The 137,327-nt window shown below is 42.5% G+C and overlaps 4 protein-coding genes across 7 annotated transcripts; 2 read left to right on the top strand and 2 right to left on the bottom strand.

The window, feature by feature from the left end:
• Positions 1-5,526: 5,526 nt before the first annotated feature.
• On the top strand, positions 5,527-22,228 carry GPR45 (G protein-coupled receptor 45). Its single transcript, XM_063127482.1, has 2 exons — positions 5,527-5,586; positions 20,588-22,228. Exon 2 carries the CDS (start codon positions 20,833-20,835, stop codon positions 21,970-21,972), a length of 1,140 nt encoding a protein of 379 aa, XP_062983552.1. The 5' UTR covers positions 5,527-5,586; positions 20,588-20,832; the 3' UTR covers positions 21,973-22,228.
• A 3,321-nt stretch (positions 22,229-25,549) lies between these two features.
• TGFBRAP1 (transforming growth factor beta receptor associated protein 1) lies at positions 25,550-56,053 on the bottom strand. Of its 2 annotated transcripts, none has more exons than XM_063126221.1 (12): positions 55,889-56,053; positions 51,146-51,850; positions 45,499-45,693; positions 43,435-43,589; positions 41,185-41,267; positions 36,402-36,743; positions 34,186-34,243; positions 32,004-32,147; positions 31,053-31,202; positions 29,533-29,695; positions 27,823-28,256; positions 25,550-26,951 (listed from the first exon to the last, which is right to left on the bottom strand). In XM_063126221.1, the coding sequence occupies exons 2-12, from the start codon at positions 51,828-51,830 to the stop codon at positions 26,763-26,765; spliced, it is 2,598 nt and encodes an 865-aa protein (XP_062982291.1). In that variant the 5' UTR covers positions 51,831-51,850; positions 55,889-56,053; the 3' UTR covers positions 25,550-26,762. The 2 variants fall into 2 exon arrangements, with proteins under 2 accessions (XP_062982291.1, XP_062982292.1); XM_063126222.1 differs by having other exon boundaries at positions 29,533-29,692.
• A 6,414-nt stretch (positions 56,054-62,467) lies between these two features.
• Positions 62,468-69,388, top strand: C5H2orf49 (chromosome 5 C2orf49 homolog). Its single transcript, XM_063126220.1, has 4 exons — positions 62,468-62,629; positions 65,427-65,593; positions 66,640-67,009; positions 67,728-69,388. The coding sequence occupies exons 1-4, from the start codon at positions 62,501-62,503 to the stop codon at positions 67,782-67,784; spliced, it is 723 nt and encodes a 240-aa protein (XP_062982290.1). The 5' UTR covers positions 62,468-62,500; the 3' UTR covers positions 67,785-69,388.
• A 3,824-nt stretch (positions 69,389-73,212) lies between these two features.
• Positions 73,213-100,869, bottom strand: FHL2 (four and a half LIM domains 2). 3 transcript variants are annotated; one of them, XM_063127481.1, is made up of 6 exons: positions 100,861-100,869; positions 85,292-85,471; positions 80,946-81,120; positions 76,062-76,231; positions 75,119-75,305; positions 73,213-74,090 (listed from the first exon to the last, which is right to left on the bottom strand). In XM_063127481.1, exons 2-6 carry the CDS (start codon positions 85,445-85,447, stop codon positions 73,939-73,941), a joined length of 840 nt encoding a protein of 279 aa, XP_062983551.1. In that variant the 5' UTR covers positions 85,448-85,471; positions 100,861-100,869; the 3' UTR covers positions 73,213-73,938. The 3 variants fall into 3 exon arrangements, with proteins under 3 accessions (XP_062983551.1, XP_062983550.1, XP_062983549.1); XM_063127480.1 differs by lacking the exon at positions 100,861-100,869 and adding an exon at positions 90,859-91,084; XM_063127479.1 differs by lacking the exon at positions 100,861-100,869 and having other exon boundaries at positions 85,297-85,443.
• Between the last annotated feature and the right edge of the window lie 36,458 nt (positions 100,870-137,327).

Here is a 137,327-nt window from a genome sequence, read left to right as displayed (position 1 = left end):
TGCACCACAAGATGGGGCTGTTCACAGTCTGATAAAATTAAATAGGTTTCTCATAGGAAACAATTGAGGATATATTGAAATGATATAGAATTATATCAATCCTTTAATATACATATCCTTTGAAAGCATTTAAATTATGGCTCAGTTGTTGTTAAGAGATGCAGCTATCTTACAGATAATTATTCCTGGCATTACTGCCAAAATCGGTTTAAGGAGGTTATTTTAATTTCTTAATTTTTTTAACAATTTTTTTTTGAATATTAGAGTGTCAAGAATCAATTAACTGGTTAGAGTAATCAATTTACAGTCCTATTAATCAACTAAAAAGGTGCTCCAATTAATCAAGCAGCAATTTCTTTAAAATGTAGTTACCAAAATCATGAGTGGCAGGCTACATGTTAAAACACACATCTTCTAAGATAATGCACTCAAGGTGTTGAGGCAGGCATTAACTAAAACCAAAGAATGCTTTTTTTCCTTCAGAATTATTCATATGCAGATTTATTCAATTAACCTACAGTTAATCTACTATGATTACCTTAATTGCTAGCTCTAACAATTATTGTTGGGTACGGGGTCTGCAAATAGCTTACATTAATGTCAAAAACCTTCTGAGGCTAGTAGTAGTGTTAGCAGTAAAAGAATGGACATAAGAATTCAAACAGTGGGCTGGTTTGCACGATCGAACAGCCCTCTGTATTTAAGGCATATAGTAGGTTGTGGCACACGTGGGCAGCTATTTCAAATATTCCACACATGTCAGCAGCTTGATGTGTAAACAAACCTTGCATAACCCACAGTCCCCAGGTTCCCAAGAGGTGACAAGCCCCAGCCAGGGATTGAATATGCAAATTCCAACATGTGCTGCATCCACCATGGCTTAACCTGTGGTGGGTTGTTTTGATCACATGAACCAGGTCAGTATATATGTTTTTCTGTAATGGTCCACCACATGATATCTCCTACCATAGTAAATAGCAAAACAATGGAGATGAATTAAGTGACAAGGTCTCTTATGGAAACTATCTTGTTGAAGGCAGGGCAGCCCCAACCCCATGCTTATGTAGGACCCCATACAACCAAGTTTCATTAAGGTGACATTGTGCAATAGCTGTAAGGAAATTAAAGTGAGCTATGGGCAACCAGATCCACTTCTTCTTTTACATATCCCCTTAGGCAGGTGTGGGCAGATAGTAGATCTCCAGGTGTTTTGACCTTCAGTTCCCAAAATTTCTAACCATTGGCTATACTAGCAAGGATTTCTGGCAGTTAAAACATCTGGAACTCTTATGTTCTGCTCACACCAGTTTGAATGTTGCAGAGAGTGCTTGTAAAAGTCCCAAAGAATAGCAGGTGCCTTTTTAACCCTTTAGAAACCACTGCACTCTTCACAGGAACCAGGTATACCAATATAATTACAAGCTATTTGAACTAACAGGGACTCTGTTGTTTTGGGAGGGGACGGATAAGGATGACAGACTCTACTTAGCATTTAGAGCATTCAAAGTGTTTCACATTTTTAATCCTTTCAAACTTAATAGTAAAGGCTGGCATGATTTGGTACTATTAATTTAGGTCCTATTGATTAATCAAAAAAATTTTTTTGATTAATCAAAATTTTAAGAAATGATCTTGCTCTAATTATTGGTGGACCGTAAATAGTTTGCACTCACAATTAAAAGCTGTAAAAAGGCATCTCTTGAATCATGCCACTGCCCTCCTTACATTGATTCTTGTGATTAGATGATTTTTTCCTCTTGAAGATCATTATTTTCCCCCTAAGATAATCTTGCTTTTTTATTCCAAAGGCTAATTAGAAATCAATTATGTTTTATGAAGATGGTAATGTCAAGAAGAAAGTGGCACAATTACTTTTTGCATACAGATTTAAATTATCCACCCTGTGTGCTTTGGTGGCATCTCTAAATGTTCTGCAGATGTAGATTTTGTTTTCTTTACTTCCATTTGCTCATTTTACTGCTGTTTATCAATTATGGTGGTAGGAAGGGTAAGGGGAAATCTCCCATAAAAGCTACTTAGTTTAGGTTGAGTTGATCTAGAATGCCAGAATTTTCAGTGCTAATCCTTCAGATATCCTGTGCTCTTTTGTATTGTTTTACATGGTCTTTATATAATGGCAGGTAAACATTATCGGCAGGCAAGCGTTGATTGCTATAAATACCTATTCATTGTAATGTGGATAGAAGGACTGGGTTTGGATATCACTTAATTAACATATGGGTTATCATGTCGTCTGTTGGGAGTTTTTTTTAACCCATGATGGCTTACTTGGCCAAAATCACTGTGATAACCCATGGTCTGCAGAGTGGGTTATTTAACCCATCATAAGTTACTGTGTTTGGCAGTCACAGTGAGTTATTTTGGTCACCCACAGAGTGCTTGGCAAGAGAAGTCAAAATTACTGCCGCCGTTCCTCTCCAGCTGATCTCTGTTTCTATGATCTCTCTAATAACTGATTGATCTCCCAGCGTGATCCCACCCTAAGCTTCTCCTGGCAGTGCACTCTGCAACCTCCCCAAGTATCAAACACTGTCCAGTCAGTTGACAGTAGCTCCACAGGGAATGCTGTGTGCATGAAGTTTTGTCTTCTCCTGCAAACTTCCATAGAGTTAGAGCCAGTACCCCCTTTTTGGCAAAAAGGTGCTTTTACCCGTGTGGCTTTGAACATTTACCAGGTTTTTAATGGGCCTCGTGTGCATCCCTACTAGGAGTGGTTATGTATGAAGTTTGGTCCCGATTGTGCAAACCTCCATGGAGTTATAGCTGCAACCCCCTTTTAGGTGTGCCCAGGTTTTTCGCTCCTTCGTGTGTAATTGTGCAGGGGGTTGATGGTGCATCGGATGCCTCCTGACTAGGGGAGGCTGTGTATTAAGTTTCGACCTGCTCCTGCACACTTCCAGTGCTTCAGAGCCACCACCGCCTTATCCGGTGATGCTGGAAGCACTGAATTAAGCCCCTATGTTTTACCCCACACCTCTTCCTTTTCATGGGAATATTGTGAAAGGTTAAAACAGGCTGCTACGATGTTGTCAATGGGTAAAACAGCACCACTGCTGGGGTGGAGGATGACTCAGATTACACATAGTAGCTTATTTGTCTGATCACGTGGGAGACAGCCGTAGTTTATTTCAAAATAACCCATCGTGGCTTAAAGTAACATCAAAACACACGCAAAGTGAATTGGCTGTGGGCAAAACTATACACTCCCCAGCTGGGAGGAATGGCTGAGAGTAGTGAAAGGTTAAGCACTATTCACTGCTTCTCCCCTCCTGATGCCACTTTGCAGGGGGGTGGGGGGAAGCAGCTGCTGTTTTTTCAAGATACACAAAAAATGGTGAAACATTTTAGTTCTAGGCTTCAGAGTATAAACTGAGAACTTCACTGTTTAATTTGTACCTCACAAATTGACTATGTGGCCTTTTGGCAAGGCATTATTCTCTCACCATGAGTCTACCATTTGTAATATGGTGATAACCCAATCATTAACCCAGTTTCCACAATCAGCAGGAGAAACTATGCCCTAGGGTTGCTTCCCCTGTTACCTGCACCACATCGTGGATTGTCATGTTCGCACTGGGGGTGGCTTCTAACTTATCCCACAACCCATGATGGGTAGTAGAGGTTCTGGAATGGGTTAGAAGTCAGAACAACAAACCAAAGAGGGCAGCAGTTGAACAGAAACAAAACAAAGCTGAAGAGGACACAACTGTATGAAACATGTTAAAGTACAAGTCAGATTGTTTTATACAAATCAGATTACAGGCATCTGTTTTTTGTCCTGTTCCGTCATATGTTTTGACTTCGTCAGAAAAACAGTTCCCTTATCTGTAAAGGCCGATAAACATATACAAGATACAATTTGAATACCATTCAGTGTTACAACATTATTTTTGGGAAGCATCAAAAGATTCAAAAATATTTTAGTATGTGTTAAAAACTCACCACCATGAACTAGCAATACTGTGGGAGTATAGGAGTTTGCCAACTTCCTTCCATCCTGTTTTTTTCGTTTAAGTCCTCAAAAGGAGGTTTTTCTGAGTGATAAAGGTAGGTTTTAGAAACATAATAAAATAAACACAATGACGGAAGAATAATGAAGGATTCAAACTTCAATCCCCGGCAAGTAAACCAAAATGCTTCAATGGCAGCAAGTACTGTAAACAGGTGTTTTCCTTCTAGCTTATTTTATACATGAATCTTAAAGCTGCAAGTAACATTCACTGTATGTAGTACAAACTAGAATAACAATGGTGGTACTACTAGTGAGAAAGGACCATCCGTCGAGATTACTTTCTAAAAAAGGATGCCAATTCCAAACTAACATTCAGGCCATACGGTTGTACAGTGCCAAGCTTAGAAATCCATTCTGCTTCCTTCCTTAAAAGAAGGTTATCATGATTATTTCAGTTGTATTTATGGGGGTATATACTCCATCAATAACCAAAAACTTGAACTCATCGTATATTTCAAGAGTTGTCAGTAAAATGCTATACCAATGGTGCCTCCAAGACTTGATGTTTTAATTTAGAGCGATGTTCTATTATATGTGTTCTCACACTATGAGAGGTTTTTCCTACATAGAGAAGCCCACCTGGGCAAATGATAACATAAATAGCCCATTTTGTTGTACAATTAGAAAAGTGATGTAGCTTAAATAGTCGGTGGTCACATGGATGTTCAAACGTGTCAGTTTGCAAGGATAATCTACATATAGTACATTCGCTGCATACCTGTCCTATCAGAGGGTAATACCTGTGTTAGGCTAGGAGCCTGTTTGGTTTGTCATAAAGGATTATGGGGTTGTTCTAAAACTCAAGTTTTCTGAGCAAGAGTGGGTAGAGATCTGATTATGCCCTTTGTTTTATAAATTTTTGAACCGTTATTTTTTGACGATGAAGCTGCTTGTAAGAGAGAGGAGGACTAAAAGTCTGGATTGGATGTCCAGATGCCAAACAGGGCCAACAATGTGATCATGGAGTATTCTGTTTTCGTGAGATGTTGATCCTCAAACTTGCCTGAAAGTCGTGCCTTCATACCCTTTTCTTAATCCTAGCTGGTTATCCCGTATGGCAGAGAAGACACTCTGTACATGGCTGAGAGAGGGGCTGAATTTACCATAGGCTCACCTTGACAGTTGGACCCCAGAACCTGCAGTTTTTAAGAGAGGGATTCAAGCTACGGTTAATTAACTATTAATACGCTTCTGGTCATGTGCAGTGTGCTTCTAGCCATTTTGACACATCTTGAAACAGAGGAGGAGCACGCTTGGGCCCTACTACCGGGCTGGAGGTTCTCCAGCTTAGCAACCGGCCGTCCCTCAGTCCCGGTGCAGCCTCTTTGTCCTGTCGATGGTTGAGGCGCGCCTGCAGGGGGCGCGCTTCCCCTGGTCCTGCAGCGGGCCCGCGGTGCCCACAAAGACCGTGCGCGTTGTTGCCGATAGGCTCCCGGGAGCGAGGGAGGGGATGGTCGTGCGGGGACCGGGCTTGAGCACGGCTGGAGGGGGGCCAGGCACGTCGCCGTGCACAGCGGTCGCCTCTGCAGCTGCTTGCTGAAGAAACAAGGTAGGTCTGGCAGGGTTCGCGCGCCCTGCCCAGACGGAACTTCCCCTGCATATGAGGGCGCGGGGGGAGGGAGGAGGGCAGTTCAATACTCCTTGAACGGCGTCTGGCCTCGTCTAAACACATCTCGGGTGTGGGGGTCGGTCGGTCGGTCGGTCTGTCTGTCTTCCGGTGCTGCAAGGAATTTAAGCGTGTTTGCATGGCGCTGCCTGCAGGCTCAGACTAGCGCGTCGGTGCAGTTTGGTCTGCGGGGGAGCCGTGATGGTGTACTTTGCTCTCAGGTTTCCTGCCAGTATTCCTCGCAATCCGTCTCTGGCGGGCAGTTTTAATTTTTTTTCTGACCAAGACCGGGTCTATCGGTCTCTTGAGTTGTACCGCAAAATGCAACGTGTGTGCTGCAGTGAAGCCGGGACTGTATTATATAACTGTTGCTGTTAATGTTCTGTCTCCTGTATGGTCATCTTTTTTCAAAACAAAACAAAACTGCAAGTCAGCGTATGCAGTATAGAAATGAATGGCCAAAGCGAAGATCGAAATTCTTAGTTGTATGCATTTTTCTGAGAGTTGTTTTAATAAGGGAGGAGATTTGCTAAAACCATGAAAAGTCAGCAGTCCTCCGAGGAAGCTCTTACTGTGCCCTGGACTTCAAATGACAGGCTGGAGGGGAGAGCCCTGTTAGCCCAAGGGCCCTCAGGCCATGACCTGGGGGTAAAGTTCTCATTGGAAGGGTGGACAAATTGGATCAGCCCCCCAGATTACAACTGCCCACGATCCCCTGTTGCAGTCCAATGCATCTGGAGGATGCCAGGATGGGGAAGGCTGCTTGGATCAAGAACAGACCAAGGGCTTGTTTTGCCGAAGGGTTTGCCCCGGGGTGGATTCGCAGTAGAGGCAGGTCATCTACATGACGCAGCCACCATTGCGAAGCCATCCAGGGGCAAACCCCAGAAGCTCTGCTGAAAAGAAGTTGGGCACTTAACCCGACGTTTTTTGTCTGCAGAGGCTTATCACAGCCAATGGCACCCCCTGATTAGTCAGCTGGACAGGGAAGGGGGCAGACCTCCAGGAGCTCAAGAGAACCCCCTACATCCTGGTAAATAATAATAAACAGGAGGGGGGAGGAGAGGAACGGCCTGTGCATCTGTAAATAAAAAACATTAAAACGGGAGGGGGGAGGAGAGGAATGGGGCCCATTCCCCCCCCATTTTTTATCTCTATCTGTGCAGCTTCGCAGATGCAGATAAAGAAAATGGGGGACAGGAACAGGCAGTCAGAGGGAAGAGAGGTGGTTTGGCCACCCCGCATCCGTCTCTTTGTTCCCCTCCGGCTCCCGGTGCTCAGCGTGGCAGCAGCGGCAGTGTCAACTCCGCACTTGCATTCCTTCCCGTGGAGATGGCCAGGAAGGAGCACAAATTCGGGAGCCCGAGGCCTCGCAGCGCCAAAGCACCGCCATCAAGACGGGGGCCAAGTGGACTCTTGAAGAGTTAATCCGGAAGTCCTAAATGAGTCAGTGTGCTACAGTCACTGAAGGGTCTTGTTTCTGCCATGCATAGGACTGTGCAGTGTGGTGCTAATATAGCAGATAAATGTTGTTACTACTACGTGTACCTTTATGGCTGTTTCCCAAAGAAAGCTATTCTTATGCAGGTCTGGATGACGCTTGCTTTGGGTAGAGTATGTGCTGTTGCGCTTACTCTTCTATCTGTGGTGCAGGTGCTGAACCAGATGGACAACAGCGACCAGTTTTCAGGGGGTTATTTCAGTTCACACTGCTGGCTTTTTACAGCCAGCGCAGTCTAATAGAGGCCAGGGAGAAGTATATTCTCTGAGTGCTTCCCATGCTCTTGTTTGCCCCAAACTGGGAGCACCAGGACACAGAGCTGGTCCAAACTATTCTCTTTGACTTTTATTTTCCATCTGAGTCTGGGTAGCTAGAACATCTTTTGGAAGTATTAAAAGGCCTTTTAATCAGCGTTGGCTTCCCATTGTTAAGTGCAAGTGTTTTGCCAGTTAAACAGTACAAATCCGATGCGTGCGTACTCAGAATGAGACTCACTATATTCAATGGGGCTTACTCTTTGATAAGTATATATAAGTTTGGAGCCCAAATCCCATTGATGAATTGGACATTTAACCATGTATTTTTCCATGTGCCATACCTCACCTGGAGATTTTAGGGGCAAGGCAAGCTTGGAGTGTTAAACTCATAAACATCATCAACAACTCTGAGCTCCATCAGACGAGTGTATTATTGCACGCTTGTTACTAGGCACTCGCAGATTTTTGTGGGTCCCTCTCAAGATGTTGTGTGCCTTCTGTGTGCCTCCCGCCCTTTCTAGCCTTTTTTGTGCCACAAAAAACCCACAACACTTCAGTAAGCCTGACTTATTTTTAAAGATGATAGTTGCTGCTATATCTTGCTGTGCACAGGAGAAGCAGCGAGATCAAAATGGCCATGAGCATGTTGTTTATTTCCTCTTTCAAAAGATGTGTGGGTGGAGAAATGACGGTAAGCAAACATGATTTCCCCCATGTGATAACACTCTCTATCTCCAGAAAAAGGGAATTCTAGTGACTCTCTTGTAGTCCTATAGAAAGTCAGTGAAAGACCAAAGTATTTGCCTCAGGATTCTTAGGGCCAGACAGTGACGACAGCTGACCCATCTCTCTAAATCCATGTATTTATTTACATGCATGTATACATTTACATGCAATATGAGGCCAGGGATTTTATTTTAAGAGTAAAAGGGATGTGTGGGTAAGAGCCGCTGAATTCTCCCATCTATCCACACCTTGCCTCCCCGCTCCCCCTGTTGCCTGAGGCACTTTTCTCTCAGCTGAGTGCACTTCAAGTGCTAGAGCCTGACAGAGGAAAAGGATGCAGAAGCTCTTCCAGCCTGAGGGATTCCATTTTGGAGAACCTTGGTTGGGGTGGGGGCACATTCCAGTGATGGGTATGCTGAAGGCAAAAGGGATGATAGAGACAAAAATGCCTGCATATTCTTGCTTCAAGCAAACCTTTTAGGATGGAGAAACAGCCAAGAAACCACCAATGATTGGCAGTTGAGGAAAAGAGGTAGGGGCGGAAGTATAGTCTTCTAGGGACTCCCAGAGGGTGGGTTGCTCCCCCAGGCCTATGCTTCTGCACTTGGACTACAGGAAGATAAGCCACAGATAATGAGAGTTAGCCCAGTCCACCTGTGGATCCATGGACCCCTGCTCCTGCTTTCTACATGATTGGAACAGAGCCACATTTAAAACACAGGCCACAGCTAGACCTAAGGTTTATCCTGGGATCATCCAGGGTTCGCCCCTGCCTGAGCACTGGATCCCCTGTGTGTCACCTAGATGAACAGGTTGGACCCCTGGACGATCCAGGGATAAACCTTAGGTCTAGCTATGACCTGAGTCTCTTGCTGTGGTATCTAGTGTAGCCCTCAATGATAGCAAGCCATCTCCTTCCACAGGAGGTGGAATGTTACAGATTATTGAAATGCTCTTGCAAGCCTCTGTTTGGAATTCCAGAAAAAAAATGTGTGTGTGTGTGTGTGTGTGTGTTAGGGGGAGGAGTTGCAGTATGGCAAGGAGGGAAAAGGTTAAGGAATCCCCCCATGACTTCTCAAAATCACTTCTTCCTGAAAGCTGCTTTTTCCTAACGGCTGTCAAAGTTTAAATCCATATTTATTTAACACATGTATTATAGTTAGCTCTTACGTCACAGGAGAATTGCTTCATTGAAGAAAAATGTAGCAGTTTGATGCTTTTGTCTTTATTTATTTAGAAAATTGGACTAGACTTCCAAGACCCCTTCCGATTCTGTGACTCCATAATTTTATTTCATTTTTTTAATGTGACCTCTGGTGGTGGTAATACTTATAACCAGATTTCTAGCATGTTGGAAATTTACCATTTTTGGTGCTTAGCGTCTTGTTTGCCCTCTCACATTTCTCCCTCACACAATGTTACAAAACAGCTGAGTCTCTCTTGGGCAATGGAATTAAGTTTGAACAGATGGACCAGTTCTTTTCTACTCATTCTTTTGATATGGAACTTCTATAAAACATCTTCCAACATTGAGTTGTTTCTAAAAAACTGCTTTGGGATTTGTTTCAATTTATTTATTAAATCTGGTTAATAAATAAATAAGTTCTACATACCAGCGTTTCTTGAACAGATTCCTTCTCCCTTCTGAAGTCCCTTAAACCGGTTTAGTCGTATTAATTTTCCTAGGGGTTCCTGGGAACTGTAGTTCCAGGAGAGTGGGGTGATAGGAATTCTTAGCACTTTGAACAAACTACAAGTCCCAAGATACTTTGCCATGATGTTCTCACTGGTATATAGCCAAGGATGCACAGCAGTTGGGAAATGAGAACTCTATTTCTCCCTCAGAGTAATTCTGACTCTTCTGAGACTATTACTCAGAAGTAGAAGTACTACTCATAAGATGTACGAAATAGTTTGTGTCTCCCTGGCTTGATATTCAGTGCTCCACTGTGCCCCCCACCCTGTTTCAAAAATGCTATACTAGTTGTAGCATTATGATTTGATTAAGTTACTTTTAGCTCTGAATGATCTACTAAGTTAAAATACCACCATGAGCAGAGTAATCAGGTACTGGCATTGTTGATTTCTGCACATTTCATATATAAGGGAGTTGACAAAACTGCACACCAGCAGCACTTGATAGATTGTGCATGTGAAATCATTACCAGAGGCAGTAAGCTGGGGAACATGGGTGGGAGGGTGTTGTTGCACTTGTGTCCTGCTTGTGGGTTTATTATTTATTTATTTGCAATATTTATATACTGCTCCATATCTAAAATAGACTCTGGAGCGATAAACATAGGACTAAAACAGTAAAAAGATAAAAACAGAAAATTAAAATTGTTCAATTTAATACAGAATACCTTTCACGTATCCTGGTGCCAAATTGTTGTGTTCCTGGTCAACAGCTAGTTGGCTACTGTGTGAACAGAATGCTGGACAAGATGGACCCTTGGTCTGATCCAGCATGGCTCTCCTTATGTTCTAAACCCAACCTTCAAATATGACTGAGACTCGTCTTTAGAATAGAAAACACAAAGATTCTATTTGGTAAGAACAGACAATTGAGCATGTACAGTGCAATACATGTCTACTCAGAAATACTCCCATTGAGTTTGGTGGAGGTATAGAAGGTATTGGACTGTGACCTTAGTGACTGATCACCATAAAACATCTGCTCAAACATTCACAAGCTGCTTTGACATTTGGATGCCATTTCAAGATAATCTGCCTGATTGAGAGATTTTCAATCCATTCCACTCATGCATGTTCACCACTTTATGGCTCATCCACTCATGCTAGTCATCACAGAGTTACCACAGAAGACAACTGTTATATTTTACAGATAGGGCTTTTTCAGTGGAATTGGTATGTGCAATCAGTTGCTGGTCAATAGAATACACATGGTCTGAGGGGCCATAGTATAGTGGGGATTTCCCCTGCCAAGATTGAAGACAGTGCTCCAACCTTGGAAGGGGGAGTCAGAGTTCCCAACCCTCACCCCCTAACAGCTGGCACAGAAAGAACTGGGCTAGCTGCTCGAGGAGGAGAAAACGGCATCTATACGTTTATGGTTTTTTTTTAAATTTAGCCATCCCAAGCAAATTTATCTTTCACATAGTATGTTTTCTAAGTTTGTTTGCTTATTTACACTGTTTTTATGCTGCCCCATAACTGAAGTTTTCTGAGCGGTGTAAAAAGTTGTTGAATTACAATATAAGCAATAAAAATACAACTACAGAATAAAACACATAACAAAATATTAAGCAATAACATTAAACACAGCTCTTGGAAGCCGAAAGCCAAAATCTGGACTGAGTGGTCCATTTGTTTCAACTCCATTTTATTCTCCTCACTTGTGATATATCTGCATGTTTGGTTGAGACTGTTCAATCGCTGATTTACTGCTGGATCCTGTGTCTATCTTTTTTAAGTGAGGGATTGCCATGGAGAATATGAATGCTGTTTCCTTGCCTGAGGAAGTCTGACTCAACCTACTAATGGAGCCTGGTTAAAGCCTTGCATCAGGAAGCACGGCATGTTCTGCTCAGCTCCATTCACAAAGTGCTACCTTGCTGCGATGTTTCACTAATCACAGATGGCCCTTATCACAAGGTTTACATTGAAAGCACTCCCTTTGTCTAATATTTAACAAAGCACATTTATTTAAAGACTAATGTTTCATTTCAACAGGAAGCATTAGAACTGTCAGGTTAAGTGGCTCATTTAAATAATGCCCATGTATCTCTGTCATATCATCATCATCATCATCATCATCATCATCATTATTATTATTATTATTATTATTATTATTATTGGGCAATCTTTCATTACTGCCTGATGATAGGTAAAGGGGTGGTTGATCCATGCCGCCCTTTTCGTGGTTTCTTTCTCAGATACTTCGTTTCAGAAAAATATTGCTAAAAATATTTTGTGAAAAGACTAGGATAGATTTATTTATATATGACTTCTTAAGGTCAAAGGCCCTCATAAATACATTCACAATTAAAATAATAAAACAAAAACAAATCTACATATCAAATACAAAATTAAAAATATGCACTGCAACATCTTACGTAAAAATGGCAGCAGTTTTTAAATTTTTCGGACCAATAAGTTAATTAAAAGCAGATCGGAATAGCAAGGTCATTAAAGGACCCAAGAAAGAAGTACTAAACCTCCCAGCATGCCCCGGCCAGCCATGCTGGGAGTTGTAGGACATTTTTCTCCACCCTAAGCCCATCAAAAAGTTGTCAGTGAGGGAGCTACTTGCACATACCATGGGAGCAAGTTCAACATAGATTGAGCCGTCATTAGAAAGCCCCTGACTCTTGTGTGTATCCAATTAATAGACCTTAATGGCAGGTATATAAGCAGGATGTCTGTAGCTGTTCTCCAGATTTGGACAGGTTCATATAGGTGCCGATTGGTCCATCAAATATTATTTATTTACATTTATATACTGTCCCATGGCTGAAGCTCTCTGGGCGGTTTACAAAGATTAAAACATTGAACATTAAAAATCGATATACAAATTTTAAAACTATAAAAGCTTAAAAACATGCTGTTAAATGCCTGGGAGAAAAGAAAAGTCTTGACCTGGCACCGAAAACATAACAATGTTGGTGCCAGGCAGGCCTCGTCGGGGAGATCATTTCATAATTGGGGGATGCCACTGAGAAGGCCCTCTCCCTTGTTGCCATCATTTGAGCTTCCCTCGGAGTAGGCACCTGGAGGAGGACCTTAGATGTTGAGTGTAGTGTACAGGTAGGTTCATGTCGGGAGAGGTGTTCCATCAGGTATTGTGGTCCCAAGCCATGTAAGGCTTGAATAGGGCTTGGAAACACAGGCAGCCAATGCAAGCAGACCAGAGTCAGTCTTATATGTTCGAATCTCTTGGTCCTCATTATTAATCTGGCTGCCGTATTTTGCATAACCTGTAGCTTCTGAACCATCTTCAAAGGCAGCCTCACATAGAGTGCATTGAAGTAATCTAACTTGGAGGTTACCAGAGAATAGACAACTGAAGCCAGGTTATCCCTGTCCAGATAGGGGCGTAGCTGGGCCACCAACTAAAGTTGATAGAAGGCACTCCGTGCCACCGAGGCCACCTGAGCCTCAAGTGACAGATGGTTCTAGAAGAACCCCCAAGCTACAAACCTGCTCCTTCAAGGGGAGTGTAACCCCATCTAGAACAGGTTGAACACCTTCCGTCAGCAGAACCACCCACTAACAGCATCTCAGTCTTGTCTGGATTGAGTTTCAGTTTATTAGCCCTCATCCAGCCTCACCTGATGAAGATGAGAAGGAGAAATAGAGCTGTGTGTCATCAGCGTACCTATGACAATGTACTTCAAAACTCCAATAACCGGGTCCTAAATAATTTCAGGCCTTAAACGTAACCACCAGCATTTCTAATTGGGCCTATAAACTCACTGGCAATGGAAATGAATGTAACAAACTTCATTTGGGAGAGATCATTCTGAGATTGTGGGTTTGTTTTTGGTTTTTTTGATACAGCTACTTTAGATCCTGGGTGCTGCTTCAAGAGCTAATGTGTTGCAATGGTGAAGAGCTTGGCCTACACACTGGGGTTCTTTGCTTCAAATCTCAGCTTATTCACTAATAGTGCCTTATTTGTTGTTGTTTATTCGTTCAGTCGTTTCTGACTCTTCGTGACTTCATGGACCAGCCCATGCCAGAGCTTTCTGTCGGCCGTTGCCACCCCTAGCTCCCCCAAGGTCAAGTCTGTCACCTCTAGAATATCATCCATCCATCTTGCCCTTGGTCGGCCCCTCTTCCTTTTGCCTTCCACTTTCCCTAGCATCAGCCTCTTCTCCAGGGTATCCTGTCTTCTCATTATGTGGCCAAAGTACTTCAGTTTTGCCTTTAATTCCATTCCCTCAAGTGAGCAGTCTGGCTTTATTTCCTGGAGTATGGACTGGTTTGATCTTCTTGCAGTCCACGGCACTCTCAGAATTTTCCTCCAACACCACAGTTCAAAAGCATCTATCTTCCTTCACTCAGCTTTCCTTATGGTCCAGCTCTCGCAGCCATAGGTTACTACGGGGAATACCATTGCTTTAACTATGCGGACCTTTGTTGTCAGTGTGGTGTCTCTGCTCTTAACTATTTTATCAAGATTTGTCATTGCTCTCCTCCCAAGAAGTAAACGTCTTCTGATTTCCTGGCTGCAGTCAGCATCTGCAGTAATCTTTGCGCCCAGAAATACAAAGTCTGTCACTGCCTCCACATTTTCTCCCTCTATTTGCCAGTTACCAATCAAGCTGCTTGCCATAATCTTGGTTTTTTTGAGGTTTAACTGCAACCCAGCTTTTGCACTTTCTTCTTTCACCTTTGTCATAAGGCTCCTCAGCTCCTCCTCGCTTTCAGCCATCAAAGTGGTGTCATCTGCATAACTGAGATTGTTAATGTTTCTTCCTGCGATTTTAACTCCAGCCTTGGATTCGTCAAGCCCAGCACGTCGCATGATGTGTTCTGCATACAAGTTGAATAGGTAAGGTGAGAGTATACAACCCTGCCGTACTCCTTTCCCAATCTTAAACCAGTCTGTTGTTCCGTGGTCTGTTCTTACCGTTGCTACTTGTTCGTTATACAGATTCCTCAGGAGGCAGACAAGATGACTTGGTATCCCCATACCACCAAGAACTTGCCACTGTTTGTTATGATCCACACAGTCAAAGGCTTTAGAATAGTCGATAAAACAGAAATAGATGTTTTTCTGGAACTCCCTGGCTTTCTCCATTATCCAGCGGATATTGGCAATTTGGTCTCTAGTTCCTCTGCCTTTTCTAAACCCAGCTTGTACATCTGGCAATTCTCGCTCCATGAATTGCTGGAGTCTACCTTGCAGGATCTTGAGCATTACCTTGCTGGCATATGAAATAAGTGCCACTGTCCGATAGTTTGAACATTCTTTAGTGTTTCCCTTTTTTGGTATGGTGATATAAGTTGATTTTTTCCAGTCTGATGGCCATTCTTGTGTTTTCCAAATTTGCTGGCATATGGCATGCATCACCTTGACAGCATCATCTTGCAATATTTTAAACAGTTCAGCTGGGATACCGTCAGCTCCTGCTGCCTTGTTATTAGCAATGCTTCTTAAGGCCCATTCGACCTCACTCTTCAGGATGTCTGGCTCTAACTCACTGACCACACCATCTGAGCTATCCCCGATATTATTATCTTTCCTATACAGATCTTCCGTATATTCTTGCCACCTTTTCTTAATCTCTTCTGTTTCTGTTAGGTCCTTGCCATCTTTGTTTTTGATCATACCCATTTTTGCCTGGAATTTACCTCCGATGTTTCTAATTTTCTGGAAGAGGTCTCTTGTCCTTCCTATTCTTTTGTCTTCTTCCACTTCCGCGCATTGCTTGTTTAAAAATAATTCCTTATCTCTTCTGGCTAACCTCTGGAATTTTGCATTTAACTGGGCATATCTCCCCCTTTCACTGCTGCCTTTTGCTTTCCTTCTTTCTTGGGTTACTTCCAGTGTCTCAGCAGACAGCCATCTTGCCTTCTTGGTTTTCTTTTTCTTTGGGACATTTTTTGTTGCCACCTCTTGGACAATGTTGCAAACTTCTGTCCATAGTTCTTCCGGGACCCTATCTACTAAATCTAATCCCTTAAATCTATTCTTCACTTCCACTGCATATTCATTAGGAATATTAGTGAGCTCATATCTAACTGATCTGTGGGTCTTCCCTATTCTCTTTAGTTTGATCCTAAATTGTGCAATAAGAAGTTTGTGATCTGAACTACAGTCAGCTCCAGGTCTTGTTTTTACTGTCTATATAGATGTCCGCCACCTTTGGCTGCAAAGGATGTAGTCAATCTGATTTCGGTGTCGGCCATCTGGTGAAGTCCATGTATAAAGCCGTCTTTTCGGTTGTTGGAAGAGAGTGTTTGTTATGCACAGTGAGTTGTCCTGGCAGAATTCTATCAGCCTATGTCCCGCTTCATTTTGTTCTCCTAGACCATGCTTACCTGTAATTCCAGATGTCATTTGACTGCCCACCTTAGCGTTCCAGTCTCCTGTAACGAAAATAACATCTCTTTTTGGTGTATTATCCAGTAGGTGCTGCAGATCCTCATAGAACTGATCTACTTCTGCTTCTTCAGCATCTGTGGTTGGGGCATATATTTGGATCACTGTGATGTTAAATGGCTTACCCTGAATTCGAATTGAGATCGTTCTGTCATTTTTTGGATTGTATCCAAGCACTGCTTTAGCCACTTTATTATTAATTATGAAGGCTACTCCATTTCTTCTGTGATCCTCTTGTCCACAGTAGTAGATCTGGTGCTGATCTGATGTGAAGTGGCCCATTCCGGTCCATTTCAGTTCGCTGGCACCCAATATATCTATATTTAATCTTGACATCTCGCCAATAACCACGTCCAATTTGCCCTGGCTCATAGATCTTACATTCCAGGTTCCTATGGTGTGTTGATCTTTAGAACATCGGATTCGTCGTTCACCACCAGCACCGTTGGCCGCTAGCCGTCCTTTCGGCTTTGAGCTAGCTGCGTCATCACATCTGGGGCTAGTTGAGCTTATCCTCTGTTCCTCCCCAGTAGCATTTTGACCATCTTCCGACCTGGGGGTCCTATCTTCCGATGGTATACCGACATATCTCTGGTTGTACTGATCCATTTAGTTTTCATGGCAAGAGTACTGGGGTGGGTTGCCATTACTTTCCCCAGGGATCGTATTTAGTCTGACCTCTCTGCCATGACCTTCCCGTCTTGGGTGTCCCTTCACGGTTTAGCTCATGGCATCCTTGAGGTGCTCAAGCTCCAGCACCACGACAAGGTAGGCAAGCCATAAACAGCCTCAGACACTACAGCACCCATCAGTACTATGTGGATAATAATTCAAGGTTGTTATAGATCATGTAACTTTTATATTTTAACTGTTACTAATTCATTGTATTTCCCAGTGATGCATCATGGGGTTAACTACACATTCTGCTAATCACGCTTAGTGTACCTATGTATGATAGTTTTCCTTACTCTTATATAAGTATGTGTGACCCTGATCTGGATCAGGACCATGGTGTTCCAGGATGGTGAATTAATATTTTCTAGCTTCGCAAGGAGTGGAGAGAAGTAAGTGTTAAAAGAGAGAGAGAAATCTCCATTAACTCAATTTCTTCCGTCAGTGCTGGCTGCTTCCTGCTGGCTGCTAGAGAGTCAGATGGAGTCTAGAATGACATTTCCAATCTAAAAGCATAAAAGGAACCAAGAAGAAACAGGTGGTGAAGTAACAGCAGCTCTCACTGGGTGAAATTCTTTGAGTTTGTCGGGACAAAGCTGCCTACAAATGTGAAATGAAATCGTACCAGTTCAAGTTTTAACCTTCCCCCCTCTGTTTTATTGTCTACAAACTGTTATTCGACAGGAGATTGTAATGCTGCTGCTTGCAAAATCTTGCAGCAGCAGTATAAACGAAAGCAGCCTGCTTGAACTAGCCATCTCCATAGCAACACGGAGAGACAGCACCCTCCCCTTCGATGCCTTGTCAGTGAGTTTGTTTGTTCCCAGTGCTGGACTTCTGAATTCTTGCAATGCATTATTTTTAGTTTATTTTCTCAGTAATAGGAGCGGCCCACTGGAAACATAGGATGTTTGTCCACAAGCCTGACCTTCAGGATTACACTGTTTTGCACCCTTCGGTGCTGCTGTTTGCCCCCCAGTTATGTGGAGATTGTTTCTCTGTGCCATTTGATGATGGTGCAGCATCATGGAACCAGGTGTGGCTTTTGCGTTCCTAGCACCTCATAAACTGCAACACTGCAACAATTCTTCTCCATTCCACTTTGCCGAACCTGGAGGCTGTGAACAGGGCTATTGTTAAACCCGGGGATATCAACCTGCACTCTGTACATGTGTCTGCAGCAGAGATAGAGCTGGTTCACATATGCCTGATCATCATTTGTTGATCGTTCTACAGCAAGGATGCTTCTGCTCTGAAGCATTTTGTCTAGCTTTTGTGTTACTTCTGATTCTGATTGCGTTTAGAACTATAGCATTAAATGGACCCCTCCCCCATAGCATTTGGGATTTTTAAAAGCTGCAGTTGGTGCTTTCTAAAAAGGGTCCTGGCTCATTGCAGTGAGGGTGGCATTTTTAGAAGGGTTGCTGCTAAGGAGGCAAAGACCAACTCTCCCTGATGCGGCAGCCACCCTTGAAAATCTGCCACCAAAGTCTGTTTGCAGTGGAGGCGGACTGATGTGTGAATGTGCATATATAAGTGTATCTGAGAGTGAATGGGCCCAGGCTATTACATTGGGGCCATATCCCAGCAGTGGAGTGGCCCTGCCCACTCTTGGCATGTGGCTCATGCCATGCTTGCCCAGAACCCATTCAACCCTCAGGCTGAAAAAAGTTCCCCCACCCTATATACAATGTAAGTCACCAAACTTCCCTGCCAATAGGACTTAAGAAATCTGCATTCTGGATACCTGGCTCTGGAAACTGAAGGCGTTTATGCCCACTGCCTTTATCAGGTCAAGTATCTTACTGGACTTGTTCTTAGCCATTTACATTGCTTTAAATTTTATATGTGAAAAATGTTGCACTATGTTTCATTATCTTCCATTTGTGGTTTGTAGTTTTTGTGAACCACCTGGACAGCTTCAGCTATTAGGCGGTATAGACATAAATAAATGAATAAATGAATAAATAAATAAATGTAATAGTAGTAGTAATTAGAATAAGAATAGTAATAATGGAAAGGGGAAAAAAATCTCACCACATCCTTTCCATGGCTCTCGGATAAATCTTCATGATCCTTCATCCTTGCAATCTATGACTGAACTTGCAGGATTAATGCACAACAAATTCTGGTAATAGGGAATGTATTGATCTGCTTCCTTCCTGGTAAGCCATTACCTGAGCACTTAGTAATGTGTGTGCTATGGCTAACACCTATTCTGAAGTGCAGGCAATGAAGGGTGAATGAGCAGCCTTTTCTAGGATCACCTATGTTACAGATTTGTGCATTTGTAGGAGTAGTTGCTGATGTGTGAGTACCATTTAAAGGACAATTGTTGTTGATGTTGTTGATAATAATAGAAAATTCCTGAATAGTGTAGAATCATTTGATTTTATCTTGGTAAATCAGCTGCAGAGTAAGTGGTTTGAGTAACTCTCCCTGTGTGATGCTCTGATCCAACATCAAACAAGCCATATAATTTTATATCATGACATTAGGATCCAGATTCCGAATGTTTGTTCAGACTGTAGTTTCATGCTGTAGTAGTGCTAAAGCAGGAAGGGTGAAGGATGGGTAAAACATTTGGGGCAACAGCAATCTTTGGGACTTTGCTACCCACAGAGAGTCTTCTAGTTCTCAGTCTGTCTTTAGGAGACACAGTCTATGAACTGGCTTGTGAATACCGAGCATGCTGAAGGATGCCACTTCAGAAGTTAAAGCAACATTCAGCCAGTTGGGATATAGAACCAGTGTGCATAGCCCATAGCTGCAGTCCATGGATGGAGAACCACTTTCAGCCTGAGAGCTGAGTTAAATTTTGGAGAATCTCTCAGGGTCTGCATTCCACTGGTGGACAGGACTGAAGGCAAAAAGAGTGGGAGAGGCATTTCAACCTTTTAGAATAGAGGAAAAAAACCTGCATAAAAGGAGGAAAGCATGTAAGGCCATCTGTTTATCCAGGAAAAGCCAGATTGAGACTCCAGGCTTGAGATTTCCCAGCTCTGCTGAAGGCAACCTTAAAATCTGAACCAAAATGCTATAAAACAATTTGCAATTGCTGTGTATGAGGTGTACACCAATGCTGAACCAGTGTGTTTATCTGAAAAAATACTTTCCCACTGGTTCAGCATTGGTGTGCTATTTAGAAATCTGTTTTTTTTTTATTGAACCTGTGTTTGTAGATGTATCTTTGAATATTTTTCACACACCTCCTTGAGTATTTTAATAATAATAAAAAGAAGCAGCTTACATATACTATAAAGTGGAAACCAGCATTAATTATTAAATGTTCAGACAACCACTTTCCAACTTTTCCCCAGCCCTGGAGAAGCTGTTTGCCAAACTAATATACCTTAAGAAATATTTCATGTACAAGTTAGCTATTGTAAACTAAGAAATGGAAGATGTCTGCACTGTGTTGTGTATACTGATATCTAGCACACCTTGCTACAAAAGTAAATGAATAATAATACAATTTATTTATATAGCGCTTTGTTACAAAGCACTGTGTATGAAATAAAATAGGTCAGCAGTTTACAAAAATGCAAATAAATGCAATAATTCTGATAAAAGACCTTAACTGGATTAAAATATATATAACAATAAAACCTTAAAATAAAAGCCTTATAAAATGTGCAGTGGGCACCACAACTGTCAGTGTGTATGTTTTACTAAAAAAATCAATAAATGTCATCACCATATTTTCCCTCCCTCTTTCTAGGTCAGAGTCTTTGAAGATATTCTCTTGATAATGGCTTCGCCTACATCCCTGTTCAGGAGCTGCAGGAACTTGTTCTTTGCTAAAATGGCTATAATCTGGTTTGCCCATGATTGCTGAAGAAACATTCTTCAGACAGACTCCTACTAACAGACTAACATCTGTTTAGAGCATGTATGGCTGATACAATGGGGAAATGGCAGCAGCCAAAAAGTTAGCAGGAAGACTTTGGGGGCTTTGCATCTCAGATGCCGGTATTTTGTGTGATGATGGTCTGCAACGAGACTCCTACGGACACGACGTTCGTTGTCCTGAACGCAAGTGCCCAGCTCACAGGCTCCAGTTACCCAGCCTTGCCAATCCCACTCAGGATGCTGTTGGCCATAATAATGCTATTCATGATTGCCATTGGATTCCTAGGCAATGCCATTGTCTGCCTGATTGTCTACCAAAAACCAGCCATGCGTTCAGCTATCAACCTGCTTTTAGCGACTTTGGCTTTCTCTGACATCATGTTGTCTTTGTTCTGCATGCCTTTTACTGCAGTTACGATCATTACAGTGAACTGGAACTTTGGGGCTCACTTCTGCCGAATATCAGCTATGCTCTACTGGTTCTTCGTCTTGGAAGGTGTATCTATACTCTTGATTATTAGCGTGGACCGGTTCCTAATCATTGTCCAGCGCCAAGACAAACTGAACCCTCACCGTGCCAAAGTCATGATTGCCATTTCTTGGGCCTTTTCTTTCTGCATCTCTTTCCCTTCAGTGATTGGGTGGACCTTTGTTGAAGTCCCAAGCCGGGCTCCCCAATGCGTCCTGGGATACACAGAATTTCCTGCAGACAGAGCTTATGCTGTGATGTTAATTGTGGCCATCTTCTTCATCCCTTTCAGCATCATGTTGTACTCTTACCTTTGCATTCTGAACACTGTCCGTCGGAACACCGTACGGATCCACAACCATGCTGAGAGTGTCTGCTTGAGTCAGGTGAGCAAACTGGGTCTAGTAGGGCTGCAAAAGCCTCATCAAGTGAATGTTGACATGAGCTTCAAGACCAGGGCCTTCACTACCATCCTCATCCTTTTTGTTGGTTTTTCCCTCTGCTGGCTCCCGAACACAATATTTAGTCTGATGTCGGTGTTCAGCCGACAGTTCTACTACAGCCCTTCTTTTTATGTCACCAGCACCTACGTCTTGTGGCTGAGTTACCTCAAGTCAGTATTCAATCCTGTCATTTACTGTTGGAGAATCAAGAAATTCCGCGAGGCCTGTCTGGAATTCATGCCGAAAACATTTAAGATCTTTCCTAAAGTGCCTGGACGGACAAAGAGGAGAATACGGCCAAGCACAATATACGTCTGTAGCGAGCACCAATCTGCAGTTTAGAATTAAACCACAATCAAGGAGAAACCAATATATTTGAAACCTGGAACAACGTGTTTCTTCAGTCACTGCTCTTGTATCACTATTCTGCCATTTTGTTTTATGTACTGACTGTAAGCAAATTTGAATTTTATTCATGTTACTAGTCATATTACAGCACTCGCTAGACTAGTCTCACCATAAGAATAGCAAACAGTGTGCTCTTACCAAATATACTGCCAATAACAACACTGCCTTTATCATTTTATTTTCTTCTAGTTAAAAACAACACGCCAACAGCGAAACCAGTGGTTGGACCTAGACTTAGTCTTACTTAGAAAAGACCCAATGAAACCAGTGGAACTTAAGGGAGTGTGACAAATTTAAGTCCCATTGATTTCAATGGATCTACTTGAAGTATCTAACGCAATACCTCCTTTTCAACTCCACGTCTGCTATCCCCATTACATCAGTTAGAATTCTCTTGTGTAGACCAATATCCAAAGCTGTATGAAAAGTTTAGTGCCTGGGGGGAAAACCACAAACCCCACCCCCTTACATTTTACATTTTGAGCACACGTTAGTTGTGACTTAGAATAGAATTTGGAGTCTTAAGAGGATACTATGCAGAACTTCTGGAAGTAAGAGCCAAATTAGATATGACAATAAGTACAGGCTTATATTATTTTTAAAGTGTCTCAGGGGCTTTTAAATAATAGAGGAGGGGGCACACTCAGAACTGGGACAATGGAGCCTGGGAAATTCCAACCTGCCACACATCTAATTAAAACTGCTCCGCTCCAACTGCTGTCAGCCTTTGACAATAATGGAAGCTTCTTTTCCAGTTTTTATGGTATCTTTGCAAGGGGAAGAGAGATTTCCATCAGGATTGCAGTGCTGCCATTTAGAAGGGTGGGGGCTAGATAAGTTAAATGAAATCACATATTTAACACAACCACATTAGCCCTCAGTCTTGGTGAACTCAGTAGAACTTCCTTCAAAGTAAAAAAAAAATGCATGGGATTGGGTTACATATCACAATCTGTTTCTCTCCATGACACTTTCGGAGTATTGTGCCCCTTATAATTAACTTGTCATGCTCAGCCCATGCTCCAGTTCAGCAAATGGTAGTCCTGAGTCGATGATGTCTCATTGAACAAATGGGGTGTGCACAATTGCTTGGCAATAAAGACTCAGTTATACAATTCTCTCAGCCCTATTTTGTGCCAGCCCCACCAGTGTGCACTGAGGTGGTCATGTGACTTTTGAGTCCAATGTGGATTGAATTTTGGTAGGCTGCTGCAAGTGTTTTCCGTTGTTGCAGTTTGCTTGTTTTAGCAACAGCTCACAATAAAGAAGCCGTGTGCAGCCTAAGTACCATTTGACTTTAGGCAGACTTATTTCCCAGTAAGTGTGCTTATGGTTGCAGTGGTGCACTTTAGTCTGCAGTCCTGTATATTCATACCTGGGATTAAATCTCTACTGAAAAGAGTGGGGCTTGCCTCGAAGTAAACATAGGTAGAATCTGGTTGTTAGATCTGTTGATTTCAACAAAACTTAATTACAACTAACTTTTGCTGGGTTGCCACTTCTGAGTGTGATTGTTTTATATTCATAGCTATCCCTCAGCAAGCAGTTTTGTGTCACACATTCTACCATACATTTTGCAAGGTTAAAACAAGATAGATAGCCATAATTGATCTTTTTTTGCCGGGTGACAGATTTTAGCATTTAGGAAATAGCTGCAAATGTATAAATTCAAAAAAAGACTGCTGACAATAAATACCAACTCAGTAGTACAGGAAAGTAAAGTATCTTTAAAACTTTTGTTGAGATATTCTGGTAAATAATTGATGGTTACCAATTTTCATTACAATTACATTTTTGTTGACTTCCTTTGGTTTTTCCCCTTAAGTATTAGATTAGTCATATAGCTGCATGCTCATGCAATTGATTCTCCCATTTGTTGATTGTAGGTGTTTGCCTTTCTCTCCAGTATTGAAGATAAAGAATTCTTGTGGCTGCTACTGTATAAGATGACAGAACTCTGTGTTTACTATTCATGGGTTAACTTTTGTAAACCGCCCAGAGAGCTTCGGCTATGGAGCGGTATATAAATGCAATAAATAAATAAATAGGTTTCATATATGTTGATTAAAAAACCGAAGGTTCAAAAGGTTATTCCAAAGAGTCTATTAAATATTCTATTATATTTGCAGCTGAATAAGACCATTATAAACAAAACGAAGTAAAGAGCGCCAACTACATGTTCCATTAACTGTTTTTCCAACTGTAAATAGCAACAGAATGTGGGCATTTTTGACCCGATCAAGCCATCGTTCATGGGGGAGGAGGCTTTAGCTCATTCCACACTGTGTTCCAATGTTAATCACCCTCCTGAAACTACTTGTCAATAGGATATAAGCTGTTGTTGACACCAATGGTAGCTTCTCTCCCAGAGAAGGAAACTAGCAGCGGTGCTGTATGTATGATGATTTTCATCACAATAGCACCAAAATTCATCCAACATGCTGCAGATTCTTACTTTACCCCCGCCCCCAATACCTCCAATTTGCTATTTACAGTTAGTAAAAAAAATTCCTGCAACCTGAAACTACACATTTAACCTAACTTTGGTGTAGTGACCCAATGGATGTTGGGGGCATATTTTGTGAAACAAGCTAGCAGTCTGAGATTTGCATATTAATGGAATGTTAAAAATTGAGTTGAACTAAACCTATTCATCCCAAACAGACAAGTACACGCTTGCTTGCATCAGACATCTAGCATGACATGTCAGCTTTGTGCAGACATGTCAGCACAAAGTTTTACAGGGCAAAACGCCCCTTCCCCCAGACTATTTGTGAATAAGACTGCAGCCTTAAGTTTAGTGTTGAAATGATAAATTCGTATCTGGGTTGTAGCACTTCAACCTGTGATGATTGAATTGCTCCTCCATACCAAAAACAAACTCATGCACATCAAAAGCTACCCTTCTAACCCTAACATGTATAGTTTCTATGTGTAGAGAGAGTGAGTGATACAGGAATATTTGATCAGTAGAACCCAGACACAGGTTTGCCACCTAGTATCCCTATGCCAAATTCAGGATTTTTAGAGATAACCATATCTGATAACTTTCATCTCTAGAATGCTCAACCTTATTTATTAATCTGAGATACTAAGAAGTTATCCTATTGGATTGTTATCTAACTGGTGAGTTAACTGAGACATGTTGACATCAAAGGGGTTTAGAATGCTCAACAGTGACCAATCCAGGACCAGCTTCAAAAAGGCAAGTGTGTATGTGTGTTTAATCACCCCATTAAGCAATTTATTGAGCATAAGAGTTAAATCTGCCTACAGGGAGAGGGGAGGGAGGCATTCTTGGAACACTCCAGTAGTGCACTGTTGCACCTCTGGCTGACAGGCACTCTTATCCATTTTCATTCAAGTGGAAAGTACAAAATGTTATATTGTGCAGAAAACCTACAAGTCTAGAATCAAAAGCTTGCTTCAGGTTCTCTTTAGGAAAAATACAACCCAGAAAATAATTAAAAACTTTCATTTTATGCATTTATCCAAAAAGGAAGTAGGCGCTTCTCCTTTTTAACCCAGGAGGAGGAGTAATCTGGAGAGGCAGAGATAAGTACGTGTGTGTATGTAACTCAGTAAAGCAGTATCACATTCCAAGTTGAAAAGCAATATCATGGTAGTTTTGCAGACACTGACAGGTTTCAAAGAGTTTAGCACACTACTTGAGAATCCAGCGAATGTTTATTAAATGTTATCAAGCTTATTCAGCACCTTGAGGCTGCAACTACTGATGTCTTTACAGCCCCTTTATCCCTTCATATGAACCCGTTCCTGCAAACAGATCGGAGGCACAGATTTCTTTACTTGCAGGGAATCGTAAAGATGGCTCTTTTGTGATGTCAGGTGTAGACTCTTCAAAAGCTAGATCTGGATTTACTGATTTACATGTGTTTGCGCTAGAGAATGTCGAGATATAAAATAATTTCATTCAACTGTATTTACAGAACATCTGTATGATAATAAATAATTCATTACATTTATCAAAGCCGTTTCCTTCAACCCTCCCATCCCCACCTCACCCCACCCCACCCCAAGGTTTAGGGTTCCATATGACAGACACTGGTGGCTGCACTGTGATTAGTAGTGTCAGAAGCTCTGGGACTTCCAAACCATGGTTTTCCCATTTCCCACTAGAGTGGGAAATCCCAAGAGGTTAGTGCTTCAATACGTTCAGTAATGCATGGACTTGCATGGCAGAGAAGAAAGGAGAACAAAGGCTCAAAAAGTGCATCAGATCTTAAGAGTATGAAGAGCACAGAATGAGTTCATGATCCTGTCCCAACAGGAAATGTGTAGACCCTGCTGAGAACATAATACAGCTATGCTCTACTCTCAGGAAAGTGCTGTATTATGCCAATTCTCCAAGAGACAGAATAATTAGCTATTTGGGGAAAGAGATCTCTGTTCATCAGCCTTTCTCCTTCCAAGACCAGTTGATTAACAAATTCAGTGCAAGTTTTAATTAAAAAAAATGTTTCCCCTAACACTCACCCTTACTGTGAGGGAAGTATTTTTTCATTATATAAACACCTGTAATTTCTTGTGCCGTCTACATTCATAAGGATCAGCAGTTAAGTGGCCGGGTTCACATTGGTTGAAGTCTTCCCATTCACCTGGGGACAACCTCTTTTTCTTGACTGGTTACTTTACCCAGCAGGCTCTCCTTGTATGTTCCAAGGAGTCACTAACACAGCAACTGGGACCACCTTGAATGTGTTTCATGTCCGTCCACTTGGGCTGGATAAATGGTGGTTTGTGTTAGAATTCACAAGTCTATTTGCAGCACAGTGTGTGTGGACCACACTGCCATTGGGATACCTGACAAAAGCAGGCTCACTGAAAGGGTTTTGACACACCTGGCAGAGTTTTCTGTCCGAGAGAGCGATTGGGCTTCCTTTTAGTTTTACCTGCAAGCAGGAGAAACAAGTCAGAAGTGCCAATGAAAATAGGTACATAAGGGTCTGCAGTTTTTGTTTTTATAAAGCCTGTTCTCTTTGTGGGTTATGTGGTCTATTAGAAATGCTTCCCTTACAGTGGCTTTCAGTACACTCACACAAGCTACAATTACAAGGTTTCTTTGGAAAAGCCAAGGCAGATAGTGATATGAAAGCCACATCAGAAATATAGCTGTGACTTTGGCTCACCAGAATGTAATGATAGGATTTCCTGACAGCCCTTCCCATTCACCCCAATCCTCAGTGGTTTTGGAGGAGGAAGAGGTTGCACTGGGGGAGCATTGCTCTTGCATGCAGGCCCATACACTGGGATTGGATACACCCAGTTTTTACAAATAGTTCCATGAACATAGGAAGCTCTGTTAAACCAAGTCAGACCATTGGTCCATCTACCCCAGTACTATCAATGCTAACTGGCAGCAGCTTTCTGGGTTTCAGGCAGGGATATTTGCAGTCCTACCTGGCAATGATAGGGATTGACCAGAGACCTTCTGCATTCAAAGCAAGTACTCTACCACTGAGCTACAGTCCTTCCCAAAGCAAGCCACTAACCCACCAACACTCAAATTGTTTATTTTAACAGGAAATGAAATGGTTTTCTATTTAATATAAAGAAGTGCAATGGAAATAATCAATTAGATTATCATTTATTTGCAAGCCAGGGGGAATGAAGATATGTCCCTTCCATCAAGCATCCAAAGATTCAGGGGCATTACCAAAGGACTTCAACAGGTACATATATTGATCAAAGAGCTTTGGCCGTTGGACACTAGAAATGTAATGAATGAATGAATGAATGAAATGATCAAACTGGTACACTCACCTTTTCGTGTTTATAGGTAAGGTTCTCAGCCTTTGCTAAGCCCAGTGCAATCTGAGTCATTCTTTGTGCGTGAATGCTTTCCCTCATTGCACCAGTCAGGAACGAGGAAAGAAGCTGCACTGACCAACTGTCGGGAATAAGCTGCAAAACACACGCTGCATCGAATTCAACCGCATGATTGTTTAGCAGATCTACAGCAGCCATGACCAGTCCGTGTTCTGATGTGCTGGAATTGAGATATGTCGAAAGCAGCATATGAAAAAGCTTCCGCCTGTAAGGAAGGTCTTTGTTCTCGGAGTTCCACACACAGTAGTCCTCAGCAGCAGCAAAGTCCTTCAGTTCATGGACCAGGATCTGTAAAGCTTTGTCATGCTCTTCCAGTTTTCCATATAGTATTGCACACTCCATAGGAAGATCTGTGCCACTGATTTTATCTGCCAAAAAGTAAGTTTTAAGCAGAGTCCTTATAATGCTTGTCATAAAAATAAAAAGTAAAAATTGAAATCTAAAAGGAACCCAAACGATAAACCAAGGACAAGATTTTCACCAACTTTTGCCAGTTAATTACATGTAGAGTTTTGGACCCATCACGTCTGTAAATACAATGTGGCAGGATCCAGACAACCCTGTGCTTAAGGAGAAAGCATTTCTACAAATACATGGGGTTGGTATCCTGCCTATCCCAGCTGTATCACGAACCATTCTGGATGATCCTCCAACCCTCGGGAACAGCTTCAAGGGTTATGAAGAGCTGCAACAGAAAACAGAGCCTTGGAAAAACCTTACTATGTGCTTGCCATTTGGATACTGGCCAATATTTTTCTCATTATTGGAGAGGTGTTTGTGTTTGTTAACTTAATGCAGGATCTAATACAATGTTAAAGAAACCAAAGTTTTTAGGTCACAAAAAGGCTTTGCTAGGATTCACACAATGTTGTTTTCATTTATCACCCATGCACAGTGGGACACAAACCCATGTGCACACCAATCAATCATCCATCATCTTCATCATCATCATCTTCATCTTTCTAGGCCAGCTTTCAGAGCAGAATATGTAATGTGGTCATATGAATAATATACCCAATTCCTATAATCCTTCCATTGCAGAAAAGCTGCGAAATGACTGTGGCAATCAGGCAGATTATGCTTATGCCCACATCCCATCCCAAGAGGAGTGTTATGAAGCAGCCACACTGGCCTGTGTCATGCTGCATTTTAGAGGGGTGCTGGGTTCAGTAGTGAGTCAAACCAGCCCTTAATTAATTGGAAACTCGCATCAGCTATAATGCAACAGAAACTGGCATCAACCCAAGCCATTAAAAATCGTCCCACTGACAACTTTAAGTCACCCAGGGCACTCGAAATCGTGCCTTCCTTCCATGCCATTTTGGCGCCTGTACAGAGTTGGTAAAGCATCTTCTGCAGTATATATATCTACACCAGGTGTGAGTAACCTGTGGCCCTTGGCCTACTTGCCAAAGTGCTCTGCAAGCAATCATTGCAGACCCCTGACAAGAGCAATCTGCCCTTCTCCTAGCATCCCACTGTGCATGAAGAGAGAAGGATGTAGTGGGTACTACTACCCACACTTGGCTCTCGCCCCACCCATGGCCAGCATGTGGCCCTCAACAGATCAACCCGAGGGAATGTGGTCCTCCACAGAAAAAAGGTTCCCCGCCCAGAATATAAACGAAATATTAGTTCTCTTACCTAAAATAAAATGAACTCTATAAAGGTCCGATTTCTGCAGAAGATTGCGTAGCTTCACCTGTGTTTTGGTCAGTTCCTCACCCTTCTCTGCACCCAGCAATCTCAGATGTAGCACTTCTTCCAGGTAAAGCACTGCTAGGTGGGTGTGGTACTTCTCCTTCTGCTGGTTTAAAAGACCATCAACTAAATATAAGGCAGCCTACGTAAGCAATTTCCATTCATATTTTAACAAGATATGAATTGCAACAAATCAAGTCAAAATATACTCAAAACATATGTTTCAAAAAGGCTGGACTTCTGTCATTGTACAACTTAAGATAATACAAATTGCACTGATGCAGCTTCCCCCATACGTTGCTAAGTTGATGAAATGTCAGGGCACTTAGACAAAAAGCATCTCCGTGCTTTTCAAAATATGTTTACCACAGTAATAACTAAAAACACAAATCCTATTTATATGACTTCCCCCTCAACCCCAATTTTGCCACTTTTATGTCATTTGTATTTCACCAAATTCAAATTCATTGGCTTACCTTGGTCAGGAATTTCCCTGTTTGTGATAATATAATAAAAATAAGAGTGCTTCTGAAGTGCTTGAAGTTATGTACTATTTTCCACTTTTGGAAATACTACTTCCTAACCACCCACTAACAGTTTCGGCTCAACATTTAAAAAACTATCTTTTTAAGAGCCCAATTCCATATTCTGCTGCACAGCAGCAGCAAAGACTAGGAATCCTGCACTCCTGGTGCAAGAGAATAATGAACCTCTCATCCCTTTGTTATCAGAGTAAAGTTGTTATCGAAAACAGTTTTGGAGTACTGGGAGATGTCAGTGCTACTGGAAGTTCCAATATCACACAGAAACACTTCACAGGGAACCTCTTCAGACATGTAGAGATGTAGACTGAACCAGGAAACCATGAGCTCTCATCTTAAAAGCTGCCAACTGAACACCATTCTGTATTATGGGACATGTTCAGGACTGTTCAAAAGCAACTGGAGAATCAGACAACTGGAAAAGACCTTGGAGGATGACTATGCAGGGTCTTCAATGCAGACGTAACTACAACTTCTCCAACAGAATTGAACATGAAACCACTTAGCCATTTCCCCCTTCACTTGTGCCACAACAGCTAACAGAACTGGGCTTCCAAAAGCAAATAATGTTGAAAAACAGTCCTCCCCCTTCTTCTTTTTTAGTTTACCAACTTTATAACCAAAATGGCAGCCTTATGTGTACTTTGTACCATAATTATCTCCCGGTTTTACAATATACAACTTCCTTCTCTTAGTAACAGGTCTACTTAGAGTTTGAGTAAGCCAGCTGCCCTCCTGATGTGCTGGACTACAGCCTGGAAATTATGGAGTTATAGACCAACACATCTGGAGGGCAGCAAGTTAGGGAAGGCTACTCTAGAGAAACAAATGGGATTTTCTGAGCTACATAGAAGTTCAGGCATAGACAGAAAGCTCATACACACATTTTCATTCTACAGAAACTTCACCCACGCCACTTACTTTTATTCTTTTCTCTAGAACCAAGAATTCTAAATATTTTACTAGTGATGTGGGATATTTGTTAAGGCAGCTGATTACATCATCTGGATTAAAGCTGTTTTTGTGTTGTGCTTCTTCCAGGGGCCTTTTAGTGAAGATGTATACGCCAACCTAAAACCAAGATACATTTAGGAAATCAAGAACTGTAAATTTACAAATGACTAGCACCACAAACATTTCTGGTGCCAGGTTACCAACTCCTGTTGCCTCATACTCCTTAAGATGTTAAAAGGGGCTGAAAGGACGTGTTCTAGTTGTACTCAATCACTGAAAACATGACAGAAATAGCCACTATGCAGCAATGGACCTTTCAGTGGAAAAATATATATCAATGTCCATTTGCACATGGGGTACAGCTGTGCCTGCTATTTGTCTCTTTATCAATAGTGGCTAGATGTGTATCCCTGGGCCTAACTAATATATTATTTTAATAAACTCTCATTTATTAAATCACAAACAATATCTAACAGTTTCCAGTGACACTTCGACCACTCCATTCCACAGTAAGTACAACAGTAATGCATGCAAGTCTCAGGGGGAAATATCACATTTTTCTAGGTGCAGAATATTGTGCTTTGAGCACTGGGAACATGAGATCATCAGGCAACAGATGCTACCTTGAGAATAAAAGGAACACTGGTGCACAATGAAATTGCAGGTCATCTTTACTGCCACCCTTGCAAATACATTCCCATCATTTGGTTTGTACTATGCTTCCAATGTAATCTATTGCACACCTGTTCCTTCAAAATCACTGACTTTCTTGTTGGGAGGATAAGATGCTGGAATAATATATAGGCAGACTTAAAAGTTTCAGAAAAAGAACAGGATGTGCAGAACTAGGCACTCTAGGAAACATATCCAGGCAACATCAATATAAAAATAATTTCCCAAAGGAATCCATCCACAAACCTCCTCACTTTGCTGTAAGACCCATTCTGCATACTTCCACACTAATTCATGGTCCAGACAGGAGGTAAGGAAGTCTACTATATACTCATAAAGGTCTGTTCGTGTAGAGTCCTGAATGTCTCCATTAACAATTTTTATCCATAACTGAAGTACAGAAGAAACAGATAGCAATCAGATTCAATTCCACGACAATTCACAGTCCTTAAATGGCAAATCAGTCAATGCAATGGTTCATAATTAACAACAACCCAGAGTATAGTTGTCGTTACATGTGAGCTCTGCACTATAGTTTAACTATAGGCTGTTAACTATGAACCAACCAAGGAAGAGGACTCACGATTTGTGAACTCTGGGTTGCTTGTGGTTAGCAACCCATAGTTGTAGAGTTTGCATGTAACAAGAACCCATGATTCAACCCGTACGTTCTTTCATTACGTGCGAACCAGGTCAATATGTTTTACCGAAACTGCCTTGCATTGGCAGGGAAACAACAAGGCTCTATATGCGCTACTGTTCAGGGAAGGAGCCTTAGCACAGTGTGAGAGCCTCTGCTTTGGATGCAGAAGGTCCCGGGTTCAATCCCTGGCCCCTCTAGATAGGGCTAGGGAGGAATCCTGCCTGAAACCTTAGAGACTCACTGCCAGTCAGTGTAGACAACATTGGCCTAGATGATTAATGGTCTGATTAAGGTAGCTTTCTCTGTCCCTATGCCTAAATGGGAAGAGAGCAATGGAGAACTCTATACAGGGCTGCCATTTGGGGCAGCATCCCAATGTCAAGACTTCCCTCTAGTCCCACCCTCAGTCCAGATCCTACATCTTAGAAGCTCAAGCCTCAGCACAAGCCGTTGGTCACGATGACACTGGCTAGACAATCTGGTGCCCTCCAGACATTTTGGACTTCAAGTCCAACCAGCCCCAACCAGAATGGCCAATGGGCAGAAGTTCTGGGTGTTGTAGTCCCAAATATCTGGAGGGCACCAAGTTGGGAAAGACTGGGTGAGACAAAGCATGGACGGAGACAAATAACGGAGGTGATGAAGCCAGACCGGATAACATTTTCCTGGCATAGTGAATGACTATTCACACGACTGCTTTGATATGTCTTGGAATAATTTTATTATTGTCCACCACTTTGGGGGTGCTTCTGCCCTGAAACGTGGCCAAGAAATATTTGAAATAAAATAAACAATTGTTGACAGTGACTGGCAGCAACTCTCCAGGGTTTCAGGCAGGATTTCTTGCCAGTCGATCTGGGAAGAACCTAGGACCTCCTGCATGGAAAGCATGTGCTCTGCCCACTGAACTACAGTCCCTCCGTGTCAAGGGCAGCAGAGACCTGTCCGTTTGAGAGATACCGTATTTCTTCGATTGTAAGACACCATCGATTGTAAGACGCACACTAATTTCAGTATCACCAACGGGGGGGAAAAACCCTAAGACACACCCGCAATTCTAAGACGCACCCCATTTTTAGAGATGTTTATATGGGGGGGGAAGCGTGTCTTCGAATCAAAGAAATAGGGTAGTCCTTGCCCTTCCCTTACATTTTCCAGTTATGCGTGGGGAGTGCGCATATGTGTGTGCATGACTCTACTCCTCTTACTCACAGAACTGTGGAAATAAAAAAGAACAGATGGCATTCTACACCAGTTCTTAATAAGAACAAAACCTGCGCTCCATTCCAAATATTATGGCTCATAAGTGCAAAGCTATCAGGATGAACAATAAGCACTTGAGCACTTACTAACATTGATGTATCTGCTCTTTCACATCAAGCTTACAAAAACTCCCTCCCCCACCTTGGATCCAAGGCTTGTGCTGGGTTGACCACTGCAGGGCTACTGGTGTTTTACACTCATACAATCAACACTGGCTCTTAGTACAGTACGGCAGTCATTGCCCCTCCTCAACCTGGTGCCTTCTGGATGGGTAGGACTGCAACCCTCATAATTCCTAGTCAGATAATTCTATAGTTTAGAAGAGGCACTGTCAAGTATATGGAAAGGCTAGACCCAGAAGGCACCCATTTAACCTGGCCTCAACTAAAATTGCCCCCCTCCTGAAAAAGCTAAAAGATGTTAAAGGTGACAAAAGAAATGGGGGGGGGAGAGAAACAAGGATAAGTCAGGGGTTCTACTCCCTTTCCATTAGCTCAACTGGACACATGGTTGCAGTCTAACCTGTAGTGCTGCAGCATCTTGACCATTTGAGTGATACAGGAGCCCAAGTGCAAAATACCTGCATAAAAAGTGATAGAAAAAGGCAAGTGACTAGAACAATTACTTTGTAAAGTATTGTGCACAACCATCTTCATATGCTCAATTGTTGCACAGGTTCTATAAAGTGGGCTTATATTATTCCCCTTCTACAATGCTATGCTTGGTATAAAGCAGTAGCACCCACACTGGAACCAGAATCCACACAACCCGCCACATATGCAGAGCTCTTGCGGATCTAAAGCTATCCACCAGAAGCTATTGTCTAGCGGAGACCATGTTTTCCCTTATCCTTTGAAAACAGATTCCCAAACATTGTCATAGTGGAACTCTAGACATCAGGGATCCAAAACCTCCAGTCTGTGGGTCTACTCTGGCTGGCAGAGGCTCCACATTCAGCTTCACATTTGGCCCACAGAGGCTCTTTGACTACGGCCCACTCCCTGGAAGAATCCCCACTGTTATCTCTGATCTTCTTTCCCCCAGCACTGGGATGAGAAGCTTCACGTGCTGCATGCCGTCTCCGTGTGCACTGCACAAAGTCCCTTTCACCATGCTGAGAGAGTTGCAGAGTTCTGCGTCTCTCAGGACGGAGAAAGGCAAAATGGGCAAGGGGGGGATGACATCAGTGGGCGTGGCCATGCTCACTGACATAATCCTCCCCCTGGAAGACTTGTGGGGGTTGATTCAGCTCTTCACTCCATTCTGGTTCATCATTCCCGCTCTACATCAAGTGGTAAACGTTTTTGTTTATATGCTTGGTCTGGCAACAAAGAGGAAAGTTCATAACCATCTATATTGGGATGAGACAACTGGATGGCTGAGAGAGTCAACCTAGTCACTAAGGCATAGGTTGGTCTCCAGATGTTTTGGACTACAACTCTCATCATCTTTGATCATTGGTCACGTTGGCTGGGGCAGATAGGAATTGTAGCCCCAAACATCTAGAGGACACCAGGCTGCCTGCCCCTACCCTGCGGTGTTCCCATCTCATGCTATCCAACCCCCAATCCCAGAGACCTGCCTTTATTATCTACCTCCAGTGCAAAAGACAAGACAAAGGCAAATCAGGTTTTAGCAGCGGAGGTGCACAAGGGAGACCCCTGCTGTTCTTCACATGGTGGGAGTCTGACAGTTCTCTGCCTCAGGAAGAAACCTCAGCTCAGGAAGGAGTGGATCAGTGGAAGAAGCACTAATTCTGGCCCTTTGAAACCATTGCTCAACTCAAAATGCTCCAACTTCTCAGTTACGCAATGTCAATATTGGGACACTCACTTATGCAATAGCTAACGGTTCTGATGCGGATGGCTCAAAGCCATTTGGAAGAAAAACACATCCTTTGAAAATTAGGTTCTCTTTTTGAATTATGCAAATGTCAATAAGCAAAAAGGGGTCTAAGTCTCAGAAATAAAGTAACTTCTTGCTTATAAGTGGAAAGAGTTTGAAGAGAACTTTATTAAATTGTCATATGCTTCTAGGAGTTGGCATTAGGGGATTTGTTAGTTATAATATTTTTCTATTTGTAAAAATTATTTCCCCTAAAAATAAAGTTACAGATAAAAATAAATGGTTGGTGACCACAGGCCTCAACTTGTTCCAGAAGGGCAAGGGTCCTCATCCAACATGTAAAAAAATAATAATGGGCAGGAAAGAATCAGGGAAGTAACAGTGTATCTTTAAGGAGCGCCTGAAGGAGCACCTTATGCTCCTGCCCAACTGCCAAGATCATCTTCAGGGGCTCTTCTCTGGTTGCCACTGCCCACAATGGTGCAATGTGTGCTACCAGAGAACGAGCCTGCTCTGTAGTGGCCCCCCATCTGTAGAATGCCCTTCCCAGGGAGATCGGCCTTGTACCTTCACTGTATATGTTTAGACACAAGTTAAGACTTTCTTCTTCCAGCAGGCATTTCATCTTTAACCTGTTGCTCCAATTATTAACTTTACCACTGTCTCTTTAAGATTTTTTTTAATGTTTTCATCATTAAAATCTTGATATTTTCACTGTTGTACTTATTGTTCTGGTTGTTAGTTTACTGTGGGGAAGAATTATGCTTGTAAACTGCCCCAAGGGCATCTCTCAGTTAGGCGGTACATGCATTTAATTCAATAAATAAGGACGCCCACCACTCACTTTGAGGGCTGGGACTCTAGGAAATATGCTCTGAAGGGCACAAACTTACTTTTTGTGCTTTTCCAGCCATGCAGCACTATCTGGGAGAAGGCAGAAGTTCTCCGTGACAAGCAGATCTAGAAGGCTTTCGTGATTGGACTCTGCATAGAGCTTCAATAAAGCTGTATCAATGTCTTCCTTGTAGCCATTGGCTATGTCAGTGCTGCGTACTTCACTCAAGTAGGTCATGAGAAACTGCTTGCACTTGACCATCTTCTCCTGGTCCCCTTGCGTCAGCTGGTTCAAGTCGGCATATTCGTGGAGGGGAGGGTGAGATCGCATAAATGAAGAGGAAGTAGGCAACAGGAAGGGGTAGAGAGAGATCAGCTCCCGGACATCAAGCTGGCCGCTTCTGCAATTACAGTGTCAAACTAGATGAAGCAAAAAAGAAATAAGAAGTATACATAGGCACACACACACCCCGCATGCACACAGAGAGAAGGATAGTAAGCTTTGCGCTCTCCGCGTAAGAGAATAAGGATGCTGTTACAGCTGCCCACTTGTTAAAGTTCTTTAAAAATAAGCTTTCTTTAGCATAAGAAATGTTTCATGAGTAACATATTAAAGACGACACTATGACACTCCATAGCTATTCCATATATGCACTACAAAGTATAAGACCAGGATTAACCAAAGGAAGACAGGAAAAATTCTCAAACAACATAGTGGTTGTATTTTCACCACCTCAGCTTAATACATCAAGCTTTTTACCAGTACCCTCAGCCCTGTCAAGCAAACAAGCCAGGAAGCTGTAATTAACCACAGGTTAATTTAGAGTCTTCCTGGTTAGTTTATTATGCTGAGATATGATAATCTGAACCAGGCCACTATTTTCAATGCTGTTTTGAGCTGAACATCCTTTTAAAACCCTTCTAAGATATTTCTAGTAGTCTGGAAAACTCAAACTGCACCGTGTGTGGGCGGGGGGGGGGGGGGAGGGAAGAGGTGAGGAGATTTACTAACCTCAAGGTTTCAGTCCAATTTTTAATAGTTTTTATTGGGTATTTTTAACTACTGCCGCTTCCTCCCACCTTGCAATTTGTCTTTTTACCATAAAAGAGGCAAGCTCTTTATAGTTCCAGAGAGGGCAAATAAGAGTCGATGAGATGGTTTGCATGTAATGAGAAGGCAAAGAAAAAAGGGGGGAGTAACCCTACTATAAGAACGCTATGTATAGGATCCAAACCTGAAAAGCATGTGAGTGTAACACAAGAGTCAATGGAGAGTTCTACTGTGATGTTAATAAATGTATATTCAACTCGAGCGGCCGGACGCAGAAGAGGGGCGACTTTCTGGCCACCCACCCGCGTTCGGATTTCTTTAATTCCTCTGATTTAGCACCTTCAGGTTTCAGATTTTCCCTCATCATGAGATACTTCATGCTGATTTCTCACCTCCCTTAATTTGTCCGTCTGGCTGAAACAGGAAGGTTAGTAATAGGATCGTAGAATTGGAAGGGGTCTACAAGGCCATCTAGTCCACCCCCTCATGCTCCATGCAGGAATCCGCCTTAAAGCATCCCTGACAGACGGTTGTCCAGCTGCCTCTTGAAGGCCTCTCCTGTATGTGTGTGTGGGGGGGGGCACCACCTCCCTGGGTGCCCTCAATATTATTAGCCCATACTGCGATTATTGCCCCTCAGCCCCCCTTTCACTAATGTTCCACGCCATCCTGAATGCCAAAAGCCCGCAGCCTCGGGGCTCCCTTTTGCTTTGTTCAGCCTCCCCACCTTCTTCCTTCTAAAACCGCTGTATTTGTCACACACACATCCCGCCCGCTAATACTGACAAGCCCCAAACCAGACTGCTTCTTCCCCCATTCAAATGATCCCAGGCAGAAACGTCTTTTCTGCCGCTCCTCTTCTCCATGATTTGAAGCCCACGCATTTGCCTTGCTAGACATTAAAACGGTTCTTTAACTGGCCACAGGACCTTCACTCAGTTTTGCACACACACACAAGCATTTTATTTCTTTTGCACCCAGCTTTACTATGGATTTTTAAAAGAACACAGGAAGCTGCCTTCTCCGGAGCCAGACACTTGGTCCATCTAGCTCAGTATTGTTGACTCTTCTCCTGTTGACCTTCAAAGCTTTTCACGGTCTAGCTCCTGCCTATCTCTCCTCTCTCATCTCACACTATTGCCCCGCTCGTGCTCTTCGCTCCTCTGATGCCATGCTTCTCGCCTGCCCAAGGGTCTCTACTTCCCTTGCTCGGCTTCGTCCATTTTCCTCTGCTGCCCCTCATGCCTGGAATGCTCTTCCAGAACACTTGAGAACTACCAACTCAATCACAGCTTTTAAAACTCAGCTAAAAACTTTTCTTTTCCCTATAGCTTTTAAACTTTGAGTTTGTTCTGACTCTATACTGTTAGCTTCACCCTTCCCAGTGCCTGTTGACACTTCCCTGTGCCTGTTTGCATTCTCTTTCCCTCCTTATTGTTTACTACAACTTTTTTAGATTGTAAGCCTATGCGGCAGGGTCTTGCTATTTACTGTGTTATCTGTACAGCACCATGTACATCGATGGTGCTATATAAATAAATAATAATAATAATAATAATAACAAAGGCAACAATAGTATATGTAAATCATCTATTACTGCAGGTATGATTTACATACACTATTGTTACCTTTGTAGTTGAATATACATTTATTAACATCACAGTAGAACTCTCCATTGACTCTTGTGTTACACTCACATGCGGTTCAGGTGTGGATCCTATACATAGTGCAATGAGAAGGCGCCATGAGTGAATTGCCCTGCAGGGATTCTCACTGCAGCACCAGCCCCCATTTTTGAAATTCACACTGCAGTGGGGAGGTGCCACAGCTTGCCGTTACGGGTAGGTTGCTGGGGTGGTTAACAAGCCACTCGCAACTCTAAAACAGGCCATGGGTTCCGGGTGGCTTGTTAACCACCCCAATAATCCACCCTCGCTGGGTTCACACATAATGACGAACTATGGCATGGCCCTGCTGCAGTTTGAATTTTTGAAATACAAAATGGCAAGCCCTCTGGGAAAATTCACCCATGGTGGCTTGCCATTATATACCCCCTTGCTTCACAAATAATTTAAAAGAGAAACAACCTGGCTCCAATCCTGCTTTGAATGCCATTTTTTCTTGGGAGAAAGGTAGGGTACAAATTAAATAAATTACACAAAAGAACCACCCTTTTGCCTCCATCAAGATGCCTATGCCAGCAGGTAAGCCTTTAAACATCAACACAGGGCAGCAGCAGAATCACGTCTGCTTGCTCTATCCTGACTCATGTAGTATACGGTATGCGAGGAGCACGAAGTCCAAAGGCATAGGCCTGGTAAAATACAATGGTTACCACGCAAGAAGGAGAGAGGCCAGAGAGAAGGATCCTAGATTATTGTGGATTGAGTTCTACATAGGTATGTGCTATTTACATGTGTGTCTTAGTGAAATTGTTCGTGTTTATAATTACCTGGTTCAGTATAGGAGTTTCCCTTGCTCACAATACTCAACGTTATTGCAAACTGAGTGCTATTTTTACGCCAAAGCCCTTCTTCAACTTAGAATGTTAAAATGATATTCTGCTCATGCAGTTAGCGAACCAGGCATCCAAATTCATGTAGTTCTACAACAAGTTTTTAAATGGTTATGTAGTTTACAAAACACAGTGCTGCCTGAACAAATACATTGGCATTATATAGGAAGCTGCCTTATATGAGTCCCACTAGCTCAGTATTGTGTACAGTGGCAGGCAATGGGTCGCCAGGCTTTCAGGCAAGATGCTTCCCCAGCCCTACCTGGAGTTAGCAGGAACCGAACCTGGGGCCTTTTGCATGCAAAGCAGGTGTTCTACCACTGAGCTACAGCCCTTCCCCAGCTGCCACTTCAGTTGTGTAGGGGGGTACCAAACCAAAACTACAATGCCATGGGGAGACGGGGACACATGCAATAACAGGTACACGTACAGCACCAGTGTGTATGCGCCAACATTATGGTCATGAAGCTGATTGGTGGGAGATCCAGGACAAATAAGAGGAAGTATTTCTTCACACAGCACATAGTTAAATTATGGAACTCACTACCACAGGATGTAGTGATGGCCACCAATTTGGATAGCTTTAAAATCCAAGAATTTTATCCAGGAATTTTGGATAAATTCCTGGAGGCAAAGGCTATCAATGGCTACTAGCCCTGATGGTTGTGTGCTGATCTCCAGTATTCGAGGCAGTAAGCCTGTGTGCACCAGTTGCTGGGGAACATGGGCGGGAGGGTGCTGTTCCACCATTTCCTGCTTGTTCATCCCTGGCCGATGGCTGGTTGGCCACTGTGTGATCAGAGTGCTGGACTAGATGGACCCTTGGTCTGATCCAGCATCAGGGCACTTCTTACGTTCTTAAGACAACTCTTGCAAGTGTTTCTGAACGCTAGCCAAGAAAGTTGTAAATACCAAGTTGATTCCAAATAAAGTCTGTCACATGAGTTGAATCCCAACTAGACAAGACAATAGGCAGAGCAGAGGAGTATGATCTCGTTATCCTATTATATACCTAGTATACAGAAATCAAGATATCTCCCAAAAGGACTTGGGTATATGATAGAAAAGAGTTTGCAGCATTGGTCACTACTAATCAAAAAGAGCGACTCCAATTGGGCCTTGGCCTATTGCTCCAAATCTCCTGCCTTTTAAGTGTTTCAGTCTAACCACTGAAAATGTCTCAGAACGTAAGAGCCTTCGAAGCCAAGTGCATGGGTTTATTCAATGCTTGATTAACACCCTGCAAGACTGTTTCTCACCCTGTATGAAGCATTACCTGAAAAGTTCTTTTGCTTCCAGGAACTGAAGCTGTGCAAACTGTATAAATCCTGCTTGCTGCAGGATTCGCTTGTACATTACCTGCAAAGGAAACAAGAGGTATTTTAAGTGTGCAAACCATGTATTATGGGGTCACTAATGCATTAGTTGCTCCTTACTGAAATGAGGAATAAGCCAGGATTGGCTTTCTATTTACAGGTCATTTCCCACACAGTTTGTATTGCTTTACACAATATGCAGACCTAAAGGGATGGAAAAGGCCGGAAGCCCATCCTGAGACTGCAAAGCAGAACCTTCTCTCTCTCAGTCCCCAGCCAGGTCTGCAAAAGGCCGCCAGGTGAAGAACAGAAAAAGTGCCTAAAAAAGAAACTGCTACAGATGATTCAAGTGATTTCTGAGCAATGATCCTAGGGATACTTCAAACCTAGTAAGGAGAACAATTTTATTTAGGAAAGCTCATAAGAGCATGTGGATTATGTGCACTCACATGCATTCATGCCATCTGTATGACAGCAATAACTGGTCACAGCTACATCTGTTTAAGTCTGGGATACATGCTGTCCCCTCCACAGACATGCTTCCCATGCATTTGTAAACAGACACTTGGAAGCAGACATTGCGGGGGAGTAGAATAGTTTATAAACAAATTTCTTTGAATCAAGATGCAGTCATCCATTCAATTTCTGAGTTACCCTATAGCCAAACCTGTCAGGGCAACATACATTAAAAAGCAAATACGGTAATATTTGCTTCATTCTTTAAATGTTTAAACACACAATTGCCCACAATGTTCACCATTTTTACCAGTTCATTCTAATTTGATCACAACTTAACTCGTCTAGCTCAACATGAACGTGAAGCCACCAACGCCTTTCCCCAGTATTCTACATCAAATTCACTGAGATGAAATGTGCAAATTCAGTATTTACTGTTAAAAACCTAGGAAGAGGATTGGTGTGTACACACAGACACATGACGATTAGTGCTGGCACAGCACTGAAAGGAAATGTGTCAAGAGGCCTGAACTATGAACTAATATAGTAATTTACTACTTGCTGAACAGAATCTTTTGTATATTGTCTGTCCTAAATTATTATAATTAAATTACATTTGTCTAATCACAGGCAATACAAAATTAAATATATAGCACAGAGAAAGTTAATTATTCATCTTTAAGTCATCAATACATTTCTGTTAGTATTTCAAAGCCACAGTATGGGTATTATATTTATTATTTGACTGCAGTATCACTTCATCAGTTCTGATGAGACAACAGCTCCGTTGAGCTCCTCTTTCCATCAACTGTTTCCATTCATGTTTGTCATTATAATAACTTTGGAACTTTAAGAACTGGTGGCTGAATTTGTTTCCCCAACTCCCCATCCCATTCCTTTTTTGTTGTGTCTTTTAGATTATAAGCCTGTTGTTTGTTATCGATCTTATGTAAGCTGCCCTGGGAGCCTTTTGGCAGTAGAGGAGGGTAAAAATGCAGGTGCTGGGGGAGGGGGGGTCACAAGGGGCTGCAGATCACAAAAACTCACCCCTCCTCATTCCGCTGATAGAGGCTTTCCATTGGCAGAGGGACATTCTTTGGATACTACACACACCGACCTGGTTCCCAGGTAAAACCGGTGGATTGTTGGGGACGCGCAAGTGCATAGCTTGCAGTGCGCCCACCTCTTCCGCTTCAAAGAACAGCCCACAATCTGCTCTTCTGTAAGTTGTGCAACATAACATGTGAACCTAGATTTCTGGGCTATTTAGGGGCTAAATAACCTAGCATATTGGACATCAAGCTGCACAACCTTCGAAGCAGCTGATCATGGATTGTGCTATAAAGTGGAAGAGGCGGACATGCACTCCTGATAGTCCATTGGTTTTTAAACCAATGTACTGTCGCTACATGCGGTTTCCAATGTGTGAAGTGCTTCGAAAATGTGAAGTGCATTCTACAAATGTTTATTGCCTGCTCCTGAACTTGCTACGTTAGTAGCCCCATCAGGAAGCAAGGCCTGTTGAAATCAATGGAACTTGCTTTGAGATGAAAACACACCCAATCTAACCCAACTCTACAGCCTCCTAACAGCACCATTCATTCGGAGGGCATCCTGTAAACTGCACTGAGAACGGCACCTTCCTTGCAATTCCAACATGTTATCAGATCAATCAAAACAAAGCTTCACCTTCACAGCTTGTTTGCTACTCCATCATCGTCACATGGCTAGATATATTTAAAAGACAGACAGACCTGAAATTTCTCTTTTGGAATAGTTCTTCGGGCTCCCTTTGCTAACACTAGGGCTTCTTCGACTCTCTGACTGGCCAAAAGATCCTGAATCTGCCTTTCCAGAGGTAGCGGCACCAAGATGTATACTCCTTTGGTGGTAGCTACAATTACTCTGCCTGAATGTTAAAAAAAATGAAAACAAAATGTCCAATTTACATTTGACATCACAGCAAAGAATATTATAAAAGATAGAATAGAATATTGAATACAGCTTTTAAGAAGAGAAATACACCATTTCAGGGGAAATACAACACAACAATTTCTATCAGATAATGGTGATTCACCATGAAGCAGGTGGCAGCTAGCAAAAATCTAGGTAGCAATGGGACTGACAGCATCATTCTATGCATGTTTAGGCAGAAAAAAGTCCTACAAGTCCCAGCATTCCCCAGCCAGCCATGCTTTTTTTGGTCTAAACATGCATAGGATTGCACCCTGAACACCTTTGTTGCCCATTTTAGTGAAGGGGTTCTAGGAGGCAAGAGCTAGCAGGTATTCACAAACACCGTTAATATATACAAATGCTTGCTTATGCTTCCACAAATGCATTTTCCCTCAATTTTGAAGAAGTGAAACTTCAGTTTAATGGAATCTAGATTTGCTGATGTTTCTTAGTTATTTATAGAATTCAGCAATTGCCTTTCCACAGAAGTTAGTTCAAGCAACACTTGCACAAAGAGCACTACACTTTCACATTAACTTCCATTTCTGATTGTAGGCAATGGTTCCTCCTGAATCTATGAAAGTTTTCTTGTTGGTGAGAATAATGACATGGATCCAATGGTGCCTACCCGCTAGCAGAAAGCCTCTTCCACTCACAGAAGGGACGTTTTCAGCCTAGCAGAATACTCATTGTGCCAGAAATGACACCAATTCAAAATTGTTGTTTAGTTTGCTCAAGCTCTCCATCAAGAGCTTTTAATATCCCAGGTGAGTTTATAAGCTATATCTTGTATCTTCTTATGTACCACCCTGTTTCTCATCTCGCAATGCAATCCCAGATAGATTCTGCCACCCTGTGAGAAGGCTCAAGAGTTCTGAGAATAATACCAATACATTTTCTCCTTCTGCTCAACTGCTCATGGTTCTCAGTGATATTAGAGGAATCAAGACTGAAGAGGGGGTAAACAGACTTCGAATCTCATCTACATGCAGAATGATACAGCTAGAAACTTGACTATTCATTGTTCATATATTTCCAAGAGACAAAATCCACAAGTATGCATCAGTAATAGTTTTAAAAATAAAAGTCTTTGAACTTCATTGTTGATGAATGAATCTGGAAAATGAACCAGCTTTGTCTATTGAACGCTCAAAGAATAAACTTAGGACAGGTCTTCCAGTAAAAACTGCTGCCCTTGAACAGCTAGCACCCACTCCAGATCTATGATGTGGTTGTCCCTTCACTCACTGCCTCCACCGCATACACCATGTCTGGCAAATTCTATAAAACCCACATAGTTATATAAATATCTCATGCCCTGTAAATATGCACATTCACAAACTTTATTATGTGCAGTCTCCAGGTTTCCTTGGCTCAGAGTACCATTGGTCCTGAACAAATGAAATAAAAGCATTCAGTCTATAAGGCTAAAAACATTCAGTCTATATGGTACATTTGTTGGGTACACACAGGATGAAGGAACGTAGATATCACGGAATGTAATTCAATGCATAGCGCTAGCAATAATGACCTTGTGCTAGTGTGAATCAATGCATTAGCACTCGCTAGACAAAGGAGGAAAGTGGCAAAGGGTGGCTTTCTCCCTTTACTTAGCACATTTCCAGTAGCACAATGTCGTTAGCACTAGCGCTGTGGCAGCATTGGATACTACCCATAATATTCAATTGAGCATTGATTGGGGAAAACAGGTTGGTAGTGAATTCTTGGCAAGTCCCCACCCTTTGCAGTTTTAAAGATTATAAAAAAAATTAAACTTAAATATTCTCCAAAGCAATTATTTAGGGGGGGGGGGAAGGGGGGGAGTCCACATGTGCACCACTGCAAGGTTAACAAGATAGTACCTTCAAAGTCTTGTAGGATATGACCATCCTTAAAGGGTAGTGTCTGTTTTTGTTGCTGGTCCAGCATACTATGCACTGTAATGAAATCTTCATCAAGAGCAACTACGTAAGGAAAGCAGAGGGCAGCACCAATCACATTTTCTGACCAGTGAACTGGAGCACGCTGGGAAATGCCATCAACAGTTGCAAACATACCTGCCAGTTAATAAAGGGAATAATGAATGAAATATTATTCAGACAACCAGCTGATTAACTGGATTTTAAACTGTTATTTGCATAGATTTACATACTGCAAAGCCTCAAACGAAGGTGCCTTTTGCAAGAGTTCAGAACAAAAAAAGTGTTTCTCTCATGTGCATGATAACCTGAACACTAATTTAATAAACCCTGCCATTCACTGTTAGACGGAAAAGTCATTAAGATTTCAAAATATCAATACCGAAAATTATATTACTCATACACAAAGAAGGACAGGTCCTGGGGCTGGCCGAAGACATGCTACTGTCTGAGCAGGAGCAGAAATAGTTTCTTTCCCTACCCCATCAAAGTGTATAATACCCAAGTCCAGTCAAGTTATTTTGGCACTAGGGCAGGAAAACCCATAAGCGTCGCTTCCAAGCAGTAAAAATGAAATAATAATTTCATAACCAACAACTTGCTGCCCTTTCATGACTGCTTCTCTTTCGACAACCATGAAGATCCATCAATATTGTGGAAGAATCAAGAAATAAGAGGATGTGCTATGATGTCAAATCCAACATTCTGTGCTTCTGTTGCCCTTGGTTTTTACTGTTAAAAGGGAAGAAATATTAAATTCCATTTTGAATCAAAGAGATTGAAGGGAACTTAGTCATCATCTAGTCCAGACACCTATTCAGTAGAGGAACCTTGCAACTAAAATATCCCTGACAGATGGTCATCTAGACTCTACTTAAGTATCTCCAGTTAAGAGAACACACCACGTCCCATTCTGTTCCACTGTCAAACAGCTGCTAACCTTAGGAAGTTTCAAGTACATTCCAACATCTATTATGTTCTAAACTTGACTGTAAGCGGAAGGAAAAGGCATTATGACAACAATCCTAAGCATTTTAATTTGGAAGCAAGTGCCAGAGAGTTCAATGGGACTTACTCCCTAGTAAGCATGCTTTTCATCCAATCTAGTGCTGGAGGATAAAAATCTAACACCTAGACCAGGCTTGGACAATCTGTGGCCCTCCAGATATTTTGGCCTACAACTCCTATCATCCCTTACCACTGGCTATGTTGTCTAGGACTGATGGAAGTTGCAGGCCAAAACATATGGAGGGCCAAAAGCTGCCCGCACCTGATCTAAACTAAGCCGTGACAGGTTTTTCAGCTTGTAAATCAACACAACATAGGCACCAAGTGAACCTCTCTAACAAGCTCATCCTATAACTAGGGTGCCGCCACAGAAAAGGCCCAAATGTTAAAGGGCAGTGCTGCAAAAGGTTGCCTGCATCAAAATCCTATACAGAATTTGTCCTATACTGGGATCAGAGTAATATCCTACAAACAGGTTTGCTGGATCAGACCAAGGTAGGATCTCCACTGGAGCCCCTTTCATTTCCAAGGCACTGCTGTGCCAATATTGTTTTGACTGATGCTTGGTTGCCACACAATAACGAATACAGCACAGTAACTGTAGTTTTACAGTGTGAACAAGTGCCACACACCAATGTACTGTGTAGTAATTGTGGGAGAAGTACGAGCATGAAAGATCCCATCAGCAGAATTTTATCACTTTGTAACACAATTTTGTGCCACAGGTTGCTTCATAGTGCTTGCATTGTGTTAGAAGTGGGGGGGGGGGATGATTGTAAGGTGAGCCCTACCGTCTCAAGTCCTTTTTTAAAGTAATGTTTAACACCTTTGTACCTGCAAATTTCCACATTACTTTAATCAGAAACAATAGGCATTTTACAAAGAGGCCAGTGAGAGTTTCACTGTGGTGGTGGCCACCATTTTAATTATCCGGGCCGTAGTAGAGGCACACCATAGATTCTTGTTATGTGCGAGAAGGAGGATTGTTGGAGTGGTTGACAAGCCACCCACAACCCTAAAACATGGGTTCTAAGTGACTTGTCAACCAGTTCACATACAACAAGAAACTACACCACACCCAAATATTCAAAACAGGAAGGCCTGTGGGGAAATTCACAGACAGTGGCTTCTCCTTACATGTGAACCAGGTGCGCACTTGCATAAAGTCCACCTTATGTGCCTACTCACCCACCACCAAAACACATTTTCCAACACCCTCTGCAAACTAACGCAAAAGCCAATGCACATATACAGCCATCTGCTATGTAGGGTGACCACAGGGCTCCTGTATCTTTAACAGTTGTATTGAAAAGGGAATTTCAGCAGGTGTCATTTGTATATATGGAGAGCCTGGGGAAATTTCCTCTTCATCTCAACAGTTAAAGCTGCAGGTGCCCTGTCCTCTGGTCACTCTAGTATAGCTCCTGCACTTTAACTGTTGTGATGAAGAGGGTTTTTCACCAGCTTCTCCATATATACAAATGACACCTGCTGAAATTCCCTTTTCTATGCAACTGTTAAAGATACAGGAGCCCGGTCCTCCATTTCATATGGTCACCCTACTGCTATGCTCTCCTTATATCTCAAGCAAAGTTTCATCTTGCCTTATCTGAAGACCTCCTTACCGAGGACTAAGCACCATTGAAATCAATGCGGTTTACTTCTGAGTAGACAATCATTATGAACTGATAGTTTTTAGAGGCATGGAAATGAAAGAAAAAGGGGAACAATTGGGAAGGCTTGAAAAGGCATCCCAAACTTTATTTTCTTCAAAGGAGGAAGAAATGATTTCACCCACCATTTCTTGGGCATGGTAGAGAGAAAGAAAAAGGAGGAGGAAGTCCTTCAGAAGAAGACAGAAAACTGTCATGAAAAGCTGATTGCTGCCCTTCTCCTCAAAGACACTGCTGTTTTGCATTTGGCACTGCAAAGGCTGCCTGGTCAGCCATTTCATTTTTAAAAACAGTATTGTTCAATGCTCCACAAGAACTGCGGAGCACTGTAGGTGTGCATTGGCAAATACAGTTTTAAAAAAGTAATGGCTGATGATGCTCCTCTAATCAGCAAATGGTGGACAGAACCCTACTTCTTCCCCACAGAGCTTCTCCCACATCCCACCCAAAGTGAAGGGGAAAACAAAGGTTGCCAAATCAGTTCTGTAGGCAGAAGCCACACCAGGACAAGTTACGGTACCATGAGTTTAGAACCAACCAAAATTTATACTGCATGGAATATACAAGACATAAGTAGCATGAAGAAATCTGGGATACAACCAGAGTGTGCTGTGCTGAGCTTCGCTTAGCACCAATCTTATCAGCACAAGGTTAATACTTTCCTCTGCTCCCAAGCATTTGATAGAGCTTTTAATGTCAGTTCTTTTATCGGGTCTCAGTATTTTATTGTAACTGTTTTCCAGCTGTTTTAAATTGTTTTTAAATTTTATATGTCAATTTTTTTATATTATGTCATATTTTGGGTTTTAATTTTTGTGAACTGCACAAAGAGCATTGTGTATTTAGTAGTTCAGAAATGAAATAAAGGAAAGGAAATGGTTATGGGAGTGCACTGTGTGCCGCATGAGTGAGCCAGACATTACAGTGACAGGGGAAAACCTAGGGCTCATCTACACCAAGCAGGATATTCCACTATAAAAGCAGTATATAAAAAGCAGGAGCCACACTACTGCTTTATAGAGGTATTGAAGTGCACTGCAGGATCTACACTACTGCTTTATAGTGGCAATGAACTGCACTGACAACTGTTGGGGCCCATGACACAACTACACCAAGCAGGATATGACACTATGAAAGTGATATGAAAGCTGTATATGGTATGTGTCAATGGGCCCCAACAGTTGCCAGTGCACTTCAATACCACTATAAAGCAATAATGCGGTGCCTGCCTTTTATATACCACTTTCATAGTGGAATATCTTGCTTGGTGTAGATGAGCCCCTAGTGTTGATTGGCCCAGGAGGCCATCTAGCCTAGCATTCTGTTTCCAACAGGAGCCAGACTCTGGAAGCTCACAAATGGGCCATTAAATCAATGTCCTGCTCCCGTCTATCCTATTTAACTGGTTTGATGGTTTACTTCTTTCAATACATGGAAAACCCATTCAGCTATCATGGAAAATAGCAGACATTTCTTCCACATCAGTGGCCATTGCTGTAAGAAAATACGATTCAAGTCACAAAGACAACAGCGGACTCTCACCTTGATTACAATCCTGTTTAGGCAATGTGCCATTCCTCAGATCTCAAGGAAAGCTGGAAATTGTATATGTATTTTGTCTTACAAAATATCCAGCAACTCTCAATATGAGGCTGTTTTCCCCACCCAGAATTTTTATGAATGGCAGTTTTACAAAGACAACCTTGTTTGAAAATAATTTGCCTGAAAGGAATTCAGGCACATTAGAAAATACTGCAGCACAAATATGGGTGATTTTATGAAAAATTATCTGTATTAGCTACAGTAGGAGGCTATGATTCATCAAAAGCAAGTTGCTTTTGAACCTTGAAACTGCACCATAAACTCCAGAGTTGTCTTAATAAAGCTAACCTGGGCTATCTAATTTGTTTCTAACAGCATCGAGTCCCTGACACAATTCTATTCACAATTTAAGCCCTATATAGGGCAATTAGAAATGTAATGTAACAGAATTTGAAATTCCAAAACCCACCAGAATTCAAATTATGCTATTAATAGCTTGATCCTATGGAAAGTTAGGCAAGCCTGAGTCTTTTGATTTCAATGGGCTTAAGCCTGCATAACATTGCATACGATTGGGCTGTAAATAGCATTTGTAGCTGAGTTTAGACCCTTTCAAATCTGCCCTTTTTAAGAGCAAGCTGATTTCTGCAAATTTGATCGGTCATTAAATGGAGCTCTTCCACACAATTAGCTTTTAGAGACAACTCTTCCCTCAAAGCTGAGCTTTCATGTTACTTTCTTGATAGGAAATACAGTACTTAGCAACTCTTTTCTCAGATACAGCCATTGCTAATACAACCATTCTTGGCTGGCTATTTTTGTTGTTGTTGTTTGTTTCCAGCTGTATTTTGTTTTGTGAGACAAAGTTTTTATAATTTAGTTCTAACTGCTTTTATTGATGATTTTTTATTGTTGGTTTTAGGAGACTGTTATATTCATTGCTGCAAATTGCCCGAAATGATGCAATTGCACCAGGAGAGCAGATAGAAGTGTATAAGCAAATAAAATAAACAAACGCTTGTATGGGATGGAGTAGCACAAGTGTCAGAGGTATTACGGTATATTTCCCTTGACATCTTTAACAACTAGACAACATTCCAGCCCAATGTCCACCACCATTTTATTTTTAAATTTGCTTTTATTTTCTTATTGGTTTGCTGTTTGTGTGCCCTCCTACTGTGAAATCCTAGCTTGTTTTACAGAAATACAATGGCATGGTATTGATACTAGATAAAGATTTCCCAGAAAGTTGCATAAAGGAACAAATTTGAATGGAGCATGTTTTGTCTGATTGTGAAGAACAAGCCTTGAGGGCAGACAAGGCAAAAATCCTTCATATGGGATGCAACGAAACACTGCAGCCTTACCTAATCCTCCAGGTCCAGCCAACAGGAACTCTTGCCTGCCTATTCTTTTCACGATTGGTCGTCTCTCTTCACTAGAGTAAGGAAAAAGATCCTGGGAGACTCCAGTATTGTAATTCAGGATAATGTACTGGGTAGTCAGAGCGAGGCATAAATAATGGCCGTCTGCAGCAACAGCACAGGGCTGCTCTGGAGTAGAAAGCTCCTTCACAATCTGGACTCTGTCTTCATATACCATGAACAACTGGATGGTTCTCCGTTTGACTGAAACGATGCAAACCTCAACACAGAACGGGTCCCCACTCACAGGGTTCTCATTCAGTGTGAACGTCACAGCTCCCTTGATTCTAGCCCCCGTGGGGATGGGTTCCAAATTCATCATATTCATTAACATGATGGTATTGTCACAAAGCACCAGAAGTCTATTAAGTGCCGAAGCTGCTTTCAACTCTCCGACAGCCTTCCGAAAACTTAGATATTTATGCAGCTGCTTGGTGACCGAAAATGCCGTTTTTTCGGACGGCGAATTCTTCTCTTCCAGGAGGAAGTGACAGATAGACCCATCATTCGTCCCAATATAGAGGTTCCTTCCACAGCACTCAACACATTCAATACTGATTCGAGCTTTGTCGCCCATTAGCATTTCCCGCTCAACCGCGGGGACAAGCTTGAAAGCCTTGACACTCATTGTGCTTTCCAGATGGCCTGCTGAGTGAAGAAAGAGAGGCTGTATTTTTATTCACACCCATGCAACACAGAAGAATAAATAGGATGTTTAAAATCAATCTGTTCAAATCTGTAGTTCATTAACATTTCTTAAAAATAAGGGGACTTTACAATGGAGCATTAGAAACAGTACATCTGTTAACTGATAGCCAGTACATGGGCAGACTGAAACTAATATAGGGCAAGCAGATTTGAACAAAATGTGTTCAAAATATGCTGTCCATGGGCCCTAACCTCATCAGCTCCAGCATCTGGTAGAGTTGGAGATGGGGAAGAGGACACCTCCATGATGTTACAGAGCATGTGTCTAGCTTTGACCAAGACAGCACCACTGTAAAACTACTATATAGAAGGACGCATGCAATATACATGCTTGACATTTATATATTATTTAGTACATTTATATCCCACCTTTCTTCCATCATGGAATTCAAGGTGGTGTATACATGGTCTTCCCAGGCGCTTTCCTAATCCAGGCACTTATCAAACCCAAACCGTCTAAGCTTCAGCCAGGTAGCTGCATCATGTGTCCTCAGACCATATCCACACAGCTTTGCCCATACACAGCCTGCCCACAACTGTTACCACTGGGAGTGGGAGGAGAGAAAGAAGTAGGTCTTAGGAAGAAACCACTCTCTCTCCTTTAACAACTTCAGCAATACAAGTTGTCTCTTTTCACCCTAGCTATACACAGAACTACACAGGAGTCTGTTTCGGGAAACAATTACGTTAAGCTTATTTTAAACTCTATTGTAAAGTGGAGTAATCAATGCTATTGAACATCAGTCCCTCAAAATTATTAAAACTAAACATAAAGACAGATTTAGGTTCCTGATCTTCTAGTATTCTGTTCTTTGGAATACGCTCCTATCCAGTTTTCAAACTTTTACAAGTCATCATCATGAGGGCTAGGAACTTGCTTTTCAGAAGGGCTCATTTCCAGTGATAAAGAGCAGTTCTGACATGGATCAAGACTGCTTGAGTTGGGTACGTAATCTGACATCTTCCAGCACAGGTGCAAGAGAACTGCATCACACATTCCCCTTCCATCTTACATACAGAGGTGAACTTCTTTGGCAAAGCATGGATAATGTAAGTAATAGCTTTAAGAGGTAATATGACACAGAGTAGGAGGGCCATTGCCATTATGCTCTGATTGCAGGCTTCCTGGAAGCATCTTGTTGGCCATTGTGTGAAACAGGATGATGGACTAAATGGACCTTTAGTCTGATCTAGTAGGGCTCCTCTTATGTTCTTGGGACGTACCAGCCATGATAAATAATTGTCAGTTATCATCTAGTTATGTGTCTATACTAATCATATGTTATAGCTATCTCACCATTTACCAACGTGTTAACTCAGAAGCCCCATTGTGTTCAATGGGTCTTACTCTCCAGTAAGTGTGTTTATTTATTACATTTATATTACATTTAGGGTGGATTCCTGCATGGAGCGGAGCGTTGGACTCGATGGCCCTTCCAACTCTACTATTCTATGATTCTATATACAGCCCCATAGCCGAAGCTCTCTGGGCGGTTTAGAATTGCAGCCTTAGAGTGGCAATGATAATATTGGTTTAAAAGTAATAATACTTTGATAGATTTAACCATTTTTCTTTTTAAAAACATTAAAGCATCAAGGGTAATCACTTATTACTTGTATACAAAACATTATTACATCCCAGGTCTTCTTACTTGGAAGAAACCAATATTCCAGCTTTTTCATCTGAACTTGTTTGCTTGTATGGCCTTAGAAGACCAGCACATTCTAAATTAAATTTCTAAAAATTATTTAAATTATAATGTTTATATCACATTCTATCTTTGTAAAAAGTGTTTTACTAAAATAGTACATCTATGCAATTCTTATTTATGTTACATATGCTCACACAAATCACACTTTTATCCCAGAATAAACTACCTGGTTTTACTTTCACAATTTAGGATGTAATCCTGCACATGCTAGACAGAAAAAAGTCCCACAACTCCCAGCATTCCCCAGCCAGCCATGCTAGGAGTTACATGACTTTTTGCTGTCTAAACATGTATAGGATTGCAGCCTTACTTACCCTATTCCTCATGCCTACTCAGAAGCCCCATTGATTTTAATGGGGCTTACTACCAAATAGTTGGATATATGATGATAGCCTTACTAATGTTTTAAACACAAATAAAGAGCTGGTGTATCATAGGGACTAAGAGTGAGATTCAAGAAATGCACAATTCAAGTTTCACCCAAGCCACAAATCCAGACCACTATTTTCCAGCCTCAGCCCCATATGCAATATAGGGATAATAATATTGGCCTATTTTACAGGTTTGTGTTAAGGATTGCTGAGAACGTAAAGTGCTTTGAGCACTTGTCATTCATTCAGTCATTCCATTTATTACATTTCAATTCCACCCAATAGCCAAAGCTCTCTGGGTGGTTTGCAAAGATTAAAAACTTTAAAAATACAATACTGTAACATAACATAGAAACCATTTCCATACAACACACACACAGTAAAGCATTTTTTTAAAAAATGTGTTAATGTGCAAACTCTTAGCATTATTAAAAATGTATATCTAGAGGTAGCTACTCTGATCTTGAGCACCCAGAATACATGCAATAGCAAAAAAACCATATGGATCCATGACAGAATATTACAACACACACACACTAATGATGCAGAAGTTGGTCAGCAATTGCAAAACCCAACACATCAATTCTTTAGTCAGAATTCTTGCTAACTGGAATGAAACTACAGCTTCTTCCCTTAGAGATTATACACTGCCTTCACGTGTTGCTGTTCTAATATGACACACTACAAAGCCCTAGTAATGCTGTTTTAAAGCAAGGGTGGGGAATGTGTGGCCCACCAGATGTTGTTGGACTTCAACTCCCATCAGCCCCAGCCAGCATGACCAATGGTAGAGTGATAACAGAAGTTGCAGTCCAACAACATCTGGAGGGCCATACATTTCACCCATCTCAGTTTTAAAGATTCCGGACATTGCTACTTATAAAAATTAGGGTGCAATCCTATGCATGTTTAGACAGAAAGAAGTCCTACAATGCCCAGCTTTCCCCAGACAGCATGGCTAGGGCATGATGGGAATTATAGGAATTTTTTCCTGTCTAAATATGCATAGGATTGCACCCGTAGGGGACTGCTTTTATGGACAGCTTGACTCCTCAAACTCGCATACTATCTATTTTTTCAAGAGCACACCACTACCAGTGCAAACCTTTGGTGGGCATCTTTCTCTCTCCCCTCAAAGTGAGTCAAGAAACTTCTGGCGGGGGTGACACATGCCACTTCTCTCTGATATTTTTTTTTAAAAAATGGGATTTCTTTTCTTCTTTTTAATGCTTTGTACATGGAAAGGCAATCAACAAAGCAGCTTTCCCTGACCTGATGCCCTCCAAGTGCTTTGGACTTCAACTCCCATCATCTCTAGCCAAACATCTATAGGGCACCAGATTGGGGAAGAATGCAACAGAGCTACCCCACCACCACCACCTGCAGTGTGAAACAAGCTACTTCCTTGTCACACAGAGCGCCTCGTTCTAATGGGGGAAGAAGCAGGTCATGGTGCCTCTGCACCATTTCATACAAGGAGCCAGGGAGGCGCCGCGGCCGCTGCAGCTTCCCCCTCGATTGGATGAGCCTGAAGAGGGCCAAGCCTTCTGCTCTCCATGCTAACCCTGAGATGGGACCTGGCGCTTTGCATCACCCCCAGCTCCAGCAGCCGCCTCCGAAGCCAGGCCGGGCTCGGAGCGGCTACCACGATCCTGCCCCCCTGAAGCCCGGACACCACGCCCACCCCCAGGCCGGGAGAGGAGAGGGCAGGCGCTGGGCTGGGGGAACGGCAGCCGTAGGATGCTGGACCGCGGCGGGTCGGCAGGAGGGGGATGACGGAAAGGGACGGGGCTACGGAAGGACGACGAGGAAGGGCGGCTGGACGGGTGTGGTGGTGGTGGTGGAAGAGGAGGCGGTGGGAGGGAAGGCGCAGCGGTGACTAAGCCCCCCGTTACCAGGTCTGTCAGAGCCGGGGCCTCCCTCCTCTCCTCTCCTCTCCTCTCCTCTCCTCTCCTCTCTGCTCCAGTCAAGGCCAGCCGGTCCACCCGCTTCCAGTCGCTCCAGGCCCCGGCGGTGTCAGCGTCTCTCCCGCCACCGTTGCGAGGCGCCGCAGCTGATTCTCCCTCCGGGGGCGGCTCCCCGGCCCTTCCGGTCACAAGGCAGGCTGACAGACTCCTCCCGCCGGCTGGCTGACAGGCCCAAAGGCAGGCGGGCGGGCAGGCAGGAAGGAGCGTTTAAAAGCCAGCCAACTCACACAGCGCCATCCGCTACGCATGTCGCCTCAGAAGCCGAATGAGACTTCCTCACAGGTGGGGACAGCGTATAGGCGCGCCCCCTCAGGGAAGTCCGCCCCACCGAGTTCAGTGGGGCTGGCTCCTCCCATAGGACTGCAGCCTTAAAGAATCTTCCGGTGCAGCCTCCCTGAAGCTGGTGAGCGGACTCCAAATGTTTTGGACTTCAGTTCCCATCCGCCCCAACCAGCATGGCCAAAGGTCAGGAATCCTGGAAGTTGTAGTTGAAAACGTCTGGAGGTTTGGGGAAGCCTGCTCTAGGGACAACGGGAAAGGCCTATAGAGAGCTGTTCTAATTATACTCCTTGGATTGCATTTCTTGGTACACAACCATCCTGATCCCAATTCCGCTATCTTCATTTCAGGCTAATTCTCAGGTTAGGGTGCATGGAGATTTCAGCTGTACTGGGAAATAAATTGTATTATAAAAAAAACTCAGTGGGACTTTTGTTGACTAAGAATGCATAGGATTGGGCCAAGTAAGCATGCATAATTACTTAAAAACAAGTCCCATTGAATCCAGTGGGAGTATTTATTTATTTATTTATTCTATTTATTACATTTTTATACCGCCCAATAGCCGAAGCTCTCTCACAAAAATTAAAACCATAATAAAACAACCAACAAGTTGAACACACAAATACAAAATACAGTATAAAAAGCACAACCAGAATGCCTGGGACTTGCTTGCTAGGCTGAAATGCTATTGCTTGGGAATAAATTCCACAGAAATCAGTGGGACCTATTGATAAGTAAACATGATAGGTTGGAGCTATTAATTTTAGCCCAGACTTGGATTATCTGAAACAACTTTTGATCAAAAGAGCTGAGCCCTAGAATAATCATGTGCGAAGAATAAAAAAACCTAAAAAGCTGTGGTCCTTACTTAGGCTTCACTCCACTGGGGACGTATTAAAATGAAAGGCACAGAATTGCCACTGAAATACATAACAAATGATCATAGGAACAAACTGAATTTCAGAATGACCTTTGGAATGCCTTAAAACTAGAGTGACTGGTTGCTTACACAGTGAAGTTTAGGGACCGCCCACACATAGCAAAACAAATTAGAAAGAATTGCCTGTCCAAATGGCCACTGGAATGTATTGAGGTGGGAATGGATCCTGCACCCTGTCCTATAGTCCTCTGAATAAAATGCATATTGACAAATATCTTTCAGAATTATCATAGAAATGCTTAAGAGCTGGTTTGGATCCTGAACGCTGAAAAAGTGGTTCAGACCAGGCTGCAAAAACAGAACAAAGCATGATCTTTTGAAATATATATTACAGCATGGTAGACTAGAGTCCACTTCATTGCATGCATAGAGGCCTACTCTTATCCAAAGATGGTAGATATATAGAGACATGGTTCCAGAAGGGGGGTTGTAAGCAGTGAAGACTAAGGGAAATGTAATGCAGGAAGTATAGACCTAAATGCATCTAAATCATTACAATGAACGCTCATATTCATTGAATTTTTAATAAGTTATAATTCAGCATGATTTCATGGTATAGTCTCCCTTTGAAGTGTTAGCGTGAAAGCACTGAATCACAACATATCAAGAAGTTCAACTCTATTACCTCTGGCCTGAATCAAACTAATGGATTTCTATCCTATTAGTGGTATTAAGTTAGCTTACCAATGTCATGATATTTGTGTTATCAACACTGTTCTCATTATGGTCATTACCCTCCCCCACAACTGTGTGTGTTTCTCTCAAACACCCCTCCCAAGTTAGAAAAGTATGTGTAAAGGAAGTCAGGGTCCACCTGACAACCCTGCAAGGTAGGCTCCTGGACCAAACGTCCTAAACTCCCAAGTAACCCACCTCCCTGCCTTGTCCACAACTGGGATGAGCCAGATATTCAAGGGAATAAAACACAGGCACACATTTACGGACCAAAGCAATTTTATTGCAATCACTAAAACTACCATGTAAGGCCTTGGTCGGTAAAACAGCCCCTTTTAAAATGGGGAAGAGGAGAATGGGGGGGGGGAGAATGTGGAAAAGGGGGAGTGAGGAAAGAAAGTGAGGGAAAGCTCTAATACTTAGCCATTACCCCAAGAAGCATTCATACGTTCCCACGCCCAGCTGAAGTCCGGCTGGCCTTCTCCAGAATACCCACAAACGTTAAAACATAAAAAACCTTTCTAACTCTGGGCAACCTCCATGGTCGCCACAGACCTGACCTTCCCACTTGACATATGCACGCACCTCCAAGGAAGATGGAGGATCTTCATAGAGCTTTTTATCTCTTTTTGGGACCCCCTGTCCCATGACTTAGGTAGACCAACCAGTGCCCTTCTTGGGCTATAGCCCACCCCCCTCCCATAGGGGCCAAGCCACCTCTTTTTCCCACAGCTGACTGATAATCTCCAGGTGCCGGTGGGAGTTGGACTGGCTGGAGGCAGGGATGACCTTGGCTGGCAGCCACCAAAGCCTGGCACAGCCAGTTTGAACAATAGACCATAGATCATACCTAAGGGCAGATCTTTCAACCCTATAGCAACAACAAAGTTAAAGGTACAGGTTTGCACCCCTGTGCAAACCTGAATGCATACCCTTCACAGTATGCATTCACTTCATGCATCAAAACCTTACACCATAATACATTTGTCAGCCTTAAAGGTGCCACAAGACTTACCCTCTCTTTTTCCCATTTAACAGACTAACACAGTACCCCTGCTTCTAGGTAAATGCATTAGGATTGGAGTGTGACGCATGTGAAGAATTCCTATTCTTACACTATATGCCTATGTATGTCTACTCAGAAGTAAGCCCCATTGAGTTCAATAGAACTTACTCCCAGGAAAGTTTGTATAGGATTGCAGCCAAATAAACACTGTTACATGAAGACAAAAGACAAAGAGCCACAATAGGGGGAAATCCCAATACAAGGGGATTTTTTAAGACCAGCCAAGTAATGGACATCAGTAAGATTCTGTAGCTATCGCAATAACTAATGTGTTGGGCGTATTTAATTCAGGTAACACTAGTTATTCCAGTTTGATGGGGTGAGACAAGCTCAGAAAGCAGAGCAAAGGATTAGTAACCAGTACAGCAAGTTTCTGGGTTAATTATTTCTATGTGCTGGAGCATTAAATTGTTCAGTATCCTGTGGTTGTACTATGAACTCTTCAAGCCCTCCACGATCGATTTTATGAATACATGTCCTAGACATGAATTGAGTAAGAACCTAATCCAAATATATTACATCATTGTCTAATATAATTAGGTGAAATTCTATTCTCATTTACTTTGGTTATATACTACCCTGAATATTTGTTAGAAAGGTGGAATAAAAATGTCTTTTGAGTACTCTAGAACTCTTTATCATGCAAGTTCAGGAGTGGGGAGCTTCCAGCCCTGAAGTTTCACATCTAGGCTGCAGAGGCTAGCAGGGCGTTGGGAAAGGAAATCCCTATTATCTTCTATCATTGGTCTGGTTCAGACAACACGCTAAACCATACTGCTTAACCACAAAATGGTGTTAAGCAGCATGGTTTAGCGTGTTGTCTGAACCAGGCCAATGATTGGAGATAACGGGGATTCTCCTTACTTAGTGTGCTGCTTGCCCTCCCAATTGCTAAGTGCTTCACCCTTTTATGAGCCCCTTCCTCAATGAATCTACCTTTTCACCGCCATTGTCACCAGTTGCTATTGCTCCTCCTCTTTCTCATCATTGCTATCGCTTGCCTGCCAGGTAGAGAGCAAGTAGGCAATGTCATCTACTACTACTCCTTCTATTGTCTGGGCCAGAACAAGAAGCAAGTGAAGTGGGTTGTAATGGTGAGGAGGTTGAGGGGGAGCAGTTCCAAGGGGCTCTTGTCAGTAGGCCCCTTGCTGGGGTCCTTTGAGAGGTGCCCAAGCATACCTACCCTTTCTGCTGTCCCTGGCGAAACAGACTGGTTCCCAGCTAAGCAGAGAGCAGAAGTAAAGAGAAACATGATAGTCTTTATATAAACAAAACCAGATTTAGATGGTGCATGAAGTTAAAAAAATCTAGTGGTTAGACAGAATAAGGTAAATTATATTTAAAAAGTCAAAAAGCCAAACATATTATATATAAATTTTATTGCATATATATTATGTGAGTCAATGTGTTAAATTCAAAAGGAAATAACACCTTAAATGCAACAATAAAAAGACACTATTATAACAAGCAAATAAAAATGAAACTTTTGGTTACAGAAGCTAAGAGATATTGCCAGCCCCCAGGTCTACATGACCATCGTATCCAGAGCACTTCCAACCCGGATGTTGTCTTAGTTCGAGCCAAACACTCCCTAACTTTCCATTTCGTCCCTTCTCGGTCCCCTTACATACACATCTCCGGATTCTCTTCCCCCACCACAGAGATAGAAAAGTTAGAATAACATACAGCTTAAATTTCCGGTTTCAAGAGCATTCACTCCTTCTCAGGGCGGAAGTGAGCGCTGACCGATGAAAACAATGGATATTGTCATTACCTCTTTTTGAGCAGTAAGGTATCCGTCTCCCCACCCACCCCTGAAAAAGGTTGCAGTAAAGAGAGACGTTCATTCTCTTTTCTTATTTCTTGTGGGAAATGTTGTGGTTATTGGGTTTTTTAAAATAGTTACTTTATTTATTTATTTATTTATTTATTACATTTCTATACCGCACAATAGCTGGAGCTCTCTGGGCGGTTCACAAAAGTTTTTACACTCACATATATTATACCCCGCCTCTGGGGAGCTCAAGGTGGCTAACAACAGAAATCATATATATTATATGTACGTGTGTGTGAGTGTGTTCTCCCACACTAGGGGCCTGGACAAAATGCAGCTGGACAGTGATCTGTCAGGGATGCTTTAAGGTGGATTCCTGCATTGAACAGGGGGTTGGACTAGATGGCCTTAAAGGCCCCTTCTAACTTTACAATTCTATGATTCTATGTTAACATTTAAAGTGCAGTGCATAAGTCAACAGAGTGGAAGGCTTCTGCAGGCAATTGGCCCCTGAATTTGCCTGACAGAGGGTAAGCGTGCAATCCTATACATATTCAGACAGAACAAGTCCTACAGCTCCCAGCATTTCCCAATTAGCAAATGCATCAGATTACACCCTAACAGAATAATTTAACGAGCATCATCACACGGGGGAAATTGCGTTTCCTTACCGTCGCTTCTCCGCCTGTACATTTGTCCCTCATTACTTTTTCTTTTAAAAGAGGAAGTAAACAATGTGCATGTGACCCATTCAGTGAACCGTTTCGATTGCGCTGCTTTTCTTGAACACAGCAGGAGACAATGGCAAGTTCTTTCTCAAAAAATAAGTTGGACTTAAGGGGTGGTGGTGGTGGGTTATTTTTGTCGTGGAAGAAGGCTAGAAGGGGTGGGAGGTGCACAGGACACAGACGACATCGTGAGAGGGATCCGTGAGTGCCCAGCAATGAGCGTGCAGTAAAACACTAATCTGATGACGCCCACGGCCTTTGCTGCAACCTGAGGGGTATTTCAAGTGCAGTATTTTTAGCTAGAAATTCAAACTAGTGCCATTTCAAACCTGCAATATTAATCGTGAACTACATTGCAGGACTATCAAAAGCTACTCTTAGCTCAACTGTAATGTAGGGATAGCAGAATTGGACAACACTGTTAGGTTGTTGTGTGCTACTCTGATCCCAGTCTTGAAATAAGGTAAAACTAGACTACATTGCAGGGCTGTCGTAAGTCAGTCTCTTTCAACTGTAGCAACCCCATACAAATATGGCGGTAACAGCTGTATTTCCATCAGAATGTATACTGGCATGGCTATTTTTAAAAATGTTTTAGGGCGCAATCCTATGCATGTTTAGACAGAAAAAAGGCCTACAACTCCCAGCATGCTGGCTGGGGAATGCTGGGAGTTATAGGCCTTTTTTTCTGCCTTAACATATATAGAATTACCCATAAAAATATCAGCGGTGAAAAATACAGTTCTCTCTAACGGGAAATTAGAAGGCACAGGAACTCCCTGTTTGCTGCTATCTCTCTCTTGTTTGGGGATGGGCACGCTGGTACAACAAAATACAGATTCATTGGTTTCTATTGGCTGCTCTCACTTTCTCTCTGGGGAAGATTTTTTTTTTAAAGTCTTCTAACTTCAAATCGGAAACTTCCCATCTAGAGAAAGAGATCCGAGCCTCTACTTTTTCTTATCTCTGTATTGTACTCCCCCCCCACGCCCTCTCCGTCGCAAGAATTGTGGGTCACCGGAAAGAAGCGAGGGAAGGAATACTCAAGCGGCCAATCAGGATCGCGCTCGGAAAGATGGCGGCGCTCGGGGGCCGGGAGCGCTTAGCTGGGGAGGGAGCCAAGAGCGGCGCGAAGATGGGCTCGGACCTCCTGCTGCATCCGGAGCTGCTCTCGCAGGAGTTCTTGCTGCTGACTCTGGAGCAGGTAGCGAGCCGTGGGAGGAGGGGGGGGGGGCGCCCTGGCGAAAGGGGCGGGGCAAAAGGGACCCTTGAACAGCTCCCGGGTCCCGGGCGAATCTTCCGCGGCTCTGCGCCCCCTTGGAGGCACCGAGGCCGAAGCGCCTCTTTCCCCTCGGTGCGTCGCGTCGCATCTCGGGTTGCCAAATGAGCTGAGGAAATCCGTCTTGGCCTGCTCCTCTGCCTTTAACACCAACTGGGCCTGTTAAGATCCGCAGGGGGAGTTTTTCCACAGCATTCTCACCTGTTAATGCCAGCTGCTGCTAAAGGCACAGGAGCCAGGGCCAGATGGGGAAAGGTTGGCAATCATGACTTTTCCAGAGGCCCTTCTAGTCGCCTCTCAAAAATTCTTAAGGGCCTAATACAGGGCACACTCCTAGCTTCCTGGCAGATGTGCTGGTATGCAAAACCACCAGTCTGTTGCATTCATACTTAATATTTCTAGTATGGAGTAAAGAAGCCTCTGCTGTTGTTGATAAATTTGTTGCTCTCTAGCATATTTGTGAACAGGACAGGATTTATGAAGGCGGCATCCTCCCTACCCTATGAAGAAATCACTGTTACATTTGGTGAACAGGTGAATCTAGGTTTCTTTTCATTGTGCAGGCCCATTGATTGATTGATTGGATTTCTATACTGCCTTCCTGAAGCTAAACAAAGTTAGGGTGACCCTATGAAAAGGAGGATGGGGCTCCTGTATCTTTAACAGTTGCATAGAAAAGGGAATATCAGCAGCTGTCATTTGTATGCATGTAGTACTTGGTGAACTTCCCTCTTCATCACAACAGTTAAAGTTTCAGGAGCCCTGCCCTCTTTTGTATTTCATCACTCTATTATAGCTCCTGCAGCTTTAACTGTTGTGATGAAGAGGGAATTTCACCAGGTGCTGCATGCATAGAAATGACACCTGCTGAAATTCCCCTTTCTATGCAACTGTTAAAGATACAGGAGCCTTGTCTTCCTTTTCATTTGGTCACCCTAACCAAAGTAATTTACAAAAGATTCAGAAAATAAAACCATAATAAAATAAAAGCATAGTAAAACCTTAAAAATCACAGAAAGGCAATGGGTTGGCAATTGTGTTGTGTGGATACAGAGTGAGAGAGAGATGTTCAGAAATGGGAAAATGGCTAGCATGGACAGCCTGTGGGACTTCTTATTAGCATAAGCAGCTTGTGCCATCAAGCATCATCCCTCCAAACAGTTCCCAGGGTCCACCCATTTTCTCTCCATGACAGCACTTACCAACCCCCAAAATATTTTTGGATGGGCATCGGAGGCACTGTTTTACAGTGGTTCCGGTCCTACCTACAGGGTCGTTTTCAGAGAGTAGCATTGGGTGACCAGTCCTCGGCCTCCTGGCAATTGAGCTATGGAGTGCCGCAGGGCACCATCTTGTCCCCAATGTTATTTAACATCTATATGAAGCTGTTGGGAGCGGTCATTAGGGGATTTGGAGCTAAATGCCATCAATACGCTGATGACACGCAGCTCTATCACCCTGTGACAACTGAATCAGGTGAGGCTGTGCAGGTCCTGGACCAGTGCCTAGACTCAGTAACGGGCTGGATGAGGGCCATTAAACTGAGACTGAATCCTGGCAAGACGGAAGCCCTGTGGGTGTGTGGTTCCCGAGTCCGGGAGACAGGCTCATTGCCTGTTCTGCATGGGGTTGCTCTGCCTCTGAAAGAACAGGTTCGTAGTTTGGGGGTACTCTTAGACCCATTTCTGTTGTTGGAGGCTCAAGTAGCCGCCACGGCTCGGAGTGCCTTTTACCATCTTCGGTTGGTTCGCCAACTACGGCCTCTCCTGGACAGGGATAGCTTGACCACGGTGGTACAGGCATTGGTAACCTCAAGATTGGATTACTGCAACGTGCTCTATGTGGGGCTGCCCTTGAAGCTGCTCTGGAAGCTGGAGCTAGTGCAGAATGCTGCAGCTCAGCTGTTGTCTGGAGCTGCCCCTTTCCAGCATGTAACTCCTCTGCTGAGGGAACTGCACTGGCTGCCTATTCACTACCGGGCCAGGTTTAAGGTTCTTGTACTTGTGTACAAAGCCTTAAACAACTTGGGACCAGGATACCTGAGAGAGCGCCTTCTCCCTTACCAACCTGCCCGGTCACTGAGGTCATCCGAGGGCCTGCTCCTGGTGGTTCCACCTAGATCCATCCTCTGATTGGAATCCACCAGGGGAAGAGCCTTCAGCGTGGTGGCACCCCTCCTGTGGAATTCCCTGCCTCTGGAGGTCAGGCAGGCTCCAACCTTGTACTCCTTTCGGCGCCTCCTGAAAACATCTTTATTCCAAGAAGCCTTTCTTTAACATGCAGCCTTGGATTTCTGTGTTGTTGTTTTTTGCTTCTTTTGAAATTTTGTTTTAACTGTTTTATTCTGTTTTTATTTTCATTTTTATCTTGTACACCGCTCCGAAATTTTTCAATGGGGAGCGGTATATAAATAATCTAAATAAATAAATAAATAATTTTAAATTAATAAAATAAAAGGCTGTTGGAGTGCCTCCTTATGTTGAAGGTAACACCACAACTCTTTTGGAGTGAGAGGGGTGAATTGTGGGGAAATGGAGTAAGTGCTGTGAATTACAAAAGCAGGCCAGCATTATTATTTTTTGGTGCCTCTTCAAATTCGTTCAGTGTTTAATGAAGATTAACAGTATATTTTCAGTGATGAAACTTTTTTATTGTGCTATGGGCATTCATTATATATAGAACATCTGTAGTCATAATGATGTTTTTCACTGCTTTTCAACAGAAGAATATCCCAGTTGAAGACGAGGTGAAGATCAATAAGGATGGTCTTACTGATCTCTATGTTCAGCATGTCATACCATTGCCTCAGCGTGACTTACCAAAAACTAGATGGGGGAAACTAATGGAAAAGAAAAGAGGTCAGCAAGTGTTGAAGCATGACATCAAAAGGTAATTCTGTTTTGCTTATAGTTCTTGGATTCTCCTGAAGGTTTTCTGAATATTTTGGCCAGAGGTTTTGATGAATTTAGTTCCTCCAGATGTTTTGGCCTACAGCTCCCCTCACCACTTATCATTGGCTATGCTGGCCAGGACTGGTAGGAATTACAGGCCAAAACATCTGGAGAAGCTAGATAGGCTGATGCAAGCACTTTCCTGCTTGCCAATAAACAGAATTGAAGAAGTGATTCTGGTCACTGTTAGGTTGGATTGAGATCAGCTGAAAGCATCTCTGCCCTGAAAAAGCCACTTACACAAAATTTCTGAGGCAAGTAAAGATACTTCCTAAAATGTAGTAAATGGAACCAACCACAATGCTGAAGGAAGGGATACAATTTTGAGGGCTCTCGGAACTTAGCACAAGATTGGATGTTGCACATCTCCAAGCCATGGCATGGAACTCAGATATGTAACATTTGAATTTTGTTGTGTTCTGGCAGGGAAAGAGAGAATTGAAGGCTTCCTCTGTTGATTTAGCATACTTTAGGAGTTCTGTAGGATATAAAGAAACTTTGAATGAAGTAGCATCTCCTGCACTATCCAAGTCCTAAAACTGTTGTGATTTTCAAGTAGTAGAAATAAATATTTGTTTCTCTGCTACTTTTCATTCTAAACTATATTTGGGGGGATGATTAGTTTAATATTTAATATTAATATTAGTTTAATATTTTCACAGTTCTTAGTATAGTAGGTAAAATGTGCATTGCCATTTTGCACTAGACTAATTCTGTGTCAGTTTCAGTGTGTAAGCCCACCTCTGGACTGTAGCCCATGAGACACTTCCAAGAATGCAATAAGGCCCTTGGGCCAAAAATAGTTCCCCACCCGTGGTCTAAAGTGCTGACCTAAGTGCACAAACCTGGAGAAAAGTTCTATTGAAAGCAATTGGGCTTGTTTCCAAGTAGTGCGTTTAGGATGGTGAAGATCTACAATGACTGTGTGATTTCATTTGCATTTATGTGTTACTAAGCATGTTATGTTACCATTTCTTTGTTCAGCATTGCTGCTGTTGAAAGTCTAAGGAAACGGCCACTCATTGTATTTGATGGTAGCTCAACAAGTACAAGTATAAAAATAAGGAAGACAGAGAATGGAGCTGTTGATGGTCTAAAACTTCTTACAGCTGGAAGCACAAGTACTACTTGTAGGAGACTGTCTGTTCCTTCAAATTCTTCAACGTGCATGTCTTCCTCCACATTTTCACCGGACATTAAAGTGGAATCTAGGATTATTGAGGCAAAGCAGAACAATATTATAATCAATAGCAATATGACGTCTAGTCAGAAGTCACCACCGTTGGTGCCTACAACAGGAACTACTGTTGTGAAATTAAAGAGAGCTGCTCCAAAAGAAGAATTGGATGAATCAGTGAGTATATTCTATGGCTTGATAGTCTGTTTTCTTTAACAAAGTACACAAATAAGCAGTGGACAGCTCTGGTAATAGTCATGTAAAACAGGGATGCAGATTACTTGCAGTTATCCATATTCTATCTCCCCACCCCTGCACCCCTTTTATAAGGTAAGTTGCCTTAAGGAGGTTCACAGAAGGGAAGTTTCCCATCCCCTACTCTCCCGTGAAGCCACCTCAGCTTCCTGAATAAATTCTCTGGAGGGTGGATTGGGTGGATTTTCATGTGGTTTGGGGTAGTTTCCCCCATCACCATCACCACCACTGCCAGCAGCCCCTTGCACCCCATCCTATATTGTTCTGGAGGAATGCCTGACTCCAAGGCTTTTGAGGAAGGGTGGGGTTGCAATTGGAGGTGACGGCAATCTTTCCGGTCATGAACTTCCTTGAGTTAACTTGTCTTAGGATATTAGGATCCAAGCCAATATTTCCAATATACCACTCAATATACCATTTCAAATATATTGCTCTGTAGGAATCTAAAACATTCTCATGTTCAGATTAGGAATGGAAATGTCTGATCATTTGATTCTTCCTCTAGTTAATATCATTAAAAAAAAAAATTAGCCACAAGATGGCAACAGAAACCATGATTTGAATATTGTGCCTTTTTTTTTTAAAAAAAGAAAGATTTAATACAGGAAATTTAACGTTTATTTCTTTATTTCCCCCTCAGAATGGTCTAAGGCCTACTGAATCAAAAAAGAAGATCCAGCATGTAACATGGCCATGAACCCACAAAGTCCTGGAAATGTAAATAATGTTCAGTCTTCATTTCAGAACAGATAAGTCGTATTGAACAGGGTTGCAGATTGCAGTGGATTCATCATAGCGTTAACAATTCCCCAGTATAAAGCAGGCACCATATTCTCACCCATCACCTTAAGAGCATTTCCTGTATTGCACTTTTGAGTTACTTCTCCTTTTAGTGGTTGGTTTTGGTGAAACAAGATTGTCCTGCCAGCCCTCCTTTGGAATTCTCAAGTATATTGTAGTTCAGCCCTTGCATGACTTGTTAGAGAAATTCTGTGTGAGTTTATAACTATTCATGTTCAACCCTATAGCAGTATTGACTTCTTAAGTAAATACGATTGTATTTAGGTGGTGTGGAAGACTGTGCTTCCCCATTCTGCTGGACATCCCATGGTAATTAAATGGATCTTGCACAAAACAGTTCTGTTGGTGGAGCTAGAAAAATATTTCAATTTCCTGGGTGCCGATACCAAGTGTTTAGGAGACAACTGGACTTTTCCAGCCTGGCTGTGAGGCTATTATTACCTCTTACAGATGTGATTAAAAATAGCTGAACTGTGTAATGTCTTTGCTTCAAATTGAAGTTCTTGTTATAACTGAAGATAAATGGATTTCTGTTGTCTTTGGAGATACACAGATGGAAGCACACTAATAGGCTGTGTACAGAGAGTATTTGAGAGAAAGGTAATGCATGAACTAGTGCTGTTCTTTCATACAGTACATGCATAAGTATTTTATACAAAATACATGTATATTTGTGGAAGACCTTGCCTGCCTGCTTAGAAAATGCCTGCTAAAATTCAGGAGAAAAGCTAACATTTATTCCACCTGTTTGGGCAGTTTGAAAAGAGGTGGCAAATTTATTGCAAAGGGGGAATAAGGCTTGGCTCTTTTCTGTGAATAAATGTGGCAAATTTCTCTGAAACCTCCCTTGTACCGTGTGAAAGCCGTCTGAGCTGGGTATAATGGTTAGGATCATGTTCCCATGTTGAAAATAGCACTGCATCCTATACAGAAAAGAAGTTTCTTTCCTGGAATGCTCTGAAGATGCTGGCCACATCTTGGCGGTGGAACAGTTTATTAATTTAATTTTAAAACTTGTAAAATTTTAATACAGTTGGTATGAAAACATTGTAAAACCAAACATGATTGTAAGGATCACTCGTTTTACTGAAAAACAGAGGTCACAATCCAGCCAATATTGAACACATGTAAACTTTATTGATTTTAGAAGGACACCTAAGTATATACTTACCTTTTTCTCATTGATATTAATAGGATTTAAGCTACACTCCTACCTCAGAGTAAGTCCTATTGAACATAATGGGATTTGTTTCTGAGTAGACATGTTTAGGATTGTACTGCTGGTGTATAACTTCCACTAGATCATGCCCAGAGACATCTTTGAGCACTTCAAAATAGAAAGAATGGCGCAGTTGAAGTGTATTTGTGTTTGCCTCTTCCTAAACACTTGTGCAAGTTTTGTATTTTAGTACAGCACACTTTAGTTTTGTGTATTTTTGTATCTGAATAGTTGTCTTTTTATTAGCCTTACCTGATTTAAATAAATTGAATTCAAAGTGATCTCAAGTTGTGTGGACTATCTCCATGTTGCAGTTTCATCTGCTTCGAGGGATTGATTCAGTGGGATGGAGTGTATGTACTGCAAAGGTAACCATCTATGTAAGTGCTAAAAACGTGAAGCTGTGGTTCATTAGGGTATATCTAGCACCAACTGGGATTTTAAAGTGTTTTTTAATGTATAAATGGCATAATGTTAGCCCTAGTGCACTGCAGTTATCTCCTTAAAATGTTCAAAATTTCTTAATCTTGGAATTCTTAATCATGGCTTGCCTATATTATTTTTTAATAAGTGTACCCATACAGAATTGTAAAATTGGTTTTGGCTGGGTACATTCTCTTTTTTATATATGCAATTTGCAGCATACATTCCAAATAAGCAAGGTTCCCCCCCCATCCATATTATTTTTTCTTTTCTTTTTCTTTTTATCTCTTGAACTAAACAATTATCTTGTACTGAAATTGAGCAATATTACTCACTTTTAACTTCAAGTAAAGAGGATGATGTTCACAAACTCCCCATGGAAGGTAACTCACTCTGCAGTGAGCAAGTGTTTCCTACATGAAATATATATATACACAAACCAGAGCTAGTGTATGGAACCCTAAGGACTTGTTCACACGACCATTTTTTATGAATAGTTATGTGGTGAGGCAACTATAATTGGTCTTAAGAAAGTTTCAGGTAAGCCAAGATAGTAGCTCATCACATCGTGAAAAGCTTTCAATATCAGTGTTTATTATTAATAATATTAGTAGACACACACAAAAAAGTCTAAAATCCTTGATCCCTTCTCTTTTAAATGGTGTGAAACACCATACTCCTGCAGCAGAAATAATGTGCAGGTGCAGCCCAGTCGGTGTCCAGCCTGCGAATTTGGGTTTCCTATGTTATGACGCCAAAATAGATTTTACCTGGTGGAGAATCCCATACAGATGCCATATCATATTGGTTAGATACCACTTGGGTAACGTAACATTACATTATTTGTTTATTTAAAAGACATTTAATCTGTTTTTTTAAGGCCAACAATAATGAGGCTATACATATCTCCCTGGGGATGGAGTTTCAAGCTGTGGGGCCAGCACTGAGAAATCCCTCTCCCTAGTACCCACCACCTAATGACTCTTGTGGGTAAACCAGAGAGTAGGGCTCCTTGGATTAAATTGTAATGCTTGGACAGGCTCATACAGCTGTAGGCGGTCCTTCAAATAATGTAGGTCCAAACCATTTCGGGCTTTAAAGCCCAAAGCCAGCACCTTGAATTTCGTCCAGAAGTTGACAGGCAGCCAATGTAAATAGGAGTGATATCATCTGAGCACCTGGTTACTACAAGCATTCTTGCTACACATTCTGAACCAGTTGCAGTTTCAAATTAGGGCTGTGCTCTGCCTCGGACAAAGGCCCCGAACCTGAGCCGAAGCGGGCTGATTCGGCCCTGCTCAGCTCGGTTCCAAGGTGGTTCTGGTGAAGTACAAGGCAGCCCAAGTTTCGGGCTGCCTCTGCGCTTTGGAGCTGGCCCTCAGCCGGTCCCTTACCTGCTGCCATCCACTGCTGTCTGCCTTCACCACCACCTTCTTGCAGCTTCTGGTGCAGGAAGGTGGCCTACTTCCTGTCATTTGTGTCGGCAGCACTGGAAGCCACCAGAAGCAAGAAGGCAGACGGCGTAGGCAGCAGGTAAGGAGACTTGGGAAGCCTTTTCTGGGTGCCAGCTGGTGCAGCCTAGAGGGCCCAACGCAGGTTGGGCAACCCCTGAAGCAGCCCCGAGCCGAACCAGGGCTGCTTCGGGGGCTCCGAGACGGATCGGGGGGTGGGTACACATCCCTATTTCAAATCTTCAAGGGCAGCTTTGTAGACTGATATTTAAACAGAATCTCTTGGGTGGCTGAAGTTAAGACTGATTCCAGGTAGGAGAATATTAAGGCTGCAAACCTATGCAGACTTATGCCCCATTGAGTTCAGTGGGACTTAGTTCTGAGCAGACGTATATAGGATTGCATTATAAATCGTTATTTTTGCTTCCATCTGGGAAATATAAGAAGAGATCAATATTGATCTGGAGTTATCTTCTCATGGTTTGTTCCAGTGCCATATTAGTTCAGCATCCAGTCCGTCTGCAGCTATATATGATCAGTGTCTTCCATAAAAAATATGATTGGTAGGAAAACAGGACCAAACAGTACACACAGCTTCAAAGTTTAACAGGTGTTATTTTTATGGTATTCTATTCTGTGTATTGTTTTTGTAAGCCTTCTGTGTTAATTACTGGAGAGAGTAAGAAAGATAGTAAAGTTTCATTTTTCAGGAAAATAGTAAATACCAGAAATAAGTTTGCACAATTCTTCCCAGAAAAGAATAGCCTGGCAAAGCTAATGTCTTCATGAACAATTATATTCCAGGCAGTCCTTTCAGATGTTCTCTTATAGAGTTTGAGAGATTTTGAATCTGTATTAATATCCCGGATCCAAATTGACCAGGATCCAAACAATTGCTTAGATGAGTCCAAAGGCCAACTCCCCACCCTTGACTGTACCACCTCATGCTACTTTTCATAATTCCCTCCATTCAAAATTGTTTTGCTATGTCACATGGGCTAGCTATCATGAGACATTCAAGCCCGAAGCCATCTTGGATGCACAGAATTAATTATGCGTTTTTTTGGACTCAGCTCACATTTCAAAGAGCTGGAAAAAAATGCTACATGTTTGGTCAAGTGGATGACTATCAACTTCATAAAATTGGACACAAGTTGAAAATGAGTGTTGAACATTCTTTTTTTATGACAGGGCTCAAATTCATATTGACAAGTGGAGTTCAGGCAAGGAGCAAGGATACTACTCTTGGCTACCTTATCTATAAGCTAGGAAGAAAAAAACTTCCTCCCCAAATTTTGTCAATACTAGTAATGTAAGCCTAAAGATACTAATCTGCTTTTGGGGCTGCAGTCCTATATCTACTTACCTGGGAGTAAGCTCTATTGAATTCAATATGGTTTACTTATTCAGATTTTTTTCTGACCATGGCTTGAGGTTACTGATGGTATGAACACAATGAACAATAGACCATGGGACTGTTCACACAACACACTAAGTCACACTTAGTGGTTGAGCATGGGTTGCTTTGAACCATGGGTTGTTTTTTGAACTGTGGGTTAGTGTGTTGTCAGTAAGCAGCAATGGTAGCCTTTTAACTATACCGTGTGGCTTATTTAGCCACCTTGAGAAACCATGGTTTGTTTCTGGGTTGTTCAGGGTGGTGAAGAAGCCACACGGCATAGTTAACAAGCCAGCCTGGCTGCATTCAGACAACATGATAACCCACCCTGTGGGAAACATACTGTGTTTAGACAACACCTTAACCCATGGTTTAACAAACAACACACAACTGAAAACAAACTACACTCAACCACTGAGTGTGGCTTAGTGTGTTGTGTGAACAGACCCATTGTAAACTATCCAATACACGACTGAAAATATTTAGAATTGTAATGGAACTGCTCACACTTAGCATTATTGCCTAATATTAAAGAAAATGTGGGCAATTTTCAGTCTACACATGGAATAGCCAGCCTTTTTGATGTTACTTTATAAAAACACCCTTGTAAATACGGAGTGCTTCTATTTTGTAAAGGTTTCACTGAAAATTGGCTGCTACTAGAAATGGTCAAATTTCCTTTTTATGTGAAAGTGGGGAGGTGTTTTTTTCCCCCTGTTGAAATGCATTCATCCTTTTTAAACAAAAGGGCTTGCTTTAAGCTTTACCTTAAATTCTAACATTTATTAAAAGTAAATGTTAAAACATGAGCATTCACTGAAATACAGCAGACTTTGTTAGAAATACATTTATTGCTTTGTAAAATACAAGGTGCAATGAAATTTCAAAACCAGTACAAGAAGAAACTGACAATGTACTTTGTGCAATGATCTTGCAGTGTCGTGCAATAATGTGTTGCGTACTTGAATCCATTTAAAACTCATGCAGCCCGATCCCGCGTACGTTTACTTGGAAGTTATGCCAATGTAGTGATAAGTACAATTGCAGCTGTAATCCCTTATTTTAAGGCATGGCACAAAACATCCTATTACTGATTGAACCTACATCCCATACATATTATCACCTACACATTTGCCAACTAGGACATAATAAATATTGATTTCTGAACTGTCAATGCACTAAACTCTGGCCACTGGAGTCTTTCAGGAAGCCCCATTTTTAAAATTATATTAGTTTCCCCCTGCATTTATATTGGTCATTTCTGAAGATCTCACAACTGGGTGTTTTGACTGATTTTGATTTCATAAATTAAATGTATTGCCTAACAGTTGGTGTCAAAATCACCTTGGCTCCATTCTGACTTTTCCTTCTCCAATGCATTTCTATAATCTAGAAAAGAAAAATAAACCCTTAACCGATGAATATATATTGCTGAAAAAACAAGTCACTACGTTTTCCACTTCTCAAAACTCATACACATCCTTACTTGTTTTAGAAAATATATGTATTTGTAAGAACAGCTTATTATTATCATCATCACTTTGCGCCTTTTCAGTTTTTAAATATCTTTCCCACACTCGGGGCACAAGATGTCATCCCGTTCTGTAAGGAAGCCGCGGCCCACTAACGACAAGGAGCACTTCTTGCAGTTGAAGCAATCATTGTGCCACTGGCGTTCTTCAAAGGAGATATACTTGGTACCTCCGAGTCCTGGAAGAGCAAAATAAGTCATAAGATCTGGAGCCCCACCACATAAACCTATTTGCGACAGATTCCCACATCAGATTTGGCGGTCAAGGAGACCTTATGGACCAAGATATGTGGAGGGGGTTGGTTATCCACAGGTTTCAATTGATGATCCTGCATACAGGAAATTAGATTCTTCTCAGTTCCTAGAGTGATTCCCCCAGATATGTTGAGCTATAATTCCCATCCTTCCATGCTGGAGGGCGCCATATCTGAAGGGCACCAGGTTAGGGGTGCTACAGAAAGAAATTCCTTGGATAACCCAGTTGTGACATAACATTTTCACGTGTGTGTGTGTGTGCGCACGTGCACATGGGATCAATTCAAAAAGTCAATCCTTACATGAGAGCATAACTCGAATGAAAACAAATCTTGCTGGAAAGGCTTCCAACAGAACCTGAAGCATCTCATGTCAACTGTGAAAATCTCTTTGGACTAAGTTGTGCTACTTGTACATCTTTGGAAGAGGACCTCATGCATCAGGGCATGTGGCTGTTCTTGCTCCTGCTACATTTTGAGCACAACAGTGGACGATTAGTATTGGCTCTTAAGTAACGGTTCTTCGGAGCTGTGACTGACAACATGTTCTGCCTTCATACCCTAGTCAGGTGCTTATGGTTAATTTGTATATCTTGGTTTTGTATCATTAACCTCGAACTATCCCTAAACAAAAAGGTTGGCCGTATCTTTTGTTATATCCAATTAATGCCAGCCCTTGGGGGGCAAGACACATGTGTTGCTGCTGAGTGCTGTTCTTTTGGCTACATGGCTTACATTTTTTTATTTATTGTTGCATTTCTATACAGCCCAACCCGCAAATTTCTCTTCAAATAACCCAGTTCAAGCTGCTGGATTCATAACTGAAACACCATCAAAGCCAATGCTGACCTTTCGTTATATGTCCTGGATACTATCCTGAACTGAATACTGTTACCTTTGTGGTGTTGGTAATTCTTTCTATTGTAAAAGAAAATGGCAGCAGGGATACTTACCACTTATTGGATTAGTGCATCCTGCACACTTCTTGGCATAGAGGCTGCAAAAGCAGTTCAGGCAATAGGCAAACTCATCCCGGGAAGTAAAACGTTGTCCAGACAGCTGTTTCTTGCATCCGGTACACACAAAACATTCCTTGTGCCACGGCTGCTCCCGGTAAGTAATTCCTCCTGTGGTGATTGGCTATTTAATTATTATTAAAAAAAATAAAAGAATTCACTGGTTATTTCTTTTGCGCCCTCTATTTTCTCTTAGTTCGCAAGTGTTTTAGAAAGAGGCCACAAACAAGTCCTGATATGTAGGGTGTTTCCAGAATGACAACTTCTAGTGTTATCAGTCAAATGACCTTCTGCAATCACTCTATCTTTTCCTCTTTGAAGGATATTGGGGAGGGGGGGAGAGATGAAAAAATGGTGGGAAAATACATAAAAGTTATAAGTAGAAGTCAACGTCTGAACCCTCCCCTAAAGTTCTGTGGATGAGGCAGGAAATTGCATGATAAAAGCCTCATCTGGAAGCATCCTTAGGCTTGGAAAAATCTTCATTTATCAAAATACCTTCTCAAACACACCTTTTCCATGAAGCTAATGGATGTGCAATTTACATTTTGCATCCCTAGTTATGACAGGATCTTTTTGGCTGTGGCTCTTGCTATGACCGCTTTGTATAAATCAAAGTTTGAAAGGTTGGCTGTTTTTAAGTAGCTGAAATGTTGATAGATACTGGAATAGTACATCGTTTCAGTGGTCTGAAACCTTCATAAACATTGGCACTGAAATGCGAAGTAGATAAGAGAGCTGGGTTGCAGTTTTGATCTCAACTACAGCCGACTAGTGCTGCAAGATGTTGCAGTGGGAGTGCTGACATTTATGGGTTGTTGTTTTTAATTGTGTGACACACTGCCTTGTGTGAGATTTTGCGTGAAATAATAAACAATACCTTCTTGCACTGGACACATTGCATAGCAAACTGCTTCTCATAGCAAGGAACACAGAAATTTTGATTGTCCTTGGGGATGAAACTCTTTGTTCCAATTGGCTGTTGGCACCGATGGCAGATAAAGCAGGTCTCATGCCAGCTATTTCCTTTATATTCCATCTTGCGAGTACCTACGAGGAGACCATAATATGAAATCCCGGCTCAGCTTTCAAGTTGCTTTCATAAAAAGGTAAGTAGAAATGTGTGCTCCATTTTTCAGTTAGCTTCCAACAAGAAGCAGGGCACGCTTAGCAACAACGCTTTGGTTGATACATAACAGGGATGCTGGACCAGACACTTCAGACAGCAGGTAGTTTGAGCCAAAATCCAGAAACCATCTTCCCTTTGCTTAGAAAACTAGTTCATTAGGGTACACTAGACCAGTTACCTTATGCATGTTTTTTGTACAGAGTGTTTTATGCCTGGGGTATTCAAATATGCCATTTCCAACCTTCACCATTGATGATACACAGACTATAGTTCAGGAAAAGCTGTACCACTTGATTCTGTTAATTTTAAAACTGGCCATGAACTGCTGAAAAGTGAAGACTCCCAGTTCCCACAATTATATATTCTGAGGGTTAAACTTGTTTACAAATACATGAGATAGCCAATTTTTTATATATGGATTCCTCCTCAAAGTGTGTGTGTCTGTTCACTCTCTGGAAACAATCCAGAGGAGAAGAAATCCAGAACTAAACAGAAATGCTTATGTTTAAATACTTCAAGGGGACCTCATTGGCTCTTAGATTGATGTGAAAGAGCATACCAGTTTATGGTAGATCATCCATTTTATTTTTTGGCTGCAGTTTAAGGGGGGAAATGCTATTACGATCAATTACCAAAAGGTAGGATTTGTCGTCCCCCCCACTTCCATTTAGAGTAAGCTACGTATTGAAACCTATGATATTTAATAATAAAAAAAACACACCTTAAGTATGCTGTAATCAGCATGCAAGGAATGCAGCAAGAGTGTTAATAGATAATTATCTTGCTCTATGACATTTTAAAGGGCTTCTCACATCTTATCGTTTATTAATCTGCTATATTAATAAAGGTATAATTGTACTACATTTAGTGCTTATGCGATTAAAAAAAAAAAGATTAGGTAGAGAGCTAAAGCATCAGGCCCTGACGTAATGAAAGGATGTTCCATTCAACAAAGCAGAGCTGATAATTAATAGAACAGGGCAGTTTCACCAAGAAGATGCTTGAGTACCCGTCTTTGAAGTGCTAAGATGCTTTTAGTTCTTATTTGAACTTCAGTATTTTGGCATAGTTTTTATTGCATCCTATGTGAGGTGTCTGCAGGCTACCTGCATGGGACAGCACACCAATACCTACCTACCATTCCTGAAATCACCATACTTGCCACTGTAAGAACAACAGAGCCTGGAGCATATACTTTCCTCATGAAAAATGGAATATTCAATGGTTGCCCTGGCTTTCTAGGTATCAGGTAATGAGAAGTTGTTTTTGCTGTCATTGTTATTGTACTGCACGCCTGGACAATGTGCAAACACACTTCATTGCTTTCCCTGTAGCCAGATCTGCATAGAACCCTGCATATAATTATTTTGGAAGTTTATATACCATGCTAGCTAGAACCCAATCAGCATTTGTATTCCCCAGCCTCACCCTGGGGTAGATTGGCAGAGCACCTCTGATCAGCAGCCTGGCTTTAGTCCATGGGGAATATCCTACACTGCCCATGCACTAGCAAATGGACCACTAGCGCAACAGGAAGGATCAGTTCCTGAAACAAGCCCGGAGTGTAAATGCTCATTTCCAGAGCTTACAGAAGGGAGCTATGCTAGCAGTCATTTCTGTTGGCACAAAACAAGCAGAGGCACAGTGGCAATATGGGGTATTGCTCCTTGTTATAGTTGCCAGCACCCATCCAGCTGTCACCCAAAGTAGAAATGGTTCTGGTGGTGGTGGTTATGGTGGTGGAGTTCCAAAAGGGAATTGTGGTAGGGTGACCATATTTGGGAAACCAAAAAAGAGGACACTTAGTGTGTGTGTGGGGAAGCAGCTTTCTGAGTCCTGCAGAAAGTACGTTATTCCCCCGCCACCTTAAAGAACCCGATTGGAGTGGAGGAGGGGAAAGGATTTCATTCTGCACCACCACCATCCACTCCAATTGGGGCCTTTTCTATAACGTCCATGAATGACCCACTTTCCCCTTTAAGACCTCAATTGGAGCTCGGAGTGGGGGAATGATGTGCCTCAAGAAAGCATGTCACTCCCTCCTGCCATGCTAATGGCAGCCTTAAAGGGGAAGGTGTGTCATTCCAGGACATTATTGAAAATTATAGAAAATCCCCCCTGACACCATGGAAAGAACAAAAACCAGGACAAATCCGGGGAAATACTGACAGTTGTTCACCCTAAATTATGGTTAGCCAGCAAACACAGGGCTACCTTTCAAGTTCCTCCCCCCAAAAAAACCAAGAGCAAGGGGCTGTCTTCTTCACCTCCCTCCCTCTGAAACCCCACAGTTTCTCCCTTCTGGGGTGGTGTCAGGTAATCCTGACACCAAAGAGGGAGCATGAGGTTTCCTGCAGCCATCTGGGTACTGAAGCCTCCCCCCTCCCAGCCTCTTCCTGGTGGAAGGTGATCGATCACCAGTTGCCTTTCATCAGGGACCACCCCTGGATTTGCCCCAGATTGGCCCTGGAGTGACCGCAGATGGCAGAAGAGCTGTACTGATGTCACTCCGATTGAAAAAGTCAGGGTAAGTTCCTGACTTTTTCAATCCCCAGCTTCATGGAAAAGCCCCGCTGTGGCTGTGAAGCTGTGCCTGCATCATATAACTGATGCAGTGCAGATCCACAGCCACCCCTGGGCTTTCCCCACATATAGACAGCCCCTAAGAGGATCAAAAGAGTTTTCAGAGGGCTTAAAGAGGCTGGTTGTATTTTTGAGGATCAGATTAAGTGTGCAAAATGCTCCGTTGAAGGTGTCTGCTCACCCACGTAGCCAGATTGGCACTGTCAACTGGGAAGCTTAATTGTCAACTTTCTAAATCACTCCTATACTGATCAGATCGGATGAAATAAAATCTCATCCATCAAAGTTTGTGCCATAATAAACTGGTTAACTCTTAAGGTGCCACAAGAGTCTGTTGGTTTTGCTACCACAAACTAAGATGGTTGCCTGCTCTCAGTAATGTTGTCTCTAGAAGTCCCAGTTCAGGAATCTCTGATTTAAAGGACTTCACAAACTTGGGCTTTAGACCTAGGCTTTGTAATGGTATCAAAGTGCATTGATAACTGTTGGGACCCATGACACATTCCCTATACTGTTTTCAAACTGATTTCAAAGTGTTATATCCTGTTTGGTGCAGATCTAGCCCTAGTTTGGTTTCACGGTATCTAGTTTAGCATCTCCACTGGCCTTCTGTTCTGTATGGCTCTTCTTCCACTGGGATGAAGTCTGGTTACTGCTCAGCACTGAGTTCATGATTAGAGCTTCTCTTTTATTTCCAGTGAAACCAGAAGAGGAATGCTAACACCTGCCTGTCACTCTGGGTCAGACAACAGTGGTGGTGCAGGAGATGCCACTGCCGACTTGCTAATTGACTCTCTGCCTGTCTAGTAAGTAACAAAGATGTGAGAGGAGCAATAGCAGCTAGTGGCAACGGTAGAAGGTGGACTCACAGAGGGAGGAGGCCCTTTGAGGGTGGCTTGCCCAAAGGCCCTCAAAAACCTGGAACTGGCACTGCTCTGCACAAATCCGTCATTTTTCCTTGCATCTACAGTGTTTAGTTCTATTTAAATCAAGTCTGTGTGATCCCAGTCAGTGCTTTTATGCCAACACAATCTAGGACATTTGCTAAAATATGCAGTAGGGGTAGGAAAGAACTGGAAACCTGTGACAGATTTTGGCCATCTGCTTCGAATGTAGTTGGATAATTGTGGTTTATACTTCCCTATCATATAACCCAAAACCTCTCTAATTTTAACGTCATGGCTCATCAAGCACAAAAATTAATTTGTGACATGAGAGGCAAAAAAAAAAGTTTACCAGTGATAATTCATTACTCACTGAATTCCTGACTTATAAGAAGTCAAAACTTCGTGTGTATGTTCCCCCCCTATTTTCAGCCCTGCCCCTAGAATCTATGAGTATAAACACTCATTTCACCAAGTTATTTCTTTCTCTTCAATAGTGATGATTAAAGCAAATATAATTGCACCTTGAAACCATAATTTGAGAGGCTGCTAGATTTGGAGGCAGAAAATTTGAAGCAGTTGTATTGCAATTGGCTTCCAGAGTTATAGAAATAACATTTACTTTGTAAGGGCACAAAATCTAGGGTGACCAGCTGTCAGGATTTCCAAGGATTTTTCCTGGTTTTTGTTCTATCTTGGGTGTCAGGGGGATTTTCTGTAATTTTCTATAATGTCAGGAAATGACACATTTTCCCTTTAAGGCCACCATTAGTGTGGTGGTGGCGGGGAATGGTGCATCATTCCCTCCCCCCCCCCCCACTGCTCCAATAGGGGCTTTAAAGGAGAAAGCGTGTCATTCCTGGACATAATAGAAACAGTCTGACTCCATTTTGTCTTTACAACAACAACCTCTTTATTCAGCCTTCCAGCACTGAGCGTCACATTCCTTCCCAAGGATAGCCTTATGGCAGTATAAATGCAAAGAGAAACCTGATAAGAATGGAAAGCCACACTGGCCAAACACACAACTTCCACAAGGGTCTTCCCATGGCAAACAAAAGGCTTCCAGGAATGTGGATTGCAGAAGAGCCTCCCAGTTGGTCTCAGAAGGCTTTTGTATGAAGGCACCTAAAGCCCGCTCCATTCCCCAAAGCACAGAAGTCCTAACCTGGCATGATGGTCTTCTTGCACTCGCTACACTTAGAGGAGTATTCATTTGAGTAGCATTCAGTACAGAGGAGATGCTCTTCTTTTGCAGCGAAAGGTTTGTCCACCAGTGAGTTCTTGCACTGGAAGCAGTGGAAGCAGGTTTCATGCCAGTGCCGGTCCTTGTAGGACAGATCCTGTAGAAATCCCAAACCACAAAGCATGCTTAATGCATAGCCTGCAATGTACATAAGGACATGGTAATCAAAAGAGAATAGCGGTAGAGTCTGTATTCAAATTGAACTAAATTTACCCACCAGTTTGTCAAGCATAAATCTTAAGGAGTACAATTAGCAGGCTCATTAGGCACAATATCAGCCTTCCCCAACCAGGTACCCTCCAGATATTTTGGACTTCAATATTTTCCCAGCAGCCCCAACCAGCATGTCTAGTACAGGAGGGTACCAAGTTGGGGAAGGCTGCATTAATTTTCCACAATGATAGAGTGAACATAAATTTGTATACTATTGGCATAATTTGTATATATGGCAGTATGGTTTGAGTCAGATAAACAGCAGAAAGAGGAGTTTGATTAGAAAAGAAACATCTGTTTTGAACTGTATAGGGCTGGGGGGAAATCTGGTAAACAGTGGCTCCGATCAGAAGACACTTTAAACCATGGCTTTAACCATGGTGACTAAGGCAAAAAGCCTTATTGACTGTGGTTAAAGCCATGGTTTAAGGTGTCGTCTGAACACAACCCAGCTTTCTGGCTTAATGACCATGGTTAAAGCTGTGGTTTAAGGTGTCCTCTGAATGGGGCCAAAACTTTTTAAAAAAGCTTTTTTGCCCTCTGAGCCAACAGCTAGCATGTGCAATGGGATGAAGAAGCATTGCTTTAAAGACAGCTTTTTGTTTTTCTTTTGTTTTTTGCTTGCATTATATACACACACAACTCCTTTAAAACAAGAGTTTGTGTTATGTAGGCAGCATCACAAAGAAACTGTAGCTCAGTGGCAAAGCGCATGCAAAAGTCCTGGGTTAAATGCCAGGCATTTCCAGCTAAAGGGGTCTTTTTGAGCAGCAGAACTGGGAGAGAACTCTACCTGAGACCCTGGCAAATGGGTGCCAGAAAGAGGAGGTTCCACTGAGCTAGATGGAGAAATGATCTGACACCATATAAAATTGCTTCATGTGGCTGCCATCACATCCGTTTTTTATCCCGCAATTTACCCAGACTTCCTCTTCCAGATTCTTTGCAAGATTAAAATCAGTTCCTTTACACAGGCAGACACATACTTTGATTGAGGGAATTCATTTTGTCTGCAAGTTCTATATGTTTCATTATACAGCCACTAGATAGTGCTATGATATAGCACAACTCCATCATTATACACATGGTCAATATATCAGAGCAATTCTCCTTGCTGCATTATCTCCAATGTTTTTAAGAGGAGGATAAAGGTTAAAATACATGGGAGAGGCCCTGGAAATTGATGCAAAGGACCCAAAAATGTATGTGAGTGACCAATCATGAGCATGCAATAAAATATTCTAAGTGTAGGTAAACTTCATTGAATCAGGTAAACCAGGTTTACAGAATAGGATTAGGGGAGCCACTTACATGTCAATCAAAAAGAGAAAATGAATTACCCAAAAAGGGGACAAAAGATGACAAGCCGTTGCATAATATTTGCATATACTAACTGATATGTATAGGTACACATTTAGAAATAATTGCTATAACTTAAATTGAAATACAAGAATTCTCAATCCAGTGAATATAAAGGGCGAGTCAACTACTGTATGGGAATACTCAGTGAATTACATCCACCTGTACCTATTGGGTCATTAAAATACTCCATCAGAATAATCTAGTGAACACTATTAAAACTGTCTCACTTCGTTCCAGGTCTCTGGTTGGAAATTCTTGACTCACCTAGGAGGAATGTACTAACTGCCTGTTGGACAATTTCAAAAAGAATATTTGAAAATGTAAACAGTTACTAATGCTTCAGAATGTGAACGAAAGTGTCTGTATCCCAAAGGAGACAAGAGTGGCTACTCCCCTCTCCTATTCTGCCCCTTCTCAACAGCTTTGAATGCTGGAGGCTCAAGCCTATTGTATCCATTTAAGGCAATTTTACTGTTATCACGAAACCCAGTTTTTCTAAGGCCAATTTAGAATTTTTTGGCGATAGTGGAATCCCTATCAGCTAGTTTGTTTAATTATCCAACAACTTCCTAGGACAAAATGCTCCTAGATGCACAAGTCTTCTCCGAGTATAAGTGTTGCCACAGCTGCTGCTACATGAGCCTGTTCACAAAAGTGCAGGGCCCCAAGCGCTCTGCCTGAAGTCATTTGCTTACCAAAAGAACATAAGAAGAGCCCAATTGGATCAGACCAAGGGTCCGCTTAGTCCACCATCTTGTTTCTCACAGTGGCCAACCGGAATGGAGAATAAAACCATGGAGTGCCATCCTTTGCGAAGTTATCTGTGTGCAAGTCCATAGGCTTCTATAGGACTTAGTGCATAATGGGCGGTGACCATTGGCCTTTAAAACTAAAGGAATTTTTAAAAAAGGAGTTTGGGGATTTGTTGGGAGAAATCTGCTGATGAGGAAACTCCCACTGGGGATAATGGGAGTTGTAATCCAACACATCTGGAGGGCAGCAGGTTGGTGAAGGGCTGGCATAGGGGCTAAATGCACGTTGGCTGTGATGGCTGGGGATGATGGGTGTTACAGTCTATCTGGAGGACAACAAGTTGGGGAAGGCCACCCTATGTCATCAAGAATATCCACATGGTGAGCAATCTTCAGTGGTTATGGAATACTGCCACATGACTGTGTGTGTGTGCGTGTGTTTTGGCTGTTAATGCACGGAGATCACTGAATTTTAATGGGCCCAAAGATAATATTACAAAGGCAATAGTACAGCAGCACACATCTGCTTGGTTATTCTCTCCTGTTACTACTAAGATGCTATTACCATCAGCTTCTCTCTCTGTGTGTGTATATATGAGTCTGCGCACACACACTCTTCCCACACAAATATTTTTCTAATCCTTCATAAGAAAAAGAACTCCAACTGTCTTCTGGCATATAAAATGATATCACAAACTTTCTCTCCCCTTGTAGAAACTCTTGTTTAAAAAACAGAGATATCGGATGACACCTACACTCCCCCAAATGATCTATCAATCTGGGTTGAAAAGTTCATCTGATTAATTCTCTTGCTCTGAGATTTGTTGGGGCTAGGCCAAACTCAGGGATCCTTCAATGTCAACACATGCAAAGTGCCCGAGGGCTTAAAATGATCTTAGTCATATGTAAATTCTGGGAAGAAATGGTTACCCCTTTTCTGTTTGTCAAGGCAGGGACTCTTTGCAAGTATAGGTTTGGATAGTATTATTTTTTAATGCTTCTGCGTATTGCCCCCTCCCCACCATCACTCTGAGCAGTATGGACATAACTTTTACCAATATAGTTCTGCTTTCATGTATGGGGCATTTTCCACTGATTTGCTAGAACTGTGTGATTAAAAAGGAGAAGAAAGTCTTGGAGCCAAATGACACCAGATGTGGAAGATCTGTGATCAGATTGTTTGACATTGCTATTTTCCTCTTAAAGTAGGCACTGGAGCTCCAATTTTGATTTGATAAGATGTTTAACTCTTCTTGATCTTTATCATGACTGTCTGTTCCTGCCACCGCCCCACGTGCACACACACACACACACACACACACACACACACACACACACTTTGGGGCTAGTAGTTTTAGGGACTGATTTGGATCAGGAAAAATGGCACAAAGGAAAGCGTTGAAGTCCCCTTTCCCCTGCGCCGCTGTTCTAATAAAAAACTGAGCACTCTCTAAGGTAACAATAAAAACATCCAATCATGACTCTTTTCCTCATCCTGTTTGGTTTGGCCCCAAGAGTGGAGCTACATATTACTGCAAACTTCCCCAACCTGGTGCCCTACAATTCCCAGCAGCCCCAGTCCATATTGGTGGCTTCTTTAAGTCATGGTGCATGCCAGGCGCCATTTGCTTAATTATTCACACAGGCATGGCTTGTTGTGTCATCCGACCTGGGAGGCATGGCTTGTTTGAAGGGGAAACAACCTTCAAATAAACCCACAACAGGCCATGGGTTATTTGAGGGTTGTTTAAACTGCGGTGATCATGTGAACTGGACCAATATGTATATTAGCTGAGGGCCCAATTTAAACAAGGTGTCTGATGAATGGAGCATTGCATGGCCTCATGTTTAAACTGGGCTTGAATACCTCCTGAGGAGCCTGTGAGTAATGCAAGAAATCTGATCCAAGAAGTAGGCTAATGAAATATATCTCCAAGGTACCTTACAATCGCAGCCAATGGGCTTTTTGCATTCCTCACAGCTGTTGGAGTACAGGCTCTCATAGCACTTGATGCAGTAGGGGCTGTCTTCCCTCAGGATGTACTTCTTGCCAAACAGGCTCTCCTTGCAGTAGTGGCAGTCAAAGCGTTCCGTCATTTTGACATTGAGTTTTTTGACAGCCTGTCAACAAGAAAACAAGCAGCTTCAGGTTAAAATGGTGTGTTACCTTGAAATTCAGAGGGGAAAACATATTGTAATAATGATGTTTTTTGTTTGAGGTGTTATTAGATAATAATAATAATAATAATAATAATAATAATGTATTATTAATTAATAATACTTATATGCTACTTTAATATATATTAAAAAATCTCTAAGAGAGCAAACCTATGGTCCCCGGGGTGAATGTCCCAGGGAACATAGGATAGGTCAGATTCCTACCTCTGAGATTGAAAGGGGGAGTCAGAGGTCCAACTCCCCCAATCCCTCATGGCCAGTATGTAAAGAACAATTCAGGCTGCCTCTCTGAGGCTGGGAAAGCAACCTCAGGGAGGGGAAAAGGGGGACATTTCATGTGTGGGGAGGGAGGAGACCAGAGAGGCCTGTATTTCCTTGGCCATATTAATTCGGGAGTTGAAGAGAAGCTGTTTAACCCATGTTTTTCACCTTCAAATTCCCTGCTCCCCTGCTAAATTTTAATCCCCTAGTTGAGTTCTGCAGGTCAAAGTGAGGCGAAATGGTTGAGAAATGGTGGTGGCTGGCACAGGCAGGGGTGCAAGTATTTGCAGGGAAGGTCCCCCTCCCATTGAGATATTGACCTGGTTCACACATAATGACAACGCAGAGTATGGGTTGAGTTAAATAGTACAACTGTCTTGGTTGTTGTTGTTTTATGATTGTAAAACTCCCTGAGGACATCTGCCAATAGGGCAGCAAATATATATATATATATATATATATATATATATATAATAAAAATAAATTAATATTAAAAAGTAAATCCATGTATATAAACCTGCTATGGATGTTATTAATAAATGTGCACATTTATATCTGGACATTGCTAACTACGCTGCCTTTTCTTGTCAAAACCATTCCTTTTCCCAGTACCTTAATTCTTTTCTTGTTTGTATGGATTTACAGTTTTTATTGGAAAATGGATGACAGTTCCTGGAAAAAGGACATAAAGTTCTCCCGAAGGGATAATTGGCAACGTTTTTGCAAACTACTGGTAGGGGCTTGAAAAGCGATCCTGGTAGTTCAGTTTGCTCCAGTGTAACAAAAGCAACATTGTAAATCTTTGCAGCTTTTGAAACAACAACAAAGATGCTTTCCAAATGCTTCTTGCATGGATTTATGCCTACAGATGTTCCAGATACAAATCTTCCTTTCTATCATGAAAGAAAATAAAGAGGAAAAGAAAAATTGCACATGACCACCAATCTAAGCCCTGGTGGCATGTGTGTGTGTGTGTGTGTGTGTGTGTGTGTGTCTTACAGTGTATGTGTGAGTGTGTGCACACTTAAAAAAAGATGTGAGAAGGAAAACTAAATTCCTATTTAAAGTTACCTGCTTGCTTGACAGGCAAAGAGCCAGGGAGGAAGGAGACCGTGGCATCTCCTGCTCGTCCTCACCACCACCACCACTGTTGTCTGGGCCAGAGCAAGAGTCAGGTGAACAAGTAGGTTGCAGTGGTGAAGAGGAGGAGTAACTCCAGCAGGCTCTTCTTAGTGGGCCCTGCTGGGGTGTGGGTTTTCAGCAGGTGCCTGGCCATGTCTACCGTTGATGCTGGCCCTACATCAGAAGGAGAAAGTGCTTGCTTTTAAGGTCTATCCCTGCCACCACTAATTGCTACCTGCAAGGAAGCATCTCGTCTGGAATGAGCCCATTTCTTTGGAGCTGTCTATATGCCCAGAAAGCCCCAGGGTGGGTCTGCTGTAGCCATCCAATCAGGGGTCAGATGGTGACCCCTGATTGGTTGCCACCCACTTGGGCAGAGCGCAGGGGGCGGGTCCAGCCGCTGGAAACCCCACACTTTTGCTGCTGCCTCGGGATTAGCCGCCACCAGTCCTATGCAGCAAAAGTGCAGGGGGTTGCTTATCATGGCAGCAACCTGCCACCATATAGGCAGGCAGACCCCTAGATATATAATTAAGTTTTTAATAAAACAGAAGAGTGCTATTCAAAACTCATGCTATAATGCATTCATACTTAAATATAAACTTGCCTTCATAATTCATATTTCTTGTTACTCCATATCAAATAAAAACCTTCTATCTCCCTGAAGTATGGGACTTCTTAGGCCCACCATCAAAAGCATATTCTAATATTGCACAGACTGGCTGTTTTTCCTCCCATTTCAAAATGGCGAGGAAGGAGGTGATTGGAAGGACTGAGCAACTGAAGAGAAAGAATGGAGTTTTACCCAGGGGGTCACAAAATCCTGGGCAGATTTGTCAGGAAATGAATTAAATAATATTGTTGCTAGGGAACATCAAGAGTCAAAATGTGGGGGAAAGTTTCTCTTGTGCCTTGCTAGGAAACAGAAACCACAGTCATAAGAAACGGAAAGGAATGCTCCAACTATTGCGGTTTGCTGGATTTGGCCACCAACCAATTCTTACGTTGGTGTAGAGTTTTTACAGTCATTAGCTGTAAAAATATATAATACTAAGAACGCATGACTTGGAAGATATGAACGCTGACCATTTGCTGCCAGATCCATTCAAAATTGTCAGTCAATGATAACAATGTGTAATTATTCATACAGATACATTGAAATGTGTTCACCAGAAAACACTCACATGCGCGCACACACCAGACAGCCCCCCCTGGTGTAAGTCACGTTAAAGCAGCTTTCCCCAATCAAGTGCTCTCCAAATGTGTTGGCCTGAAACTCCCATAATTCTCAGCCAGCACAGCCATTGGCCACATTGGCTCTGAAATATGGGAGCTGCAGTCAAACACACCGGGTTGGGGAAAGGCTACATTAAAAGGTAGGCCCATGTTAATTTCAAGTGTTATATTTCGTAATAGAAATATTTGGGGCAAGAGGCAGGCACTAGAAAGAGCTCAGAGGATTGTTGTCTTTGAGGATGGCCAGCCTCATTGGTCAAGGAGGCTTTTAGAAGACCCAGCAAAACTAGGTTCCTCCCCTTTACACACCTTGCCTCCCTAAGCACAGAGAAAAATGCCATGGTTCTAGGAGAGGCATCCCTAGAATGCCAATCCATGCACTGTCAGAGACCTGTCAGCTGTGCATGGCAGAAAAACAGACACCCCATTTTAAAAAAGAAAGAATCCAGGCTAGCTATTTCCTTCAGGAGTTCTCTCTGTGAACGCCTGAAGAGTATGGGTGGTTCTATCAATCTGCAGCACTTAGTTTGGCCTTTGAGTGTGCGCCAAACCATACTGGGCAATTTCACCCTGAGCATGTTCAGAATGCGTGCATGCTGCTTTCATTAAAGTGAAGCTTCAGTTCCAACTTTGATCAGATGAGTGAGACACTGGTACGGCCTCCGGGCTTTTTTCAATGCTTGTAGGTGTTGATTTTGTTGCAATGTTTCTTTTTTCCTGAGATCTACAATGTGTGGTTTAAAAAGTTGGATGAACCGAGACTCTGGGCTCATCTACTCCAAGCAGGATATTCCTCTATGAAAGTGGTATGAGAGCAGTATATAAAAGGCAGGAGCCACACTACTGCTTTATAGTGGTATTGAGGTGCACTGACAACTGTTGGGGCCCATTGACACATCCCATATACAGCTTTCATATCATTTTCATAGTGTTATATCCTGCTTGGTGTAGGTGTGTCATGGGCCCCAACAGTTGTCAGTGCACTTCAATACCACTATAAAGCAGTAGTGTGGCTCCTGCCTTTTATATACTACTTTCATACCACTTTCATTGTGGAATATCCTGCTTGGTATTGATGAGCCCTCTGAATATGGCTTTAGGTTGTTTCTGTGCAGGAATCTGTGTTCCTGATTAATACATAGATTGTAATTTTCCTGGTCTTGAAGTAAACCATACTGAACCTTACATGAGATGTCCTTTGGAAATATATTCTCTGTTGTTGTTTTGCCTAAGGGGAAACCACTTACTTTTTAATGTAGTAATTAGCAAGTAATTGACAGAGGAAATAATGTGGAGGAAGTTATTGCATCTGTTATAATCTAGCCTTCTCAGACTGGCCATGCAGGCTGGGGATGATGGAAGTTGTAGTCAACACATCTACAGGGTGCCAAGTTGGGAAAGGCTGTTATACATCAAGTGTATAACCCACCAAATCCCACTGAGATCAACAGAGCAAAAGTGCACAGGTAATTAACTCTTATTGATTTAATGAGACTCTAAATCCTTTTGCTAGATTGTATCCCAGTTCTCCTGCATATGCTTAACATCTCTCTCTTTTCATGCATGGATCTCAGGCATTTGTAACAGATGGCAAATATGGCAACTATTCAGTCTAAATTAAATCATACATTTGCTTTAACAACCCCTGGAAAGTATTTCAGCTAGTGTGGTGATCCAGGACATTATGAATCAAAGGCAGAGGTAACAGGGTGGAAATGGGAAGGGAGGGAGGGAGTGACCCACTAGTCTAGTAAGAGTGCAACCTTATGCATGTTCAGACAGAAAGAATTACAAATCCCAGTAGGACTTCTTTCTGTCTGAGCATGCATAAGATTATGTCCTAAGACATACAAAGCAACCTTGGATGTCTGCTTAGATAGAAAGCTGGGATGTCAATATTTATAAATAAATAAGTAAATGTGACAAGACATGAAAGTTGGTGTTGACTGACTTTCATGTATTTTTCTCAGTTATAGATATTGAAGAAACATTACAGAGATGAAACACTAAATGGAAAGAAAGAAAGAAAGCTAAATTTGTATGGTCCATTTCAAGATCTTGAAATAAATAAAAGTACAGTCTAAAGTACTACCTTTCTTTTAGCTGTTTTGCCTAAACGGTGTGTGCGTGTGTGTGTGTGTGAGAGAGAGAGAGAGAGAGAGAGAGAGAGACGGAGGGAGAACGCACGCACAAACGAGCAAGGGAGCTTTGTTTTCTGTGCTTCTGCTACTACAGAAATTAACGAGCTTCTTTGTTGCTCTAGGAAGCAGGAAGTGTTCACAGAATTGTAAAGAAACCGCGATCTGAACACTCGTTTATTTGTGATCTTCCCCGGGGCTTCTCCAGTATAGCACCGGATAGCAAAAATGGTCTCAATGTGGAATGCCACAATGTCATCTCCCCCCTTGCTCACATCTCACGTTCAGACACAGAACATCCCCCGCCCCAGGCAAAAATCATTTGTTTCTACCCAAGCTCTTTCTATCGTCCATATTTGTAGGTTTTAAAAAAAGCCGAGGGCCACCCCTCTTTCCTTATTGTAGCGTATATCTTGTATGCCATTTAGGGCGGTTGCTTTACCCCCCTAACCCTTGTCCCGTCCTATCCAACATCACAGCCTCTCCTAGCATCCTTTGTCAGTTCCAACCAAACCTCCAAAGGTTTGCTGTTGGTGGCTCTTGGGGAGGGGACGAAAAGGGATGTCTACTTACAGGCAGGTAGTTAATTGTACCCTCTGGAGTTGGGATGGGGAGTCACGTCCATTAATAAATGGCTGACACAGTGACCTGCCGGCAGAGAAGAGGAGTTGTACAGCTAGCCAGGGAATCCTCCAGTCTGTGCAAGCAGCTCTTCGGATTTCTGCTCAGCCGTCTGTGTTGTGTGGAAACAGGCGTCTGCCTTCACAGCCTAGTGAAAAACCCCTGTGTATCATTTTACCATATAAGGAGACAAAAGCACGAGAGACACTCGCTCTTTGAGGCTTGGTGCTGCTGGCAGACGCAATATCTTAGGGAGCAGATCCTGTCCACACCTACCCCCCCACCCCCATCACCATACTGGCTTTTATCAGCTCCATCCCTGAATGTGTCTCTCTGTGTGTGTGTCTTTAATGAACACGATACTAACAATCAGACTTTCTACTCCATCTATTTGTCTTTTCATTTTTGATGTTGTTTTAAATTCCGCATAGATCCAGTGTGGTGTAGTGGTTAGAGCTGGAAGTCCTGGGTTCAAGTCCCTACTTGGCCATGACGCTCCCTGGGTGTCTTTGGGGCTGTCACGGATTCTCAGCCTAATCTATCTGACAGGGACACTGTGAGGATAAAATGGAGTGACTCATGTACGCTGCCTTCAGCTCCTCGGAGGATAAGGTGGGATATAAATGTAATAGGCAAATTTCTAAGCATACCACCTAAGCTGAGCACTTACTGTCTGTACCAGGAAAAATGTACAAGCACAAACAGGCACACCTTTCCTGCTGAACTTGCATCTCCTTGTCTGGTTAGGATCATAAACAAGAGGATTATGCTGATGTTATCTCTTTGTGCTTCCTGTACTGCCCACTATGAACTGACGTACTGTGTAGCTACAGCTTATCAGGTTAAATTGAACGTGTGTGTGTGTGTGTGTGTGTGTGTGTCAGTGCACATCTCTAATATGTGTGTGTGTGTGTTTGTATAGGTACATACATACATACATACATCATGTGCACTGACTCCCTCCCTGCGCCACTTCAACTCAGACCCTAACTCAGCCTCCAACTTCTGCTCAGACCAATTTGAAGTCTGTATACTTCAGCTCAGTATCAAACCTGAGTCAAGGTTCCGAAAGCTGTGTCTATGCTTTCTGTTGACTATCACTGGAAATTAATGAAGAACACTGTGACTGTTTTTTTCTCTTGGCCTGAATTGGAGCTAGTAGCTCCATAGGAGGGTATTACACCTGCCTAATATATATTAAAAAATAGGTACAGATTCTTGTTTTTTTGTGCTATACGCCTTTATATTTTGATTTTCTTAAAAAAGAAACTGCCAAAAACATTTGTATTCCTTGGAAGAATTGGATGAAAAATTCAGAATTCGTTGCCCGAGACATCATATCTGCCAAATTGGGTGAGGGTAGCCTTGATGTTTTGAGGGTCTCCAAAAGAGGACATACTTATCTCCCTACGGTCCTTGTGGACCATTGTTCTGAAAATTACTGATTATTTACAGGTGTCCCTGAGTTAGAAACCAGCAAAGGTTCAAAAGGAAAGACACAGCAGTTCATGTTGGAAGTGGAGTTCTCCAATTTGGAGGAGGAAATGATTTGATTTCCCTTCCCTTCAACCACCACAGTTTTTTGGATAAATTGGTATGAAAATGCACAGGTCATTATTGGTGTCCTCCGGACAAGAAACTCACAAAGTTTCAGAAGAATAGGAATTATGATGTCTGAAATCCAGTTTAAGTTCCCCCCCCCCCATAGTTAAGTGTGCTGGCACTCAAAGTTAAGTGTGCTGGCACTCTCATGGTCCTATCCTTGCCCTCCCCTAAAAGCCCCATCACATCTAGGTCAAACGTGCGGCTCCCGTCGCTTCTCTGTCACAGGAAGTAATTAGCCCCATTCAGTCTGGTAGGAGAGAGCAGCAACCCAACTTTCTCAGGGTTTTTTTGTGGCGCAACTAAGGACAGAAAGGGCAGAAGATGCGCGAGAGGCATGTGAGTAATCTGTGAGTGCCCAGTAATGAGCGTGCAGTAAAATGCTAGTTGGATGGAGTTTTAAATCACAGTGATGGGAGACCATGGTAAAATGTGCTCTAGCATTAGAAGGTGAACCTGTAAGTCTGGGCTGAAAAGGTAGCCAATTCATTGGACTGCAATTGGGTGGGAAGGGTATTAAGCCTACAGTACCATGCTTACAACTTGCTTATTTCTGAGTAAACATGCAGAAGATCAGGTTGCAAACCTCCTGCAAAAGTAACTTGTGCTGGAATTCTATGCGCACGTTCCTGGGGGCAAGCTTCATTAAATAATGAGGCTTAGTTCTGAATAGGCATACATAAGGATTGTATAAGTGAGCAATATTTATCTCCCCTCCACATCCAACCCTCTCCAAACTCTTGTTTTTATTACACTTTCTGTTCATAGGAAGGCCCGGGATAGAGGACGGAAGAAGTAAAGAATAACAGTGAATGGAAATGAAAGGGGGTGGGAGGGAGAGAGATAATTCCCCAAGCCAAGTGGCTCCTTACACAGAGATAGCATTTCAGAAGAATTTAGGAGGCTGTGGAGGGTTTGTAAGGATTGCACATACTTAAATTAACTTTATGAAGTGAGGTGACTGAGGGCTTTTTAATGCGCTTTTTTTAACAATAAAACCTGTTTAAAAGGCCCAGCGCTTCCTCAACCATGATGTTACATAGTCCTAACCTTGCTTTTGGACCAATCTGAGGCTTGCAGCTACTTAGGAAAAATTAAAGTGGAGAGGGAGAAAAAAGATTGTGGAGGCTGATTGTATCCTTTGCTAAGCTGAAGCTACTAAACGTCTTCAGAAGCCAAAGGTTCCAGTTTGAGGTAGTAAAATCAGATGCTGTGTGAAATACCAGTATTTCACTTGGAGCGCTTCCTGCCCTTCTCTCTCCCTCTTCAAAATGTCATTGCAAACAAGCTCCCAACAGTGGGTATGGAAGAGCAGAACAGAAGGAAGAGAGAAAAAGAAAAGGAAAGGAAAAAACAATGAGCAGACTATGGAAGGAAAGGTGGCAGTCTCCTTTCTAGTTTTAAAAAAATGTTGTTTCATTATACAGCTGCTAGATGGCACTGCTGATATAGTGGATTAACCTTGTTTATCAGGTTATCTGCGATCTTTTTGAAAGCTTGATAAAGGGAAGAAAGTGCAGGAGATATCCTGGAGGTTGACAACATTGGGTAAAGGATGTGAAAACTTCTGTGAGCAACAAATAATGAGTGTGCAATAAGTAACTCATGTAGAAATGCTCTCAGTGACCAGTTTTCAGAAAAAAATAAAGTGAAATACATCCTATTATTTGATGTCCAGGGTGCGGGAAGCCCTCAGAAGTCTAGTATGTGCAGGGGCAGAAGGCAAGGCCAACTATTCTTGTTACAGGATGTAGCTCAAGTTTAAGAATTTCAGTTACTAAGTAGGAGCCTTTACAAGTTTGTTGATCTTACTGAAACATTGCCAGGGCAAACATAATAAATATAAAAGCTCTTGAGAGGAGAGTTATTTGGTCATGCTGTAGCTGACATATATGCTTTTTAAAAACGTGTTCAGTGAATTTTCCTGCGAATCTTGGAATGACTTATGTCATTGATCTTGTGTGTGACCATATGTATGTGTTTGTATGAGAACGTCTCCCACAATACCAGAGACATTTTGGCAACCTAACTGAATGAGGCCTAAATTGAAAAAGGGTGCAAACAACATCCCTGTCACATTGTAGTATAAGATTCCAGGCCTTTCTGAATTTCTGGGGGGATAAAAAATGGGGAAATACTTAAAGCTTAAATTTAGCGCAGACACATAGACTGGACTTGCATGACAGGACACTTTATTGTGGGTAACTAGCCATGATGGGTTGTCTTGTCATCTGAACCCAGACTGCTTACCAAGCAGACTGCTTATTCATAGAATCATAGAATCATAGAATAGTAGAGTTGGAAGGGGCCTACAAGGCCATCGAGTCCAACCCCCCGCTCAGTGCAGAAATCCACCCTAAAGCATCCCTGACAGATGGTTGTCCAGCTGCCTCTTGAATGCCTCTAGTGTGGGAGAGCCCACAACCTCCCTAGGTAACTGGTTCCATTGTCATACTGCTCTAACATTCAGAAAGTTTTTCCTGATGTCCAGCTGGACATTTCTGGGCAACAAGCCATGCTGGCAACCCATGGCTTGTTCTAGGGGTTGTTCAACCCACAATTAGTTGGTGTGTCATGAGAACCCTACAGAGGCATTTCACTGAGGGTTGTGGGATTGGCCAAAGCGCTACTTGGCAAGAGCAACAAAAATCCCTGCAGCTCTTCATAATCTTGATTATAAATGTATGACATGAATTTCATTTCTAAACAACAACAACAACGACAGCAACAACATAGCTAATAATTTAAAGCATGAGATAGGTAAATAATAAAACAGACACTATAAACCTAGGAATTCTAAAAACTTCCCTTGAGTCTTAAATCATTGCTAACTGTTCACAACATGAGAAGCATAGCTTCCAGTGTACGCAGGAGGCAGACTTCAACTAGGTTGAGGACTGGTGGAAAGAAAAGCAGAAAAAAGCTGCTGAACTTCTCCAACCTGTGGAGGACTGAAACAGCAAATCTCCAAGTTGTTATCTAGCAACCCGAGCAAGAAAGAAGGGCCTTGCAGAGGTGGTAACTTTGGCATTACTATCTACACACTGAGAGATGAAAGGATCTGTCCTGCAATGTTGGAACAAGGAGCCCAGTTTTCAATTGTTTGCTTTCCTCACTTGGATGCTTCTATCTCAGCATGAAGACAGCTTTCTGAATTGAAGCCTTCAAAAATGCATTCTTTTATGACTAAGGACTTGTTGATTCAAATTAACTCTGCAAAATTTCAAGCGAATGATCGTTCCCTAGAGATAACAGCTGTACAGGGGAAAAAAGTTTATTCTAGCCTTGAAGCGAACACACACAAATATTCCACTACTTTATCAGAGACAGAGCAAACGATAAACAACATAAATTCTTGAAATCTTCCATTTTCTTCAGAAGTAGCAACCCTACAGCCTCCGTGCACCTGGTATGGCATGTATTATTGGAGGAGGAGGAGGAAGGTACCTTTCCTAGTAGAACAAATATCAACAACCACTCAGAATCAATACTGAAAATGAAGCAGGATCTGTTTGTCCCCATTGTGGGTCTCATGGTAAGCCAAGAAACGCTTTAATGAATTATCTACAAAATATAGATTAAAAACGTTTCTTCAAAATAATTTTTAAAAACTCTCTTTTTTTTTCTTTTTTCTTTTTTTTTTTTTTGAGGTACATTGCTGTGCCAGAACCAGTTCTCAAGGCAAAACAATTGAAACTGCGACTTCTTGTTCAACGTTACAGTGCAGTTACCCTATGCCAAACGGTCCGGAATCTTCAGCTGGTACAAAACAGGGGAGCCCGTTTACTAACAGGCACTGGCCGGCGAGATCACATTCCACCAGTCCTTTTACAACTTCATTGGCTGCCAGTCCAGGTCCGGGCCCGATTCAAAGTGTTGGTATTGACATTTAAATCCCTAAACAGCTTGGGGCCAGGTTATTTGAAGGAACGCCTCCTCCCATATGTATCTGCCTGGACCTTAAGATCATCTACAGGGGCCCTTCTCCGTGAGCCCCTGCCAAAGGAAGTGAGGCAGGTGGCTACTAGGAGGAGGGCTTTCTCTGCTGTGGCACCCCGGTTGTGGAATGAGCTCCCCAGAGAGGTCCGCCTAGCGCCTACACTGTACTCCTTTCGTCGCCAGCTGAAGACCTTTTTATTCTCTCAGTATTTTAACACTTAATTTTAACTTAAATTTAAATTTTACTGTTCTAACTCTGTATTTTGATCTTATATCAATTTTGCTGCGTGGTTTTATCTGGTTGTGCTTTTAATACTGTATTTTGTAATTGTGCTTTTAACATGTTGGTTGTTTTATTATGGTTTTAATTTTTGTGAACCGCCCAGAGAGCTTCAGCTATTGGGTGGTATAAAAATGTAATAAATAAATAAATAAATTATCTGCAAGTGAATGAAACACGATCTCCTGATGGGCCTGTTAAAGCAGATATTAAAACAACAGCAACAACATATTACTGTTATGCAAAATCATGAGTGTTTTCACAAATAAATGCAAATGAATGGAAATGTAAAAATTTGGGGTTATGTGCCAATTAGGAGTGGTTGAACAGAGACTGAATAGGATTTTAATGAAAAATTAAATTAGCCTTTAACAATCATGTCAGAGGTTTTAAAAAAATATAAATGGCACTCCCTCATTACGTGATTTTCATTGAATGGGGATGGAGGTCTAACCTTCCACCCTGGTCAAAGTCCCAATGAAAATGCAATTTAAAAGAAAATGCAATTTACAAATGCAGTTTAAAAGAAAAAATATACTCTTTCATAAATTGGCACATTGATAATATTAATAATTTTAATAGTCATCTTGGTAAGATCAATTCCTCAGTCTTGATCCAACACCTCTTGTATTTTTGCTGCAATAAGCACATTGTAACAAATGTAACATGAAGTCTGCATTGCCATAAAAAAAAATTCAGAAATGCAGCTGCCTGATCAGAGCAGCATGCAAAGAAAGAGCCGCATACAAATATATCATTATTATCATTATATTTTTATTATAACAGGGAAAGCAGCAATCTTCGCTCATACTCAATTTATAAAACTCATGAACCATGATACCTGTTCAGCCAGGGCCATGCCTATATGAGGTCGCATTGGTACCTCGAGGCCCATCTTCTCACATTTGCGCTCCTGCCGGGTAGTCCCCACAGCAAGGAGCTCAAACGCGGAAGAAGGGACCACCGTTGCCCCTAACGCTCTATTCCTCCCCTCCCAGTTGTTTCCCTCCTCCTCCTCCTCCTCCTCCCCATGGCAGAAGAGAAGGCAGTCACGGAGGGGGGAGTATGCACCTCGCTCCATTTTTATTTATTTTAATTTTTTACATTTTAAATGCAAAGCTCCACAGAGGTGAGGTGGCAGGCCAGCGGCCATTCAGTTCGCTGAGCCACCTCTTCCCTCTGTCCCTGTTCCCCCAGTTCTTTAAAAAAAATAATACAGTGGTTTTTTTTACATGTTTCTGTGATGCTCCACTCGTCCACAGAGGAGGCCTAGCAGCCATTCGGTTCGCTGGGCCATCCCTTCCCCTGTCCAGCCAATGGTGACCAATCAGGTGTCGCCATCAGCTGGGGCACGCTTCCACCGCAGCTCCGAAGCAAGGCAACATATGGCAGATGTCGTCGCCTTGCTCCAAGTGGGAAAAGTCAGGGCAAGTGCCCAACTTTTTAAAACCGGGGCTTCAGAGGAAAGCCCTGTGATGGCTCCGTGATGGTGGCTGTGTTATATAAATGTCCTGCTGCCACTGTGGGGCTTTCCCCTTGTCAAGGTGTACACCATCTGGCAAACTGCTACTATTGACTGGGGCAGAGCGGTAAAGCAGCAGTTTCTGCAGCTGAAACTCTCCCCACGGCCTTTCGATCCCAGTGGAAGCTGGTTTCAGGCAGCCGGCTCAGGTCGACTCAGCCTTCCATCCTCCCGAGGTTGGTAAAATGAGTACCCTGTTAGTTGGGGAAAGCTAATAATGGCCAGGGAAGGCAATGGCAAACCACCCCGCTATAAGGCCTGCCAAGAAAACGTCAGTGAAAGCTGGCGTCCCTCCAAGAGTCAGTAATGACTCAGTGCTTGCACGAGAGGTTCCTTTACTCCTTTTCAACTCAATACAGAACAAATCTAGAGAAGAAATCGTTCACCTAATAATTTATCTTATTTAAAAACAAAAACAAATCTAAGATGGATATTATTATTTTAAAACAACAAAATCCTTTATATTGATAAGGCACTTTGTGGTAAGCTTAGAAAGGTGGCTTAAAAAAAAAGCCTTGCAATTAGATCACTAGCATGCTGAGCTAGGGAGTTAGGATAGAACTAATCTGCCTGACAAGGTAGTTTACTATGTGCATGCCTAATTCGATGCAATGCCATTTGAGTTAGAGATCAGACAAGGATCAGATGAAAGTGCATTATTTTTCCAAAGTTGAAAAAGAATAGGGTTTTTTTTGGGGGGGGGGGAGAGAATTTAAAAACAATTCCAGTTCAAAATTTTGCTTGGAAATTTACTTGCTCATGTTTTGATCCATTATAATGCACATAGATTATGCATGTTTTCTCAGGAGTAAGTCCCTCTCTGTTCAATGTATGTCCCACTCACCCAGCTAAGTAGGTGCAGGACAGCAGCCCTAATTTCGATACCTAAAACGGGGATAACACGCCTTTTCCGACTTGGAAACCCTTGGCCCCAGGACTGTAATACATATTGCACATAAAAACAATTGCTATGTTAATTTTCCCAATCTATGAATACTCATAGACAATCACTCTAACTTCCCCATGTAAACATGCTTTGCAAACGAAACAGAGCACTCCCTTGAGATCGCTCTAAAAGGCAATTCAATATGATGAAGACTTTATAATGGGTGTTTGGCAGCTGCTAATGCCACTACTTGGCACAATAATTATGACAAAGTCCTCTCCTGTCACAAGTCACGCATGGATTAGGGTCGGAAACCCCCCCCCCCAACTCTTTTAGCACAGTTTCCATTACTTCTAATGCAAAGCTGTTTAAATATACGATCAGAATCATCTTCTAAGAGGCCATCAGAAAGCAGCGTCTGGGAAATAATTCAAACGGCCTTTCATTTCCTAGTTGCTTCCCCGCTCATTAATATATAAAAATAGTACAAATTCATCCATGTCTAAGAAACAGAATGTTCAACTGGTTAAACAAACAAGCACACAGACAATGGGCACATAGACAAATGCCATTGTTACCAGACGTTCTGAGAGTAAGTCAAAGTCTCAAACTGAAGGAAGCGCTTAGAGAAAACAGAGCCTTACTGTCCAGATCTTATAGAACTAATTAGACCTGCCCATGCGTCACCACGCATCACGAGGACAGACCGAAATCCATTATCTTCTTGATTAATAAAGTTAACGAATGGTGACCATGTACATTCAAATGTATCAATATCTGATTGGTCTCTTAAATGTCTAACACTTTCCTGCTACCAAATATGCAGTGGCAAAGGGGAATTATAAAATGAAATAAAAGCCTTTTTTCTCACCCTCAAGAATAGTATTTCATCCCCTATGCCATCAAATCAACAGCCTTATTCTTTGTATGTTTACTTAGTGTGAAGGAAGTCGTGAATGGGATGGACCGTTCCAGGAATGCATGCCCAGAACTGTAGCTGAAATTACTCAAATGCAAAGATTCTAATGTCCTAAAAGAAAATATTGGCAAGATGTGAGGCATCCCTTAATTCAAGGTGTGCCGCTTGTTCTTTTCTTTTTTGCAAAACAACAATGTCATAGAACTTTTGTTTCTCTTTGTAAGCTGCTTTAGGGGGAAAAATAATACTTTTGAACAGTGGGATAGAAATACTGAAAACAAACAAAACTGTCCCGCCAACCCCTGACAAGACAATTGCAGTATTCAAGTGTTACAGTTATATGGGGCAACCCTATATAACAGGCAAACCTATTTGTGATGACTGATGCACAGGTTGCAGTTAAAGACAGCAATGTCAGATAACTGAGGCTGCAGTCCTATTCGCAGCTACCTGGGAGTAAGTAGCACTGAATGCATTGCCTGAACTGGCACACATAGGATTGTGCAGCAGTAGAGCACTCCGTTCCTTTCCCATGTGCAGCAAAACTACTATGAGGCATGACCAGCAATTGATACCACTTCCATCATTTCAGAATAAAGACAAGTGAGCCGTGATCACAGCTGAGAACACCCACTTTTGATCCCCTGATTCCTGTTTGGGTGATGTGGTAAATATTGTGTATTTCTTGCAGGCAGGATGGAAGGAAAACCCACCCTACCCCACCCCACCCCACCCCACCCCCAGCAGTATTGCAGGGTGAAAAGGAGCAGCTGAAAAGATTGCTTTCTCTCTCTCTCTGCGCTTACCTTGCCGGACGGCTTTCCAGGCAGGGAATGAGGGGAGACAAAGGCAGGCAGAGAGGCTTATTGCTTTATTGGATTACCCAAACTATGTATTTAGCAATTAGACAGTCAGGAGTTCATTGGCCAGATGAGCTATAAATACAGTATCTCAAAGGAGCAGGCCGTCCTCGGAGATAAGAAGCACAGCATCTCTGCAACTGCTCGCCTTTTAAGGCATCATTATGGACAGGAGCACAGGTCTGCAATGGAAACAAGGATGGCCTCACTGCCCAGTGAAGTGCCGCTGTCCTGCTTCTTCCATAGGTAGCTGTGTGACATATCTATGGATAAAGATAGGGTTAGATCAAGATTTCAGCTGGATCAACTGCTCTGGCAGAAGTGGACACTTTTGCCCGTTCTTTCCCAAGTCCCCTCCTGAAAATGCTACACAGAGAGTGAGCTGTGGTGTGTGTGGGGGGGGGATCCCCCCAAGCAGAATTCTTCCACTTGCAGAAGGCCTCTTTCTGTTGAAGAAGGCAGATCCTGGAAACGTTTTTAACAAACCACGGATCCCGTGGCAGTTTAAAGACTAGCAAATTTATTGTGCCAGGTGTTTTGTGGACTACATTCAACTTCATCAGATGCATGGTCCTATTTATGACGTGCTATAGCAGGGAGACAATCTAGATGCGATGTCAAGTGTCTCTGAATCTCATGCTTGGGATTCTTCCTTTCTCTTTAGAAATGGTTGGTGCTCCAATCCAGAAATGGACCATAGCATCTTAACTCTTAACCTTTTACTGTTTTATAGCTGAAAATCCCCCAGATGCCATTTGCTCCCTAATATATGATTAACACAGTTCTATGAATACTTACCTAGGAATAAAACCCACAAAGCCCCTTGGGGCTTACTTCTGAGTAGACGCACTTAGGAGGTACTGTTAGGCTGCCATCTTACTTGGGAGTGAACCCCACTGAACACAGCAAACGTATTACAAGCACAGCAGCAATAAGCTGAAGCTAAGCAGGTCTGGGTCTGGTCAGAATTTGGATGGGACCTGAGCACCCCCATATTTACTGCCTTGAGTCCCAAGTGAGAGGGCAGGGGAAGATTAAAGCCCCCTATCCCCCACACTAGGGTCCTGATGCAATTAGCCAACCCATGCTGATCTGGATCAGGACCCCAGTGAGAGAAAAAGACAAAGGGCTCTTATCGTGACTCTGCTTCCTGCATCTCTTCCACTTCTGCAACAAGCTGTATTTACCCAAGGAAGAGATCAGGAAGAGAGCAGCAACCAGGTGGCTTGTACAGCCTCAATGCAGTTGAATGGGACAGCACACTATAAAAAGTGGGCATTTTATAGTGCAACCTTGCCTGCACATTTATCCCAGTAGAGTCGGGTAATGTACAGGAGGCTGATATCGTCAGAATGACCCACGAATATCCATGAGTGGCTAATTACGAGTGTGCTTTAAAATGCTCATTTAAAGAAGCTCAAAGCCGCTAGCTATGCCTTTAAAGAAGTGTCAGTTTGGGTCTCAAACATGCCCCCAAATGGCCCTAGCGCTAACTACTAGGGTGGCCAGTTTGAAAAGAGGACATGACTCCTCCACCTTTAATAGCCGTGTGTGCAAGCAAGCATTTCAGCAGGTGTAGCTGGCCAACCCGCATTATAACCCATAATTTTTGTGAAACATCTGCCTTGTATATTTGAGAAGTTCCCATACTGGTGCCCAGGAAGGCGTGGTGCTAGAGAAGCCTTCCTCAACCTGATGCACTCCAAATGTTTGTGACTTCAAATCCCATCAGCCCCAGCCAGCATGGCCAATGGTCAGGCATTCTGGGAGTTGTAGCCCAAAACATCTACAGGGCACCAGACTGGGAAAGGTTGTGCGAGAGAGAAAGTCTTTAGCACACTATCTAATGCAGGAGGGCAGAACCTCTTTCAGAAGAGGTTCAGCACTTTCGGAGAAGCTCTCCGGGGTGGGGGGCACATTCCAAGGGTGGGGCAGGGTCAAAGGCAAAGTGGGCATGCCCAAAATACCAAAGTATACCAGCCTATTTCAGCCAATAACAGCTTTAGGGGAGGCATGTAAACCTCTTAAAACTGGACAAAAGGCTGGGAGACCAACAAATGGTTGGTGTCAGGAAGAAAGAGGGTGAACACAGGGAAAGGTACAGGCAGAGGGATCCCAGGACGGTCAGATTCCCCTCCCGGACATGAGGTTCTGTAGGCCCTGTTCTAATGGAACCGTTTGAGAGATGTGCAGCTTGAATGTTTGTCCCACTTTGCAACTAAAATGGTTAGATGTCCGCAATCTTCTGGATGGGCCCACGGAGTGGGTCCTTAACATGGGGTCATCATCCTTGCCAGCACTGGGGGTGACGATGCCATGTCAAGGTTATGCACATGGTTGCAGGCCTTGCAATGCTTTGGGACAAATCTACAAAAAAGAGGCTCTTGTTGGTACGGCAGTAAGATTTCAATGGGTTTTAATATGTTTCAAGGTTCTCGGACAGAGCCCTGGCTGTGTAGAATGCCACTGTGCCAATGTCTGAATCGGGACTTGAATAAAGTCACAGATCTTTTCAGCCAGGATTTGGCAAGTGTTGTGAGTATGCACTATACGGTGTCCCTGAAGCACCACTACCCTGCCAAAACCCTTCATGCAGGTGTGTGAGATCCATGATGGGGGGTGGGGGGGAGAACAAGGTGGATACTGAACAGAGAGGAGAACCACAGGGGAAACAGAGCTAAATCATAAGAATGGGGGGCCGGATGTTCCACCACTTGGCACTTTCCTTGACCCTGATGGAGGCTCCCTTGTACGTAATAGCACCCTGCAAAGTCCAGCACTAACAGAGCCACTGAGTGATGAACAAAAATCCCCTGTCTCCTGCCACATTTCCAGAAAATTAAAATCCTCTTAGATTTTAGATGCCACATACAATTGTGCAATTAATTATAGCGGTTCTGTCTTAAAGCTGAGGAAATTGTACACCCATTTATTTTATCCTGCACCCACATATCTAATGGCAAGCCAGCATTAATGCTTCTTTTCCATTTGTGTGGTGGTATCTGATGTACTTGAGATAATGAATGGATAGGTTTGTTCAAGACAATCCTTTCAAACTGGGAGCGATACCTGCAGAGAGACCAGACCCTGATCTCCTTAACTAGTTAGACCAAAGCCCTATTCAGGCATTTCATTATGTGGTTTTAATTAATGCACAATGAGGAAAAGTGAAGAGGAGTCACGCTAGTTCTGCCCTCTACGTGTTGAGCACAACTGTCTGCAGGCGGGAGCCCTTTGTATCTGCAGAGGGGAGGCTCCCTGTGAGATCGGATTTTCCAGAGTTCTAACGGACAGGAATGGCTCATCACATGGAGGGTCACAAAAATGGTGATGGCGATGGAGGGGGGAGAGGAAACTATCATGCTTGTCATCACTCTCACACCTCGCATGTTACTTAAAGCCATGTACGGAATGCCTGAATGAATTAAGCATTTTTAAGGCTGCCCTCTAAGCGTACTTGGTTGGAAATAAAACCCCTCCCAATCAAAATGATTTGGACTGAATTCCAAGGAAACCCAAAGCTTTCCAAATCTCTCCCTCAAGGGGGGGAATCTACAGTACTGCTTTAAAGCGCTTTATAACAGTTTTGTCAACTGTTGGGGCCCAGGACACACTGCATATACAGGTTTCAAAACGTTTTCAAAGCGCTTTAAAGCGCTTTAAAAGCAGTAGTGTAGATCCCCCCAAGGTCTTCTCTAGTTCAGATGAGGAACGGGGCTGTGTTGGTAAGGCTGACAGGTAACGGTCAGTGCGGCAGACAGGAACAACAGTTCTTTCTGATTACCACTAGGTGGCAATGTCCAATAGGATCACGTTTGGATACGACTGGGCTGTGAAATGTTTTTCACACATGAGACTGAAGTCTTCATCATATCTAGTCAAATGCGCAGCTCCTGTCACTTCTTCTGTCGCTGCTCCCACGTCACTTCCTGAAAACAGGAAGTAATTAGCCCCATTCAGTCCGGTAGGAGAGAGCAGGAACCGGACTTAATGAGGGGTTTTTTTTGCAGCGCAATAATGGCCAGAAGGAGCGGAAGACGCGAGAGAGGCAGACAGCGTCATGTGAGTAATTTGCGAGTGCCCAGTAACGAGTGTGCAGTAAAATGCTAGTTGGTTGGAGCTTTTAGCCCACACGAGATGTGATAGCGGCAGGCAGATGCACCGTTCTTTCCACGTGCCTTTCCTTCCTCAAATAAAGTGAGGTGGGGGGCGATATTAATTTAAAAGCACATTGGAGAGGGGTGCTAATCCTCCTCTCTCCCTCTGTGTCTTGCCTCCCAACAGTCCATTGATCCAAGCATGCTTCCCCTTTCCCTTTCCCAAAACTTGAAATGATTCAGGTATGAACCGCTTTTGGCAATGGACTGAGGTATAGGGCAGGCACCCCACTCCCACACTCATCATTTATGGTGTCTTTCCTTCACATTGCAAGGAGAGGTCCTTGCAATGTGAAGAAGCATTCTTACCAAAGGAGCAAGAGCCACTTTAAGCCTCAGTGGAAAATGTCCTATAAGTCTCATTGAATTCTAAGAGAGGGTTAAGCATAATGGGTTGTGCAGATGACACAAAATTGGGTGGGATAGCTAATACCCTGGAAGACAGAAACAAACTTCAAAGTGATCTTGATAGGCTGGAGTGCTGGGCTGAAAACAACAGAATGAAATTTAATAGGGATAAATGCCAAGTTCTACATTTAGGGAATAGAAACCAAATGCACAGTTACAAGATGGGGGACACTTGGCTCAGCAATACTACAAACGAGAAAGATCTTGGAATTGTTGTAGATTGCAAGCTGAACATGAGCCAACAGTGCGATATGGCTGCAAGAAAGGCAAATGCTATTTTGGGCTGCATTAATAGAAGTATAGCTTCCAAATCACGTGAAGTACTGCTTCCTTTCTATTCGGCCCTGGTTAGGCCTCATCTAGAGTATTGTGTCCAGTTCTGGGCTCCACAATTCAAGAAGGATGCAGACAAGCTGGAGCGTGTTCAGAAGAGGGCAACCAGGATGATCAGAGTTCTAGAAACAAAGCCCTATGAAGAGAGACTGAAAGAACTGGGCATGTTTAGCCTGGAGAAGAGAAGATTGAGGGGAGACATGATAGCACTCTTCAAATACTTAAAAGGTTGTCACACAGAGGAGGGCCAGGATCTCTTCTCGATCCTCCCAGAGTGCAGGACACGGAATTACGGGCTCAAGTTAAAGGAAGCCAGATTCCAGCTGGACATCAGGAAAAACTTCCTGACTGTTAGAGCAGTGCGACGGTGGAATCAGTTACCTAGGGAGGTTGTGGGCTCTCCCACACTAGAGGCATTCAAGAGGCAGCTGGACAACCCTCTGTCAGGGATGCTTTAGGGTGGATTCCTGCATTGAGCAGGGGGTTGGACTCGATGGCCTTGTAGGCCCCTTCCAACTCTGCTATTCTATGATTCTATGATAACCGTTTCTCTCTCCAAGACCAATGGGGTGCCAGTGTGGTGTAGTGGTTAGGGTGTTGGAATAGGACTGGGGCGATCGAGGTTCAAATCCCCACTCAGCCATGAGGACTTTAGTTGACCTTGGGCCACTCACCACCATTTCTCAGCCTAACCCACCTCACAGGGTTGTTGTAACCTGGCACCCTCCAGATAGGTAGTCTACAATGGACTACCATTGACCATGCTGGATGGGGTTGATGGGAGTTGTAGTCCAATGCATCAGGAGGAGGCTTGGTTGAGGAAGGCTGGTGTACACCATCTTGAGCTCCTTGGAGGAAAGACCAGATAGAAATGTAGTAAATAAATCAAATGAATATGTTCTTTTGACTTGGGCTAGAATGAGCTGGAGAAGCAGCGATGTGTTGGTTACAACTGAAATGGATTTTCAAGGCACATTTGGAAATACTTCTGTTGCCTCCATCTGGTGTTTGGTGTGAACCAGGACTCACCATAACACACACCAACCCAAGTGGTATTTTCAATGCCAGGGCTAAGCCCAGCAATGTATGAAACAATAATGTAGTAGAAGCTGCCTGCGCATATGCAGAGTGCATTGCCTGTCATCACTGAGGAATGAAACTAGCCCCAACACATCTGGGATTAGAAGGGGGCTGCCATGCCATCTCATTATGGAAGGATTGTATGATCTTCCCTACACAATCAGTTGGCATTTGGAACCCTTGTGTCAACAGGAGAAAGTTCTGGGACCTTTCTTTGAACAAATTGCAGATTCCCCCAAGGCTGGGTCATAGAGGGAGGAGGACAATCTGCAATAAGTAGCTTTAACAAGATTATATCAGAATGCAGTGCTTGAATGCCACATTCCCCATCGAGGAGGAGAACTTTCCAGCGAGATATTCATGGGAATCTGACGTCACTATCCTGCCACTCACCAGGAGCACAATGGATTAAGCTCTGTACTGCAATGCCGCTGAGCCCTTAATCTAATTTTGTGGATTTAAGAGGTAGGGACTGTATACGTGATAGGTACTCTGAGGGACCAGGGAACAGAACTGGCAAAGAGGAAGAAGCACACAAAAATGTCAGCAATATATTGTGTGGGAAACTTCCCATCAAATAAGTGTTTGGAGAACATTTTTGTTCCTTAGAGGAACTGGGGGACTCAGTGCATTAGAATGGGGCTCATCATCTTTGGCCTCTTTTGTTTTTGTCTCTCCATCATCTCATCATATTTCATCTTAGGTTTAATGCTCAGTGTTTCATTTCTCTGGCTATTTCCCTAGCAGCTCCCTGCACATAGGATGTGAAACATCATACCCATCTCGTGTTTTTTTTTTTTTTCCCCACCCAGGATGATTTTCACATGATTTGAGAAGGTTCTACATACATGGTTGGACGGTGGCCACTGTCTCCAAGGAGATTGCAACCAGGGTCTTTTGGATGTAAAGAACAACACCCAAATCAGCCTGGAACAAATACTGAACTTTTCTTCGCTGGTTTCAGAAGGGATGGGGAACCTGTGGCCCTCCAAATGCTGCTGACTGGGGCTGATGGGACTTCAAGTCCAGCAAGATCTGGAGAGCCACAGGTTTCCCCATCCCTGGGTCACAGATATACCTTGATGAAGACCAAGGTTCTGATGGAGGGGAGGAATCCTGTATGACTGAGGCCTTCCAGGCCAAGAAAATGCAATCCAATATATAGAGCTTTCCTCTTCCTTGAACAGACTTGGGTCCACATAGCTCACCGACTGTACTTGGTTATCTCGGATGGGTGATCTCCCCCTGTCTGTCTTCTGACAATATGCTTTTATGTTTGCATTCCAATTTAGTCTAGCATAGCCTTTTCCAAGCCAGCACCCTCCAGATGCTGACTGGGGATGATTGGAGTTGTAGTTGAGAATGTGTGGAGTGCGTTAGTTTGGGAAAGGCTGTTCTAATGGTCAGAAGTTAACTGCCTCTGAAAATACACACAACTGAGAACTTGTCTATTGTAAGCCAGCATCATTGCCTTTTATGTGTTTGGAGGATGAAATTATTATTATTATTATTATTATTATTATTATTATTATTATTATTATTATTATTATTTTACCAAATCTCATCCCATAGTCATCTTTCTTTCACTGCCACTGCTTGTCTCTTCTGCAAACAGCCTGATTTATAAAAGCTTCTGTTTTGCAGCTGCTTTTTCTGGCTCTCCCCTTTCTCAGGCCGGCCTCAATGTTTGTTCATTCTTGTGGAGCTGCTGTTTAGAGATCATGCTAAAATTACTTCAGTTCATATTTATATTCATCTCATAATCCGCCAGCCTAAATCCTCATTAATCTAGACAGGCTTTCATTTAACAACTTGCTTAGAGATAATTATCTGTTGCTTGCGACAGCAAAAGGAACTGGCTGCAACCAAAACAAAGTTTAAATGTCAGAAAACTTCATTCAAGTGATCTGTTCACAGTTCTCTGCTTTGCACCAGTTTGCTGCCATGAATTTATGCAAGGGCTCTTCACCAGCTTGCATAAGATGTTAAAAGCACATTTATTTCATTAGATGGCAATGTGCTTACCTGCATTTAAGCAATTCATTCTTCTTTAATTAAGCAAGGCAGCGTGCTTTGATGAAATGTTACCAAATGGTTGCTATCTGATTTTATTTTATGTTTATTTTTTAAGAGGGTGAAATGTGTTCATGTGAATACAGCCCCCTTGCAAGATGTAGCCCATTTCCTGGAAGTTTTTGGTTCAGAGGTCTTTGCCCTTGTGAGTCAATAACCCCTGAAGATGTAGCTTTCTGAATGCTCCAAGGCACGGCTGTTCAAGAACATACTCTGTCTATTCTGCACCAGAGCTCCATCACACCTACTTTTTTTTTCCTGGTTTGCATCCATGATTTCTACCTCTGTTTCATTAGTGCGTCAAACACTGGTAACTTTCACATGCGTGTGTTCTTGCGCTATTTCGCCTTGTTTACCTTTTCACCTGTGCCGGCTCCCACTTCCTGGTGTTAGCACTACGCTTGCCCCACCCACCCCTTTTCCTTCCCCCTCCAGCTCATTGGTTCTTGTGGTTGATGGACATTGTGATGGATGTGGGCACCTTCCCCCACCTCCCAGTCTGATTTTGTTGTCTACTGTTTTAACAATTTAGCATTTGATCAATGAGGCACAATATCTGCCTTTCGAGGGGGAGAGAGCAATGAGAGTGGGGTTGGAGCAGCGGAAGTACATTCGAGCGACTCAGCACGCCCTCCTTTTTCACCAGTAAGACCGCACTTCAATGCAGATGGCCCAAAGAAGGGAGGTTCTGCAACATAGTACAAGGATGGTAATATATGGGGATGGAAGGGAGTTCCATCCCACGTGGAGAAAAAAATGCCGCACTTTCCCTGCCCCAGAAAAACACAGATAATGGAGGGGAAGAGGTGGGATGACTGCAGGACAGGGATGATGTCATGTGAGGGTCATGTAGCAAAATGGTAAACAAGGCAGGACGACAGTGTGATAAAACGCTGGTGTGATGGAGCTCTTAAGCTCACTTCACATGAGTTTCTATGTCCTGTTTCCCAATCAAGAGCCCCTGACTTCTGAAATCCTGCAAAGAAGCTCCAGATGACTGATTGAGGATTTTTACCATCCTCATCAAATGATGGTTCCCAGGCTTCTTTAGGGGAAGCCATGACAGTCAGTCCAATTTCATTTCAGTCAAAATCTGGTTTAGGTCTGGAGTGCAGGTGCGTCCATAAATCATGCACATAATCAGAACTCTGGCATCACCTTCTTGGACAGTGTCCACTGCATCAGATGCATGAAGTGTTAATCTCAAATTGACAGATTTATGTACACATGCTGGGGGTGGGGAGAGAATGTAAACTGTGTTTTCAATTTACATCTGCACCCCTCCACCCCATCCCAGCAAGTGTATATAAATCTTGAAGTTAACACTTCATGCATCTGATGAATTAGACAGTGTTCACAACTAACAGTGTTAGTTTTCAAGGTGCCACAAAACTCTTTGTTGTTTTGGCTATAACAGACTAACATGGCTACACCTCTGGAAATAATCTGAACTCTTTTAGTTAGCTATTTTAAAATAAACTATAATGCCTAGAAAAGACTCAGAACTGGGACTGAGAACCTATCAGGCAGCAAGTTGTGACCAAAGGAGGGAAATTTAGAGAAACCAGCTGAACCACGTATGAAGACTCCTTTGCTAATTGGGCAGAGTGGTAAGGTGATGATTCCTGACTCCTCCTGTAATAGTTTCTGTATTAGATTTGCTCACTGGTCTGAGCAGTGAGAAGACTCTGCTCTCCCCTTCCAGTTGGCTATGGATTGTCTTCAGCGCCACATGAAACAACGGAATGTTAAAAGAAAATAGTATTTTGAGATATGGTCCTATAAAACAACCTTGCTCAAACCTGGTGTCCACAATTCCCAGCACTCCTGCTATCAGCATTGTTGGCTAGGGCTGATGGAACTCCAAAATATCTGGTGGGCATCACGTTGCAGGAAGATGGCTATATGATATTGTACTGATGAGATATGAGGGATTACATTATTTGTGGAGAAATGTTTTGTGAGCTCATGCTTGCTGTTATCCTATGTGAAGGCTTCCAGAGAGAAATCTTGACCTGAGGGCAGTAATGCTTGTGTGTCCTTCTCCAGCGATAGCTTGAGTCAATCTAGTTCTAGTTTCTAGTTTAGTCAGTTTATTGAGTTACAAGCAGTTAGCCATTATACACAAGTTATAAAAGAGAACAGTTTACAATAAAAATAATTGAGCATCATAAAAGGGGTCACTACCCAAACCCTTCATGCATTGTGAAGAACGTATCTGCATAGACTTAGCTAAAAATTTCGACACTCTAAAAGAAACAATTTTTTTTTGTATCTGATAACAAATGACAGACTTTAACATGTGATGAGGAGCCCTTCAGCGATTTTAGCAAGGGAGAAATGTAAATATTTCTAAGATCGTTATACATAGGACATTCAAGCAAAACATGAATTAAGTCTTTGATAGAGACTGCATTACATCCACATACTCTATCTTTAATTGGTAATCTCTTATATCGTCCTAGCTGAACTGCTAAAGGGAGAACATTTAATCTTGCCTGTGTAAAGATTATCCTCAATTTAATGTTGGGTATATCCACCAGATAACTTGGTAGAGATAAATAAAATGGCGTGAAAGAATTATAGAAAGGGTTAGTTTTACAGGACTTAAGCTCTTCTGACTGAGACTGCATCTCTATATCCTTTAACCTTTGCAATAGCAGGGTTTTAGCTTTATCATGGCCCTGGGATAAGAGAAAGGGTACTGAAAATCCCAGATTCATTACAACCCCTTGCATTCTATGCATCCATGAGTCTGAGCCCTCCTCTGCCAATGTCATCAGAAGAATCTCTGACAATTGTTGAAAGATGGATTTTAACCAAAAGAGCAGGGCTAATCTAAGAGCTTCCGCTCTAATTGGCATAACTCCTGCTTCTGCACGCAGGAGTGCCAACTTTGTAGAGCTGGGCGCTGCCAAGAGTCTGCGCAAAAATTTGTTTTGCGCTTTTTCAAGTTGATCTAAATTTGAAAGCGCCCACAAGGGGGCTCCATATAACAACATGGGCAAAACCCTAAGCTTATAAAGTTCCATTGTGGGCTGAATCAAATTTCCCCCTTTTGTCTGGTAAAATCTTAAAAGCCCGTTCAAAGTTCTTTCCGCAAGCAACGTACTTGCTTGAACCTGAAAGGACCAGTTGCTCGTCCAATGAAACACCACACCAAGATATTTATAAGAGGAGACTTGCTGTAGTTTATTCCCATCAAGTTGCCAATTGCAGATTTTTTTGGATTTACCGAATATCATAGTTTTTGTCTTTTCATAATTGATGGAGAGAAGTTCGTTCTTGCAATAGCTACTAAATTGATTCAGCAATCTGCGAAGGCCAATTTGGGTATAGGAGATCAACACAGCATCATCTGCGTATAGAAGGATAGAAAACTTCTGACTACCGATTTTAACTGGGAAATATTGATCGCCTCTTAAAAAATCAACGACATCATTTACATACAGGTTAAAGAGGAGGGGTGCAAGCAAGCATCCCTGCCTCACACCTTTTGTGACTGGAATCGAGTTTGTTAGGTGTCCTCTATCTAATCTGATTTTCAAAGATGTATTAGAATAAAGAGCCTTTATACATATTAAAAGTTTCTGGTCAATACTCAGAGACTGTAGTTTGGTCAAAAGGCGTTCCTGTGGGATAGAGTCAAAGGCAGCTTTAAGATCAATGTACGCCACATAAACATACTTGACAATAGTGGCCAAGTACTTATCCACAACATGCTTCAGCATAAAACAATTATCAAGGGTGGATCTGCCGGTGCGAAAGCCTGCCTGTTCCGGGACCAACAAAGCATGTTCCTCAGCCCAATCCTCCAATTTATCAAGGAGAAATCGAGCATAAATCTTCCCTGGTACATCAAGAAGGCTTATTGGCCTGTAATTGGATGGTGACCATATGAAAAGGAGGACAGGGCTCCTGTATCTTTAACAGTTGCATAGAAAAGGGAATTTCAGCAGGTGTCATTTGTATATATGGAGAACCTGGTGAAATTTCCTCTTCATCACACCAGTTAAAGCTGCAGGTGCCCTGCCCTCTTTTAAAATGGTCACTCTAGTATAGTTCCTGCAGCTTTAACTGTGGTGATGAAGAGGGAATTTCACCAGGTTCTCCATATATACAAATGACACCTGCTGAAATTCCCTTTTCTATGCAACTGTTAAAGATACAGGAGCCCTGTCCTCCTTTTCATAGGGTCACCCTATATATAAATAAATAGGATGCCTGTTCTAACAAATCTAGGTTGTTCAATTAAGTTATAAATGTGTCTTAGACAGTTTGTTGGCTTCTTTTTGGACATCCCCGTCTCAGACATTTACATTTTTGACTTGTAGATCATCTTCCTTTAACCCACATTTGCCAACCTCTCTGTATGTATGTATGATCTTGCTTCGGTAAGATCTTCAAGCCCACAACTAGAACTGAAGCCATGATCTGTTGCAGCTGTTTTTTTGTTTTAGCAGCCTCCGGTTACTTTGGAACACAATATGTGTCAGAAAAGTATTTTTTTTCCTATGGAACATTTATTTAAATCAATAAATCACCAGCAGACATAAACTATGTCTAGCATCAATGGATAAAGGCAATGTCTGAATATAATTGGAACATCCCTTAGGGCAAGTATGCTCCAACAAAGATAGTTATTATTTCTGCAACAGAAGAAATAAATAGCTAGCAATGGATTACCCAGGGGCTACCCAGCCCTCTCCCACCCACCTCCACAATCATATTCTTTTATACATCCAACACACAAAATCTGGTTTCATCTAAATCCTTCATGCACTGTTAGTCTATGGGAAAGCATTCAAGTGTGCTTAATAGAAAGGGTCTCCCCAGTTACTTCTCACCTGCACTTCTAGGAAAAGGAAGTCTGCTCCCTTCTTTCACAGGATAATGTAGATCGCAGGGGCCTAATGTTGCTTTGTTAAGGTGGCCTCAGGACAATTACGCCTTGGATCCTTTTTACATGGAGGTGAAGAAGGAAGGCTGAGGTGGGGGCATTGGTGGGTAGGGTGAGGAAGGGAGGGATGAGTCTTGGTGGTGGTGATAGGTGACCATATGAAAAGGAGGACAGGGCTCCTGTATCTTTAACAGTTGCATAGAAAAGGGAATTTCAGCAGGTGTCATTTGTATATATGGAGAACCTGGTGAAATTCCCTCTTCATCACCACAGTTAAAGCTGCAGGAGCTATACTAGAGTGACCAGATTTAACAGAGGGCAAGGCACCTGCAGCTTCAACTGTTGCGATGAAGAGGGAATTTCACCAGGTTCTTCATATACACAAATGACACCTTCTGAAATTCCCTTTTCAATGCAACTGTTAAAGATACAGGCGCCCGGTCCTCCTTTTCATATGGTCACCCTAGGTGATGGTGGTGGTGGAAAGCAGCAGGCCTAGTAGTCCTGGGTGAAAGCAGGAAGAAGCCAGCAAAATGGAGGAAGCGAGGGGAAGATGCAGAACTGTTGGGAAGTGTGGCAACTACTAATGATGGCAGACAGAAGGGAGGAAGAGGAGAAGAAGGATAATTTGAAGTGAGTGGAAGGGATCACAAGGGATCTGGCAGGTGCATTGAGGGGTCTTGGCAGGCACAGGTTGTCCTGCAGGTGCCTTGTTGCTGATACCTGCTGTAGATGCTTTATTTATTCATAGCATTTCTATACTGCCCAATAGCCGAAGCTCTCTGGGTGGTTCACAAAAATTAAAACCATTCAGAGCATAAAACAACAGTATAAAACCATGATATAAAATACAATATAAAAGCACAACCAGAATAAAATCAGCAGCAGTGCAGAAATACAAATTTAAAATACAAATTTAAAACAGCAAAGTTAAAATTAATTTATAGACTGTTAAAATACTGAGAGAATAAACAGGCTTTCTACTTGCTCCAAGAAAACCAATATTTCTCCATCTTGAAACGAAGGATTAACACTGGGGATGGGCTTCTTTGAGAAATCTCTCAGTCTTGTAACCGCATCAGCCACTTCAGATGGTGGGACAACATCCTTTGATGATCTTAAAGAATGATGTGGGGTAGGTGTGGAAAACCCTTGCCTTCAACTACCCAGGGCTCAGGTCATTTAGGAATGTAAAGGCCAAAAACCCGGATGGATGTTGAGAAACTCCATGCTCCCTCCTCAGCATCAGGATTACCCAGTACCACCCGGGGGAGGGGGGAGGGAAAGTACAGGCATTAGGAGGGAGGTGGCACCAACCTGGAGCCATGAAGGCACCCCACTAGTGGCGAAATTGTATAATTACACTCTCTACACATATTTGTATCCAACCTTTCCACACAAACTGTGCCTACAGTAGCTTATTGTTAGCAAATATTTTATTTTATATACTGTATGGCTTCTATAGAGCAGTATTAAATTTTCAATATTCAGTTTTCAATATTCTGATAGGAACCTTTACTTGAGTTCGCCTCTCAATAAGGAGTTTTAATTGAGGAAATCTATTACACAGGAGGGTAAGCACTCTAGCTTGGGTTCTGATTTTTGCAGTTGTCTCTAGAAAATAGTTGCAATATATGGTAAAGTTGGGAGCATTTGATCAAGGAAAATCAATGGATACTAGGCAGGTTGATTCTACATCTCAAATTAGACTCCATAAGATTTCCCCAAATGCAAGCTGAAGAGGCAATAAGATACCCTAAGATACAATATCGGCTATTGGGTGGTATAAAATCTAATAAATAAATAAATAAATAAATAAATAAATAAACTAAATCTTTGATACAGTTTTCTAATACCAACAGCAGTCATGACATAATACTAGTGTTGAGATGGACACTAGTTCTAGTTTAGGTCCAAGTTGTAGCTCGAATTGTTAGCCACTACATTTACAATGGGCCTAAAATTAGGGTGACCATATGAAAAGGAGGGCAGGGCTCCTGTATCTTTAACAGTTGTATTGAAAAGGAAATTTCAGCAGGTGTCATTTGTGTATATGGGGAACCAGGTGAAATTCCCTCTTCATCACAATAGTTAAAGCTGCAGGTACCCTGCCCTCTTTTAAATCTGGTCACTCTAGTATAGCTCCTGCAGCTTTAACTGCTGTGATGAAGAGGGAATTTCACCAGGTTCCCCATATATACAAATAACACCTGTTGAAATTTCCTTTTCTATGCAACTATTGAAGATACAGGAACCCTGTCCTCCTTTTCATATGGTCACCCTATTAAAATATACAATGAGAACTGGAGTGGTGAAGTGCTTGAAATGTGCACTGATTTTCAGGATTCTGTACACTGCATAACAGAGTATATGACCCCAGGGTCTAGCTGATAACCAGAGCACATAGTTGGCTATATATAACATTTTTTGGGGAATGGTATTATCAAGGACTGAAATTTAAATAAAAGCCAGCTGGTTCCAATTAGATCATATCAGTCTCTTTCTTCAAGGACCTTGCTAAAATGATTTCTGATGCAAGAGCTAATTCATTCCTAATCCTAGCAATTTCTTGCATCATTTGCAAAGCAGACAGTTCAACTACAAAATACTTAGATACTATAAGTCCCAGGCCCTACTTGGAATTTTTTGACATGGTACGTCAACATATTTTGAATTTTTTTAAGGAACATTTTCAAATACCAGACGAATATTTGGACAACCTACACACTTCACTGAAAGGAAATTTAGGGACATTAGTAGTAACTCTGGAGGAAAGGAGGAGTGGGGAGAGAGAGATCTATAAACATTGTATCTTGTGGTTTTAGTGACGCACAAGTTATAATCAAAACCAGCAGCAGTTTCCTTCCCTCAGCCAAAATGAAGACAAAACCTGGTGAAGAATATTTATAACAAATCATTTATAATGTCCACCTCCCTCAAGCAGTTGTTATCAAATTGTCTTTTTAAGGAAAATCTCATTGTTTATATCCAGTAGCACTCATGCAATACAATATAATAACCTTGGAGCAGCTTCTCATGTGTGTCTGTGCATGTGAAGACAGGGGCATCCTCTCAGGAACGATACTTTTATTTAAAGGGCCATAAAACATAGGAAGGATCTACACTACTGCTTTAAATTGACTTATAACAGTAGTGACAACTGTTGGAACCCAGGATACACTCCATATACAGTTTTCAAAATGTTTTCAAAGTGTCATATCCTGCTTGGTGTAGATCTGGCCATAATGTCTGGATTTTATGTTGCGGTCTCCACCGAATGGGAAGTAGCCTCAGATTTCTTTCCAGATCCTCTCTTTTAGATCATCTATAAATTGATACCGATCTAAAAGTTAGTCGCTCACTTCCGATCATAACTCTAGCATGGCCAAGTAACGGAACTCAGATTACGCAAAGATTTTCATTCATTCTTATGTGATGCGCTTCAGGATCTTGTGATGGTTAGGGGTGTGTGGAGCAGGTCTGCTCTGCTCCTAAAATCAGAGCAGCACTCTGATGAGGTGATTCTTTCCTGCAGTTTCCACAGTGGCTCCCTCACTCCACCCCACCCCATCAGATTACCTGTCAGAGAACCATTCTGTTTTTGGATAACTGCCCTATTATAGCCTATGGAAACCAAAATGCTTACAGCTCTGTCATTCTTCAAGGTAAAGAGATGAAACTTGGCACCCTGGTAGCTCTTAAGTAGAGATTTAGCCATGCCAAGTTGGATGCTGATCCCTTCATTCCTTAATTTTTAGGAATTTTTTATGTTTAATGTTTTAACATTATTTTTTGTACTTTTGTATTGTGGTTTTAAGCTTTCATATTATATCTTACACTGTATGTTATGTTTTTAATTTTTCTGAACTGCCCAGAGAGCTTCAGCTATTGGACAGTATAGAAATGGAATGCATAAATGACAGAGTTCTGTGGTGCAGCCTTCCCCAACCTGGTGTCCTCCACACCTGGAGGACATCGGGTTGGGGAACGTTGCCATAATGTATTTCTCTCCCTCCCCACACCCATTACATATGATTAGGCAATGTAAAAATAAATCTTAAACCAGTGTACATCAGAATAAGGAATTCAAGGATTGCATCCTCTGGGAACCCTTGCAGAGCTAGGCATCTTAGTACTCAGATAATTGGCATAGGTGAGTGGGGAAAGGGCCGTCTGTCATCATCAGCAGAATCCCCTCTCCATATTAGATCCCCCCATCACATGGTTTCTGTTCTTCCCACTTGCCACCACCTTGTTAAGTGGCCCGTACTCAGTGCATGAGATTAGAAGAGTCCAGCCTTCTAATTGGAGGTTATCTGGTGTGATGGGAGCAATGTTATTTTTGGCCTGGCTTGGCACAATTATTTGCTCTAGAAAACAGATAGATGTAAATATGGTGCCCAGTTCTTATCTGTGGTCATGAACAGCATTGGATATTTTGACCCATGTTCATTAATATGACTGAGTGATGTCTGATTCAGCAGTAATCTGTGCTTCTTACCATCTGAAGGAAAAGCCGGCCATTTTACCATGAAAGGTAAAGTAGCTCCTAGCTCTACATACAAATGGAAAAGGGCATTGGTTTGCTGGAAAGTGGTGCATTTATAAGGTTTGCAGAGCAAGAGGCTTAATTTGTCACTCCTCTGATTAATTAGGGCCAAATTTTCATTTTCAATTAAAGGTTTTGTTGATTAATTGCACTGTTGAATTGATCAGGGCTGGTCCTGCCATGAAGCAGGGTGATGCATTCTGCTTTAGGCAGCACCATGAAAGGGGGTGGCAGTAGATGAAGACAGGAATTGATGTCTGAATAGTGCAGAAAGAAAATTGAAGTGCTAGCCCTAACAGGGGAGTGGGTGTCATTTGAGTCCTGTTGCAGGCAGCAAGTTGCCTTGGGCTGGTGTTGGAATTGATTAAAGCAGTCATCTTTAAACTTTCAGACCCCAAACTAACCATTTACCCCAACCTGCAAGATGAAATTCACTTTTAATTTGATTCCTCTATGCCCATATTTTTGCACAAAAGAGAGAGAAACATCGTACTGGTGAGATGGTTGCAACTATGTTTGTTGGGCAGCCTGCTGGTGGGCCCCAGCCCACCACTTGTAGACCAATGGAGTGACATTTATAGCCCTCTTTTATTTGGCAGTAAGTTAATCTTCATAGTGTGTGGGCCGTTGCCCTTTTTAAGTCAATGTGCACAGCATTTCTTATCAGGGTTACATTTGGACATGCTCCTAATCTTGGGAACGGTTCCTGGTTGCTACTGTTGCTATCCAAGGTGTCACTTTCATGAATTCACAGTTTGCATCCTGCCCCTTCTCTCCCTCCCCAATCTTTTACAACAAAACCCATTCTGAGAACTGCTTCTGCCTCTCTCTGCAGCTCGCCAATTCATCTTTAGAGGTGATGAATTGCTGCTGATGGCTTGACTTCAAGGTAGCAAACAGTGCAATGAAGAACTGTATAAGGCGTACAATCCTCTTCAATGTTTCCAAATATAAGTCCACCTGAGGGATAACAGTTGTTCTCATGATATACTCATATTGTACAGGGAGGTGTCTGAAGCAACCTTCTGTGGAACAGAGTAGTGCGATGTCCAAAAGTGACTCCATTTTATACACTCTCATTGCTAGCAGAGATTTGCCTCAAATTTCAAATCATCCCCAGCATAGTGTAAAGTATACTGAGGGAGAGGCCACAGCTCAGTGGAAGAGCACCTGCTTTGCACACATATGGCCTCAGGTTTGATCCCTGGCATCTCCAGGTAGGACAAGGAAAGAATCCTGTCTGAAAGTCTGGAGAGTGCTGCTGCTGCTGCTGTCAGTCAGTGTTGATAATACTGGGCTAGATGGAACAATGGTCTGACTCAGTATAAGGCAGCTTCCTATGTTCCCATATTCAGCAAGCATTCAGCAATGACCTATAAGCTCTGCTCTGTACATACACAGCAACAGCATCACGGGTGTTCTGCATTAAGGTAGAAACTAGGGATGTGCTCCGCTCCGATTAGGAGCGTAGAAGCAGTAGCGGATTGGCCTGCTCTGCCTTACCCAGAGGCGGAGTAGGAGCGGACCGCGGACCCCCTAGAAGCAAGGCGAAGAGAAGCAACCATTTTTCGGAGCTCCTAGTTCAGGCGGAGCGCTCCGGTCGCCATCTTGAAAACATTTCGCCATAGGATTGCATTGCGGCAAATAATCGCGCATAACTACGTTGTTTTTGAAGCTATCATTCTGAAAATTCTTGTGCACAGAGAGTCGTGGATGGGGGTCATTTTGAGACCACTCTCACCTCTCTGCGTTGTCTGGGTTGCGTGCTATATTTTTGTGAAAATCGGGTCAACCGCGCGGCTCAAACGGCGTTTTCGGCTTTTCGCCCATAGGATTGCATTGAGGGAAAGAATCGGGGATAACTGGGGGGGGGTTTAAGCTATCATTCTGAAAATTCTTGTGCACAGAGAGTCGTGGATGGGGGTCATTTTGAGACCACTCTCAACTTTCTGCATCGTACGGGTCGCGGGCTAGAAGTTTTTAAAAAATCGGCGGGAAAAATACCTTTTTCAAAGGGCTGAGGGGCAGAGTCAGCTCCCGGTCATGATGATCCCAAAGTTGGAGGAGGGCATAGGCAAAACAGGTAACTTGGGATTCTGGGAAACTTCTCTTTCTTCATCTGAACGGGCTTTCCCCCGTGTTTTTTAACACAGTAGCCCCACCAAATGCACAAACACAACCTGAAATCATATACTAAGCCAAGAATAAGAGATAGAAACACAGCACTGCTCCCCACCCTAACCTTGGGGAACAACTGAATCGATGTGGTGCAAGGGGATGAGCTCCCCTAGGGCATCTCATCGTGGACGTGCCCCCACTCTCTCCTGCACTGGAAGGCCATTAGAGCCTTCCAAAGAGAGTAAAACGGTGGAGCAATGCCTATCATGAGTTGAAGTGAATGGTCACTTTTCAGTGGTGGAACAATGCCTGTTATGAGTCGAAGTGAGCGTTTTACTTCTTCTCAGAGCTGTTGGTGGCTGTCAGTGTCTTGAACTGGCAGCTACTTCCCCCTCCCCCGGGCACGTCCCCCTATTGCTGGTAAAAGACAGATATAGCCTTTTTAAAAAAATTCTTCTTGCTGTTTATTGAGCAACACTGCTGCTTTTAATTCCACCCCTCCTTTGTTTATTGATTGATTTATTCCATTTTATATGCATTACTGGCTTATCCTTGGCTCACTTCCTTATGCCCCCAGAAATGCCAGCTGCATGCCTGCCTGCCTTCCCTCCCTCCTCCCCTGCCCACCTCGCAGGGATGTTGTGTGTGGGGTGCCCGATTTTCAAAAATTCCCCAAAAATCAGGGGATGATGGGATTGCTTTGAAACTTGGTGTGCGTGTGTATATCCCCATGAGGTGTCATGGTGCCAAACATGAGGTTTCTAACTTGAACAGAAAAAAAGTTGTATAATTTTTTAGCTTTCAATGCAAGCCTATGGGGGGGGAAACGGAGCTCCGGATCCGGATCCAGAGCTCCGGGCGGAGCGGAGCGGAAGTGGGCGGAGCGGGGGCGGGGCGGAGCGGCCCGATCCGGAAAATGGCGGATCTGCAAGTGAAGCTGAGCGGGGGGTCCGTGCACACCCCTAGTAGAAACTAAATTCTGCACACCGAGAGGTGAATTCTGCAACCTGAAGACCATTCACGTATTGTGTTTAATTTATTCTGATTCTGCTTATGGACAAATAGCTATGCAGGGCACTGAAGCCACAGTATAAAAAGCGCAACCAGGATTATGAGAGTTGCAGTTCAAAACACCTGGAAGTCACCAGGTCACCCCGGAATAAAGTCAGCCAGTGTATGAAAGTTGGATTACAAATTCTGTTCCCCCGTTTTATCACCTGACAGTGCATTCTTAACTAGAATTCAGAACTGGATCCCAGTCCACTGTATCAGAAATATTTGAAGCATTTTTGAAGGACAGTTTTCCTAATAAGGTATTACGAGAGTTTATTTCTTGAAAATGCCACCAAGTCACTTTTAATTGATCGTTATTTTTTTTGCACACAGTCGCTTCTGAGAATTAAAAATAATGATGATGATGAAAATAAGGATTTTCCAGGAACTTATTTGTCAAAAAGACAGCCTAAATCCAAGCTAAGCCCTTTCAATTTGTTCTCTGCAACTTGTTATGCCGCAAGCAACCAACAGATGTTCCTGCTTTCCCAATGGAAGGCTTTTCCTTTGCAGCCTCATCACATGTGAATAACAGAAGAGCCATTATAAAGAAGCTCATCTCTACAGGCAAGCAGCCACTGATATCATCCCTGAGGAAGCAAAGCACACATAAATTGGAGATCTTTGATACGTCTTGGTGGTGCCTGAGTTAAGGCTTTTCTGGGAAAATAGAAATGGAGACAGTGGCATGCTGAGCGATAGATTAGTTCTTAATTTGAAAAGAAAAAAAAAGTGCTTCCAGTCTGCCTGCCAGAAAATCAAGCCTTCTGATCCTTTCTCCTGCTCATAGTGTGTAGAGGTGTGTGTGTGATTGTGGTCACAGTTAAGAGGAATTGTGCCCTTTTCATATTTATTGATGAATTTTTTTATTACATTTCTATACCTCCAGATAGCTGAAGCTGTCTGGGCAGTTCACAAAAGTTAAAAGCATGAAACTCAACAACATGATTCAACATAATACAAAGCTTTTAAGGCTTTTCAACTACAATAGGAAACCAAAATAAAAGCCAGCAGCAGTGTAAAGATGTAAAAATACAATAATACATTGAAAAACACACAACAAGAAGTAAAGGACTTGAATGTCTGGGAGAATAGAAAGGCCTTCACCTGGCCCTGGAAAGGACATTCCATAATGGGGGCGCCATGACTGAAAAGGCATTTTTTTTATTGTGGTGATGCACTTTTTTTGTCATTGAAAAAGGTCCAGGGTACCAGGAAAATGTTATAGAAAAAGGCTACGATCTACTTGGGCCTTCCCCAACCTAGACTGCAGTATGGCTGAGAGTCCCCTCAGGAGCTGTCCAATCAAAGGTGAGCACCAAGGCCAACAACCAGTATTTTCGTACTCTAATAGTAAAATAGGAAACTGCCCTATACCAGGGCAGACCATTGAGCCATCTAGCCCAATATTACTTTGACTGACTAGTAGAAGTTCCCCAGGCAGGTCTCAAAAAGAAAGAAAGAACTGGAGATGGTAGCAACAGAACCTGGGCCCTTTTACTGTGTAGTCAATATTGTCATACAAAAAGTCTACACTCAAGATTGTCTCAGGTTCAACCGATAATCCTCCTAGTTCCACTCTTGTTCTGCCCCTGGCCTATCAGTTCCTGCCCTGGCATCCACTCCCTGCCCAAAATTGGCAAGCCTCCTCCACTCGCCTTCCCTTCCTGCTGCTTCATGCACTGACCTTTGGGTTCAAACCAGGTAGCTGCTATTTCCCCTACCATGTAACATGCCATGTTTTGAGCTTACTGGAATGTTTCTTTGCATGAGAATACATTGTGATGTTTCTATTTGGAACAAATTGGTTCCATCATAACCACAATAATTATTATTATTAATAATAATAATTTGAACAAAAGGAATTGTGCTTTTGGATCAGCCAGTAGGTAGTCTATGCAAAACAAGCAAACTGGCCAGAGGTATTAATGTTCTTGACAAAGAATCACGTGTGATCTGTAGTATGTTTGTGGTGTGTATGTTCTGAGCAGTATGTCCTGGTTGCGCTTTTTATACTGTATTTCGTAATTGTGCTTTTAACCTGTTGGTTGTTTTATTGTGGTTTTAATTTTTGTGAACCGCCCAGAGAGCTTCGGCTATTGGGCGGTATAAAAATGTAATAAATAAATAAATAAATAAATAATCCCTGGCCATTGGCTATGCTGGCTGGGGCAAATGGGAATTGCAGTACAAAACATCTGAAGGCCACCAGGCTGCATACTCTGCCATTCCATCTGGGGAATGTGCAATCGCATATGGGTTAGAAGTTACCTGCAAAAGATATTGTGTATGATTCAACCATAAACATGCAATGTTGTATACTGTATTTCTTCGATTCTAAGACGCCATCGATTCTAAGACGCAGTCCATTTTTAGAGCTGTTAATTTAGGGGAAAAAGTGCGTCTTAGAATCGAAGAAATACGGTATATTCCTGCCTGCTTCAGATTTGTGCAATTTACCCCATTGCTTTTTCTTTCCATTTTTCCCCTAACTTGTAAAGACCCATCTAGATGGCTGCTTTAGGATGATATTTCTCAAGAAATTTACACATTTGCCTCAGTCATCCCGTAATGTCAGTGGCTACAGGAAGTGACATTTTCTTTTCTTGAAAGATGGTTCACATCAGAATTGTCAGTAGGGAAGACGCTGAATAAGGATTTTTTAAAGAAGTATTCTTGTACAGATGTACACAGCTGTGGAAGGGATAAGAGGCAAACTAGTAAAAGAAGTCAGGGGGTGGAGAGAGGACACAAGAGAAGTCAGTTATAATAATAAGAAAAGATTACTATGAAACCTTTCATGAATGACACCTTTTCAAACATCTTACCATAATTTAAGTCTACGGGCAGGTCTACACACTATTGTTTCCGTGAGGATCCTGCTCAAAATATTCTCCATATGGAGACTGTTCCATGCACTGAGCAACGTGGACCCTTCCAATGGAATGTGGAGTGGCTGGCCCTATCATTAAACAGAGTGAGACATCCCCCCCACGCAGCAGATGCTGGGGGGAGGGCAAGTGGGAAGTGTTGGCCAGATGTTGGAGGACAGATGTGTGTGCATCACATGGCCTTTCTTTCACCCCTAAGCAGCTTGCTGCCTTCCTGTGCAGTGGAGGATGCTGTCTCGTCACCAGCGTTGAAGTAAAATCCAACTGCCAATCCGGCCAGCCTCTGTATGTCTTTCAGCTCTCACAGCCTGCTGCAGGCAAGAATACTTAGCCCTCTAGCTGCCCAGACAGAAGGCAGCCAGACATGTGAGGCTAAGTTGCTTCCTAAACCCTTTCTTTCCATATATCGAACTAGAGAAAGCTAACTAGAGAAAAGGAGCCCCCCTGGACACACACACACACACTTACTTCACAGCATTGTTGGACAAACAAGCTAATAACCAAAGAGGGAAATATCAGATAAGGATGTATACCAGGGGTAGGCAATCTGGTGTCTTTCTCGGTTCCTACCATACCCCTCTAACTTACTTTTTAAACACGCTTTCTTACCAGCAGCTTGTCTGCACCAACAGGTTCAGTTGTTTAGTGTGTTGCTGAGGGTGTTGTGGTTCAGAACCCACCTGTGCTTTGCACGCAGTCTTTTGGAAAGGTTATATTTATTTATTTTATTAAAAAACATTTTTATTCTGCCCTGTATCACTGGGATCTCAGGGCAGAATACAGATAAAATCAAACAATGTAAAAATAAACAAATATACACAGCTAAAAATGTATTAAATCATTATTTATTTATTTATTTATTATTACATTTTTATACCGCTCAATAGCCAAAGCTCTCTGGAAGGTTCATAAAAATTAACAAAGTAAAAACAGAAAAGTTTAAAATTAAGGTTACTCGTCCTTTGCTATATTTTCTATGGTAGCCATTTTGTGATGGTACTCAGGAGAATTTAAATTGGCAAATGGGCCCCCAAAAGTTGCCTATACAACTTTATCTGAGATTTCATTGGTTATTAGCTTATTTGTATAGCTCTATATTAAATTGCATTGTTTTAGAGCTTTCTTTAGGTAATCTATAAACAGCAATTGCCCATTCATTTTCATTTCTTTTGACTCTCTCTTTTGTGCTACTCTTGCCTTCATTATGATTAAGCTTCTGCTTCAAATCTCTTTGATTTATTTTACTGGAATGGCTGACATGGATGTCTCATCCAGGCACCAGTCGGGTCCATCCCTACTTATCTTAAACAATGCTTGGGAATGTCAGGAGATCCCCAAGCACTCAGTGATTCCTCACTATTCATTGTGATGTTTTGCAGTGCTTGCCTACCCAATCAGTTATGCAACTGATTTATTTCCCAGATAGGGAGACTATGTCCACTAGAAATGCTGCCAATGGAACATTTCCCAGTGGCTGTGAGTAGTCACAGCACAGAAAACAAGGCGTGGACGTTCACAAAAATTAGACTGTTCCCTCTTCTTCTTATGTCATATTGGCTACGTAATGTTTCCAATGTGAAGACCTCTCTTCACATGCAGTAAATCCCAGTATCCAGTTAAGTTGGTATTCTGGTATTCACAATGTCCAGTTAAATTGGTTTTATTGGTATTCTGTTTTTAAGTTAACGATTTTAATATGCCTTTTAAAATCTTTTTATCTTTTAACTCTTCTATTTCTTATGTTCACTGCTCCAGAATTTATTTTGGATATGGAGCGGTATCTAAATATAGTAAATAAATAAATAAATAAATAAATAAATAAATAAATGCTAATTAGTAGCCTTTTGAAAGTATAGCCCCATTTGAATCACATTTTTGCTTACCTTGACTGCTTCATTATCTGAAAATGTTGATGTCACCCAAGCAAATGAGGTTGTACTATAGCTGTGAAAATAACCAAGCAAGAACATGAAATATAGGGCCACTTCTCATATTTATGGGGCCAGTTGAAGGGCTACAGGTCAGTGGTAGAGCATGTGCTTTGCATGCAGAAAGTCCCAGGTTCAATTCCTGGTGTTTCTAAGCAGGGCTCGGCAGTAGTGTAGTGATGAATTTTGGAGTGCAGACTCTCATCACGACAATCCTCATAGCCAGACGCCCCCAGGGGAATCCAAAACTGCAGATAGATGTGTGTTGATCAACATCAGACAAACCTGTTCTATTATTATTCATCACCACTAGGAGCAGGGACTCCTTTTTGTAAAGGAGTCTTAATGGGTCTTAATGACCCATTCAACCCCAAAATACTTTGCATTGCAATTGGAATAACTCACAGCAATATATTGTGGCTGGGAAAATCTAAGTAAGGTCCTCTTTTCATTACTACTTCATATGTGCTGGAGTTAAAAGCTGGGGGTTGGATCCAGACCTAGTCATACTTAGAGTGTATCCACTGAAATCAATGGGTCTTAAGTTAACGGCCCACTTAAGTCCCACCAATTTCAGTGAATCTACAATAACTATGACTAAAGGCTTCATCCCATGTGCCTGTTTCCCTCGAATTACCACCTGTAGTGTAAGCTGTTGTTGTTGTTAGCTAAATCACACCCCTGTTGCATACCAGGAAAAGGGTTTAAGGGGGGAAATGTAAAAAATCATAAAAATTCAACGGATGACCCAACCTGATTCAAATTTGGTATGCTTAAAGCTCTCCTTAATCTCTATTACTGTGCCAATTTTGATGTCTTTATCTTTAAAACCTATGCAGATGTAAGCATTTGTTTAATTTGTACTTTAAACATATCAGATCCTCCTCCTGCCGCTCGGAAAACAACAAATTATTCGCTCCTAAACAGGTAGCAAAATAGGTTGGGTCTTTTGGCTTTAAAGCACTATTAAAGCAGGATGCATGGGAGTACTTCACAGTCAAAGCAGATTAAAAAACTGGAAAACTTCGGAGTCCTTTGCATGCAATTCGCAGTGATTGCACAGTATAACCCTGGTGTGATGAAGCTCTAAGTCTGGATCCAACCTTGGTACTGGAGCCGAGCCATGGAACCAATAAAGTCCTGTTTGTACACTGTTGTCAGTCTTGCAACAGAACACTAAATGTCAAGTAAACAAGAGTCAGTACATACTATAATTGCTCAGGGAAGGCAGGAAGGGATTTAGGTTTCATTGCTGGGCGAAACAGGCCCTAAGATCAGTAAAACCGCCTTAAGGGCATGTTTTCAGAATTCCAACCAAGGAATTTGCAGGCAGGAGGAGATAAAGCCCTTCTGGCACGTCCATACATATCCTCCTTTATGAATAGAAGGAAATACCACTTGGGACATTCGGATGCACTTCAAAGGAGAAACAAGAAAGCCCTCAGAATGATCTTCATTGCAACTGTTTAGAAAAGTTTTTCCTAAGGTGCACACTTTAATGAAAGTTTTAAAGGTACCCATAACACTTTCCATAAAGGCTTTGAATAATGGTGTGGGAGAGGAGGGAGAGGCATAGTGAGCCTCTGTGAAGTCCTAGAGATCCCCAGGCTGTGATCACTCTGCACATTTACATACTTTTACAAACCAAGATCGCTGGGGAATAAGGGTGGTTGTTTTCTGGGTCATTCTGCATTATCATCCAAAGCATGCCCACACCACATTTTATTAACTGCACAACACAAGTGCAAGTGATGTTTCAGTAACAGGCATGCATGTTAACATTTCATAAGCAAGTATAGGAAGGAGAAACAGTGTGATTTCTATGGAATATTATCTTTAAGCATATTATGAGAAAACATTGGAAGAGCATGTTTTAGGTGGGAAATCGTATGCATGACGCAATCATGTGAACAATAATCCATGGACTCTGAGGTTGATTTAGTCATGCTTAGAGCCAATCCATTGAATCAATGAGACTTAGGTTAGTCATGATGAATTTGTCCCATTGATTTCAGTGGGTCTACTCTAAGCACAACTAAGTCTGGATATAATCCCTGTTGTTGTAAATGCTGGCCCAAAGGTGTCTGAATAGTTTGCTTGTATTTTCTACACTGAGACAAAACAAGCAAGTATAGGAAGGAGAAACAGTGTGATTTGTGGTTGGAGTACTAGACTAAAACTAGGACCTGGGAGGCTGGGATTCAAATCCCCTTTCAGCTATGAAATTCAGTAAGTGACTTTGGACTATCTCACCGGATGTTGTGAAGATAAAAGGGGACGAGGATGAGGTATGCTACCTCAAGACCCTGATAATGAGTGTCATCAGACTAGCATTTTATTGCACGCTCGTTACTGCCTACTCATGGTGTTTTGGGGTCCTTTTGATGACACCGTCTTCCTCCCATGTGTCTCCTGCTCCTTCTGGCCTTCTTCCCATCACAAAATAAGACCCCAGTAAGTACAACTTCTTTTAGAAGCAAAATTTGCCGTGATCTCCTGCTGTGTGCAGGAAAAGCAGCATGATAAAAACACCCACTTAATGGGCCACATGGTCTTTGTTTACATCCTCTTTCTTCTCCATGAGAAAGAGGAAGTATTGTGCAACAGAAGTGGGAGAGATGCAATGGTAGGAAACCATGATTCCCCTCCCCTGTCCGATGATCCTCAATATATAACTTTTTTGGTATGTTTAGACCAGTAGCTTCCTATCTCTGTTCCGGGCAACCCTGAATTTCCTTGAAAGCTTATTCCCCAATGAGAGGATTCACAATTTTCTAGACATCTTCCACACCATTACCAATATTCCTCCTGCATTATGAGTTCATACAGAATGATAAGGAAGTTTCACACGGCTGGACTACACATATGTGAATTGAATTTAAGCTCTAGAACAGGAGTAGCAAAAGGTACACAGCATCTATTGGCAGATCAGTGAATGGTTTGCAACCAATCAGCAAGGGTTTTGACCTTGCAAGTTTTCAAGGAACCCTATCTTGAAATTAGGCTGTTAGAAGAACCCTTCAACTGCAATTCCTCAGTCAAATGTAGATTTTCACTTGTATATGCTTCCTAGTTCATGGCGTGCTGGAAGTCCTTGACTCCATCCCCTGAACCACCATTTTCTAGCTAGTTGTAGTTGGTGGACCTTGGGGTTCTAGTAAGAAACCAAAATAGAACCTGCAAGCTTTAAGACTGCCCATGCCTGCCTGGACAGAAGGTAGACCTCCAAATGCATTGGACTTCAATTCCCAGAAGCCCATGCCAGCATGGACAGTGGTCAGGAATGCTGGGAGTAGAAGTCCAAAACATCTGAAGGTCTACTATCGGCTTACTTCTGCCTAGAACATGCTTCAGATTCCTCTGCAATTCACAGGGCTTCCAAGGTAGACAACTCAATGTGGGAAGAGTCCCTGTAGGTAGAATCTTTGAGAACATTGATATAAAGATAGATACCTGTAGCTTGGCAGAAAATGCTTACATTGCCTTAAATATGGATGTGTTTTTTTCTGTAACTATCATCAAACAAGGACTTAACTCTTCAAAATGAATAAATGTAATTAAAGTAATGCATCGACTGATGGCTAAAGTCATACAGTATAGTATTTTTCTTTTTTAATTTGCAATTTATATATGCATAAATGTTTTCTTAATGTAGCATCAAGTAGTTGTGTGAAACACACAATTCAGATGTCATGTTTTACTACACTTGAGTGTCAAATAGACATCCAGTCACATATTCATTATTTGGTGTGCATAGAACACATCCTTAGTGTCTGCAAATTTAAATATTGGGATGAAAGCAAAAACAGATCTGCCCTCTTGTGTCCAAGTCTGCTACTGCAATCTTTTTTCTTTTTTTTTAAATGTAAATAATTTAAATATAACAAAATACACTGGGTGTTTTAGCAGGTTCCTTGTGAACTGAATTAAATATGAATACACTCTCTGTTTAGCGACAACATTTAAGTTGCAGTCCTATACACGCTTACCATAGGAGTAAGTCCCATTGAACTCAGTGGGGCTTACTTTTGAGCAGACTGACACAAGATTGCATTGTTATTGTGTCAGTCACTGCTTAAATTTTAAACAAAAGGATTTCCATTTATGACATGACTGCCCCAGGCTATGATCTGGAATATACTTGCTTGGAAGCAATATTCAATAACATCTATGGAACTCTCATATGATGGAGTTCAGTGCTCAAGTCCAGAACTTTATTTCAGGCGTAGGAGCTTTCCTCTCTTCGACAGGTATAACCATAGGACAAGGTTGTATTAAAAAAAATCTATGGAGAAAAAGAGGTGGAAAAATAATCCAATCCAATATGCTTTCCCCATTTCTTTGTTTGCTAGAACATATCAACATGATGTTGATCATTTGTATATCCTTTTCTCCAGTTCTCCCACAAAAATGTCCCCAAAGACAAGGCCATTGCAAAATGCCTATACAATATCACTCTATGTTTGGCACTTGATATCATAATCCTAAACATTGCCATTGTTATATCAGTTTTTCATCTGGAATCCCTGGTGTCATGTCCCCTAGTTATGATGCTCTAAAAATTTACCTGAGGACTCTGACTGAAATGGGTAACAGGCCACATTTCAGGGGTAGCTCTCAACAACCCCTTCTATACCATCCCAGCCTGTAGCTTTCTGGTCATCTGACTCTCAGGATGACTCTCCTGAAGCATCTCATGTCCCTCAACTATGCAGGGGCATGAGACTGGAGAAACAGACACCAAGCCTTTAAGAACTGCAATCAGTATCCCACAGGGGTGGAGCCACTGAAGGACCAGGCTCTGCCAACTTTAAGGCCTCAGTTGTCTGCTGTCCTTTGCTGGGACAACAGCTCCTTGTGGGACAATGCTCCAGCCAGCACCGCCTGCAGTGTGCTGTCCAAGGTTCTGATGAAACTCCTGCCTTTTCTGAAGTGACCCAAAACAGACTGTGAGTGCTGTGTTGCAGTCTACTTTCCCTGAGCTTCACATCTAGTCAGGACATCTGTTTTTCCAAAGTAGGTACAGGCAGATGGTTCTCTTTTGATCCACCCCTTGTTCTCCTTGCACCCACCTAGTTTGAAAGCTTGATGAGATACAGTGTTCACTTTTAAAGCAATAGATTTGTAAGCACCTGAAATATTTTCAAAATATAAAATATCTCAGAAGGCCAGAAAGCCTGCAATATCGCTAAGGGTTGTGTTTCTTTGGTGAGAACAAAATTATCTTCTCTTTCCCCTCCCATTCCAATCTGTGTATGCTTCATTCTAAATTTCCCAGCCAGATAAGTGCAGCAACCCCCACCCCATTATATACGTAGAGCTCAGTTGTCTTCCTTGAATTAACCAGTACTGACAGATATGCGACTTTCCGTGACCCTTAAGTTTTACTGTCTGCTAGCGTGTCAGGCACCGATTTTCTTCTCCCCTTCCCCTAGAGCACACATTACAATGATCTTCCCCCAACCTGACAAGGGTAAAGTCTTACAGCCAATAAAGGGGCATCATCTGTGTCTCTGTAGGGCAACTGAGGTCAGAGGAGGCGGCTGGTGGAAATAATAAGGGTAGGCGGAAGCTGACTGGGTTTGAGCAGGCAGAATATGTTGCTTTGGGCCAGCCCCAGTCCTTTCCGATTTGTTTTCACCTATAAAGACTTACTTACGAACAATGTTCAGAATCATAGAGTTGGAAGGAAGCCAGCCACTTGGAAACATCTATCGAAGAAGGTTTCACATTCTCCCTAAGGCACCATATTTCAGTGCTGCTGACCTCTTTTTGCACTTAGGAATGTCTTTCTAATATTTCACCCGCCCTCGTCAGCCCCATTATTTTGAGGCTGATGGAGGTAGGCCCATAACTCAGAAGAAGAGCACATGCTTTGCTTGCGGAAGGCCAAGGCTCAGTTCCTAGCATCTCTCATCAAAAGGATCCCCAGTAGTAGGGCTGGGAAAGACCCCAGTCCAAGATCCTGAAGAACCATCACCAGCCAAAGTAGGCAGCTTCATAGAGCCATACCTAACATTGCAATCCAAGAATGTCCGCTCAGAGGTAAGCCCCACTGAGTTCAATGGCGCTTGCTCCCAGGGAAGTGGGTAAAGGATTGCAGTATATTTTCCTGTAGTTTAAATGTGAGATCAAAATAAATCACTTTCACAGGCATTAGAAAAGAAAAGAGCCACATACATAGCCAAATCTTGGTTGGTTTGGCTGCGGAACCCTGGACAGATGCTCAGACTCGGCATTGTGCACTTTATTGTTCCTGAGGAGAATGGGAAATGATTGTTTGATTGCTTAAACAGCTACTCGACACCTCTCAGTAGCCCTCAGACTGCTTGCTTGAGACCATCTGCTGAGTAGTAGCAACTGCCAGAGAACCACCAGGCAGAGGTAGCAATGTTGAACTCTGGGCCATTTGGGAACTTCTAGCCCAACAGAGCTATAAGCAGCCCTTGTCATGGAGTGGTGGGCCACTCTGGCAAGGGTGACACTAAAGAGGAGTTACCCCCTTTGGGCTACCATAGGGCATCACCCCATTTAGTAGAAGTTTGCAGTGTGCATGGCAGGTGCTTGTGGGAGCACTTGATGGTTGGCCTGCACCCATGTCTGGGTGAGAACTGGCTAGCAGGGCCCTTTAGCTGGTAAGAGAGATTAGCTGGGAACAGTAGACTGTCACTATTGAATGATGAGTGGTTCAGAGGATGGTTTGAAAGTTCAGGAGTAGGCTGGGGATTGGCTAAATATATTGACTGCTGGGTGGGGTTAGCAGGGGATTGATGATAGTCCAGCTTCTATAGGTGCTGTTTGGATGGTTATTGGCCAGGTGGAGAGTTGTGTGGGTGGGTTGGACTGTGTGCAGGGAATTGTATGTTCTATTAGATGTGGGATTTTTATTTATTTATTTATTTATTTATTACATTTTTATACCGCCCAATAGCCGAAGCTCTCTGGGCGGTTCACAAAAATTAAAACCACAATAAAACAACCAACAGGTTAAAAGCACAATTACAAAATACAGTATAAAAAGCACAACCAGGATAAAACCACACAGCAAAATTGATATAAGATTAAAATACAGAGTTAAAACAGTAAGATTTAAATTTAAGTTAAAATTAAGTGTTAAAATATTGAGAGAATAAAAAGGTCTTCAGCTGGTGACGAAAGCAGTACAGTGTAGGCGCCAGGCGGACCTCTCTGGGGAGCTCATTCTACAACCGGGGTGCCACAGCGGAGAAAGATTTTGTGATACTGTGAAGATGAGGGAGGTGGAGAGATAAATGATGGGCGGGTCTGGGGTGTGCCTTGATGAGGATGGCAATAGGGAAGTCAGTGGGGCTACCCTGATAGTGATGATTATGGACAGAGGAAGGTACAGCATGGTGGGGGAGATGGGTCATCTGCAGAGAATGGAATATTGCCATGGTCGGGCTGTTTTCCATTCTGGTCCTCCCCATCATCTGTCAGTTTGGTTTGTGAGCCCTCTAATCTGGTACTGCTGCTGCTATTGGTTCATAATAAGAACACAGTCATCCAAACTTTTAGTATGGACAAGGGAACTGACCTGGCATGCATTACCTGGGTACTCAGTGCACCACAGCCCAAACCAGAAGGCCAGGGTATAGGTGTGGTCCAAAAAACACCCACCTTTCTTTTCAAGAAACCTCTCCACCCTGGAGCAGTCTTTGAGGCTTCATCTGGTGTTGGGCCATTGGGGATGCTGCTGGTGTAATGCCCACCCTGCTGTCCAGCATCTTCCCTGATGGTTGATCTTCATTTAGAGAGGGGCAGGGGGAATGTGACCCTATTACTTTTACTCAGTCTCTTGGTGTTTTTTGATGCCTGACAGCTGTGGTATCCTCCTGAGCTGCCTCTGTAGGTTGAGGGTTGGAGGCACTGGGCAGGTCGCATGACACAACAGCCTATTATGTGTTAATTTACCCACAAGAAGCTGTGGCACATGCTGGCTGCCATTATGACTATGCAGGCCTATGCTGGGGGTTATCATATCATCCAAAACGAAGTGACAGTGTTATTTGAGGGTTAAACAACCCTCACATAATCCTAAAACAGACCGTGAGTTAAGCAAAGGTTGTTTAACCCTCAAATAACCCCTGCCACCCAGGTTCAGATGACACCACAAGCTACGGCAACCCTGAATTAAGGCATGAATATTCATAATGGTGTGTCATGTGGTGTGGCACCCTGAGGTTAATTATCCTATGGTGGGTTGTCATGTCATCTGAACCAGGTCAATGTATTATGGTGGTTCCATTCCTACCTAGGAGGCCAGTTTCAGAAAATAGCATTGGGTGCTTATGACTCTGCCTCCTGGAAGGTACGCTGTGGGGTCCCACAGGGTACCATCTTATCCACAAGGCTATTTATTGTGGTCATTAGTGGATTTGGAGAATGGTTCCATTAATGTGCTCACGACACTCGGGTCTATTTTGCTGTTGCATCAAAATCAGGGGAAGGGTGCAAGATCTGAATGGCCTGCCAGAGGAGATTCATCAACTTCATAGTCTTTTAGCATTTAAGAAAGCTATAAAAACTTATCTATTCCTGCAGGCGTATCCAGTGGAATTTTAGGGTGTTTTTAGGATATTTTAATAATGTATACTATGTTTTTAATTCAGTTTTATGTATTTTATACTTATTGTTATTCCCCGCTTCGATCCAAATGGAGAGGCAGGTAAGAAATAAAATTATTGCTGTTGTTGTTGTTGTTGTTGTCTGGATTTAATGGTTGGCTGGATGAGGGCCAATAAGCTTAAGCTAAATCCTAGTAAGAGTGGCTTACTATGAGTGGCTCTTGGACATGGGTAGCTGGATCGTTTCCCTGTTCTTGGAGGGGTTGCACTCCTCTCAGAGGAGCAGGTTTGTAGTTCCTTAACGCCAACATTCCTGCATACTGATTTTGGACATCTGCTGTATGTTTTATTTTGGCTTTATTGTATCAGATTTTTTTTTTTTTTTGTAAACTGCCTTGTTGTCTTTTATCATGAAAAGTAGGCTAAACATAATTTTAATAAATAACTTCCTCTGCTGTAGAGCCAAGTGTTCTTCTATGGGATTTTATCTTTAAGCATATTATGAGAAAACATTGGAAGAGCATGTTGTAGGTGGGAATTCGTATGCATGAAGCAATCATGTGCACAATAATCCATGGACTCTTGAGGTTGATTTAGTCATGCTTAGAGCCAATCCATTGAATCAATGAGACTTAGGTTAGTCATGATGAATTTGTCCCATTGATTTCAGTGGGTCTACTCTAAGCACGACTAAGTCTGGATATAACCCCTGTTGTTTTAAATGCTGGCCCAAAGGTGTCTGAATAGTTTGCTAATATTTTCTACACTGAGACAAAATAAGGACAAAGTCTTTTGAAAGAACAGGTTCTTCCACTTCTAGGTTGCTGTGTTTCACCTGAGCTAATGCAGACTTCTTGGTTACATGACAAATCCTAAAAAGGAGGAGTGCATTACAAGATGGTTGCTATGGCAACAGGCTGCTGGCTCTGAAGTGACACACTTGCTTCCTTTTTGCCACATGCTGTGACATCTGCCTCACCCAGGAAGAACCACCCATCTTGCAAATCCGTGTGCCTTATCTGGAACAATGGTGGATAATTTGCACACATGACCTGAATGATGTGTAACAAGCAGCTGAGAGCAAATGGTAACAAAATATGGAAAAGGGAGGGCATCAGGTGATACACTCTTGGGGATGCTGAAATGACAACAAAAACGGCTCTTATGATTACTCCACATTGAGGGGAGATTCCCTAATAAATCCCTCTTTCAGATTCCTTTCTGCCCCCTTCATCTTTTTTTTGCTTCTTGCTCAGTTGTGATGGGCAGATGTCTGAAAATGCTGACTAAATCTGTAACTGACGGCTAGAAGAGGGGAAAGAGAAAGCCTGGCTCTTAAGATACTAAGCTGAGCTGATGTACTAAAACATGAGCCTCGGGGCATTCAAGTCTGATTCATGAAACTGACATGCCCTCCCTGGTTGACCTTGAGCAAATCACTTAGGCCATGTTTGTACTTGATGTCTTGACTGACCCTCAGTTCAACAGCAATCAGAAGTGCAGAGCAGGAGCGGTGCACCTTTCCACTCAGCCAGGGCCTCCTTTGTTCTCAGTAGGCTTGGTGCTGGAATCAGACAGAGATTTCTACCTTTTCCCCTTTGGGCATAGCAGTGGATATGTTCATTCAACTTTCCCATTAGTCATCATATTGAAAAGGACAGAGGAGTATGGGCAGGAACAAAGAACCCAGAAGTTTCCATAATGAAGCCCCGGGGTTAGAGGTGAACCTGTGATTCCAGGAAGCATTATATATAAACCCACCCTTAGGCATTTTTTTAAAACAATGTTTTAAAATGGCCCTTAAACAACAACAACAACAACAACAACAACAACAACATAGGTGTCTACACCGAGCAGGATATGACACTTTGCAAACGGTTTGAAAACTGTATGTGCAATGTGACCTGGGCCCAAACAGGTGTCAAAACCATTAAAAACCGTTATAAAGCAGTAGTTTAGATCCTGCCTAGGTGCTACTTTAGGAAAATGGAGGGAAATGCTGATGGTCAGAACTGATCATGAAAAATTACACGGATCACGTATGTGCTCCCAGTGGGAACACTTAAAGCGTGTGCATTTGCCTGCGTTGTATGCAAGACTGGCACTAGATTGTGCCTTCAGGTAGGATTGGGGCTGGGTGAGGAGGAAGGAAACATAGGGCACTGAACTGGAAAAGTAAAAGGCAGGCCACAACAAGATTAGATGCAGTTTACAAGTAGCAAGGGAGGACATAGAGACACAGATCCTGTTTCTCACAACCAGCTTCTTGGATAGATGTTGGAAGACAGGATACCTGGAAAAGAGCCACTGGAGGAGATCTCAGTGGGCTGGGTCCTGT

This window comes from Elgaria multicarinata, chromosome 5 (genome assembly GCF_023053635.1).
Source record: "Elgaria multicarinata webbii isolate HBS135686 ecotype San Diego chromosome 5, rElgMul1.1.pri, whole genome shotgun sequence".
Taxonomy (NCBI): domain Eukaryota; kingdom Metazoa; phylum Chordata; class Lepidosauria; order Squamata; family Anguidae; genus Elgaria; species Elgaria multicarinata.
Note: the sequence above shows the minus strand (reverse complement) of the source record. Positions and strands in the feature narration are given on the sequence as shown.

Bases quoted from the DNA above. Each gene is read 5' to 3' on its own strand.
- GPR45 (XM_063127482.1), top strand. From the start codon at position 20,833: ATGCCGGTATTTTGTGTGATGATGGTCTGCAACGAGACTCCTACGGAC.
- TGFBRAP1 (XM_063126221.1), bottom strand. From the start codon at position 51,830: ATGAGTGTCAAGGCTTTCAAGCTTGTCCCCGCGGTTGAGCGGGAAATG. The intron at 41,268-43,434 runs GTCTGTCTGTCT...TTTCCTTTGCAG, and splicing joins TTCCAAAAGAGAAATTTCAG to GTAATGTACAAGCGAATCCT. The intron at 31,203-32,003 runs GTTTGTGGATGG...TCTTGGTTTTAG, and splicing joins TCTTACAGCAAAGTGAGGAG to GTTGGCGTATACATCTTCAC.
- C5H2orf49 (XM_063126220.1), top strand. From the start codon at position 62,501: ATGGCGGCGCTCGGGGGCCGGGAGCGCTTAGCTGGGGAGGGAGCCAAG. The intron at 62,630-65,426 runs GTAGCGAGCCGT...GCTTTTCAACAG, and splicing joins TGCTGCTGACTCTGGAGCAG to AAGAATATCCCAGTTGAAGA. The intron at 65,594-66,639 runs GTAATTCTGTTT...TTCTTTGTTCAG, and splicing joins TTGAAGCATGACATCAAAAG to CATTGCTGCTGTTGAAAGTC.
- FHL2 (XM_063127481.1), bottom strand. From the start codon at position 85,447: ATGACGGAACGCTTTGACTGCCACTACTGCAAGGAGAGCCTGTTTGGC. The intron at 75,306-76,061 runs GTATTGTTTATT...ATAATTAAATAG, and splicing joins AATGTGTCCAGTGCAAGAAG to CCAATCACCACAGGAGGAAT. The intron at 74,091-75,118 runs GTAAGTATCCCT...TTGCTCTTCCAG, and splicing joins ATGCACTAATCCAATAAGTG to GACTCGGAGGTACCAAGTAT.